Below are 144,179 nucleotides of genomic sequence, written 5' to 3' on the forward strand. Positions count from 1 at the left end.
TGTGATGAATTAATCTGTAACACTGATTTTGTTAAGACAATTGCATTTTCTGCAGTGAAATAACTTTGGCATTTTATGCAGTGAAAAAATGACACTAGCATTCGTCAACAGTGATTCAAGGAAATGGAATTGTGAATGTGAGAGTTCGATTTTAAAGTGAAAGTGTCGCATTGAATTTATTAGTGAATATTCCTGGAAAAGTGAATTTTTGTGTTTCTCGCAATTCTTTCTATGGAGGTGATGAATTGATTTGTAACACTGATTTTGATAAGACAATTGCATTTTCTGCAGTGAAATGACACTTGCACTTTTTGCAGTGAAAAATTGACACTTGCATTCGTCAACAGTGATTCAAGGAAATGGAATTGTGAATTTGTGTTCGATTTGAAACTGAATGTGTCGCGTTGAACTTATTAGTGAATATTCCTGGAAAAGTGAATTTTTGTGTTTCTCGCAATTCTTTCTATGGAGATGATGAATTGATTTGTAACACTGATTTTGATAAGACAATTGCATTTTATGCAGTGACATGACACTTGCATTTTTTGCAGTGAAAAATTGACACTTGCATTTGTCAACAGTGATTCAAGGAAATGGAATTGTGAATTTATTTTCGATTTCAAAGTGAAAGTGTCGCATTGAATTTATTAGTGAATATTCCTGGAAAAGTGAATTTATGTGTTTCTTGCAATTCTTTCTATGCATGTGATGAATTAATCTGTAACACTGATTTTGTTAAGACAATTGCATTTTCTGCAGTGAAATAACTTTGGCATTTTATGCAGTGAAAAAATGACACTAGCATTCGTCAACAGTGATTCAAGGAAATGGAATTGTGAATGTGAGAGTTCGATTTGAAAGTGAATGTGTCGCATTGAATTTATTAGTGAATATTCCTGGAAAAGTGAATTTTTGTGTTTCTCGCAATTCTTTCTATGGAGGTGATGAATTGATTTGTAACACTGATTTTGATAAGACAATTGCATTTTCTGCAGTGAAAAGACACTTGCATTTTTTGCAGTGAAAATTGACACTAGCATTCGTCAACAGTGATTCAAGGAAATGGAATTGTGAATTTGTGTTCAATTTGAAAGTGAATGTGTTGCATTGAATTTATTAGTGAATATTGCTGGAAAAGTGAATTTTTGTGTTTCTCGCAATTCTTTCTATGGAGGTGATGAATTGATTTGTAACACTGATTTTGTTAAGACAATTGCATTTTCTGCAGTGAAATGACACTTGCACTTTTTGCAGTGAAAAATTGACACTTGCATTCGTCAACAGTGATTCAAGGAAATGGAATTGTGAATTTGTGTTCGATTTGAATCTGAATGTGTCGCGTTGAACTTATTAGTGAATATTCCTGGAAAAGTGAATTTTTGTGTTTTTCGCAATTCTTTCTATGGAGGTGATGAATTGATTTGTAACACTGATTTTGTTAAGACAATTGCATTTTATGCAGTGACATGACACTTGCATTTTTTGCAGTGAAAAATTGACACTTGCATTTGTCAACAGTGATTCAAGGAAATGGAATTGTGAATTTATTTTCGATTTCAAAGTGAAAGTGTCGCATTGAATTTATTAGTGAATATTCCTGGAAAAGTGAATTTATGTGTTTCTTGCAATTCTTTCTATGGATGTGATGAATTAATCTGTAACACTGATTTTGTAAAGACAATTGCATTTTGTGCAGTGAAATGACACTTGCATTTTATGCAGTGAAAAATTGACCCTAGCATTCGTCAACAGTGATTCAATGAAATGGAATTGTGAATGTGAGTGTTCGATTTGAAAGTAAATGTGTCGCATTGAATTTATTAGTGAATATTCCTGGAAAAGTGAATTTTTGTGTTTCTCGCAATTCTTTCTATGGAGATGATGAATTGATTTGTAACACTGATTTTGTTAAGACAATTGCATTTTCTGCAGTGAAATGACACTTGCACTTTTTCCAGTGAAAAATTGACACTTGCATTTGTCAACAGTGATTCAAGGAAATGGAATTGTGAATTTGTGTTCAATTTGATGGTGAATGTGTCGCATTGAATTTATTAGTGAATATTCCTGGAAAAGTGAATTTTTGTGTTTCTGGCAATTCTTTCTATGGATGTGATGAGTTAATCTGTAACACTGATTTTATTAAGACAATTGCATTTTCTGAAGTGAAATGACACTTGCATTTTTTGCAGTGAAAAATTGACACTTGCATTTGTCAACAGTGATTCAAGGAAATGGAATTGTGAATTTGTGTTCGATTTGAATCTGAATGTGTCGCGTTGAACTTATTAGTGAATATTCCTGGAAAAGTGAATTTTTGTGTTTCTCGCAATTCTTTCTATGGATGTGATGAATTGATTTGTAACACTGATTTTGATAAGACAATTGCATTTTCTGCAGTGAAAAGACACTTGCATTTTTTGCAGTGAAAATTGACACTTGCATTCGTCAACAGTGATTCAAGGAAATGGAATTGTGAATTTGTGTTCAATTTGAAAGTGAATGTGTCGCATTGAATTTATTAGTGAATATTGCTGGATAAGTGAATTTTTGTGTTTCTCGCAATTCTTTCTATGGAGGTGATGAATTGATTTGTAACACTGATTTTGATAAGACATTTGCATTTTCTGCAGTGAAATGAGACTTGCATTTTTTGCAGTGAAAATTGACACTTGCATTCGTCAACAGTGATTCAAGGAAATGGAATTGTGAATTTGTGTTCAATTTGAAAGTGAATGTGTCGCATTGAATTTATTAGTGAATATTGCTGGAAAAGTGAATTTTTGTGTTTCTCGCAATTCTTTCTATGGAGGTGATGAATTGATTTGTAACACTGATTTTGATCAGACATTTGCATTTTCTGCAGTGAAATGAGACTTGCATTTTTTGCAGTGAAAAATTGACCCTAGCATTTGTATAGAGTGATTCAAGGAAATGGAATTGTGAATGTTAGACTTTTCTATTTCAAAGTGAAAGTGTCGCATTGAATTTATTAGTGAATATTCCTGGAAAAGTGAATTTATGTGTTTCTTGCAATTCTTTCTATGGATGTGATGAATTAATCTGTAACACTGATTTTGTTAAGACAATTGCATTTTCTGCAGTGAAATGACACTTGCATTTTATGCAGTGAAAAATTGACACTAGCATTCGTCAACAGTGATTCAAGGAAATGGAATTGTGAATGTGAGTGTTCGATTTGAAAGTGAATGTGTCGCATTGAATTTATTAGTGAATATTCCTGGAAAAGTGAATTTTTGTGTTTCTCGCAATTCTTTCTATGGAGGTGATGAATTGATTTGTAACACTGATTTTGATAAGACAATTGCATTTTCTGAAGTGAAATGACACTTGCATTTTATGCAGTGAAAAATTGACACTTGCATTTGTCAACAGTGATTCAAGGAAATGGAATTGTGAATTTGTGTTCAATTTGAGAGTGAATGTGTCGCATTGAATTTATTAGTGAATATTCCTGGAAAAGTGAATTTTTGTGTTTCTCGCAATTCTTTCTATGGAGGTGATGAATTGATTTGTAACACTGATTTTGATAAGACATTTGCATTTTATGTTGTGAAATGAGACTTGCATTTTCTGCAGTGAAAAATTGACCCTTCGTCAACAGTGATTCAAGGAAATGGAATTGTGAATGTGAGTGTTCAATTTGAAAGTGAATGTGTCGTGTTGAATTTATTATTGCATATTCCTGGAAAAGTGAGTTTTTGTGTTTCTCGCAATTCTTTTTATGGAGGTATTGAATTGATTTGTAACACTGATTTTGATAAGACAATTGCATTTTCTGCAGTGGAATGACACTTGCATTTTTTGCAGTGAAAAATGTACATTTGCATAAATGTCAACAGTGATTCATGGAAATGGAATTGTGAATGCGAGTGTTTCTATTTCAAAGTGAATGTGTCGAATTGAATTTATTAGTGAATATTGCTGGAAAAGTGAATTTTTGGGTTTCTCGCAATTCTTTCTATGGAGGTGATGAATTGATTTGTAACACTGATTTTGATAAGACAATTGCATTTTCTGCAGTGAAATGACACTTGCATTTTTTGCAGTGAAAAATTGATATTTGGATTTGTCAACAGTGTTTCAAGGAAATGGAATTGTGAATGCGAGTGTTCGATTTCAGAGTGAATGTGTCGCATTGAATTTATTAGTCAGCCTATTCATGGAAAAGTGAATTTTTGTGTCTCTTGCAATTCTTTCTATGGAAGTGATTTTTTAATTCATTAGGCCTACATTTTTTTTATTCTCTTTTTTACTGGAAGCTTTATCAAAAATTTGAGTTGGGGGTGTCGAAATAGAAATAAAAATAAAACCACGAATTTTACGCAGTCGGTCAGAAAAATAAAAGTAAAATGAAAAAATGGAATAAAAATTTTTATTTTTAATTAAGGATAATTTTTTTGTATGACCTAATAATTTGTTTGGAAAACAGTGTTATTTAAAAAACTTATGTATACAAAACACAGAATTGGTATTGTTAATGTATCAATGAACTATTTTAAATTTAACTTTCTCTTAGATATTTGGGACAGGGGTTGCATTTCTAGTATTAACAGCTTGCAGTTCTAACTTTAATGCAAATCAAAGATACAAATCTATAGTCTTCTCTCAGTTGTCAAATATCAAAGTGTCACCACAGTAAACTTATCGGACTTATGTCACACCCCTCATAAACTTTTCACGTTCTTTTATTTTTTGGTATTCAGAAAATTACAAAATCTGAGTATTTTGGACTAGATCTGGCAAAGTTATAGCAAAAATACAGTGAGACATTTAATGGAACAGCTAAATAAACAAATTCACAGAAGTGCACATGATCAGACATGATAAAAAGAAAAGTTGTATAAAAAGAATTTTCAACGCAATTCCATTTAATATATAATGTACTGGTATATTTCTATTGAAAACATTCAAACTTCCTCAATCTGTAGTATATTTGACCTCTTTTTATCCTGATGTTTTTTTTTCTGAGCATCTGCTAACTTTCGATCAACATATAATTGTAGAAAGTACACATCTTTCCCATAGTATACACATGTAAAATACACATGACAATATTCTGTTTAGTGCAGAATTCAAAAAATTAATTGTTGAATTGGTTCTAATCCACAACTTTTGAATGAAAAAAAAAAAAAGAAACCAGGTCTTAATTAATACTTGTTAGGGCAATTATCATTTACAACAATACTTTTCCCTATTGGTAAAAAAAAGTTGTTTTACTGAACAAGAGATACATTTATACACTATATCAGGTGATATTAATACGATGATGTACATGTTACATAGCGATTGCCATTTTCCATGAAACGATAAAAAGGAAATAAGGCCAAGATAAATAAATATTGTGTTTCCTATTCCAACCTGAGAAAAAATAGGGTAGCTAGGTAGGGAAAACATTTTATTTTAATATTTTATTGGCAAGCATGCTAATATTTTCCCTGGGGACATCATTGTCAAAACATTTTTGATTAATGATGTGTATAGGATATGCATTTTCTGAAACACAGAAGCGAACGAGATTAGGATTTCTATAGTGAAACTGGAATAGTTTACTCCTGGAAATTTATCTGCCGATCAATTTTTTAGGGTTCACCTCATATATTTTAGGGTCGGTCGGGGAACCGGAAACACACAATTTATTTATCTAGGCCTAATGTCTTCTATCAATCAAGCATATATTTCCGTAGGTAATTTTGAATTCCAATAGTTGTCATAAAACAAGTGAAGTTGTGACTCGAATTACCTCAGTTATGCCACTTTCTCCCAGTTCTATAGTGTTCTGTTCTGTCGTTTCTTGTAAAATAAAACATTCTTGTCTTAAAATTAAGTTTGAAAAAATCTCCAAGACGTATTTCAATGTATTAAAGTAATTGTCAAAAATAATACGTACTCAAAACCTTTCAAAACAAGCGGTTGACAGAACCTCGATTTCCACGTGGCCCTCTGCATGACATTTGATCAAGATTACTGTTTCGTCTATTTCATTCAATCTTTCATTAAAAGTTTATCTGAAATTTATACTTTTTCTAATATATGACATTGACACGTCACTTTTTAAAATGACTTTTAAAAAATATGAAACCCTCCGATTCTGACATTTTGGCGCTATGCTGTGCAGTGACTATTCATGCTTCGAATACTGTGATTGGATGAATATATTTACCTCAGCTAATGACAAATCGCATTTTGAAAGGCTTGTGAAAAGTTAATTTATTTATATTTCTTTTATTTTTTCAGTGACTATAAAATTTTAATAAACTATCGGCTGGAGAAATAAAAATAAAATTTGAATTAAGGACTTTAATTTTTATTTCATTTTAGCCCAAATTAGAGTCAACACTCCCGTAAAACAGGATATAAAAAAATGTTGGCCTTACATTGAATGTGTTAGGAGACTTGCATTTTTTAGCAGTGAAGTGATTCTTGCAACTTTAGCAGTCAGTTGATGCTTACAATTTTGTAACAGTGAAATGACACTTGCATATTTTCCAGTGAAAAGACACTAGGATTTGTAGCAGTGATGCGAGGAAATGGAATTGTGAATGTGACTGTTCAATTTAAAAGTGATTTGTTATGAGTAAGTCCTTTGTTATCATTATGCACACATTAGTTATTTGTTAATAATTTAATTTTGTTTGTATTCTAGCCTCTGATTGGTTAATATCCAAAAAGGAACACAAAATATTTCTGTATAACCTGGTTTGGTTTGGGGACCCCCCCCCCCCCCAACAACCAGCTGAAACGATCCTCTCATTTCATTTCCAGTTCTCGGGATTCATGGAAAATTCCATATTTAATAAATGTACCTTTAACTTCAAACAATAATTCGATCTTACCACGTGTAAATAAACAACAACGCTGCTGGGCCTGTGTATCAGTTTTTACCTCCCCTCGCTTCCGTTACTTCCGTTACTATGGTTGTATTATTGAGCGGCAAATTTAAACTAATAAAAAGCTACGAAATTTTACACCCATAGTTATTTAATGATTTTAAAATTAAATTATAAGGAATGACTCAAATTCTTGGCCAAATTATTCGAGTATAACCTGGTTTGGGTCAGTTTACGCTGTTTTATAATCCGCTTCGCGGATTATATAGCGTAAACTGACCCAAACCAGGTTATACTCGAATAATTTGGCCAAGAATTTGAGTCATTCCTAAAGTAATTTGCAGTATAGCTTCAACATTAGACATGGTGGATCTTGTGGATTTAAAGGTGTTGAAACAGTGTGTTTTAGCCAAAACTGCTGGCCTGATTGAGGGCATATTATCTGATGGTATTTTTTTTTTTTTTTTTTTTTTTTTTTTTTTTTTTTTTTTTTTGTAGTTTGGCAAAGCATAAAATTTGAAGAGGAATAAGCAATATTCTTAAATATGATAACATACATGTGATATGTACCTATGAGGCGCCGTTTTGGTATTTACTGCCAAAAAGTGATATCACCTATTCGAATAGGTGATATCACCTATTCGAATAGGTGATATCACCTATTCGAATAAGTGATATCACCTATTCAAATTGAATAGGTGATATCACCTATTCGAATAGGTGATATCACTTATTCGAATTGTGATATCACTTATTCGAATTGGTGATATCACTTATTCGAATAGGTGATATCACCTATTAGAAATGAATAGGTGATATCACCTATTCAAATGGGTGATATCACCTATTCGTACTGAATAGGTGATATCACCTATTCGAATAAGTGATATCACCTATTCGAATAAGTGATATCACCTATTCAATTTGAATAGGTGATATCACCAATTCGAATAGGTGATATCACCTATTTGCATTTCTTACAACAATAAATAATGAATGCTCCCTTCCTCAAGATTATCTACATTTTCATTGGAACCAAGCAAATTCGGGCTGCATTAGGGTCTTTAAGTCTCGTCACGTGACTCGCGAGATTTTTCGATAATATTAACTTCCGGGTACCTCACACATGGAGATGCAAGATGTGTATTGCGTTATGCATGTTTATGGTTTACACAAAGCGTATAAGGAAAGTTAAGCAGTTGTACAAAGCCGAAGGGTTCTCCGACTTACGATGGATAAATTGAGGGTCGTAAAAGCTTGGGTGCGAGCAAGTAGGAGGAGAATTTCAATCGAAGTACAGGTAAACAAGTCAGAGAATGTCACCTGTTTCTTGGGTATTCTTGGGTGAAATAGAAGTCTTATATTATACATTTGTATCTGATTAGAATAGTTTTGTTATCATCATTACAACTAATTTATTAACAGATTTTTCTTGAAATCGAGGATAATGATGTTATTACCAGCTGATTAAGGAGGAGTAGTGTAAGTGTCAGATGGGTACGAACGTCATCTTGTGACAGCATCACCTTTGTTTGGGTAAATAATTTGTTCAGAATACGCTTCATTTATCAACAGAAATTAAGTTGTTGCATGTCAGTGGGTCTAGTTTTATAAGTATTCAATGTTTGAAAGCACTTATCAGATCCAGTACAATCTTTTGATTTAGCTATATAGCTTTATTAAGCTATTCAGAATAGATAGAACGTTCTATCGTTAAAATGATATTGTCCTACGGACCCGGTTTAACGATAGAATTTGTTCCGTGTATTCGCAATGTAGCAAAATAAACACGGGCGATAACTCGAATTCTCTGCATTTTGTATGAAGAATCCAGAGAGTTCCGAATGTCAACATGGCGTTAAATTTGAAGCGAGGAAAAAACGTTGAGAAAATGAGTTGAATTTTCGTATATATATGGATTAATTTGGAGGTTAAAAGGCATATACAATCTCAAAAATGTTTGTTATGATTAATTTGGTAGTTATTTTCAATGCAACTCCTTTTGTATTCTTCAAAATCATTTCGGAGTGGATCCACTTCGATTTGCTACATTGCAAGTATATGGGATGTATTCTAACTGTGGTGAGGGCTTATAATTGTCCCGAGACACAGTTAGATTATTCTAACTATATTCAGAATAGCTTAATTTAGCTATTTTATATCAGTTTTTCTTAAATGTGTACTTTTCTCAGCATGCACAAAAAGTCGCACCTTGGTGCAGTGATGATACTCAACCTTGAACTCATCTGAAATTGATGCATTATAAAACTCACTCATTAAAATCTCCTTGCATTCATGTAATAATTTTTAGGCCCAAATACTGTACAGCAGTCCTCAAAATACTGGAATTTGGGTGAAAATACTGTACATTGTTCATAAAAAAACTGTAAAAAATATCAACCAAAAATCAATGTAAGAGGTTCATTTTTAGCTCTTCTGAGCCAAAGGCCCAAAGAGCTAATGCTATGGCCATTTGTGCGGTGTGCGTAAACTTTTTAGAATATGGGCCATAACTCAAGAACCCTTTGGCCAATTATTGTCAAATTTGTCACAGGGTATCCTTGGGCCAAGGGCTTCCGTTTATACTAAAACTAGGGTTGTGACCCTTAAACAAGGGGAGATAATTAGGAAAATAGAAACAAAAGAGACTTTGTACTCAAAGTTCTAAAAGTTTTTAGGCTACATGCGCAATTGATACAGTTACTTCTTCAATGAAATTATAAAGGAGGCCAATTATGGTCAAGAAGATAATTGATTGGTAATAATTCAGTACAATGAGAAGCAATCATACTTATCCATGCCTCAATGCACACAAGGTAGTGGACAGTTACTCAAATAATAGAAATTTATCTTTTGCTTAAAAGTATTCAAAAGTTGCAAAGTTGGAGATATCTTTGATTTTGCTTGTTGTTTCGATAGCCCATAGCACATATATGAATGGTCAAATACATGCGACTTTTTGTCTATTTCTTACCAAAATAATTTTTGTGAAAAACTGCATATAAATAGCTAAATTAAGCTATTTTGAATAGCTTTATAAAGCTATATAGCTATTTCAAGCTATATAGCTAAATTAAGAGATTGTACTGGACCTGCTTATTTCCCAATGATAAGACTTTCTTTATATATTCTGCAAATTCTCTCTGCATTTATCATTGAACAAAATTCATATGACTGCAATTATATGACCATACTCTTCAGTTTAGAAAGCATGTTAAAGAGGATATTTTGGTTAAAGTTTTGGTCTGTTAAGGTTTCAGTCTGTTTCAGTGTTTGAAATATTCTTTCATCTTACACAATTGTATACATTAAAATTTATTTTATAGCTAAAGTACAAGAGAACTGCAGCATGTAAGACTACATGTACATCGACTTTGAATAATCTACCTGGTATATCCTCAAAAAGGCAACTCAAATACAGGTATGAAATTGATGTCACATAATAAGTTTTTGGACTTACATTTACTCTTATAATTCATATACATATAAAGCATATAAAAAATAGAAAAGAATTAAAGGTTCGATCATCAGGTGACAGCTCAATCATGTATGGAATATTATTAGGCCAAATAAAAAAATATGTGTGGTTCCCGTTACCCGACCATCCCTATTTTAGATCCCCAACCCTTTTTTCTGGCAATTTTCATATTTATTTTCCGGAATTTTCCGTGATTTCCATCATCCACTTCGGTATTAGTTTTAGTTCCAGCAATGGCGACCTCCATGCAAAAATCGTTTCAACACGTAGTGCAAGTGTTTGATGGTGTTAAATCTAAAGCAAGCTAGCATGGCGCAGCAGTATACCTTTTTCCAGCGCCATGTTTTTTGTTTGTTTGTTTTTTGGTTGCCAAAATTAAATAAATATGCCCAAGAGTGGCGAGATTCAATTAGTTGCTCTGTTTACAGCTGGTTTATAACAAGTGCATGTTGATTAGTCCCTTTATTATTAATGCACGCAAAGGTGTGAAGTCACTTCTCGCTTGAAAGCACACAGACAGCTGGCCAGGTAACGTTTTTTGGAGTTAGAGGGAAGATAACATGAGAAAACATTTATTTGATTGCATTGATTATGCAAGAATTATGCAAGTTAATCTATGTGTAAGATAGATTAACTTGTAAATTATTAAATAATTTATATCAGGATCGTTTCTTTTAAACCGAAAGTAGAAAAAAAAAAAACAGTTCATGAGGAAACGTGAAAAAGAAGACTGCTGATTTCACCTGAATAAAGTCAACTTGCAAAACACCAATATATATGAGAAATGAGCTTGGAAGTATGAAGTCTTCAATGAGGCAAAAAGGTTTCATGAAAGGATTTAAAATTTTAATAATATTAAATATTTGTAATTCTGACGAATTTGAATCATTCTATGTCATCTTGCTTAGGTGATTTATTTTGTTTTAAACATTACTGTACAAAGTATAGGTGTCACATTCTTTTCCTCTGACAGCTCTTAAAAGCTTATCGTTCAAAATTTATTATTAAGTAAAATAAGAACTATTCTGGATAAAAGTAATTAATTTCATTTATAAACACTGATTTTAAACAAAAGGATGTTCACCTTGGACTTTATTTTTTACAAAAAGAAAAGATTGTGTTTTCATTATTTTTATGCCCCTGGATCGAAAGATCCCGAGGGTATATTGTTTTTGTCCTGTCTGTCTGTTTGTCTGTTTATCTGTTTGTCTATCTGTCTGTTGTCAATTTTAACCTTGCCCATAACTTTTGATTGGTTGGAGCTATGACTTTCATATTTCACATGTGTATTCTTTGTGACAAGACCTTTCTTTGGGTACCATCATATTTGACCTTTTGACCTTGACGTTGGAGTTTGACCCACTTTTGCAAAATTTTATGAGACTTTAACCTTGACCATAACTTCTGAACAGTTGGTGCTTGGGGTTTCGAACTTCACATGTGTATTCTTTGTGACAAGGCCTTTCTTTGAATACCAACAACTATGACCTTTTGACCTTGACCTTAGAGTTTGACCTACTTTTGAAAAACTTTAACCTTGGCTATAACTTTTGAACGGTTGGAGCTAGGGCTTTCATACTTCACATGTGTAATCCTTGTAACAAGACCTTTCTTTGGATACCAACAACTTTGACCTTGACCGTGATGTTTTACTTACTTTTAAAAAACTTTAACCTTTGCCATAACTTTTGAACAGTTGCAGCTAGGGCTTTCAAATTTAACATTTTTTATCTTTTGGCCTGGATTTTGACTTGCATTTGAGAAACTTTAACCTTCGCCATAAGATGCCATATGGGGGCATCAGTGTTTCACAAACACATCTTGTTGATTTAAAAATATTTGTTTCATATTCATAACTAGGGTGCCCCCTACCAATGTTGACTAGTATATTTCACGCCACATCGAAATGCCACTTATTTTCTCCTTCACTCTGTTCATCCACAAATAAAACATTTCTTTTCTGAACCATAGTTGGAAAAGACTGAATTCAAAATAAACAAAACATTTATTAGTTATGATTTATATACTCAGCTCTTCACAAAATATTTCTGTTTTTTCGCATTCTATAATATACAATTTTAGATTTTATATACCTGTACATCATGTATAAAGTTTAAGACTTCCGCAGCAGATTCCGATGGAGAAATCATGATCTATATTTAAGATTTAATGTATAATGCTTAAGATATCCATTAATTTTACTTATAATATACAATTCTGAAATTAATATCATCCTTTAAAAACAAGGACAGCACTTATCATCTTCGTAAAAACTTAACATTCTAAAAAAAGAAAATATAATATCCAAATAACAGTTAAATAATTCAATTTGCTCATGCTGATTTTCTTCAAACATTGTATTTTCTGGATGAGTATGAACTCAAATGAATAGAATCAGCAAACAACTGTTTAAATACCCAAGACATTTTATTCACACATTAAAGCACATAACTAATCCATATGCTTAAGAGAAAACATATCTAACACTCTACACATAAAATAGTTCACTTATGCTAACGAAAAGAAATGGGTATTATTTGGAAAAATTTAGAAAATCATTTTGTTAAAAAAAAAAAAAAAAAAATCCCTACCCACCTTCCCTATTTTTTTTGGAGGTGTAACCAGAACCAGAACCACACATATTTTTTGTTTGGCCTTAACGCTGGGTTTCCAAATGTCAAAATTAAGGGTATTCGATATATTCCATACAAGTTGTCAATCATTTATAAGTGATTTGTACAGAGGTTCATTTGCATATAAATGTTGTTAACATTGTTTTACTGTCTTTATTAACTTGTAATAATTATAGAATATTGTAAGGTTGGAGGATCGAGTTATAGTACAACAGGCAGGCAAGTAATGGTACTTTGTTCTGGAAATTTTTCGCCCCAGTTAAGTTTTATTTTTCTCATTCTGCCCTCCTTACAAGTAGGTGAATTTAAAACGGGACAAATTCGAAGAAGGCAGCATATATCTTTTAAACACAAATGTGTCTGATCAAATTTTAAAAGGGCAAAATTGTTTTCAAGGGTGAAAGAGTGAATATTTTAAAAATTAGAATGGGGTGAAAATATCCAATAATACAGGTTATATGTATTAAAACAGTACATATGCATTTCTCCTTTAAAATGAAAATAATTTGTTCTGTAAAAGGACAAATTTTGTTCTGATTTGTATCAAATAAATAAATATGTGCCAGATTTATTATTTTGCAGGCACCTAAGATACCATCAGTTGTGCGTCAAGCTGTGCAAAAATTCTATGTCATGTTACAGAATCTTTCTTAAATACAGGTATATGTCTGCTCATCTGGCAATCTTAGGACATCACTGGATGGTTTTGTTTAAAAAGATTACAGAGTTAACACACACTTCCAGCATGAAGACCAGCCAGTTGCCTCACCTGTCCTGACATTGTTAAAGGTAAATGGCCCTTTCAGAAAAGGATCTGACAATGCAAAGGCTTGCTAATCAATTAAAGATTTCTATTTACTAATAGGTAATTAATATGAATTTCTGTAGCTTAAAAATTTAATGATGTGAATTAAAAGAAATATTTTAATCAAAATTATTTTTATTTCAGTACTTTGTGACAGTGAAAAGACATGGCTTTAAATTACTGCATCAGAGATCAATCCAGGTTATAAATCTGAGGAAAACAATAAAGCATCACTTCGAGCTACTTATATCACTGCCTTAATAAGTTGTCTGCATGTGTAACTAACAAAGGACAGTGACCAGTTGTACCTATGATATCAGAGGGCATCCTGAAAAACACTCATCACTAAGAATAGAAAACTTCAAATGACTTTTGTATCAATCCTTTTGAATTTCATCTGGCTTGGAATTTCAGTAGCCTTTAGCATCCTTCAAGCATTTCATGAAGTACATGTACCAATTTGCAGGTATAAAATGTTTGAAACAGATTGCTTGTCCCAAATAAAAAAAAATAAATTCTCTGCCAATTAATAGTGTCATAAGCAGTTGATTGATATCACAGTTCCACTGGCATAGTATTTGTAGTTGAATTGTGCCATTTTTAAGAAAACTTTTCACAAAAACCTGGAAAACATCAGATGGAAAGGAGCATCTACAAGAAAAACAGTGAACACATTCTTGAATATTAACAATGATATGTCATGTCCATTTACATCCTTTATATAAACTAATTAACCAAATCATAGAGAATTATGTACAAATTTGTCCTTTTGTGTATTCATAGTGTATTAAATTGATTTTACTAATTTATAAATATTTATGTTTTTCACAGTCATTAACATTTACAAATAGAAGTACATATAACATGAAAATATTACATGTTTAGTAGGATAACGTGTAATTGTTATACCACAAAAAACATCGCTGACCTCGCCTCGGTCAGCAATGGTTTTTAAGGGGTAAGAATTTCACATCACCCAAAATAAACAGGTAATATTTTTCTTGTTATAGAATGCATTTTAAAGAAAACAACAAGGTGAAACGAACGTGCAAACATTCTGCACAGTTAACATTTTTTATTACTATATATACTGTTACCCGTAGTCATGCATTTTCAACCATTGGGATGTAATGTCTGGCATGCAGTATGGTAATAGTACTTGTTAACAAATGTTTTTTAAACCAATCAAATTTGACTATTTAACATGAAAGTGTATAACAAATTTATCTTGCATAATGGTGTTGTAAGTAACCATGGAATGTGAGCTTGTGTGAACTTGATCCTGAATTATTAAGTTTTGAATATTGTAATAAAGAATTGTGCAGCCTAAACTTTAACTTGTACCTGATTTAAATGGAGTTCCGTCATTAACAAGTTGGAAGTTGTTACACTCTCCATGAGTATAATAACTGGGGGATCTGCTTCATTTGCAGATACATGGATAACGCATTCACTCAAAGCGCTGTCCCTTTTTCAGTACCTTGTGCAGCCCTGTAATATGTTATGAAAAATGGAGAAAAATGCCTATTTCAAGAAAAAAAAGTCTGTCTCATAATTGTAGAAGTATTGGAAAAGGGGGGGGGGGGGTGGTCATGAAACTTTGCAGTTAATACAGTTTGTATGTGTAAATGAAAAAAATGCCTTCTTCTTTGTAGAATAAAAAATAATTATTTTTTGAGTGTATGTGACCATTTTTATTTCTGAATAGACAGGGTAGCCTACAGAATGACCAATTTTGAGCTGACCATTTTTATTTATTGTAGTAATTAAATTTAAAAAAAAATGTGTTTTCTACAAAGATCATATGTTATCGACGTGGTATTCAACTTTGTATTCCCATGGTCGATGCATTTGGGTACATCTATTTTTTTATTTGCTTTCAATGACATCGCATTCAATATCCCAATCTCATGTATACCTGTCCAATACTCCAAATTATACCATATTGTAAGCTAAATCAATGCTTTAAATTTATGAAACCAATCTGTAGATAAGCGTACCTTTTGAATACACACGATTTTAGAATAAAAACGATTTAATTTTCCCTTTATGCTTAAGTATGTTGGCTAATCTTGGCCCCCTCGGAATAGCTTGTGTTTACGTTATGTAATGAAAAAATAAAGCAATTAAACGCTATTTACCTGCATCTATCAATCCATTTTCTCCTCTTCTTTGCAACAATCGGGAATCAAAACAAACTACAAGTTTAATAATTCCACTGCGATGCTTACAACTTAAGTAATCCATTGTCTCCAAGAACGCTCAGGTACCCGGGAGTTATAAGACGAAAGTGAAAGTCAACGAGACTTACAGACTCTTTGAATTTTCCTATAGTATACATGATAGATAAGTGTAATAAATATAATTTGTGAGCAAAACAAACTACAAATTCTACTGGGCTGCTTAAAACTAAATGCGAAGCTGTAATCCATTGTCTGCAAGAATGGTAAGTTATAAAACGAAAGTGAAAGTAAATGAGAATTAAAGGCTATAGTCTTGGGAGCAGTTGTTATTTCATAAATAATTTGAATAGGTGATATCACCTATTCGAATAAGTGATATCACCTATTCAAAATGATTAAGTGATATCACCTATTCGAATAAGTGATATCACCTATTCGAATAGGTGATATCACCTATTTGATTTGAATAGGTGATATCACCTATTCGAATAAGTGATATCACCTATTCAAAAGGAATAAGTGATATCACCTATTCGAATAAGTGATATCACCTATTCGAATAAGTGATATCACCTATTCGAATAGGTGATATCACCTATTCGAATAGGTGATATCACTCATTCAAATTGAATAGGTGATATCACCTATTCGAATAGGTGATATCACTTATTTGAATAGGTGATATCACCTATTCGAATAGGTGATATCACCTATTCAGAAGCTGAATAGGTGATATCACTTATTCGAATAGGTGATATCACCAATTGAATAGGTGATATCACCTATTCAAATAGGTGATATCACTTTTTGGCAGTAAATACCAAAACGGCGCCTCATATGTACCGGCGGTACGCAAAATGTACTGGGTTTTTTTTAGCCCATTCATAGTGTACCAGCGGGACACCAAAATTCACAGAATATGAAAATTTGTACAATATTCTGAATTACTCGCTAAATGCCACCATTTTCCTCTCATTCTCGCTCCCGAGACACTGGAAAACGTCACCTGTGTTTGACACTTGATGTTCTGATAATTGTGTACTGTACACAAACCATCGCGTGTGAAGGTGTGAACTGCCAATTGGGAAAATTATCTTGCTATAAATCCGTATCAAGATACCCCTTTAGGTAGCTTTATTTTTAAAGGGGTACTTAATTATAACTGTTAATGTTTCGTAACTTAATTGATTGAAAAAAATTAAGCCAACTTCTAAAGTTGATATACATGACTTAATATACATGAATCTGACCCAGATCTCCGTAGGTATAAAGTATACGATGTTTATTACCATGATTACGATGAAATAAAGGATATAGTTTTTAAGTTTTTATGTGCTGAAATTTATGTATGATTGTATTTGCTGCTGTTATTTAGCATTGCTGATGTATATATCAGTAATATGAACAAGATGTAAATTAGTGACATTGACTCTCACATTAATACTATATAAAGCTGGCAAACAAACTATCATCTAAACTAGCTTAATTTATAGTCGATTCATAAGAACATTGTGATTATAAAACACAATGTATGAAATTTTAAACCATTCAAATCTCCATTACAAGTTTTGAAATAAGACATTTGCAACAATATATATTTGTTGGTTTAGAAATAAGGTACCTTATCAGAAGAATTTAAGCGATATTTTATACCATTTTTTGTACCGTTTTTTGATAGGCAGCTGTGTACAGTTTTTCTAAAGTATAGAAAAATGACAACTGATATTGAGTAGCTTTTCCTACAAAGGCTAATGTGTTTTTAGGTCTCCTGAGTCACTCAGGTGACCTATTGCTGTCTGTTTTCGTCCGTCGTCGTGCGTTAACTTTTGAACATTTTCGACTTCTTCTCCAAATCTGCTTGACCAATTTCAACAAATTTTGGCATATAGCATCTTTGGGTAAACGGGAACAAAAATTGTGAATTTCATGGTCCCCCCCCCCCAGGGGTTGGGCTAAAACCACCAAAATTGATGCAATCTTTAAAAATCTTCTTCTTTACTCCTAGACACCACCAGTCAAACTGTTGACATGATTGTAATAAGCATTGGGCCCTCTACCAAAATTGTGAAATTCATGGCCTCAGGGTCGGGGGTTCTGGTGCTAGGGTGGGGCTATATAGATCATTTAAAGAAGATGCATTATTTCTTTGAAAATCTTCTTCTCTTCTCCAGGGTATTATTTAAACAAACTAAGTGCATGATTATGATAAGCAATGATGCCTCTTCAAAAATTGTGAAATTCATGGCCCCAGGGTTGGGGGGGGGGGGGGGGGCTCTATTGATAATATAGTGAAAAAGCATAATTTCTTTGATAAAATATTGAAAATGCATTACTTCTGTTAAATAATCCTGTCTGTTCCGTATTGTTGAGGAGATAAACAAAGTGCATAGTTATGATGAACAGCTGTGCTTCTTACAATTTTTTTTTTAAACTTGGGGGGGGGGGGCTATATTGATGATATAGTGAAAATGTTTTAATTCTTTGAAAATCTTCAACTAAGTGCATAGTTTTTGAACATCAGCACTGTCATTTGGTCAATTGTTCGGTATCCAGTCAACTCGTACCCATTCCGACTCGTACCCAAACCGAGTCATACCCAAAGAGTCAACTCGTACCCAAAACTGAAGTCATAAAATAAATAATGAAAATATTTCACTTTTTGGTATATTTTCATGAAAATATTTGATTTATTATTCCAATTTAGTTACACTACTTATATTTTAAAAAATAATGACAATTAAATTTGTTTGAAAAATTCAATTTGGCTTAATATAACGTTTGATATAGATAGATTCTTTATTTCCAAATCAGGGCCCTTTTAGGCATCACAAACAACAAGCATGCAGATTTATGCAATTACAAACAGCACAGACAAATTATGTGTATACTAAATAATCTATAGAACATGTCTTTGTATATTGTATAACACTGTATATGTAAGTAACAGTTTTGGGTACGAGTTGACTCCTTGGGTACGACTCGGTTTGGGTACGAGTTGACTGTAAATCAATTGTTCTGGTCCTGGCCAGCACACTATTAATTTGTATTCTATTGAGAGAAGTTATTCCCCTTTGCCAATCTTTTTTGATAATTAATCACTGTAAATAATGTATTTGAAAGTCAATAGACTGAGAATTATGCAAAAATGTTATTGTATAATACAAAAAGTACTTTCATAGTTTTAATGATCAGGTACATTTGTAAATAATAAATAAATCAAAATGAGACAAAAATTACTTATTAAATATTCTTCAAAGACCAAGAGAGGCCAATGTGAGAGGTCACAATATGGGGTTAAAAGTAGTACGGATGAACTAATACTATAGTTTCTTAATTGTCTGCATAGTGATAATGATAAATGGGGGATAGATTAGAATTTATGAGTTGTTACTGAATACTAGACTTATTATTTCATTAATCCTGATTAGGGCTGTCAAGGTTCCCCGAAATAACTGAAAACTGCAGTCCAAGTTGTTCAGTTCGGTTTCGGTTCCATTTTTCCGGATTTTGGTTCAGGTCTGGTTTATATATTAGAATATGTTTTATACAAAAAATGGCGTCAAAATCAAAAGAATGATGACGATAACAGTGATCATGGTGATAAATAAACATCACAACTGAATTATACTTCATTCCATGACAAAACACTTGTCACGAAAGGATTAGATAACTATCAAAACAAGCAAGAATGGTCCGTTTGTAGCTATTAGTCGGCCTAGTAGTCCTAAACACCGATGTCAAGACGTTAACATGGATAAGATTTTTTTTCAAGGTGAATGTAATGTAACAAATAAAGATTTTTATGTTAAATTCATGAAATTAAGGTTTAAAATACATAGGTAAATAACCGACCCGAAAAACCAGAAACCGAACCAAAAATTTACAGAACCGACCCGACCCGAAAAATTTTGGAACCATGACAGCCCTAATCCTGATCATCCTATTTCTCTTGCTTCTGGGAAACAGCTTCATCTATCAGTTTATTTAATACTTTATGGATCCTCTTAATTTTGTATTACAGCAAAACTCGTTTAGTATGAACACGGATATAGCGAATTTACAGATATAGCGAAGTTTTTTGTATCCCCGGCAAAATTCTTAACAATTCCTTGTTAAATTTTACGGATATAACGAACTCGGATATAGAGAATTTACAGCTATAGCGAACTGATTTTGTGTCCCCTAGAAGTGAAATATAACAAAATTACATCTTTTATAGCAAATTTTTAAAGATCTTAATTTTTAAAATGTTGAACTGATAATAATTCTCCAAGTTTAAACATTTGAAACTCAATTCATTCTAAAACTTTTAAACTCCAAGAAAAGTTTTATTTTTTAAACTTCCCTATATACATTTGGTAGTCATGCTTGAAGGAAAAAAAATAATATAACGAATTTGCAATGCATACTTTGACAAATTGGCTATACGGATATAGCGAATTACGGATATAGCGAAGTAAATTCACAGGTCCCCAGAACTTCGCTATAACCGAGTTTTGCTGTATACTCAGGTGACCGTTAAGGCCCTTGGGCCTCTTGTTAGCTTTACTGGTCAGAGACCAGAAGAGATTATGCATATGAAGGTGTCCCTAGTCTGTCTAGCTGTTTTGTCTGTCTGTAATTTTTCAAAAAGCTTATACATAATTCTGTTTTTGACAAATGATGTTGCCTTAGTTACTTAAAAATAAATTTCTTTGAAACTCATTTCAAAACTACTCCTCCTATACATCTTTGGTCTGGTTTCAATAAGATTAGGTACACAAGTAACCAGTACTAACTTGCATAATTTTTTATATTTGTTTTTGATTTCACCAAATGATAGTTACTAAAATTCTATAAAACTCTTTTAAAACATTACTTCTCCTACATGTACACTTTTGGTTCGATTTCATTACGAGTTTGTACCCAAGCAGATTTACGAGGGGCGTTCAATAAATAATGTCATCGCTGTTAAAAAAAGAACTATTTTTGTTCGTTTTTTAAATGGTTCCCTTCAAAATACTCTCCTTTGACAAACACACATAACTTCAATCGTTTTATACAAGTTTTGAATGCATTCATATGATGTTTTTGGGTATGGTGTTCATGAACTGATAAATGGCAGAACCCAAAGCATTCCTTGAAGCATATCTTCTTCCTGAGAAGTGCATTTTCAATTTGGGGAAAAGAAAAATATTCACAGGGAGACAAATAGGGCGAATAATGAGGGTGGGGTAAAACATGAACCTTTTCTTTTTCGAAAAATGATCTTTCAGTCTGTGATTTATGTGTTGGGGTGTTGTCATGGAGAAGTCGAATGTTGCGAATTCCAGACTTTGGTCTCTTACTTTCTCAGTATTTCTTAACTTTCTTTATCACATAATTTTTATATACGTGTCCGTTGATTGATCTGCCTTTTGGAATAGCAACCTGACTTAGAGGACCTTCACTAATAGAGAGAATTGCACATTACTTTCTTAATGCTTTGAAACAGTTTTGCAATAGCAGGGCGATTTGTCTTTTAAGTCAACCACATCTTGTTATCAATTTTCCTCAGAGGTTCAAAATAATGTATCCATGTTTCATCGCCTGTATCTATTTCTGGAAACGTAGTGCGTCGCAGTTTTTTTATATTTTTAAGTAAATTTTTAGACATTTCAACACGCAATCGTTTTTGTTTTTCTGTTAAAACATGGGGGTATCCATCATGCGCTAACCTTCCGGAAACCTAGGTGTTTCTTTAAAATTGTAAAACCCTGATAAAATACCTACTAAATTTGCTAACTGTTTAATGGTTTATTGACCATCATTAGTGATGATATTGGTTATTTTTGCAAGTAATGGACCAATAGAGGCCGTTCAAGGTGGTCCAGGACGTTGCTTATATTTAAGGTCTGTTTGGCAGTTTTTTAATTTGCTAACCCACCTGTAAACTTGTCTCAAAGACATACACTTGTTACCATACACATCACATAGTTCTTGAAAATGTCTTTTGAATCTTTACCTAGTCTGACACATGCTTTAATGTAGCCTCTAATTTCAGTCTTATTGGAAGATGACTTACCAGTCATATTTTTATGCAGTGTCTCGAGTAGGGGTTATATTTCAGCTTCTCAAGGGAGTACTCGATGATAAAATGTGGTCAGATAAATGACCATAAATAGATTATGAACCAAATTATGCATGAAAAGAAATCAAAAGATCAATTGAACCCTGTATTTTATGGAATCTGATTGGTGACATTATTTATTGAACGCCCCTCGTAATGCAAAGATACATCTTTTATACTATATGTACACCCTAGTAGAGCTACAGGCTCTTCGGAGACTTCTGGTTTGTTGATAACATATCTGTTGTCTGTAAGCAACTTTTGAAAGGATGTGACCTTCTGTGTCCCAAATTTATGCAGTTTCTTGGAACAATGTAATAGTTTAATATAATCAAAAGCTTGCATGAATTCATTTATATTTTTAAAAATGAGCAATGATATTAGGTAGTAGGATAAGAAACAGTCACTGAAAGGATGCTCTCATTTTCTGAGTTTTCTCATTTTTATTCAAATTTTTACAAATTTTAAGAGGCATTTTGTTTCCCAGCTTGTCTATCTACAAAATACCGGTATACATATTTCATACACTGGTATCAGATACACTTCATGTATGGAAACCACAGAAATCTGATGAAATTTTAATTTTTCACATTATTGTAGTATCCATGCATCTACACTTTAAATTAAGTCAAAACAAGTATACATTACAGTTATTTAATGTAAATTTTAACTGCGTTTTGATTTTTATATCAAGCATGGACCATAGTTTATCTTTTATGTTTCTCCCATCATCTTTTCATAGAAAATTTTTTTCCAACTAAAAAGAGAAATGTTAGTATGTTACACATCTTAGTCTATTTTGTGTCCAAGTCTTTTTTAAGCTCAATCTATCAGGGTTGTCCCTAAGACCCAGGGGCCGGGGAATTTCCCCGCCTATAATGACATTATCCCCCAGCTACTCTGGTATTCCTCCTCAACCCCTTGTTAGGGGAGGAACCCCAGATCCCCCTTCTACTTTTTAGCTCACCTGAGCCGAAGGCTCAAGTGAGCTTTTCTGATAGAAATTTGTCCGTTGTCTGTCGTCGTTGTCGTTGGTGTTGTCGTTGGCGTTGTCGTTAACTTTTCACATTTTCATCTTCTTCTCCAGAACTACTGGGCCAATTTCAATCAAACTTGGCACAAAGTATCCTTGGGTGGAGGGGATTCAAGTTTGTTCAAATGAAGGGCCACGCCCCCCTCAAAGGGGAGATAATTACAATATAGCAAAAAATTAATGGCATTATTGAAAAATCTTCTTCTCAAGAACCAATGGGCCAGGAAAGATGAAACTCATGTGGAATTATTGTCAGGTAGTGTAGACTCAAATTTGTTCAAATCATGACCCCCGGGGGTAGGGTGGGGCCACAATGGACGATCAAAGTTTTACATAGGGATATATAGGAAAATCTTCAAAAATCTTCTTCTCAAGAACAGCAAAGCTATGATTGGTCATATTTATATGGAAGCATCCTCAGGTGGTGTAGATTCAAGTTTGTTCAAATCATGACCCCCGGGGAAAGGGTGGGGCCACAATGGACGATCAAAGTTTAACATAGGTGTATATAGGAAAAATCTTCAAAAATCTTCTTCTCAAAAACAGCAAAGCTATGATTGGTCATATTTATATGGAAGCATCCTCAGGTGGTGTAGATTCAAGTTGTTCAAATCATGACCCCCGGGGGTAGGGTGGGGCCACAATGGACGATCAAAGTTTAACATAGGTGTATATAGGAAAAATCTTCAAAAATCTTCTTCTCAAAAACAGCAAAGCTATGATTGGTCATATTTATATGGAAGCATCCTCAGGTGGTGTAGATTCAAGTTTGTTCAAATCATGACCCCCGGGGGTAGGGTGGGGCCACAATGGACGATCAAAGTTTAACATAGGTGTATATAGGAAAATCTTCAAAAATCTTCTTCTCAAGAACAGCAAAGCTATGATTGGTCATATTTATATGGAAGCATCTGCAGGTGGTGTAGATTCAAATTTGTTCAAATCATGACCCCCGGGGGTAGGGTGGGGCCACAATGGACGATCAAAGTTTAACATAGGAGTATATAGGAAAAATCTTCTTGAGAACAGCAAACTTATGATTGGTCATATTTATTTGGAAGCATCCTCAGGTGGTGTAGATTCAAGTTTGTTCAAATCATGACCTCCAGGGGTAGGGTGGGGCCACAATGAAAGTTCAAACTTGTAGAGAAAAAAGTCACAGTCAAAAAATCATGTAAGCATCCTTAGTTAGTGTAGATTTAATTTTGTTCAAATCATACCCCCCCCCCCCCCACTCCCTTTTAAGGGTAGGTTGGCACCCCTTATGCATTTAAGCTTTTCAATACTAAACAGATTTTTCCTCTTTTCCTAGCCACAGTGCTCAGGTGAGCGATGTGGCCCCTGGGCCTCTTGTTTAATGTTCCCTCCTATTTCAATTCTTAGGAACAACCATGATCTATGGCACTGAATTGTATCAGAGATCCCTTTTTTGAGACAGTAAATCTGTAATACAGAAGTATAAACTTTTCTTACCTAATGTTGATTTTTTTGTTAAGATTTGTCAATATTCATAACTCCTTTTTGCCCATCCCAGTAAAAGAGATTGAAAAATGCACTTGAAGAACTATCTGGCAGAATGGAAGGGGCCCTGGAACTTGGTGGAAACAACTAAAGGAGGCAAGGCTGAGGATCTTTACCTTCCAACAGGACTTCATGGAAACAACTAGAGGAGACAAGGCTAATGGATTTTGAACTTCCAAGATGTGAAAACAGCAGTGCAGCCAACAGGACTTGATGGAAACTACTGGTGGAGGAAAGGTTGATTGATGTTGATCTTCCAAGATGTGGACAAAGCATCAGGGACCAACAGGACTTGGTGGAATTAACAGGAGGCCACAAACTTGATGGATGTTGACCTGCCCAACAAGACTTATCACAGTAGATAACTAACACTGATCAGGTATATGACATAATCATGATCTTTTTTAAACTCAATCCATAGTAACACTGCATGGTATCAGAGATCCCCTTTTTGAGACAGTAGATCTGTAATACAGAAATTTAATCTTTTTTTTCATTATGTTGATTTTTTTGTTAAGATGTGCCAGTATTCAAAACCTTTTTTTGTCCCTTCCAGGAAAAGCGATTGCAAATAAATGCACTTGAAGAACTATTTGGCAGAATGAAAGGGGCCCTGGATCTTGGTGGAAACAGCTGGAGGAGGCAAGGCTGAGGATGTTGACCTTCCAAGATGTGGAAACAGTAGCTTCAGCAAACAGGATGTTGACCTGCCCAGCAAGACATATCACAGTAGATAACTGACACTGATCAGGTATATGACATAATCATGATCTTTTTTAAACTTAATCCATAGCATTGCATTGTATCAGAGATCCCTTTTTGAGACAGTAGATCTGTAAAACAGAAAAATAATCTTTTCTTACATTATGTTGATTTTTTTAGCTTTACTGGTCAGAGACCAGAAGAGCTTATGCGATAGTAAGGTGTCGGTCGTCTGTCTGTCATGTGTGTCTGTCTGTCCGTCTATAAACAATTTTTCATTGGTTTTTTTATTTCGATGAATGATGTTGCCATGGTTACTAAAAATAGAGATTTCTGGGAAATACTTTCAAAACGCTACTCCTCCTTCAGTTTTGGTCTGATATCAATATAACTTGGTACACAAATTAGACTATACTAAGATACATAACTCTATATATTGTTTTTTGATTTCAATGAATGGTGTTGCCATGGTTACTAAAAATAGAAATTTCTGGGAAAAACTTTCAAAATGCTACTTCTCCTACAGTTTTGACCTGATTTCAATATAACTTGGTACACAAGTAGACTATAATAAGATACATAATTCTGTTTTTCAATTTTTGATTTTGATGACCGGTGTTGCCATGGTTACTAAAAATAGAAATTTCCTTAAAATACTTTCACATTGCTACTCCTCCTACACTTTTGGTATGATTTCAGTATACCTTGGCACACATGTACAAGTAGACTACACATAATTCTTTTTACCAGTTTTGGATTTCGATGAACAGTGTTGCCATGGATACTAAAAATAGAAATTTTCTTGAAATACTTTCAAAAGGCTACTCCTCCTTCATTTTTGTCTGATTTCAGTATAACTTGGCATACAAGTAGACTACACTGAGATACATAATTGTTGTTATTGTTTTTTATTTTGTTGAATGATGTTGCCATGGTTACTTAAATCAAAATTTCTGTAAAATTGTTTAAAAGGCTACTCCTCCTACAGTTTTAGCCTGATTGCAATAAATCTTACTAAAAAAAAAAAAAGACTAAACCAAGGATAATTATTCTATTTATTGCTGTTGCAAAGTTTCAAGTCCAAGTGCTACTTTTATCTTCCTTTGTAAGTATAACCAGTAGAGCTACAGTCTCATCAGAGACTTCTGGTTGTTGAGATGTGCCGGTATTCATAACCCCTTTTTGTCCCTCCCAGGAAAAGAGATTGAAAAAATGCACTTGAAGAACTATCTAGCAGAATGGAAGGGGCCCTGGATCTTGGTGGAAACAAGTGGAGGAGCCAAGGCTGAGAATGTTGACCTTCCAACAGGACTTGGTGGAAACAACTGAAGGAGGCAAGGTTGATGGATGTTGAGGCATATTTGATTAACAATGATCTTCTAAGTTGTGGAATGCAGCTTCACTAACAGGAATTGTGGAAACAACTGGCCGAAGCAAGGCTGATGAATGTTGATCTTCCAAGATGTGGACACAGCAGCTGCAGCCAACAGGACTTGGTGGAAACAACTGGAGGGGACAAACCTGATGGATGTTGACCTTCCCAACAAGACATATCACAGTAGATAACTGACACTCAGATCAGGTATATGACATAATCATGATCTATTTCAAGTTCAATCCATGGCACTACTTTATCAGAGATCCCCCCTTTGAGATATGCAGTAGATATGTTATTAAATAGAAATATAATTTTTTTTTTACCTTATGTTGATTTTTTTGTTAAGATTTGTTAGTATTCAAAATCCCTTTTTGCACCTCCCAGGGAAAGAGATTGAAAAAATGCACTTGAAGATCTATCTGAAAGATTGAAAGGGGTTCTGGAACTTGGTGGAAACAACTGGAGGCCGGACGCAAGCCTGATGGATGTTGACCTTCCCAACAAGACATTTCACAGGAGATAACTGACACGGATCAGGTATATGACATAATCATGATTCAAGATTATCCTAGCAGACAGAATTTTTTTAGCCGGGCTCATTTCTTGTGGTCTGAGCAATAGCTGGCTTATTTTTGCCTTCACGTGCAACCAGATATGCTGATCGACTTTAAAAATTCACACCCAATAAAATTTAAATGCTAAAAAACATAGTGCATATCCTAAACTACTGTTGAGACAACTTAAATAATCATAGTAAAGTAATTAAGGTGAGGATTTTTCTAAACAAATAAACATTAATGTTATGTTATGTATTTCCTAACATGTTCTTTTTTTGACTTAAAGTTGCTTAAAATTTTCTTCCAGTCCTCCTAGGCCTGTCTGTGTCACATTCTGTAAATAAAGATTGTGTTATTATGCTAAAACTGATGTAGGGAGTATGTGACCCAATACTACACCTTGCTGCATAACTCCCCACTGAAGCCTCATCTGTGCACAAATGTTTGACCTTGCTACATCAATGCTTGTTTACTTCTGGAAGTGGTATTAACCCCCCCCCCCCCCCCAATAATATGTCTGAAATATTTCTTTAATTTTTTAATCACATTTCTTTTCATGTTTGACATATTTTATATACTATAATTATGCCATAGAAACATCCTTATATTTATATAATCTTCCAATTTCTTGGGAACTTCCTGTTATTCATCTGCATGGTTTTACAATGTATGTTTCGTGTAAAATAGTTTGTTCACTATGTAAATGAGCCCGGCTCTCTGTACTTCTGAGTACTTTGATTAACAGTTGTAAATGACCTAAGAGTGTCATAATCATCTGTATCATTTGTACAAGCACTTCCAACACTGTAATTATGCACAATGAGTATCATAAATGAGCTATTTTACTCAATTGCATATGCATATGCAGTTAGTTTTCCTCATGTTCCTGTTTTGTTCTAGTGGATGCTATATAGCATATGTGCATGTGTTTCCTCTTTTTAAGTTTGAAGATTTGGAGACCATACCAAGAATGGAATAAAGCAGATTTCATGTGGATTTGCTTGACCTTATGGACAGAGATCCTTCAGGTATGGCAAACTTGACCTTATGGACAGAGATCCTTCAAGTATGGCAAACTGACCTTGATTAATTACTGTTTTGTATCTTTCTTAAATTTTTACCCCGCCATGAAAATGGCCAGGGCATATAGAGTTTGTCATGTCCTTCCTTCCATCTGTCCTTCCGTCTGTCCTTCCTTTCCGCTTTGCATTCAGCTCAGTTCAAAGCTCAGTTTCAAAGAAACTATTCAAGGTATTTTTATCAAACTTCCTATGCTGATAGATATTGATGAGAGCTATTCAACTGCATCAACATTTTTTGACCTTGACCTTTCCTTTGACCTTGACCTCACTTTTCTTAAATTAGTGTTTAGCTCAGTTTTCAAGAAACCATTCAAGATAGTGTAATCAAACTTCATATGCTTATACATATTGATGTAAGCTATTCAACTGCATCAACATTTTTTTACCTTGACCTCTCCTTTGACTTTGACCTCACTTTTCTTAAATTAGTGTTTAGCTTAGTTTTAAAGAAACTGTTCAAAATATTTTTATCAAACTTCATATGCTAATACATACTGATGTAAGCTTTCAACTCATCAAACTCCATACACTAAAACAAATTTTCATGTTGCATTACTAATATACACTGGTGGGGCATTCATGTCCTATGGACATATTTCTAGTTTATTCAAACTTGGTGATTTCCTTTTGCCTCTTTCAATTACAGAAAACAAATTACAGAAATTTCAATTACAGAAAAAGAAAATTTGGAGGGAACATCCTTGTGATCATGTATGGAGAATCAGGACACAATGCAGATATCCAAATCTTCAAAGCACTGTCAGATATAAACTCATTCTAGCAACGATGTTTTTTCTGTGTTTTAAAAATCAAAAACCATTTTAAAAAACAAACATTTTTGTAAAGGCCGGGTGTCTGAATTATGTTAGGGTATGGGGTCTCCCAATTCAGACACGTGAGTTTTCTCCGGGTACTCTGGCTTCCTCCCACACTGACCTCCCTTTTCTCTTTCTTCTATGCCAACAAGATAATCATTAGCTATCCAAATTGTTAAGATGAAGTAGTTGAAGTCTAGTTCCTTGGCCGCTATGGTTGCCAGGCTGGCCTGGGGAGGAGAAGCTCAAAGCAACTAGTTGGAGGCTGCCTTGACTTTTTTATGTAAAACTAAACATATTAAATATGTTGCAGATGTAATGATTGTTAAATATTGAATAAGTATTCCTGGAATGTAGAAATTCAGCTATTGTACCAGTATTATACTTTTTGTATAGTTGTTCCTGATTATTAATTTATTGTCTAATTGAATGCATGATGTGACTAAATATGCAGTGAATGTGTTTGATAAATTTTGATATGAAATTACGTTTTGTGTTTGAAAATGTAAAATTGTGATTTTTTAATGTTAAGTTATAATTTGTAAATGTAAATTTGTGATTTGTAAATATTAAATCGTGATTAATGTTTATGTAAGATGGTGATTTGTGAATGTTAAATTGTCTGATCTCATTGGCAAGTTTTGTGCAAAAAAAAAAAAAAAAAAAAAAAAAAAAAAAAAAAAAAAAAAAAAAAAACAAGAACAAAAGAAAACAAAACAAAAGAAAAAGAAAGAAAAAAAAGGAAAGAAAAGAAGAAAAATAAAAACAACCAAAAAAAACAAAAACAAAAAAAGAAAGAAAGAAAGACAAAATAGAAAAAAAAACAGAAAAAAAGAGCAGAAAAAAGCACAAAACTTTTAATGCTGCCTGCTTGAAATAAAATATATGCATATTTTTTCAAGCAGAAGGTTCCAAGCCCTTAAAAGCAGAGGAGAAGTTTTGGTATTATATGCACAATGCAACAACTGAAATAATTTAGATCTCTTCAAATAATTACCAGTAATGGTATCATCAATTCTGATTTTTTTTTTTTTTTTTTTTTTTTTTTTTTTTGTGCAGTATTTTGCTGAAATGAGGTGCAAAATCAAGATTTCCAAATGCCACCTTGTTGCTCTCTTCAAATGAATTAATATCAACAGTTTAATTGATGCATGCATAATATATTGAAAAAAAATAAACTTCATTCTCATAACTAAATTAGGGTGTACAAACTTTAAACAACAGTCCTATGGGCCAAAATGCTCATCTTAGATATTGATCCTGCTCTTGAGAAAGAAATTCAAGAGACCTAAATATATTTTCATTCTTGAGAAAGAGATTGAAAAATATATTTAGGTCTCTGGAATTTCTTCAACCTTTGACATATTACTAATTTACAAGTATTAATATATTTAAAACTCGATCATTTTTAAAGAAACTTTTTTAAAAATATTTCCATCAAATTAATATAAATACAATTTTTTTTTTTAATATTTCCATCAAATTCATATAAATACAAATTGATGAGAGCTATTTAACAGTGTCAGACCTTAACCTTCCCTATGACCTTGAACTCACTACTGTGATGTTAAACAAAGAAAAGGGTACATTTTTTTAATGTATTAAGTATTTACAAACCCTAAGCGGTGCATCATGTTTTATAGACGTATTTTTAGTTTTAGATTTTCCCTGTACATATTCCCATGTAAATCAATGATTCCCTATTGTGGCCCACCCTAACACCTGGCCTTGTCGTCATGATTTGAACAAACTTAAATCTGCACTGCTGGGATAGTATCATCGATCATTGCTATGTGGTTCTTGAGAACAATTTTCATTCCAACTTTTATTAGTTCTTATGGCCCCATCCTTTCTCATGGAGCCATGGTTTTAAACAAACTTGAATCCTCACTACCTGAGAATACTTGCATTTAACTAGGCATGGCCCTGCTGGTCTTGTGATAAAAATTTTAAGAATTCAAATGTATAGAATATGTATCCTCTATTGTGGCTCTACCCTACACCAGGGGGCCATGATTTGAGCAAACTTATAATTCTGCATTGAGGATCCTTTATATGAGGATTTTGACACTTTCAGGCAAGAAATAAGCCCGTGTTAAAAAAATGTACCACACCTAAATACATGTACAGTCAAAGTTTGTTATCTTGAACTCGATGGGACGGAGAAAAAAACTTTCAGGTATCTGAGGGTTTGTGATGTCAAGGGTAAAATACTTAAGAAATATGTGGTTACATGTAGGACTTCCCAATCACTTTGATATTTCCACTGGTATTCAAGATACTGGGCTGTGTTCAAGATACTGAAGTTCAACTGTACATGTAAAGCTCTTAAACTGCACAGCATCCAACAGTTTCTTATGAATCTCCTTAAATCTGCATTCCCTAAACTTCATGAGCAAGTTCTCAAAACACTGTCAGTAAATAAATGAGCATAGAATAAGAAGTTATGTTGAGTTTAAAATAATGATGTTGATTTTTAGCTCACCTCGACGAAGTCGAGATGAGCTTATGCTATACCCCCGGCGTCGGCGTTAGCGTCGGCGTCCCAGGTTAAAGTTTTAGGAGCAAGTCCCATTCCCAAGTAACTATAAGCCCTACCTGGACCAAACTTACATGGATGATGCATCTAGGGATGGACATGGCCACACTTGCTTCGGATGCTGGATCTGACCTAGATTTTCCAGATGAGTGACCAGGTTAAAGTTTTAGGAGCAGATCCATTCCCAAGTACCTATAAGCCCTACCTGGACCAAACTTGCATGGATGATGCATCTAGGGATGGACACTACCAAACTTGCTTCGGATGCTGGATCTGACCTAGATTTTCCAGATTAGTGACCAGGTTAAAGTTTTAGGAGCAGATCCATTCCCAAGTACCTATAAGCCCTACCTGGACCAAACTTGCATGGATGATGCATCTAGGGATGGACACTACCACACTTGCTTCGGATGCTGGATCTGACCTAGATTTTCCAGATGAGTGACCAGATTAAAGTTTTAGGAGCAGGTCCATTCCCAAGTAACTATAAGCCCTACCTTGACCAAACTTTCATGGATGATGCATCTAGGGTTGGACACTACCACACTTGCTTCGGATGCTGGATCTGACCTAGATTTTCCAGATGAGTGACCAGGTTTAGATTTAGGAGTACTCTCGTTCCCAAGTAACTATAAGCCGTACCTTGACCAAACTTGCATGGATGATGCATCTAGAGATGGACATGGCCACACTTGCTTCGGATGCTGGATCTGACCTAGATTTTCCAGATGAGTGACCAGGTTAAAGTTTTAGGAGCAGGTCTATTCCAAAGTAACTATAAGTCCTACCTGGACCAAACTTGCATGGATGATGCATCTAGGGATGGACACTACCACACTTGCTTTGGATGCTGGATCTGACCTAGATTTCCAGATGAGTGACCAGGTTAAAGTTTTAGGAGTAGGTCCATTCCCAAGTACCTATAAGCCCTACCTGGACCAAACTTGCATGGATGATGCATCTAGGGATGGACATGGCCACACTTGCTTTGGATGCTGGATCTGACCTAGATTTTCCAGATGAGTGACCAGGTTAAAGTTTTAGGAGCAGGTCCATTCCCAAGTAACTATAAGCCCTACCTGGACCAAACTTGTATGGATGATGCATCTAGGGATGGACACTACCACACTTGCTTCGGATGCTGGATCTGACCTATATTTTCCAGATGAGTGACCAGGTTAAAGTTTTAGGAGCAGGTCCATTCCCAAGTAACTATAAGTCCTACCCGGACCAAACTTGCATGGATGATGCATCCAGGGATGGACACTACCACACTTGCTTCGGATGCTGGATCTGACCTAGATTTTCCACATGTGAGACCAGGTTTAGATTTAGGAGTAGTCTCGTTCCCAAGTAACTATAAGCTCTACCTGGACCAAACTTTCATGGATGATGCATCTAGGGATGTACACTAACCAACCTGCTTTGAATGCTGGATCTGACCTAGATTTTCCACATGAGTGAATTTTAGCCATATTTTAACCAAATTAGCATGGATGATGTATCTAGGGATGGACACTTCCAGACTTGCCTTGGATTCTGAATCTGACATACATTTTCCAGATGAGTGACCAGGGTAATATTTTTGAAGTAGCTATATAATATTATGGCCTGTTATGATTAAACTTGCATAGATGGTGCATCTAAGGATGAAAACTTCCAGACTTGCTTTGGATGTTGGAACTGACCAAAATTTTCTTGATTACTAAACAGGTCAAAAGTTTTTTGAGCAGGTCTATAATTAAATCAAACTTGCATGGATATTGATCTTGGGATGTACCCTAACTAGAAAAAAAATATGTGAAATTTGCCTTACATGTAGATAACATTCGTCGAGGTGAGCTTCGTAATCTTTGATTACCTATGTTTATTTACAGCCCCCGATTAAAATATTCATTGAAGATCTGTGTAGCTTTGACCAAGACATTGCAGCATTCAAGGAGCACCTAAGGAACTTTTTAGTACAGATCAGGGAAAGAATTGGCTGATTTTAATATAATTCAAAAACTTTTCTTACTCTGCTGTTTCAAGGTAAGTGTCAAATTTTGGGAATCCTTTTGTAGGAGTTTGCTAGTGAAGACAACCAAGACCTGTTCCTGGAAGAGAGAGAGATTGATGGCCATCAAGCAAACTCAGGAGAAACAAAAAATTCAAATGTCTCTGACAGGAATCTTGGGACCTCATGAAATTCAAGAGGACAAGCAAGGCTAATTTATTCAGTGCTTCCTCTGTATGTGTGCAAGAAGTTCCAATTCAATTGAAAAATTCAGAAGAAAAATGCACCAAAAACATATTCTCAGAATAGTCAAATGTGGTATATGGAACATCCTTAGGTAGTGTAGATTAAAGTTTATTTAAATCATGACCTCCAGAGGTAGGGTGTTGCCATAATGAACGAACAAATTTTTGCATATGAATTATAGCCTAAAATCTTTGAACTTCTTTTCAAAAGCAGCAAAGCCTTGATTAGTCATATTGATATGGAAACATTCTCAGGTATTGTAAAATCAAGATTATTAAAATGTAGCCATTCCTTCCCCTTTCCAAGATAGAGTGGAGCTACACTGGACGATCAAAGTTTTACATAGAAAAATACTAGGGCATAAATCAGCTGAAGAACAGCATAGCCAGTTACTCAGGTGAGCATTGTGGCCCATGGGCCTCTTGTTTACATCTGAAAGAAATGTATACATGTATATAAAATATTCTTGGTACTTGAGGTGTACAAATCTTAATTCTCCAAAAGAAGTCAGGGAAAGCCCTGCTCCTCAGTCCTGAAGAATTCTTTTCACAATTATAGTTTGAAATAATGACAAGAATAGTAAGAAAGTTTTGAATTTTAATTTAAAAACTTCTAACAATGGCCTATTTCTACATATCAAGTTAGAATAATATATATAAATATGTTAAATTCTCTATAAGATACAATGTACACATTATCACAGTAACAAGATGAGATTTCATTTCATGGGGATGCAAGCTAATAAATGTTGTAAATGATGATCAAATTTTTAACATTTTTTCTGCCAGTTTTGATTTTAATGGTTTCACAAGAGAATAAAATTATAAACAATGTTGATAAGAAGTTAAGTTAAACTTTCAAGAATGAATAAGGGACAAAAAAAGTTTCAACTTTTAAAAACAGAGTAAAAAAAAAAAAGGCAGTCAAAGTCTCAAAGATTGACAAGCTCAATCTAACAAGTAGAAGCTACCAGTGAATCCAAGTTTTTTTAATAAATGAGAGTTCAGTAAGTTCCATATGATAAGGTAAAATCATGTGTATTTATAACACATCTGGAGAATATAGTGAGACATTGGTAGTATGCATCCCTTGATGTATTATTCCTGAAAGTTTGGTCCAGACAGAGCTAATGGTTACTTGAGAACTAGACTTCCAAAAATGTTAACATGGGGTGCTTAATTATGCTGGATAAGGGCTGAGTATAACATATGCTCAAGTCTGTTGAAGTAAGAACTCAGTATACAAAGGAATCATTCAGGCTACACACAAAATCAAAGCTGTATACAGTACAATAAAAAACCCAAAGATATCTAAACCAGTTTGAAGATTCAATAAATTGGCAAACAAGATGCTAGTTAATTAAATGTTAGGCTTGCAAACCCATTTTTATTTTATCTGACTTGTGAAATATGGACGGAATTGCAATGAGCATGCAGTGAATAAATAGACATATATAACAAGGAAAATGTAAAATATTCAGAAAAAATCTAGACTTTAAAATGATTATAACAGCTGGGACGCTAAGTTGGTAAAAACAGCTCATCGCCAAACAAACTATCGCCAAGTGATGCATCATAAAACTGTATTTGACAGATGACATATTTTGACTTAATATCTGAGTAATTGGTATTGAACTACTTCTTGTTGCAGAATTGAGTTGTAACATGAACCATCATTTAAAAAAAAATGCACTTTTTTGTATGACAAATATATTAATAAATACAGCACAAGAGTTTGTGTAACCACATTTACAAATCCATTCTCCATAAATATTGCTTGAGAGTTTTTAACATTTGTGGAAATGCTAATTATTGGACACAGTTAATAATTTGTGATAAAATTGTGTAATAAACTCTTTGCCTTGATTCCTCTTTAAGCTGATGAATGTATGTACTGGTAAAATGATTGAACAAAATTCCATGTAAACATAAACCTCTCTTTGATAAATACGAATTTTCTTGATACTAGTCTAATACTTTTTATAAATACATGCAGTAAAATATTAATCCTCTAATCTACAATAAGTATCTTCATAATTATTTCTAGTATTTTAAACATTTACCTGTACTGAAGAAAAACCTATCTTTATGGAAACTGAATTAAATATGCACAGATATTTGTTATTAATATTTTGTCTCTCTGAAATATTCACACTCAACTGAAAAAAAACTACATGCTATTAATTCCTGGTACATGTACTAGTATGTTTATCTCTGATATTAAAAAAGAAGATTTTTTTCATTTTTCTAACAATTCTTTAAAATTTAAAAACCACTGAATCAAAGCAAATCGGAGAACAAAATCATCTGAAAAATCCCAGAAATCCTACAAAGGGAGATAAGTTTGCTGACTTGAGAGGAGAATTTGAGGAGGAGATTTTCTATGATTCGACCTGTAGGCTCTCATCCCGGCTTTTGCTGTAGCTGGCATCAAAGTCATCATCATAGTCATCTGCAGTATCATCTCTGACACTTCCTGCATGGGAACTACGAGTCTGTACAAAGTCCTCATCTAGCCCCACACTTCTCAATGTTGCTGTAAATTTCTTGTTCACTGCATTCTTTGCATTTACCTGTAAGATCAGTTATGGTTTAATACTTCAGATATATATTACCTTTCATGATCATACTGCTAGTAAAATTCTAAAATAAACAAGCATTTCATGGAGACATAAGATTGATAACTTCTAATACTCTATCTGTTCTGCACTTTATTTAAATCCAATGATTGAATTTACAACTCCTCGCTTACTTGCAAGGAAGACAGTGGGAATTTAGTCTGAATCAGTATCTACACTATGAATGATTCTGGCCTTTGTATGCTGCATTTTTCACTGATTTTTTTTTTGCTCCAAAGCTGTAAAAATAGTGCCATGTGACTTTTCATAACAAATGGGGGTTTTCTGTAACTGAATTGTTCATGATTGATGTTCATGAATTTTATTATGAAAAACTTCAATAAGTACTATTGATAACTATACTATTCAATTTTGAACATTTATAATTGAAATAAATATACATGTACAAAGATTTTTACCACATTACATGACTATACTTTGTGTTCAAAACTAATTGAAACAAAGATTGATACATTTTACAGGTCTATAATCTGTTTGTTTGAAGAAATTAAAATTTTAGATTTTTAAAATATGTCAAATGTCAGTTATGCATGTAATTTTATGATATTTTCTCTCCATAAGGAAGCTTATGGTTATAAATTTTATTGGTTGATAAATCTTTATTTTATCAACCACCTCTAGAAACCCCCACAGGTAATTCTTATGGACTTCCTGTGTATTCTGTTCATGTATAGGGATTACTGGTAGTGCTTGACAGCATGATTTGCCCAACCATTATTGCCTTGGGATAACAAGCATGTCGAATTATGCCCCTCCCCTTACCTGAAAAAACTGTGTGGTTAAAAATCTTAGCCTTTAAGAGTATAACTTCATCCCGGCATATTGTGCTGAGTAAATATTACTAAGCAGGGTTGTCCCTAAGATTTGAAATAGCAGGGGACATTAAAAAGGTAAAAGGGGGTCTGGAGTTCCTCTCTTAAGAGGGAGTTGAGTGGGAATACCAGAATTACCAGGGGATTGCATCCTAATAGGCAGGGAAATTCCCTGGCCCAAGGTCTTAGGGACAACCCTGCCAAGCAGTCATTAATCAGACATACCTGTGACTGTCTTTCAACCAAAAGGGGTCTTTTCTCCACTCTCTCTTTCATTTCTGCAAGCTCTTTCTCATATTGTTCTATTCTCTCCCTTTCAGCTTCTCTGTAATAAATTTGAAATTTTTAAAATGCTTTCACATCATATGAACAAATAATTCTGTTTTCTTCACTTTCTTTAAACCATACTGCAAAGTTCCACATCAAAAAATTATCAAGCATTTTTTTCTACCTCAATTTATATTCTTCCCTAAAATTAGATGGATGTCATAAAATGGAAAATGTATTATGTTAACTTGACACATTTTGAAATTGAATGTATTGCTTGATAAAATACAATATATTTATAACTTTTTGCATAGATATTAATGAAACTGATTAAAAAAAACAAGTACGTAGAAAAATGCTACATTTATTGATAACCAGACTGAGTATCCACCCCTCCAATAGTCCCCTACCCCCTCACCTGCAAGCTCTGAGCTTCCTAAGTGTTGTCTCCTCCAGAGTTGGTTGTAAGTCGCCTCCTGTCCGCTCCTGAATGCTTCGCCTTAGCCTCATCTCATTAATTCTTCTTTTTCTATCCTGCTCTATTTCCTGCTGTTCCCTATCTTTTAAAATACCTTTCTTACACCTGTAAAACGTCAAAATATTACAGTCTAATAAATCTTGCACTCTTTCATATCTATAGTTATTGCTTTACATAACATGCAGTAAATTTAAAATTTGAAGGTTAATTAAAGCACAGCACAATGGAAATCTATTACAGTGGAGTCCCATAATTACTGTTTACATTCATGGTATATTACAAATAGAATGCTTATTGCATTGGAAATTCGGTGCACAAAACCATATTTCCTAATAAACTGATATAGAACAAATGATTTTTATTACAATGTCCCAAATTCCAGAGACTGCTGTGTGCTATAACATAAATAGCACACTGATAAATGATTTCTTTATTACGTCATTTTAGAAATCATGAAATTAAATCTCCAATATCAATCATAATGTCAAAGTCTTACTTCACAGTTTCAGTTCTCAAGTCTGTAGCCTTAGTAGAAGATGCAGGCAGCGAGTCCAGGGAATTAGACAAGAAGCCTGAAATGAGGATCCATCAGCTAAATTTGATTTTCTCTTTTTTTTTTTGAAAGATCAGAAAATGTGTCCTAAGGAGATGGGCAAACAAGGCATGCAAAAAGCTTATACATTTGTAACTTGAATTTCTAAGGTATAGTGGGTCTTTGGTCCATGTTTTTGTTAACCGAAGAATGTATTATATTTTTTTTACACATACTTTTACTTTTATCTTTAAAAATGGAGTGAAGATCCATTAATATGGAAAAATTATTCTTTAGTATCAGGGGTGTGCAATAAGGTCGGGCTATCATAAATCTATATTGCGTTAGCCCGTCAGGCTAGTAACTAATTTTTGTAATTGCACACCCCTGAGTATGAAGAATTCTTCATTTTTGTTCTCTTTGGTGTATGTACTATTTCATAGACGAATAATTTCAAGCAATTTGAGATTGTTGCAATTTGTGAAGATTTTACATAAATTACCTTACTGTTAAATGAAATATCAAAGAAAATTTTGTCAAAATTGAAAAATAACTTTTCACTTTCTTAATTGTCACACAATAGGAATTTAGGTTGCCTTGTTTGACCATCTTCTTTCTCATTTCCAATGCTTAACTTAAATTAACAGCATAGGGTTTACTTGACAGCAGTAAAGGTACGTTTTACATATTATAGAAAGATATCAAACCATGTGTACAAGTAACCTCACTATTAAAAAATCTTGCAGTGTACTTCATTTTAACTGGATCAGTGATCAATATGAAGTAAATATTGACATACCTAGACTTTTTCTGGGTGTTGTTCTAGGTGTCATGTATGGCCATCTGTTTTCTTTCAGTACCTCTTCATCTCTCTTCATGTCCTCCAGAATTCTCTCCCTTTTTGATGTACTTGCTGTACTCAGTTTGAATGGTTTCACCACTGTCCCTTCTCTCTCCTGCTTTCTTCTTAGCAGCTCCTTCTGAAAATGTCTGTAAAGCTCCTCATAATCAGGAACCTCATGTTTAACTTTACTTGCTGATGTGCTTTTTCTTTTGCTTTTTATCTTCTTTTCTTTAGCCTTCATATCTTTAATTTTTTGTCTCATTTCCATGTTCTCTGGCATTTGGGACTTGCGGTACATCTCTTCAGCTCTTAATTTGATTCTAATTTTACGATATTCCTCTTCTTCTTTCAATTGATCATCAATAGAAGAGTCATATAAATATCCTGGAACAGGTCTGGCTTTGAATGTGTGGACATCTCTCTCTACAGGTGCAGAAGATGTTCTGGCATGCTTTTCATTTTCCCTTTCTCTTGTGTGAAATTTGAATGGCTTTTCTTGAGACTTGAGAAGTTCTCGACTGTACTGCTTGATGTATCTTTTTCTTGCCTCATTCTTCTCATTAATTTCATCATAAAGAGGAATATACACGTGAGCAGGAACAGGCTGTGCTTTAAACTTCTTTTGACATTCGAGATCTTCTCTAACTTTTTCCTCTATGACCTTTTGTTCATGTTCTAGTTGGAGTCTGCTTTTTGTTTTCTCTTTGTTTGCTTCCCTCAGGGTCATTTTGAAAGGCTTGGGAATGGTTATTCGATGTCTCCACTCTTTCTCCTTTTCCTTTTCTCTTCGTGTAACAGATGCTGATGATGGTCTTTCCCTTACTTGCCTAGGAGCATAGTCCTCCACTGAAAAATGTTCCCACATGTCTTCAATACGTGTCATTGCTGCTGCTAACTCTGGTTCATCTGATGATCTCACTATATCATCAGATGTCCTCAAAAGTCTCTCAGTGTTTAGTTCAGTGTCAGAATCAGCACTCTCACGTTGTTGACCTCTCTCTGAAGCTATTTTTGCCCAGACCTCTTCTTCTAAGCTCTTTGTTAGCGATCCCCTCCTTCTATACACTGGTGCAGAGCTTGGTCGAGGTAGAGGCATTGTACTGAAACCTGCCTTTTTTGACATTGGTGAGGTATGGAATTGCTGGCGTCCAGTTGGTGGTTTACTAGCTGTGGTGTGTAGTATATCCCTTTCAATATACTTATCATTTGTCTTTTCATCTTCATGTCTCTCATCATCTAAACAGACATTAATATTTGAAGATTTTGGCTCATCATCAAGATATAGACCATTGGACTGTGGTTTGTCACTCGAAATTTTTTTCTTGTAGAGTTGCTCGCATAAATATAAAGTCTTTTTATGCTCATTTTTCAGTTTCAACAGTTTTTGATAAAATTCGTTGTCATCAAGATCCTGAAGTTGTGATGAAATTTCATCAATCGCGGGATTAGTGTAAACATGAACAGACCTACCGAAGTCTTCGTGGCCATCTTGATTATTGCTGTTTGCGTTAACGTCTGTGTCTGAATTTTGTAATACAAACGTGTGATATGCATTTGCTCTCTCATGCCATGTTGAAGAGAGGCCAGTTTTGGGATTTCTTGGTGGTTTTATGCATGAATGTGCTAAAACTGTCAAACCGTGGGTTGTTGCCATGTTCTCACCAAACTATGCAAGGTGCGCAGCAGTAAATAGAGAAGTCTATTGTTATTGGTCAATTTTATTTTAAAATCTTGTTGTCGTACTAAAAAAATAATTTCAAATGACTGATGATCGCAAAGTATGTTTTCAATGATATCTGAATGTAAAATGAATATTATTGATACTTTAACATTATTAGTTTACATAATATAGGTTCGGGCCAGGTAAGGGGGGTAATTCTAATTTTGACAGACGCACAGCTCAGCACTGTAAGATGGCATGCAATATCCTTAAACATTGCAGGTTATGTAATATAACATCTAGAATTGTGTATACACTAGCATCAAGAAACTTACACTCTGCTAGCAATGGCTGTGAAAAGGCAGACATCGTTATATCTGGAGGTGGGATGGTTGGAACTGCAATGGCATGTGCAATAGGTAGGTACAGGACTATAGGCCTAGTTCAAAGCATATATGTTCATATTGATATCTGATATCTTCCTTCAAAATGTTATGCCCCCAGGACCATGATTGGTAAAGAGATCCTTCCTATTCTGTATCTTAAGTTTACCCTAGGTCATTTTGTTTTGTTCAGTTGGAAAATGGAATTTATTTCACAAGTGGGACGTACAGGATTTTTTTTTTTATATATATTTTCTGCAAGTGAAAATTTTGTAGTGGCTTGGGCAGTATTGATGAGTAATATCTACAGTATGTAGTAGCTCTTCATGGCGTGAGACAAATTTTTCAGTCAGCGAGCAGAGTTTTGATGTTGTTTACAGAGATGAAAGAAAATACAGCCAACTAAATGCCACATATGGTTTTGTAGATAAATTATCGTAGAAGAGAATGTCAATAAACAGTTTGCCAGTTGACTTTGTCTGAAAGGTAGACAGACACCTCGGCCCAACGACACCTCGGCCCATCACGTTTGACACCTCGGCCCTGACAGGTCGGCCCAAAATTATTGACACCTCGGCCCATACTGAAGTCACCTCGGCCAATGGAATTTTTTTTATTTTCAGAATTATTATCTGTATTCACTATGGTAATATAAATGTATGTGTGTATAATGACGATATGTAGACGATAAATAGGAGCAGATAATTTCAGAATTTTTGAACGAACAATAGATGTCAGCGAGTATCTATTGAGTGGGAGGTAGGAGGTCTATTTATTTATTCATTTTGTTGCTTATTACAATGCAACTTTATTCATTTCATGATGTTAAGAATTCTTTTTTTGGTTAGGATTGATATGTTAAAAATTGCATATAATCTAACATTTATTTTCACTTAAAAATTTTCTGACGGACTTAAAAAACTAACTGGTTTTCATTTTTTTTTTTATATTCCATTAAACTAATCCCTATACATTATAAATTTAAAATATGATTAAAACAATTTAAAACGAAATCTGTATTATAGTTGTTGACATATGTATTTCTAACAAAAATATCAAGCACCCAATGATGGACTTAAGTTCACTTGATTGACTGGGGTACACAGACCAGGTAAATCTGAAGGCGGTGCTTATTATCTGGAGCTTTATTCCTGCTCGTAATTAACTCCTCATTGTCACCACCCCATATGACTCTAAAGGATGCGCCGTGTCTTCTTGTTTGTTTAACGATTGGCACTTTGTAATGGATAATCTTTTTTAATTACCGTCAATTTACTCTCGGAAGATTATTCATTTATTTTCTTTCACGCTTCATGGATATATAACAATATAATCCATCGCATAATCCTTGTATAGTCCCTATCACAATAATATACTACAGAATATATTGAATAAATATATTCAAAATAATACATTTTTGTTTGTGCCGAGGTGTCTTTTATGTGAGCCGAGGTGTCTCAAATCTTGGGCCGACCCGTCGGGGCCGAGGTGTCAATGGGCCGAGATGTCGTTGGGCCGAGGTGTCGCAGCGAGATGCATTTGTGTTGCATTGTGGGTTTCAAGGCAACTGCGGAAAAAATCCAATTGGATCAATGTGTAAAGTACGAATTTTATTTTCACCAAGGTATTGTAGTTAGAGCTTAATTACTGTGCAAGTGGCATGGGTTTTGATTTCAATTACCAGTCCATTCATACATTTTCTCTATCCTGTTGCTTGGTGCTATGTATCTAGGATTTGAGAATGTAGTAGACTGGGAGTGTTGGCCTTGGTGTCTCAGTGACTGGTACTTTGTTTCTGTAATAAATGTTTTCCCCAAAATATACTGTAAACATGGAGGAAATGTTTCTCTAAATTTATCACCATGTAAGGGTTTGAAATAAGGTACCATACTAAACAACAAACAAACAAATTTTGTAGATTCTAAAATTATAAGCCCAACACAAATGCTTTTTTACAATCTATCTACTTTTTTAGGACATGCTGATTACCTGCAGGACAAAAGAATTATACTTCTGGAGTCAGCTCCTGAAAAGAAAAATTTCCAGCTGAGTGAACGCTTTAGTAACAGAACCTGTGCTCTTAGTCCAGCAACAGTCAGCTTATTTCAGAGTATGTTCAAAACATTGCAGTAACCTGTATTTCAGTCTAATTTGACTTTATTTGATAATTCTTATATGATAATGATCGTAATTACTTAGGTACAGGAGTATGGGATGAAATCTTACAGATGAGATGTCAATCTGTCAAGAGGATGCAGGTTAGATTTTAACTCTGTTGGTTGAAAACCAAGAGAAATAATGCAATGGTAATAGGTCTATATGTCTTATGCTGTATACAATTTTTTAGCTCACCTGAGCTGAATGCTAAATATTAACAAGTAAGCTTTTCTGATAATAATTTGTCCATTGTCTGTCATCATCATTATCATAAAATTTTCACATTTTCATCTTCTTCTTCAGAACCACTAGACAAATTTCAACCAGAGTATCTTCTTGGGTGAAGGGGATTCAAATTTGTTCAAATGAAGGACCAAACCCTGTTCCAAGGGGATAGTAATTAAAAAGATTGAAAATATGGTGGGGTCATTTAAATATCTTTTTTCTCAAGAGCCACTGGGCCAGTAAAGATCAAACCTATGTGAAAGCTTCCTCACATAGTGTAAATTCAAATTTGTTCAAATTTTGACCCAAGGGGAAAGTGTGGGGCGATCAAAGTTTTACATAGGAATATGTAGGAAAATTTTTTAAAAATCTTCTTCTCAAGAACAGCAAAACCATGAATAGTCATATTTATATGGAAGCATCCCCAGGTAGTGTAAATTCAAGTTTGTTCAAATCATGACCCCTGGGGGTAGAGTGGGGCCACAATGGGCAATCAGAGTTTCACGTAGGAAAATATATAGGAGAAATCTTTAAAAATCTTCTTTTCAAGAACAGCAAAGCCATGATTATAGTCATATTTATATCGGAGTAACCTCAGGTAGTGTAGAAACAAGTTTGTTCAATTCATGACCCCTGGGGGTAGATTGGGGCAATGAAGGATCGAAATCTATAAAAATCTTCTCAAGCAAAGCCATGGTTAGTCATATTCATATGGAAGTATCCTTAGATAGATTAGATTCAAGATTGGTCAAATCAAGACCCACGGGGGAAGGGTTGAGCAACAATAGGCAATCAAAGTTTTACATAGAAATATATAGGAAAAATCTTAAAAAGTCTCCTTTTTAAGAATGGCAAAAGAATTATTATTCATATTATATGGGAAGCATCCTCAAGTAGTGTAAGTACAGTGCGGACTCGTTATTACGGTGACGGTTTTATAAGATAGAACGCTTATTACGTTGTAAATTCAAAGCACAAAACCATTTTTTAACAAATCTATACAAAATAGAACTGTTTATTACGATGTCCTAAAATGCCGGGACTCGGTATTACGATGTAAAAATTCTGTCCAAATTTTTTTTTCCACCCCGTGTTTATTCAGTGTTTATCGACTGTAGACACTTAAGGAGACGCTAAATAAACATTGAAACACCTGTGCTCTGACAGAGTGTTAACTTGCAGGGCCGTTAGGTGATTAGTGATGCTTGACTGCACACACCTTGACTGTTCTAGCGAGGTCAGCAGAATTAGAGACGTGCCAAAGCCATTGTTAAACAATTAAACTGTTTATTTATAAATGTAGTCTCTAGTTTATCTATCTCTGTAAAGTTTATTTTATCATTTTTTTTTACTATGGTTAATAAGTAAATTAATTTATTAAATAAAGGGTAACATTTAATCGCATGCATGTATGTTAAATATGTAATGTGTAATTTCGTTTGCAGTTAAACAGAGGGAATTGACAGCTTGGGTATCAAACATAATTTTGGCAAAATTTGAACTCCAGTAACGTTTTAACAGCTTGGATAGTGGCTTGGACTACTTCACAGGTGTCAGCAGAAATACAAATTGATAATTGCTGAACTGCTAATTGAACTCTGTTCAGTAATTTAAAAATTCAAATTTATTTTGACATTTAGCTTGTGTGTTCTCAAATCCTGTCCAGGAATATGCCTATCACACTGCCCACTTTCATCAGTTGTTCACTGCAGCTCTAAGCTCATTTAACACCCAAAACCGCCGATTGATGTATTGTTTGTTATTTATGTAGTAACGATATGAAGACATTGAAAATTTTACGAACGCATTATCTAGACAGAAACGAAAGTAAAAGTAAAAGGAAATGGTGGCAGATGAATGAAGAGTGCCGAAGTTTTTATAAAAAATGCCCACATTTCTTTTAAAATGAAGGAAATAGAAGAAATAGCATCATGAAGATATCTATTCAAGATAAGTTATTAATAAATTATATGTATATAGCGTTTTAATGAAGAATTTGAACAGAAGAAGGAAACAAAAGGAGAAAAATACACCTCCTAATACAACAACAAGCTTTCAAAACGATGTTTTACTGGATTTTATTGGGAACTTTTATTACGTTGCCCTCGGTATTACGATATTTTACCGTGACAAAATGAACATCGTAATAACGAGTCCGCACTGTATCAAGTTACCGGTAGTTCAAATCTTGACCCCCAAGATGGGACCACGATATGTTATCTTAATTTCACATAGAAAATATAGGGAAAAAATCTTCTTCTTTGACTGGAAGAATAAATAAATAAATTATCACAATACAGGTGTGGGAATCCTGTTCCGATTCCCTGATCACCTTTAATGATGAGGAGTTGATGAATGACCTTGCCTACATTGTGGAGAATGATGTGATCTTGGAAGCTATAAGGCGGCGACTGTCAACGCTCTCCGACCGAGTGGAGATTCAATATCAAACATCTGCCAAATCATACATTATACCAGGAGCTACACCTGGCCATGACAGCGTGGATCAAAACACCTGGGTTACCATAGAAACAGACAAAGGACAAAGCATTCAGTCAAAGCTACTGGTGAGTGATAGCATCTGGGTTAGTAATGTAAGAAATTGAACAACTGTTGAGTCATCCAGTACCTGAAATGATGACATTATTTATACAATTACATATATTTAAAAATCTTGGTTTTTCCTTCAATATCCAGGCCTTAAAGGATACTAGAATTTAATTTATTTAAAATTAATCTATAGCATTTTCATTTTTTTTTTAATCGAAGATTCGGGGGCATATAGTTTTTGCCCTGTCCGTCTGTCTGACTGTCTGCTGTTTGTCCGCAAAAACTTTAACCTTGCCATAACTTCTGACTGGTTTGAGCTATAGCTATGGCTTTCATATTTCACTTGTGTATTCCTTGTGACAAGACTTCCTTTGGATACCAATAACTTTGACCCTTTGACCTTGGCCTTGGAGTTTGACCTACTTTTGAAAAAAACTTTAACCTTGGCTATAACTTTTGAACAGATGGTGTTTGGGATTTCATACTTCGCATGTGTATTCCTTGTGACAAGACCTTCCTTTGAATACCAATAACTTTGACCTTTTGACCTTGGAGTTTGCCTACTTTAATTTTGAAAAACTTTAACCTTGGCCATAACTTTTGAACAGTTGGTGCTAGGGCTTTCATACTTCACATGTATATTCCTTGTGACAAGACCTTCCTTTGGGTACCAACAATTTTTGCATTGATCTTGGAGTTTGACCAACTTTTAAAAAACTTTAACCTTGGCCATAACATTTGAATGTTTGGTTTTAGAGCTTTCACATTTCTCAAACGTGTATCACTTGTGACAAGACCTTTCCTTGGGCACCATTTGACCTTGACCTTGACATTTTAGTTACTTTTAAAAAACTTTAACTTTCGCCATAACATTTCAACAGTTGGTGCTTTGGCTTTCATATTTTACAGGTATATTCCTCGAGACAAGACCTTTCTTTGGATACTAACATTTTTTATCTCTTGACCTGGAGTTTGACTTGCATTTGAGAAACTTTAACCTTCGCTATAAGCTGCCATATGGGGGCATCAGTGTTTCACAAACTCATCTTGTTTTTTTTTTATACAAAACATTGAAACAAATACACAGAGAGGGAGAGAATTACGAAAATAAATCCTTCCAGGGCTTTTTAAAATTTTATTTCTCAGAAATACATGTATAATGAGAAAATTTCATTTCAGTTTGTTACTAACCATTTAAAATGATCTAATTAAGATAATACTACAGAAGAGTTTTCTCCCTGGACACATTTTTCAGATAGGAGCAGATGGCATGAACTCTGCAGTCAGAAAAGCTGGGAAATTCCATGTGTTTCATCATGACTACAAACAGCAGGCTTTGGTAGCCATCTTAGAAGTCTCAGGGGTAAGGAAAATGTGAAGGAAAGTGAAGATCCTAATATGAATGTTTTCTTTCTTGAATTGAAATAAAAAATGATTTTTAGCTCACCCCAACAAAGTTTGGGGGAGCTTATGTAATACCCTTGGTGTCAGAGTCCTAGGTTAAAGTTTTTGGAGCAGATTTCTTTTCAAGTACTTCTATGCCCTATATTAAGGAAGCTCTAAACACTGCACACGAAAGAGTTCTGTTTGTAGGGTAGTTTTATTGAGTTAGAGTGATCTGCCCTTAGAAGAAAAATAGAATAAATGGGAATCTACAGTTAATGACACAATTTCTTATGAATTAAAGTATTCTTAATGTTATGTTAGACCAAGATTAAGTAATTGAATACATTATTTCCATCAATTTTCCTGATGCAAGTAAACAACAGTGATTTCAATTCACAAATAGTTCACTGTCTTTGAACATTTATTCTACGGAAATTAGGCAGGCACCCTATGTTGAAAATGAACTAGATACACTGAATATGTTTGCTTTTATATGATATATTTTTCTCAAAGTCCAAAAAGCATATTTCTTACTGTTTAGAGCTTCCTTAATCAGAGATGCATGGAGGATTCTTCTATCATGTTTCATTGTACCATTCAAGGTTTCAGAATTTAGATGCTATAATTCCGGCTTAAAAATGACTAGGTTAAAGTTTTTGGAGTAGGTCAAAGTCTTTGGAGCAGTTTAAAGTTGTTGGAGTGGGTATCCTTTCCAAGTAATTGTAAGCCCTATATTGATTAAACTTGCATGGATGATACATCTAAGGAAGCACATTACTAGGCTTGCTTGAAATGCTGGATCTGACCATTTTCCAAATTAGTGACCAGGTAAAAGTTCTTGGAGCAGGTACATTCTAAATAACTACTAGCCCTATGTTGACCAAACTTGCATGGATGATACATCTAAAGATGTGTACTAGACGTGCCTCTGATCCTGAATCTGACATACATTTTACGGATGAGTATCCAGGTTAAAGTTTTTGGAGCAGGTTCATTCTAAATAACTTTAACCCTTTGTTGACCAAACTTGCATGGATGACACATCTAAGGATGCACACTACTGGACTTGCTTCAGATGCTGAATCTGACCTACATTTTCCAGAAGAGTGACCAGGTTAAAGTTTCTGGAGTAGGTTCATTCTTAAGTACATGTAACTATTAGCCATATGTTGACCAAAGATGACTTATTAGATGATATGTCTAAGGATGCACACTACTGGACTTGCTTTGAAAGCAGGATTTTACCTACATTTTCTGGATGAGTGACCAAGTAAAAATACAGGTTCATTCTAAAGTAACTATAAGCCCAATGCCAACAAACTTTGCATTGAAGATATATTTATTGATGCACACTACCAGAGTTGCTTTGGATGGAGGATATGACCTATATTTTCCTGATGAGTGACCAGATTTAAGATTCTGGAGCTGGTCCATTACCAAGAAACTGTAAGGCCTATCTGAACCAAACTTGCATGGATGATGCATCAAGGGATGCAGAGTTGTTTCAGTTGCCGGATTTGACCTACATTTTCCAGATTAGTGACCAGATTAAAGTTTTTGGAGCAGACGCATTCCAGTGTAATCTCAAGCCCCACCTAGACCAAACTTGCATGGATGATGCATCAAGGGATGAACATTCGCAAACTTGCTTCAGATGCTAGATTTGACTTGCATTTTCTGGATAATGAGTTAAATGTTAAAACAAGTCCATTCCCAAGTAACTGCAAGCCCTATCAGACCAAAATTGCAAAAAATGTTGCATCTAGAGATTTACACTACATGTACTAGATTATTAGTTTAATCTGGGACTTTGACTTACTTAAAGATAACTTTCATTGAGATGAGCTCTGTAATCTCTGATTACCTCTGGTAATCAAGTACTATTCAATTATTTTTTTATTTTTGCAGACATCAGACAACAATGTTGCATGGCAGAGGTTTCTCCCGACAGGACCAATAGCTATGTTACCTGTGAGTTTTCTGTTACTGTCCATGTGAATTTGGAAATGCACACTTTCAGGTTATTTATAAAGCTATCTACACAAAAGACATTCTGTTTACACATTTATTCATGCAGCACTTCTTTGTACATATCTAGCAGAAATGTTTATTCACTGAAAAATACTGTATACAGCAAAAAATGTGATAAACATGCCCCATATTATATTTTCCCTATCACATTTGCAAATGATTCTGTGTGTTTTAAATTAGCTGCAGAACTGTAGCTCTCTGGATGAGAAAATTCGGAAAGACAAACCAGAGAGTACAGATCCAAGCATTGTAAAACATTAAATTTACCCCATCACTTTCTTATCATATGTTTCGGATGTTATTACACGTGTTCCCCTGCTAAAAGCATGGTATCTGTTAATTAACCATATATTTTAATCTGTATCTTATTACTTTATTAACCTGTCAGTGGTTCCAAACAGCCCCATGTGGCCTTGGAATGTCAGTTTCTAAAAATTCACATTCTGACATCTATGTTGGGGTCATGCTAAAATAGGCTGAGAAAAATTACACACCTATGTTTTATATAATATCTAATTTCTATTTATTTAATATACATATGTCTTCTTTGATAGATGATGACTGAACCCCCCCCCCTCCCCCCCAAAAAATTACTCAGATTTTCTTGGCATGTTTATTTCTTCAACAGGTGTATTTTAGCATTTTAACTCTGTATTGGTTGAATTAGCCTTCAGAAAATGAAGACAAAAGTGGCAAAAATAAAAAAAAAAAAACAATTTTCCCCATATACAGTAACTCCAGTCATAAGAGCTATTTTGATTTGATTAATAATACAGTAAATTTTGATAGTTAAACATTTCTCTCATAGGGAACCAAAGACACTTTTGTGAGCTTTCTCACATACTATGAAATCGTGGTGGTTTAATTTTCATTGTTTTCGAGGTATGAAGAGACCCACCATGAAATGTAAAACTTCATATACATAACTATTCAGCACTTCCCCAACCACGAAATCAAATCTCCAACCAATATTTTTCCTTCAAACCTTGAAAATTTGACCCATGAAAATATGTGATTTCACAGTACATGTAATATTTGATAAATTTTATGCTGGTGTATTTCAGTTATCCAATAACTACAGCTGTCTAATTTGGACAACAACTCCAACAAAGGCAAAATATCTGAAAGACTTGGAAGACGACAGTTTTGTTGATGCTGTTAATGATGCATTTGTAAGTTTTTTTACTAGAAAAAAAATACATGTACATTACATTCTATTTTTGTACAGTAATTTAATTCTGATTATAATTTTATAAATTTGTGTTCTTGTAAATAGAATTGACTGAAAAGTTCAAATTCATAATAAATTTCTGTGCCTTTAGTAAAGACAGTTTTTTCTCTCTTTTTAGTGGCATGAAAGAGATAAGGATTCAACAGTTATGTCCATTTCACACAAATACCAAGAATTTCTCAACAGTATTTTTATTGGTAAGCTACATTTAGTAGTAATAAGGATTCTGTAAACAAAATTTAGATAAATTTTGTAGAATGTGGTTTTTCCCATTTTTCCTGTAGATAATCAGGTGATACGCCAGTTACCTCCCACAGTGGTTGGTGTGGATCCAGGAAGTCGTGCTTCATTTCCTTTATCTCTAACCCATGCTTCAAACTATGTAAAGCCACGTGTTGCCTTAATTGGGTAAGTTGTACCCTCCAATTTGATTAACCATTTTCGTACAATCATCACAGAATGTCTGAATGTTTTGTATTCTGTGATGTCATTACAGTACATTAAACTTGCCATACAGGTTCCTAAACTTCCAGGATCCATTTATGTATCTTAAACTGATCAAGTTTGATGAATTAAAGCCTGCTATAAACTCATTATACCTGAACTTTCTAAAGAAAGTTTGGGTATATTGTCATTATCCTAGTCTGTCCTTCTTCCTGTAATTCCGCTTACAATTTGAGCAGTAACCAGTTCATATTTTGACAGATTGGTAGTGTCCTGTAGATATGCAGTAAGGTTTTTGGAATTTTCATTCACCCCGGGGGTCAAAAAAACTTTTCTTTTTTTTTTTTTTTTTACAGAAACCTGGTTTCCAGAATTCCCTATACATTTTACCCAGTAGCCATCTCATCTTTTTGCAAAATGATTTGGGGTATTCTGCAGATGTGGAATAAGATTTGGGAATTTTCATTATCACCCTGGGGGCCACATTAGAGTCAAATAATGACTTTTTTCGTTTTATACAAACCTTTTATCCAGAACTCTTGTTACATTTTATGCAGTTGCCATTTCATCCCTTGCAAGATGATTGGGGGTGTCCTGCAGATGTGCAATAAGGTTTCGGAATTTTCATTTTCACCTTAAGGGTCAAATGGGATCAAAAAATGCATGTTTTTCATTTTACAAAAACCTAGATCCAAGAACTTCATTTTACCTAGTAGCCAGTCCATCTTTTGCAATATGATAGGTGTGCAATATTAAGGATTCTGAATTTTTGTTTTCACCCTGGGAGCATTTAATAGGGGTCGAAAAATGATGATTTCAAATTCCAACTTTCGGCCTTATTTTTTTATTTTTTATTTTTAATACAGAAAAACATTTTTCTGAAACTTCTTCTTTCAGAGTTGTGGAAATTTTTAATCACTGTCAGACATTTGGTTTGACAAAGTCCAATATTCTGTCAGACTGGACGAAGTTTCGTCATTAAAGATATATGTACCTTATTTTGTACACAGAGAAATGAAAATAGACAAGCATTCTGAGAGTATTGCATAAGCAATACATGTCGCCTACCTGTATCCCCTTTTCTTTTTAGGATGTCATTTTATAAGACCCTGTATATGATAACTGCTCCCCCCCCCCCCCCCCCCAAAAATGTGGACATTTTGCATTACTTGTTTATGAATGAAATGGAATGAAATCTGTCTTGCAAAGATGTGTTTGACTAAAATCATATAATGTATGAATAACATGACAATTGCTTACATTACTCGTTTTCCCTAACCCATTTACCACCCGTTAAAAAATCTCTGCCTTTAACTTATAAATTAATAGGGATATAAAAAACAATTCAAATCGGGGAAAAATATCCAGTCTTTATTGCATCTGGTATTATTTCGCCAAGTATATTAAGTATTCGCTGGTAGGAATTGCTGAAAGCAATGCACAATATTACTTTACCATCTTCTGTCACAATCGACAACCCCGTTATTGGAACATTTTAGTGCAGCACGAACCCGATTGTGAACCCGATTATAAAAAGGAGAAATGCTTAAAACTGATTTACTCTAGCACCTGTTGGTCAAATGTGACAGAATTCACACTTGATCTATAGTTTGTCACTATAAAGCTACCTAGCAAGTTTGAAATCAATAATTTTAAACCTGACAACCTCGTTTTGTAACAATACAGTACAGCATGAACCTGATCTTGAACTATTATAAAAAAGAGGAATGTTTAAAACCGATTTACTCTGGAACCTTTTGGTTAAACATGATAAAATTCATATTTGATCTGTAGTTTATCACTATAAAGTTACATAGCAAGTTTCAAATCAATTCTCAAAAGCATAAAGAAAAAAGTCCGGAAAACCAAGTGGGACAGACTGACACACAGAGGGACAGACAGACTCAGAGGAAACCTATAGTCCCCTCCGGTTTCACCGGTAGGGGACTAATAACTGCACCAAAATGCACTTTCTCATTAGTCCCAGGGCTAGACAAATAGCATTGCCCGACGCCCGGGACAACCAATTTTGTTTGGCGGGTAAGTTATTTGATAACTGGTTTCGGCCCACGGACAAGTGTTTTTCCAGTTAACAAAAATCATATACTCAAATGTTGTTTTGTTTTACCGTTGTTAAAATATAATGAATCACAGCAGAGTATCTGTTTTCGATGCAGTTGACTACTACATCGAACACTCGGTAGGAACTTCTCTAGAATTGCCCATTCATGTCTTGATAATATATACATGTATACATGAAAAGTAGAACACGGCAGGTATCGATGTCATGTCAAAAAAGTTGAAGAGGATTTTGGACCTTTCTTTTGTCAAAATGTAAAAATCATGCCATGAATACACGATACAAACACATGTTGCTGTTACTAAATTGGAGGTGTTGACTGGCGAACACACACAGTCATGAAGTTGAACCCTTAATCGACATTCGGGAGTTTTTTTCATAACACAATAATGTAGATACAAGTGTGAAGTGTATTATTTTCATGTAAAAAATACAGTGAAACATATAAGTACATGTTTATGTATATACATTGACATGTACATGTATTTAAAAATTTTAAGTTTAATAATCAATGCACAGTGCAGACGCTAGGAAGTCTCCCTAGAATTAGAAATTTTCCCCTTAATTTCTCTATGGGAGAGTTAGTGATTTTGGGTCAAGGTTAGTCATAAATGTTAATGATAATGTTTTAGTTTTGTGTTATTTAAGAAAAAGGTGAGACAAGCATATTTTTTGGCAGGACAAGTAATTTTACGATGGTAGCCTGTCTGAGGGCAAGTACTGACAATTTCTATTTGTCTACCCCTGAGTCCCCTACCAGTGAAACCTGAGGGGACTATAGGTTTCCTCTGCATCTGTCTGTCAGTCTGTCCCACTTGGTTTTCTGCACTTTTTTCCTTAACTCTTGCAGACATTGAGCTGATTTTTGGTATGCGAGTGTACTGTGATGAGTTACAGATCAAGTTTGCATTTTCGTTATGTTTCAATGATTTTTGAGGGAATAACTGCATTTTTAATTTTTAAGGGTTTTCCACAATTTTTTTTCTAAATGATTGCAGATATTGAGCTGATTTGAGGAGTTATAGATCAAGTTTGTATTTTGTTCCGCTTTCAGTTTTTAATGGGAACCAGGTTATACTTGCTGGTAGGGGACTAGTATTGCTAATGCAATACTCTCAGAATGCTGGTTTTTAACAGCATTCAATCTCACTTAGGATAGAGAGTCTTTAATCAGAGACAAAAATAACAATTAATGTCTCTGCTTTAAGAAGTTTGATCGACCATTGTCACCATGCAGCCATCTCTGCTGTTTTATTTGTGACTTTTACATGCACACCCAGATCCCAAATCTTTTTTAAAAAATTGCATCACACTTGATTTTTTCAAAGGGTCATTTGGACCAACATTTTCTTGCAAGTTCTTGGTCTAGACAAATTTTTACCAGCCTTGCTGGCAGGACTGACAGTTTTCGACTACTCTGTAATCTTTTAAACCAGAATTTACTTCATTACAATCTATAACTTGAGACCAGTATAAATGATCAGTAATAACCACTAACATAAGAGGCCCATGGTCATATGCTCACCTGTGCATTTTATGCTCAATCTGATACATGTATACATAATTTATGTAAATTATAGAGTAACTTTTTTGGCTTCTTAGCTACACAGGTACAAAGAAGCTAGCATACATTTAGAGGCAAAATTTACGATTGGGTATTACTATCTTACATGTAGGACCACATGTAGTACATGTCTTGTAATCTAAACCTTTTTTTCTGATGATGATCTCACTTTCTACATGAGTGTTTGTGATAAACATGTACATGTAAATACGGTTCAAAGCATACATGTATGTCCTTCAGACACATTAATATTTTGGAATAAGCTTTTTTCATGACTCATATATATATATATGTTTTCAAAGTGAAGTAAAGTCTGTTTATCAAAACTATAAATTTATAATAAAAAAGAAGGCTTAAACTGGACTTGCAATTGAAAATTTGAAAAACTGCAATAGAAAATGTTGACACTGATGTCAAATTTCCCTGCAGTGATGCAGCACACAGACTCCATCCACTGGCCGGCCAGGGTGTGAATCTGGGATTTGGTGATGTCAGCTGTTTGTGTAGGATGGTGGCAGAGGCAGTCCAATCAGGATCAGATGTTGGCAGTCTATATTATCTCACTAAGTATGAAACTGAACGCCAGAGGGCAGTGTTACCTGTCGTCACGACGATACATGGTTTACATTATCTATATTCAACAGACTTTTCTCCTGTGGTGCTGATACGTAGTTTAGGATTACAGTCAACTAATGCTCTACAGTTTGTTAAGGTACACAGACCAGCAATCTATCATTTGAGATTTGTTTAGTAAATTATCACATTTTGGCTGATAAGTGAACTTAATTTGATTATTTTTCATGTAAAGACCAAAAATTCTTCATCATTTCAGTATGGATGTTAATTGTATACATTATTTACTTAATACATTCTTGAATATGCTTTTTTTTTTCTTTGCAGAACAAAATAATTCAGCAGGCATCTTCATAAAAATTACAGACCAACAGATTCTTTACTTAGAATTTAATAACAAACCAAACTATAATATAGCACTCCTCAAGTAATATCACAATAACATTGCTAAGCTTAAAAATGTTCTTTGATGCAATAATTAATTGTTAAATTTTATATTGATGAAAGATCCTCATGTTAAGCTTGTGTATTAGCGGTGTACTAAAGTAGCAATACTGATTTTTATTATTTGATGCATATTATTGAATGACTGGGGCTACCATATTACAACAGTGAATTGAGAAAATATGGCACTAATAAGACATTCTCCAACAATGCACACTTTTGGCTGAAATGACATGTTGCTTGTACTGGTATTAACAGCAGAGATGATCTTCTGCCTGGAAAAAAAGGCTGCCTTTAAAATATGTACAGTGTAGCTGATGGTATATCAAATGAAACCATTTGGTATCAGACTTTGATTTTTGTCAGTTATGTTATATTAAATTTTGTCTTGTGATCAAGATGAAAATATTAGTTTCAAAGTTCTCACATTACAGCTGATGTAAGATATTATGCAGAAAACAAACCATGACTAGTGAATCCAGTATAGCACTGTCTTTATAGAGGTGCAATGAACTGATTGGCATTCAACAATTCTAAATATCTGGAAAAAAAAAATAAATAAAAAAGACAGTTTTTGAATGTGTCTTTTTTTTTAATGTATCTTGGAAATTTAAGCCAAAGAAATTAATCTTTTGTTTCTCAGGCCAAAAATATTTAAAAATTCAATGTGGCAGACAGGTTTTTTTTTTAAAGCAGATGTTCTCATTTTTGTTGAGTCAATAAAATGATGATATCTATTGATTTTAACTTTTGCTACTCTTATATTAATTATATTATGTACTGAACTTTAAATAATGTTATTCCAAACATTTTATACAAAATTCATAAAGTACCATTTTCAAAAAGAAATGCTAATGAAAACGTCTTTCTATTAGCATATATGAAAAGGGGCATAACTCCATTTTCTCTTCAACTTGGAAAAATTTAAAAATTGAGTTATTACCCATATCAATGTTTTACCTGATGCAGTGGTGCCTGAGAAACAATAGGTTAAATTTTTTTTTCATAAAAGAAAGGTTATTAGAGACAAGTTTACACAATAAGACTGTTTAAAATTCTTATATTTACCATGTACTTGAATGAATTTAGGTGGGGGGATATATTCATTACATTTTCAACAGTAAAATATTGAATAAAAGTGATATTCTCTCACAGTGTGAAAGGATACCAAAATGATAATCTGTCACAGTATGAAAGGATAAAGTAAGTAAAAAATTATGATATAGTAACTAAACCATCTTGATAGAGACTAAAACTGCCAATTTCTTCCCAAATAATGTTACAATGTTTTCAATCTCACAACTGCTAAGTTGTGATGTCTCAACTGCTCAACTTTGACCGTTTGACCTCACAGTCTATGAAACTGTATTAAGAAAAGACAGAGGCAAAGGGACAAATCAAAGAAAATGTAATAAACAGAAAATTCAATGTTTTTTAGTTGCAATTTATTTCACTCGTTATACAGGATTTTTTGATATTTTCACTCATGCTTCGCACTCTTGAAAATGTAAAAAAAATCCTGTCCCACATGTAAAATAAATTCAAATCCAACTACAAAACATTGAATATCCTCTATGTATTTTACAACACACAAGCAGTGATAAAGTGATGGTTGCAACTTTATTTTTGTATCTTAAATACACAAGAGTGAAGCAGAATTCTAAAACTGTCAAGGGATGCTCATTTTCAAAGAACATAATGGAGGTGCCCTATTAACAGGCCTCTATGTGACTTCTAAAGTTTAGGCTCCAACTGGCTCCTAATCAAAAAAATTTAGACACCAATGCAAATTTTTGTCGCCAGGTAAATTTTTCTTAGGCACCAATTTCAAAACTGATATTAGTTAATACATGTATATAGAGACATGTCCATTGCTAACTTTTAAACTTCGTTTCTGCTCTTTATAAAAGCTAGAAATATGTCCATAGGACATGAATGCCCCACCGAGGGTATATTAGTAATGCAACATGTTAACACAAATTGAGAAAAGTGAGGTCAAGGTCAAAGGAAAGGTCAAGGTGAAAAAATATTGATGCAGTTGAATAGCTTACATCAGTATGTATCAGCATATGAAGTTTGACACTAACTTAAGAAAAGTGAGGTCAAGGTCAAAAATTGTTGATGCAGTTGAAAAGGTTATATCAGTATGTATTAGCATATGAAGTTTGATAAAAACATTATGAATGGTTTCTTTAAAACTGAGCTAAACACTAATTTAAGAAAAGTGAGGTCAAGATCAAAGGAAAGATCAAGGTCAAAAAATATTGATGCAATTGAATAGCTCTTGTCAGTATGTATCAGCATATGAAATTTGACACTAATTTAAGAAAAGTGAGGTCAAGGTCAAAGGAAAGGTTAAGGTCAAAAAATGTTGATGCATTTGAATAGCTCTCATCAGTATGTATCCGCATATGAAGTTTGATAACACTATCTTGAATGGTATCTTTAAAACTGAGCTAAAAACTTATTTAAGAAAAGTGAGGTCAAGGTCGAAGGAAAGGTCAAGGTAAAAAATATTGATGCAGTTGAATAGCTCTCATCAGTATGTATCAGCATATGAAGTTTGTTAAAAATATCTTGAATTGTTTCATTAAAACTGAGCTAAACACTAATTTAAGAAAATTGAGGTCAAGGTCAAAAGTAACGTCAAGGTCAAAAAATGTTGATGCAGTTGAATAGCTTACATCAGTATGTATCAACATCTGAAGTTTGACACTAACTTAAGAAAAGTGAGGTCAAGGTCAAAAATTGTTGATGCAGTTGAAAAGGTTACATCAGTATGTATTAGCATATGAAGTTTGATAAAAACATTATGAATGGTTTCTTTAAAACTGAGCTAAACACTAATTTAAGAAAAGTGAGGTCAAGATCAAAGGAAAGATCAAGGTCAAAAAATATTGATGCAATTGAATAGCTCTTGTCAGTATGTATCAGCATATGAAATTTGACACTAATTTAAGAAAAGTGAGGTCAAGGTCAAAGGAAAGGTTAAGGTCAAAAAATGTTGATGCATTTGAATAGCTCTCATCAGAATGTATCCGCATATGAAGTTTGATAACACTATCTTGAATGGTATCTTTAAAACTGAGCTAAAAACTTATTTAAGAAAAGTGAGGTCAAGGTCGAAGGAAATGTCAAGGTTAAAAATATTGATGCAGTTGAATAGCTCTCATCAGTATGTATCAGCATATGAAGTTTGTTAAAAATATCTTGAATTGTTTCATTAAAACTGAGCTAAACACTAATTTAAGAAAATTGAGGTCAAGGTCAAAAGTAACGTCAAGGTCAAAAAATGTTGATGCAGTTGAATAGCTTACATCAGTATGTATCAACATCTGAAGTTTGATTACACTATCTCGAATGATATCTTTAAAACTGTGCTAAACACTAATTTAAGAAAAGTGAGGTCAAGGTCAAAAGAAAGGTCAAGGTCAAAAAATGTTGCAGTTGAATAGCTTACATCAGTATGTATCAACATATGAAGTTTGATTACACTGTCTTGAATGGTATCTTTAAAACTGAGCTAAACACTAATTTAAGAAAAGTGAGGTCAAGGTCAAAGGAAAGGTCAAGGTCAAAAAATGTTGATGCAGTTGCATAGCTCTCATCAATACCTATCAGCATATGAAGGTTGATAAAAATATCTTGGATAGTTTCTTTGAAACTGAGCTTTGAACAGAGCTAAAGGCAAAGTGTGACGGAAGGACGGAAGACGGACATGACAAACACTATATGCCTTGGCCATATTTATGGTGAGGCATAAAAATTGAAAATGTTTATAGTTCAGTAATTTGATGAACACCAAGTAAATTTAAAATGGTCGCCAATTTTGCGACTTATAGAAAAATTTTCTGGCGCCAATCATAATTTTTAGGCGCCATGGCGACTAAATTAGTCGCCAATTAGAGCCCAGATCAGCTTATTGAAATATCAAGCTTTATTAGAAGCTGTCTAAACTGAAAGAAGCTTCAGCTGTAAGAAATATTTGGTGTAGGGTCTGCTTACCGAGGATTGTACTGCTCCACCCTTCCACGCAATATGCTTGGTCCTAAGAACCCACTCAGCTGATTCAGACACTGGCTAGCTGCACTGGCTGTCAGGGCATTATCACATGTCTGAAGCACAAAAAAACAAGAAGTCTGTGAGCCAATGCTCACTAGTAATACCCCCGCTCTGATGTGTATATACACTCTCATGAATTCCACCATATGGCATGCCCAGAAAAAGAGTGTGCCAAAGTTTCAAGCACATGCAATGAGTAGTTGCTGAGAAATTTGGTATGGACAGATGCACGGATAAACAGGAAGTTGACATCAGATTTGTACAAAAAATGCATCCCAACATATGGCATGCTTAGACAAAGAGTGTGCTAAAATTTCAAGCATCAGCAATGAGTAGTTGCTGAGAAAACTGAAACGAAAATTTGTTACAGACAGACGCATGGATAAACAGGAAGTTGACATCAGATTTTTACAAAAATAAATCCCACCATGCCTAGGCAAAGAGTGTGCTAAAATTTCAAGCATCTGCGATGTCAGTAGCTGCTGAGAAAACTATGACGAAAATTTGTTATGGACAGATGCACGGTTAAACAGGAAGTTGACACCAGATTTGTGTAATAATGTCTCTGACCATATGGCATGCCTAAACAAAGAGTGTGTTAAAATTTCAAGCATCTGCGATGAGTAGTTGCTGAGAAAACTGTGACGAAAATTTGTTACGGACAGACGCACAGATAAACAGGAAATTGACATCAGATTTGTACAAAAATAAATCCGACCATATGGCATGCCTAAACAAAGAGTGTGCTAAAATTTCAAGCATCTGCGATGAGTAGTTGCTGAGAAAACTGCGACAAAAATTTGTTACGGACAGACGCATGGATAAACAGGAAGTTGACATCAGATTTGTACAAAAATGAATCCGACCATATGGCATTCCTAGACAAAGAGTGTGCTAAAATTTCAAGCATCTATGATGAGTAGTTGCTGAGAAAACTGCGACGAAAAATTGTTACGGACAGACACACGGACACACAGACAGACAGACACACAAGGGTAAAACAGTATACCCCCCTCTCCTTCGGAGCGGGGGTATAATAAAACAGTATACCCCCCTCTCCTTCGGAGCAGGGGTATAATTACACAGTATTCCAAAGACTAGTGTCAAACATATTGTTAACAAGATTTACAACATATGTGCATGTACATATTCTGACAGTTTTGTATTCCCATTTACTAAAACTTGTAATATAAAAAGTATGGCTACAAATACTTACTATACCATAAAATATGCAATCAAAGAACTCTTCCAAGTGTGGTTTAAAGTACCTCTTTCCCAGACTTTTACCAATGTTTGGCAACTGCAATATAAATTCATCCAAGAAAACAGATTCAAGCAAGACCTGATGTGCTATGAAGTCAAAAAACACTTTGACATTGATTGTACAGACAACTATAGTATATTGTTCTGCAAAAATACTAAACTGTCCTTTTAATTAATAAAATTATAACCCAAATAACCCCAGCATTAACACTTGCATGGTTTTTTTTACCATGCTTGTTGGATGATTACCGGTACCTGTTTACACACTGTCTCCAGGTAGTTGACATGCTGGGGGTAGTGATGGAGGGAGGTGGATTTGGCCAGTGATGGCAGTAGGTCAGATACTGTGGATGTGAGTTCTGGATTGCGGGAAAGCTCTGCTATCAAATGAACACACCTACAACAGAAATATCACAGGAACTTTGAGGAATTCTTAAGATCCTCTGTCTTTTTTAAAATTTTGCAAACTGATGAAGTGCTATAACTAACCTCTTTATCAAATTAATATGAAGCATCATAGATTCAATTATAAGAAAATTGATTACAATCAGTCAAGGTTGTAATACAGTTTCAAAACTCTAGTGGATTTTTGCCTTAAAAATGATAGGGGAAATATCACATTTTGAGGGAATGATTCCATTTGAGTTATTTCTAATCCTAAACATTTCTCTTCTGATAAACAGTTTGTTACCCATCAGCCAGCTCCCAAGGTTCTGGGGTTTTCCTGAATTTGTGGTCCATACATCCTCCTCCCCTGGAACCCTTCATCATCTTTGGTGCAAGGGAACCACAGGAATACATCTGTGAAGGATATATCAGAAAATGAACAATCAATCAAAAGGCCACAAATGTGCTGCCACCAGCACTTACTGTATTTAAAAGTACTACACATGAATTCAACACATTTTGCTATAGTTAATTCAGATTCCAAATGAATATGTATATAATTGCATGCAGCCTTCTTTTGATCTGACATTTTGATTTGCATCAGCATGTGGATATATATCTGGGCAGTTGGTAGAAAAAGCAAACATGCTATAAAGCAACATTACTGTCCGCCGCTTTCTTGAAAGTGTGGTGACATTAAATCTCATTTGTCTGTCAGTCCGTCTGTCTGTCACAAAAACTTTAACCTTGATCATAAATTTTAAATGAGAAAAAGTACCTGGTAAGGGCTTTCAAATTTCACAAGTGCATTACCTGTAACAAGACCTTTCCAAATGTACTTTTTACCCTGTAACCTTGACCTTGAAATTTGACCTAATTTTCTTAAATTTTAACATTTACTTTTAAATGAGAGAAGATTACAGCGTTCATTTCTTACATGTGCATTACCTGTAACAACACTATCACTTTTGACGTAATGACGTAAGTTTGACCTATTTTTCAAAAATTTAACTTTGGCAGTAGCTTTTGCACCTGAAGAAACAGGGCCTTTATATTTTTACAAGTACATTACTTGTGACACCTCAGGACCTTAACCTTGAAGTTTGATCTACTTTTTTAAAATTGTGAACTTTGAACATAACTTTTGCCAGAAGAAACCAGGCTTTCATATTTTTTCACATCTACTTTACTTGTGACATGACCTTTCGAAATGTAATATATTTGACCTCATGACGTTGACCTTGAAGTTTGATGTTAGTCTTCAGAAACTTTCTTGAAACTATCTTGGCCATAACATTCAATTTAAATCTCTTTTGTGTGATAGACAGACAAGACAGGACAGACATACAAGATAGTTACAGTATACCCAAAATACATGTAATTGAATCCCAACTAATAAGACACTGAAAGGAGGGGACAACAATTCTCTACATCTGCTTATTAAAACTTAAGCCTGTAGCATGTACTTAGGTCACTGTACCTGTTTATCCGTGTGGAGATCCATGTCATTATCTCTTAACTTTTTGACCACACTGTAAGTGGCAGGTCCTTTATCTAGGTCACTGTATTTTTCTGTGGTCTCTGGTTGGTTCTTTAATCCCTCTATTCCCTCCTTCACTTTATTGAGAATTTCTTCATGACTTTCTTGACCTAGATAAAATAAAGACTGCTCATGCTAGTAATTCATGATTTACAAAAAAAAAATTCTTTTTTAAAAGATTTACCAAATTGATACCAATGTACTGTATTCAAGTCCTCTAAAAATAAGTTACTTTTGCAATGATCTAAAAAACAATGTACAATAAAACAAAAAGCTATGGTTGGGAATGACAGTTTATTACTATAACGTACCCACACCTTGTTATCTGATTCTAGGGACAGGGCATTTTAAAACCACCTCTGATGAGATTAGCTCTACTGTTTTGTTCCTATACAAAGCATAGGCGTCGGAAGCAAATTGAAAGTGGAGGGGGGGGGGGGGCTAATTGAAAGTGGGGGGGCTAAACCCATGAATAAAGGTAAGCCCCAATTTTCAATGCCTATATTATGTCTATCTTTGCAAAAAAAGAGGGGGGCTAAGCCCCCCCCCCCCAGCCCCCCCGGTTCCGACGCCTATGCAATGTAATATGGGGAAAAAAGGTACATTTGGTCTTGAAACACTTTTGAAAGTTTTAATCCCCTGAGGAGTCCCAAAAGCAGAGGTTGAAATTCTGAAATCTCATTATAAATCTACAGAAAAATGCACTTATAGCAAAGTGACCAGGATGAACAATTTAGATTTGATGTAAACATTACATCAAATAAGTTCATAATACATTTCAAATCTACACGGAATGATAATCATTTTGCTGTGAATGTAAAATTTATTTATAGCTGTTTTGCTATAACTGTGGTTTACTATACATGTCATAGTCAATAGTATGCCAAAAATTGTTTTTTGCTGCCACCTAATGTGTAGGAGGAGTTCCAATGCTTTAGGCATATCTTTTTAGGCTTCTACTGCATATCTACAGGACCAGGTCAATCATAATCAATTCAAAATTAAATATTTGGCTAATCCTAAAAATGAAGCAGGAGAAGCAGTGACAACTGACAAGTGTCAGATAGATAGACAGATGGGGATACCGGGTAACAAAAATATATCTGAACTTTCTTTATAAATTGTAATTATAATAATACTTTTCATAATTTAAACTAAGTGCACTGTAATTACATGTACAGGGACTAGGTGTAATAAGGATGCACAATGAGTAATGTGAAATTAAATTTTTTGTTGTTTAATTACTTTATTTTTCATGATCATAAATGATATTACCATAGACTTGTGCTACATTGGCAAGTGCCAGTGCTGCCCCCTGTCGAACTGAAGGGATGCTATCTTGTAGATTATTGTAAAATAAGGGGTACAGATCAGGCATGGAACTCCTGTCAGAAACAAAAAATTCTAAAAATAAATTAACCTTCAGAAGATTAAAAGAAGATACATAAATTCAAACCTTCAACATTATCATCGATGTGATGAACAAACAAACATGTATCATAAATGGAGTTTGTTTGTACAATTACTACAATGACCATTACCTAGATTCTTCTGGGAAGCACAAAACAAAGTTTCCACAGGCCACACAAGCAGCTGAAAGCACAAAACATAGCAAGGTGGAAAGACTCAGATTACAATATTTTATGCAAATTCTGGACAGGACATTGCTTTGTACAGTACAACAGGAATTTCTAGCAACCATCTAATATTAGCATTATTAATAATAGTCTTTGCAATGCCAATACATGTAATAGGTGTCATTAATTATTAATAAGCAAATTTTTTCAAAGAAAATAAATATATTACCAAAAAATTTAATTATTAAAATAATGAAAGCCCACTTTAAGGATAAAATCACTAAATTTGCCGATCGCTTAAATAACTTGTTATATGGTAATAGATTTTTTTGTTTTAAGAAAATTGCAATCAGTAGTACATGTAATATTGATTTTCCAAAGAATATTTATTGAAATATGAGAAAAAAACCTACCATCTCTAACAGGCCAGCTGTCATCATTAAAACAGATTAAAAGAGCCTCCAAAAGCTGTGGTATGAATGGTCGGACAAAATTCCTGTCGATCTGCAAAGGTTATGATATTGCACATAGAATGGAAAATATTGGAAAAATCTTTTTCTGAACAAGAGGCCATTATGCTCCAGGAAGTCAAATTTCTATTTCTGGCAAATGAATATTGATATACAGATGATAAAACATCTTGTTGTGGTCATTAGTGTCTTTCAGCACATTTTACAGTACATTTGAGTTAATAAAAATTTATCAATAGATACATGTACATTCAAAACTTTGCTCCCTATTGTGGCCAAATCCTGCCTAGGGACATGGTTTAAAGAAATTTGAATCTACACTACATTGGGATGTTTGCATATTTTAAAATATGCAATTCTGGCCTGGCTGTTCTTCAGAGTTTTAAAGATTCTGTGGCATGTTTAATTAGGACCTGCTGTAATTTTTGTAACTTTCCTCTTTGATTATCCTAGCACTGACCTTTGATCCTAATTCTGCTATACAGGCACAAGCCGCCTCCCTTACAGCATGATTATCTGCCCCTGTGGCCTCAATATAGTATTCCACCTTTAACAGCAAAAAGATTACACTGTAAAAAATAATACATGTGGTCCATACAAAATTTGATGCTAACATGCCTAAGAAGCTTTTGAAGGAAAAAAAATTCACATAATTTTCTCTCAGAAATGTTTGCATGTTGGAAAACTTTATCCATCCATTTGGAATTGACTTGTTTTTCTTCTCAAGTTATTCATGCACTGAAGCATATAGGTTCCCACCTTTCTACTGTTATATCAGTCATTTATATGTATTAAACAGAGCTTACAAAAACAAGAGGCCCATGGGCCACATCGCTCACCTGAGCACATTGGCTAGGCAAAAGCACAAATAAGTTCAGTATTGAAAAGATTACCCGGGGGGGGGGGGGGGGGGGGGGGGGTTACTTGAAAAGATTTTAAAAAAAATTTCCCATACATTCCTTTGTAAAAATTTGATCCCCCATTGTGGTTCCTCCCTATCCCAGGGGTCATCATTTGAACTTGAATCTACACTACCTGAGGATGCTTCCATATCAATATGACTAAACATAGCTTTCCTGTTCTTGAGAAGAAATATTTTTTCTATATGTTCTTATGTAAAACTTTCGATCCCCCAATGGGCCCCACCCAACCCCTGGGGGTCATCATTTGAACAAAATTTTATCTACACTACCTGAGGATGCTTCCATATCAAAATGACTAATCATGGTTTGCAGTTCTTCAGAAGAAGATATTTTCCTATATATTTCTATTTAAGACTTTGTGGCCCCATCCTACCCACGGGGGTCATGATTTGAACAAAATAGAATCTACACTACCGGAGGATGCTTCCACATAAATATGATCAATCAGGGCTTTGCTGTTCCTGAGAAGAAGATTTTTAAAATTTTTCCTATACATTTCTATGTAAAACTTTGATCCTCCATTGTGGCCCCATCCTACCCCCGGGGGTCATGATCTGAATAAATTTGAATCTACCCTACCTGAGGATGCTTCCATTTAAATATGAACAATCTGGGCTTTGCTGTTCCTGAGAATAAGATTTTTCCTATATATTTCTATGATCAATCAGGGCTTTGCTGTTCCTGAGAACAAGATTTTTAAAATTTTTCCTATACATTTCTATGTAAAACTTTGATCCTCCATTGTGGCCACGCCCTACCCCCGGGGGTCATGGTTTGAACAAATTTGAATCTACACTACCTGAGGATGCTTCCATATAAATATGACTCATCATGGCTTTGCTGTGCTTGAGAAGAATATTTTTAAAGATTTTTCCTATATATTTCTATGTAAAACTTTGATCCTCCATTGTGGCCCCATCCTACCCCCGCGGGTCATGGTTTGAACAAACTTGAATCTACGCTACCAGAGGATGCTTCCATATAAATATGACTCATCATGCCTTTGCTGTTCTTGAGAAGAAGATTTTTAAAGGTTTTTCCTATATATTTCTATGTAAATTTTTGATCCTCCATTGTGGCCCCGCCCTACCCCCGGGGGTCATGATTTGAACAAACTTGAATGTACACTACCTGAAGATGCTCCCACATGAGTTTCATCTTTCCTGGCCCTATTGTTCTTGAGAAGAAGATTTTTAAATGATGCATTTATTTTTTTACTAATTCTCAATTATCTCCCCTTGAAAGAGGGCGTGGCCCTTCATTTGAACAAACTTGAATCCCCTTCACCCAAGGATACTTTGTGGCAAGTTTGGTTGAAATTGGCCCAGTGGTTCTTGAGAAAAAGATGAAAATGTGAAAAGTTTACAACAACGACGACGCCAACGACGACGACGACAGACAACGGACAAATTTTGATCAGAAAAGCTCACTTGAGCCTTTGGCTCAGGTGAGCTAAAAAGGTTAGAATGGGTCAATTCTCCACCCAGACAAGTGTCAAGCTTATGCAGAAATAGTGGAAAGCACAGAATAATTAGATACTAGACGGAATTCTTTAAATGCATATACACTAAACCTTACCAAGAAAAAAATCTAAATCTAGAAACACTTGTATATTACTGCATTATATAATTTAGCACATAATTGTCATGTGCCAAAAGCAGTTTTGCACAAAACATTCTTTTTATAGAGTATTCATCTGAGCAGTAATAAAGTGCTATTTGTGCATGGATACCGGTATTAGTTCACAATAACTACCTCCTAATTAATGCCATGTATTACATATTCAGTCTCTTACTAAAAGAATTCTACTGCATATTTTTTTAAGTTAGAAAACTCCTCTTGGCCCTAGGCTACAGAAGATGCCATCATTAAAAATTAACAGATATACAAAATTTTAATAGATTTATGTCTACAGTGCAATTTTGCATAACATGTACATGTTAATATGCTAACAGTTTACTTACATGTACATTCTATATTTGACATTAGATTTTTTGTTTGGTTTTTTTTTTTTTTGGAAATACATGTATAAAGATAGATCTTAATAATAGAAACATAATTAATGAATGGGTGAATCAAATCTGATTTTTAGAATGGTTTCTGTCAAACAGGACAGGAGGGGCTCTCAAAGATGCTGCAATTGTTTCTCAACATTTTTAATTGCTCTTCTTTGTATCAGAAAGACCTGAAAAGTTGTCATTGATTTTATACAAGTCTAATGACTTTCCTTAAGATCTTTTAGAATACAATAAAATTCAAGATCAGGTAACTGACCACATCTGTATCATAACTCACCACATGATCTATGTACTTTTCCACCAGATGTTTTCCCTCCCCACCAGTCACCATACGCCAGGTATCCTGAGAGTAGATCCTCACTCCTTCTGCTACATAATACCTACAGAACATTAGTGAAGGGACATCGGTTAATTTTCATAATCGATCATCGGTTGGAATCGGTTACTGCTTCCGATGCGATTTTACCGGTTATAATCAGATGTCATAGTTTTGTATATTAAAAGCAGACTATTTAATTATTTCATATTATTTCCGTAACATGAATATATATAATATATTATTTTCTTTGTTGTTTTGCTTCTTTTACACTTTCTATATATGCACCTTTCGGTTCTTAATCACCTCTGCTTCGTGCTAGTTGGTTAGTATCAGATGCAGACGCCATTTTCTTTCATTAAGAAGAAATAAATTTTAAACCAGAAATGGATAATTCCGGAATGTATTGTATTAGAAGTATGTTTCCAATGATTGATTACGAAAAATTATAATCGATCATTGGAATTGGTGGCATTTTTTCGTCGACAATTGATGTTTTCTGATTATCGGTACAACACTACAGAACATTACATGTATCACAGGTTCATTGCTTCAATCACTGCACAGATTTTTGATTAGGACTTCAGTATAGTCAGCAATCACCATTTTATTGTATACAAGTATAGCTGATTAATGTGAAGTAGTACATGTTTAATTTAATGTACTTAATTTGTGGAGTCTAAATTAGTTTTCTTTTTACACTGTTCACCTGTTTAAACACATCCTGGGGATCAGTATAGGGTAAAACTTGGCCTTTGCCTCCTCAGTTGGTAAACTCTGAAGGAATTTTCTTGTTGCCACACTAGATGCAAGTCGGACCTGGACAAAACACCAATGCTTCAAAACTAATCAAAATTTAACAAACAATACCATGTTTAAAAGATTATACCATATTTTCTGATATTACAAAACACGACATCATTGATGTTATCATGTTTTTTTCCCCATAAATCTTATGTATCCTGTATGAGCATATCAAGGAAAATGATTTCCACAAAGGCTATATGATAAGAATTGTATGATATTTGACCCCTGAAAATCACTAAACTGTTCTCCAACAATATTGAATTTTTTGTTTAAATTTGAAATCCTTTCTAGACACATTAAGATGCTGAAGTTCCTTGTGTTACCTGGCTCCAGTTATCTGCCAGTCCTTTAGCCATATATTTGGCAAATTGTTCTCCATGGCGATACACTGCATTCTCTTCCTCCAAAGTCAGGGTCTCTGTATCAGCAAAAATAAAAACTATAACATCCTAATACACTCTGAGAATCATTTGAGAATTTGTCTGAAGACATACATTTTTTTGAAAGGTTATCATTACATGAAACAAGTCTTTTGTAACACTCATAGCTTATCTAAATGGACATGTACCATACCTTACATAAAAAAGTAACATTTTCTGTGTGAATTTAAACTAATTTGCACCATTGATATAGATAAATTTACTCCTTTGGTTATGACCTTGACCTAACCTTTGTCTTTGTCTTACCTTTACCCTTCACCCCTATTGATACAAGTGATGCACAAACATAATATCCTGTCTCTCGGACAAAACGATTTGTGTGCTCAAGTGCTTGGAAAATCAGGTCCAGTAACTCTTGGTCGACACAGTTATTAAACAAGTGCCCACAATTGTCTACCACACACTGCAAGCATCTGCCAATAAAGAGCATATTAAAATTGTCCGAAATCTGGGAAATGTCTTGGCAAACATTCTTCAGATACACTAAACATAATAAACATGATCCCTTATTGAGCACTTGATATTAGATTGATATACATAATCATTTACTTTAATACTGGGACTCACTTCATCCAAGTCTCTAGCGACTTCCATCCAGCAGTGTCATGAAATATCTGTTCTGCATCTACTGAACTTTTCTGAAATTAGTTAAATTACAGTCATAATTCACATTTATCCTATCAATATTCAAGTATTTCGACAGTTTCTGAAGAATGGGGTTCTTGCATACTTAATCAAATTACTATGTACTTGCAATTAAAATTCTCATGTGTATTTGCTTTCATTTCCTAATACCAAAAATAAATTAGTTGTTTGGCATGGATCCAGTCAACTTACCCTTGCTGGGGAACTACTGAGTTTCTCCATGAGTCTTTCTGTCTCCTCTTGTTCCTGCTGACTGGATTCAGATAATTTTTCTCGCTCCAGATTACTGCGAATTCCTTCCAAAATTGCAGACCTAGAATTTTCATACACTGCTGGTCCTACTTTTTTGCATAGTGCACCCAACACTTCACCTGAAATAATTATAGAGTTAACAATGTAATCCACATCACATTGAAAATTTTTCAAACAAACTGATTCACCACTAATGCATCTACAATTGAACTTCAGAATCTCGAACACTGATATCTCTAATGCCATGGATATGTTGAAGTGATTTGGAAGTCCCAACCCATTATTCTTTAAGTACTTTGCCCCTGATATCTCACATCCTTGGATATCTGGAAGTTTTTTCTTGGTCCCCTTGAGTTCGAGATAACAGGTTTTACTGTACTTAGAATTAGTTCAACAGTGAAGCAGTTAGAAAAGAAGTAATGATTTTAATCATCAGAATTAGAAACAATAGGTTCTGTTGTCACTTTTGGTCAAGTTCCAATTCATAGCCAGATCTGCATGGTTGGTGTGCATTTTAAAAGAAAACAAGAAGTCTCTGACGAGACTGTAGCTCTACTGGTTTGTACTTTCACCAAAGGAAAAGATAAGTAGCACTTGGAACTTGAAACTATGCAAAAGCAATAAATTAGAATAATGATCCTTGGTTTAATCTTGAAATCATAAACTGATGAAAGGAATTATGTATCATGGTGTAGTCTACTTGTGTGCGAAGTATTACATGTATTGAAATAAGACCAAAACTGTAGGAGGAATAGCATTTTAAAAGAATTTCACAGAAATTTCTATTTTTAGTAACCATGGTGACATCATTAATCAAAATGAAAAAACAACATTCAGAATTATGTATCTTTGTGTAATCTACGTGTTCCATATACATTGAAATCAGACAAAATCTGTATGAGGAGTAGAGTTTTGAAAGTATTTCACAGAAATTTCTATTTTTGGTAACCATGACAACACCATTAAACAAAATCATAACCCTCTGCCAAAAACAAATGTATGCATCCTTGATAAACATGACTTTATATATGACATCATTTTTAGCACAAAAACGTCTTGACTCTTTCCCATTTTCAGAATTGTCTTAGAAGTTCAGATTTCAGTCCTAAGGTACGTGATGTCGTGTTTGAAATTTTTTTTTTTACATGTACTATAAAATGTTTTTATCTGTCATAAAAGTTGTAGAGGAAAAAGTTGTAGCTAGTGCAGCAAGAGGGGTAAAGTTCGGCTCATCACTGTGAGCTCTTAAACAACTCCTAGGCAAAGAGAAAATTTGGACTGTCTGTGCATTGATCCAAATGAATAGAATTTTTTGGGGTAGAAAACTCAGTACCCATAATTCTCACTGTCAACATATTATAACCAGATGCAACAAAGGCCGTCTAGTGGAGTTCACCTAAAAATTATTTTGTCGTTTGCAGTGTGCACATGAAATAGCAGATCCATAATTTGAGAATCGTTAATACACAAATGATACTGCACTTGCCCTAACAGTTTCACCTTCAGACATATTAAGATGATGTTACAACCTTAAATTTGTTACATCAGATCTGTAAGAAAATTAGAAATGGTATGGTCATGTTTTATAGTGAAGGCATCGAGCGGCGCAAAGCGAGCTCAAAAAACTAACATGTAAGTACCGAGTACAGTGTTTTCCCCAGAAAATTTTTAATGCATCTTGAATCAAACTTGTGTGGACATGGCATAGCACACCTCAGATGAGTTACTTGTAATTTAATTCATATTTTGTAAAAATTAAAGATGCATTTTTTTATTCAATTTTTTTAGATTGAAATGTGAAAATAAAAATTGATGATTATATTGAAAATAAATTGTCTATCTAACCTTTTTAAGGGAAAAATAAAATTAAGAATTGAGTAAAAATTATCATAAATATCACCCATGCCTTTCCTTAAAAATTGCACTTGGCCTATTTAGACTACTATTGCAGAAATGTCACAGTCTTAACTGTCTTTGTTCAATTTGAATTTTGAAGAGGCAGATAAGTTGGAAATGTAAGCAATTTAAAGGTTTTGATGGTATAAATGCATTCACTCCAACAGTCACACAGTAAAACATATAAGAATGCTCAGTCTTACATGATAGCTAGCGCAGCGAGCAGCGTGAAGCGAGCTCAACAGACTAACGTGTAAGAACAGAGGAAATTCGGAATGAAATCTGTACATACGTCAAGCAAATTTTCTGGTGCAACATTCCCAGAATTCCTTCGCTACCAGGGTTCCATGCGAAATTATTACAAAACATACAAAAGACCAAGAATAATTGTTCCTTACCAAGAGATATGTTTACTTTTATTTCTTTGCATAGAGCTTAAAAGAAACAAAAAATAATTGCATCTACTAGACAACGTATTTCATTTATGATTGCACAAGACCCTGTAGTCTCGTTCAACCAGACGTTCAGCTGTCTCCATAAATTCCGATGTCATGTGACATCACAGTTTGAAGAGGCAGATCCATCAACGTTACAAGTGTAAGCTGTGTATAGGTTTTTGATGGTACAACTGCGCTTGCCCCAACGGTCACACTGTAAAACATATTAAAGTAGATTTAAACACTATATTATTTGAGATATTTCTATCAGACACCTGCTGCAGTGCGAACTCTAAATTCTTTATCCTCCAAGTATTTCAGAGCTAGTGAACGCATATCAACAACAAAGTCATCTGAACTCTTTCCACTTGTCAACAGAGCTTTAGCTGCCATTAACCCCCCATGTTTTTTCTCCCAAGAGGAATCCTCTTCTGTCAAGAGTTTTGATACATCCTGTTCAAGATCGTTGATATCCTCGCTCTCCGCTGTATCAATATGCTTGACAAAATTCTGAAAACCTCTATCTCGTTCTATTTTATGAGAGCTGCACAGTTCTTCAAAAATCTTGTCAGCCATGTTGTTTTCTTTAACACAGCCTTTTATTACAACATATCTCATTGGACAAGTTTATTCCTTAGGATTATAATTTTCAAAGAAGAAGGAAAATGAAATCCCGAATAGAAATTATTACCGACTTATTATTTGGAATTTAGTTCAAGTATGTCAATGATTTATTTTAATTCTTGTTATATGATTCACAAAATTGAATTTATTTATTTTTACATATTCATTTGCTGTGAATTATTTCACCATTTACATTTGTAGTGAAACGGGAAAAAAGTTTTGTCTCAATTTTGGTTTCAATTTTATGAACTGCAAACTGAGCTGACCAATCAGATTGCATTTCATATATGACAAAGGAAGTGACAAGACAAATTCGGGCTGTGAATTTTAAACATTGCTGTATTGTATACATCCCGAGACTGAGACGCAGATCATGGGTGTACCAGCATTTTTCCGCTGGCTGAGTCGCAAAAACCCGTCCATTCTCGTACATTGCATTGAAGAAAAGGTACGTTTTAGAATCCGTATTGATTTTCAAGAGAAAGATTGGGACAGCTTATATTCAGCTTATACCATAGTATTGTGCCAGTGAAATTTCTCATTCATTTGATTTTTTTATCTTTACAAAATATGCAGTGCTACACAAAAACTTGTAAAATTTTCATTATGATAGTAAAATAAAAAACAAATGAGGATATTTCCAAGATACAGCACACAGCTGACACTCATTAAAAAGAATAACCAGATGCTGCATTGGAAAGATCTTGATATAGTTGTATAGCTTGAATTAGCTATATAGATTGAATTAGCTATACAGCTTTATTAGCTATCTGCAGGGTTCTCATTAACGCAACAATCTGTGTCCGAGACGCTGCAAAATTATTTGGGATGCAAGATTCTTCAAAACGATATGTTCACTGACTCACGAGTGGACGCGTCCACGTTACCGAGAAAATTTGGGTGATTTCGAAAACTGAAGATTTTAAATTTTAGAATTTGTCAAAGAAATATTTAATCCAAACCTTCCTGTAAATATGAAGTTTATCCAAGGAACAACTTTTCTTGTATCTATTTCTATTTTTTTTTAAATAGGGATATGACTGATTATAAGATACTTAATGTTTATTAGTCCATTAAGTAATGATAGTATCACATGCCAAACTCCGATAGCTGTAAACACACTGCACTTTTTTTAAACACTTTTAAATTTTGAGTTTTATCTGGAAACCATAATTACTGCTTGTATACACAATATAGCTTGATTATCTCGTGAATTTCACCCAGTACAGATGACTGACAGGATTAGTTACGCCTCATTGCACATGACACCTGTGATTGTATACAGTCAACATTAGGGTACTTAACTGATTATGCAACAGTTTATTTTAGCTTTATAAACACCCAAGTTAATTTTTATGGCAATTAATTACGGGTGTATTTTAGAATATGGCTTGGATACATTATTAGGTTATATATTTGAATAAAAATAAATTGTTTAAAAAAATACAGATTTTTATTGATGTTTGGATGGAAGGATACTGCAATAATTCAGTTGGGACTCAATTAATTTTTCTGGGATGCATCAAATTTAGCTGGGACTCAACCTTCTCAGAAATCTTGAGTCCTGGGACTCAAGTTAGCAAAGTCCTAGTGAGAACCCTGTATATAGCTTGAATTAGCTATATAGCTTTATTACGCTATTCAGAGTAGCTTGATTTAGCTACTTCTCTGATCAGGCAAGTGAATTTTTCCGAGAAATGTATATTGTTATGTAGTTTATATAAATTAAGCACTTGATTTCTGCAGGGTACGTGACTGGCATTATTTGTGCATTGGAATCCCTTTCTAGATTATACTGTTCATGTAATTGTAAAAATCAGGTTCTTTATTCTGTTTTCTTTTGTGTAAATAGGCTCTACGTCTAACAATTTTGTTACCTACATATTAGGAAATTGGGCTATTTATTCACTTACAGAATATATTGATAAGTAACACAACATATCCTGATCAATATACAATGTATGTATGTTTTTTAGCAACTGGCTTTCTTCAGCTTGCTTCAAAATTAAGTTATCTAGAAAATCAAAAATCACAAAAGGATCATACCGAAAATAATTTTTTCTTATAAAGGAAACGGGGAGGGGGATATTGCTGCATGGCAGTGGGTGTTTATAGGTTAAATTGACAAGGACAGTGGTAAACATTTATGTACAAACTTAGCATCGAAATTTTTTTGCTGCATGGCAGTGGGTGTTTACAGGTTAAATTGACAAAGACAGTTTACAGTGGTAAACATTCATGTACAAACGTAACATCAATTTTTTTTCTTGTAGCTCACTTGCAAAATAGACAGTAGTGTATCTGGTCACACTTTTTCTTATCATTTAAACATTTACAGTAATAAATTAATATGTTATTTTGTTATTTTCTTCTTTCTTTAATTTTGGGCAACCAAGTTTTGCATTCAGACAAGTCTAAATTTGAGATTACTTGCCTGAAGGACACATGAATCTGAAAGTTAATGTTTATCCCTGGTGCAGTGATGGTATTGAATGTATGTTTGTTCACCCTTATTCTCTTTCTCCCAGAGTCCATTTGCTCTAATCTCATTTACCCAATGTCCATTTGCCTTATTATTATATTGAATACTTTTCCACAATTCAACACACACAAGGTGATGTAAAGTTATCCAAACAATGGAATTACATCTTTTGCACAAATGACAAAAGTGTTCAAAAGCTGCAATGTTAGAGCTATCTTTGATTTTGGTTGATTTTTTTGATAGTCCATAGTACATATATCATAATGAATACATGTAGTTAAATACTTAGAACTTTTTATCTATTTCTAGCAAAAATCATTTTTACGAGGAAGCGACATATTGAAAAAGGAGCATTGAGGATCTGATTTTAATCAGATTGCATACTTTATATAACTGCAAATTATATTTGACCAAATAACATAGAATAATTTAACTGTGTCTCGGGACAAGCCATGACACCATAGTTGGAATATGTCCCCAAATAGTTGCAATGGAGCAGATCCACTTCGGCATGATTTTGGAGAACACATTGGAGTTGCACTGAAAATAACAACCAAATTATTCTTAATAAACATTTTTGAACTTGTATATGGCTTCTTACCAAATTAATAATCCATATAAAGAAAAAATCATCACATTTTCTCAAAGTTTTTTTTCTCAAATTTACATGCAATGCTCTCTGTATTGTTGACGGATATACATAGATTTCAATTACCTGCCCCTGTTTATTTTGCTATCTCGCCAACACACAGAACAAATTCTATCATTAATCCGGGTCTGTAGAACAATATCATTTTAACAATATGTGTAGTTTCCCATCATTTTTTATGATTCAAATTCTAGTTCTATCAAAGAAATGTTTTGAAACATCTTGAGAAACCTTTGTATTTTAATTTAGAATAAGATCATTCATTACCAGTATCAGTATGATTTTAGGCCATAGATATAATATAATCAAGTTAAATGTACTATTCTGATTATTGTGTGTTTGTTTTTACCAGCCGAGGGAAGTGAATGGTGTGAAGATCCCTGTAGACACTAGTCAGCCCAATCCTAATGACTATGAGTTTGATAACCTCTATCTGGACATGAATGGGATTATCCACCCTTGTTGTCACCCTGAGGACAAGTGAGTGTTAGGAAGAATTTTTATAAAAGTTATGAATATGTTTTATCGTAACTATGTAGAGTAATTTTCCTTGAATGTGCTCTTTTTCGTAAAAGTTAGATAGACGTGTTCAAATCTTGTGAGATGTTTGGGTGCAATATTAGAAGAGTTATCAAATATTTCTACCTCATATAGCACTCACAAGTCATATTTAATTGTTGACAGATTACCGGTAATAAGTGTATGGTTTTTTGCTTACACCATTTTCTCGCGCTCCTTTTAACCATTTAAATCAACTGTTTCAAGATCTTGCATTAAAATGTGTCTATTGTTATGTCACTGAATCCAACTATTAATTTGTCTTCGATTGCTTGTTATTTTTTTCAAGTTTTGTAGAGTAGCTGTAAGTAAATCAAATTTCATCAAATAGTTTATGAATTTTTGCATAAATTTGTAATATTATACATGTACCTCTAATTTTGATTCAATAGGCACTCTGTTGTTATGATTTAATAATTCATATTTGTTGTAATTCTTTGTTTTTTAAGATATATATACTTAAGATAAAACAAAATAATCCTATTTTGACTTGTAAATTTTGTTATGAGGTATCACACATTGAACCCTTGGTGACTTAAAATTACATTGTAATTAATAATGTGTTTCCAGTCTGCTCCAAATAGTATTGAACTCATAAGTTGTTCATTGTACAGTTGATATCTGAAAATTAACATCACATTAATTAAGTATTCATCATTTATTTACATTTGATGACTTGTATATTATTTAGACCTGCTCCTAAGAATGAAGATGAGATGATGATTTTAATCTTTGAGTACATAGACAGAATATTCTCCATTGTTCGACCAAGAAAGTTACTCTACATGGCCATTGATGGTGTGGTATGTACAGCAGATGATCTCAAGTAGTATACACAATATGAATTACAAAGTTACAGTTAAGTTTGTTTTCTAAAGATAAATGAGAATGCTATTTTTGTGTTTCTAGTTGCATCATGCTAGTGACTAGTATTTGTTGTCAGCCATACTTTGAGCAGAGATTCATGGATAACAAAACATTGTTAAGTTTGTTGGTGCTACATGTAACTAACAAAAATGGTTCAGATTACAATAATGTATTACAAAAGCTGGTAAACTTAAAGCTACAATTGAAATTTCAGATGGAAATACATGTATATACAATAAACAGTATACAGTGCTCCATTTAAACTTGACTGAGAGTGAATTTGTTGTATGATACTGACACCAGTGTTTGAAACTCACGATAGAATTAGCTAGACATGCAGGGCTGACTGCTAGTGAAAGTTGTCAGCCCAGCCAAAACTCAACTAGCTCGAGAAAATAAAAGTCTTTTATAAATATGTTATAGCGATAATGTGAATGGGGCACGATCACAATAACTTACATCCTAAATCTATAGGCTGTTGAATTCTACCCTTTACTTGTTACACTTAGCTATCGATACTATCAGTTGATTTGAGAGATATTTATCAAATATATGAATTTTAATTTATGGTAAATTTTAACACGTCCAGCCGGGCGTCGATACGTGCAAATCTGTTTGTCCGTGGCAAAATTTGTGCGTCTCGGGCAGTCGGGCGCACGGTTATTTCAAACACTGCTGACACACCTTTTTTTAGCAAACATTAATGAATTTTATTGCTTTTTAAAAATTTTATTATAGGAAATGAGCATGAAAGATAATAAAGATAATTTTTTTTTCTTTAGGCACCTAGAGCCAAAATGAATCAACAGAGATCCAGACGATTCCGGGCTTCTAAAGAATCAAAGTACAAAATATATATATTAAAAAAAAACAAACAAACAAAGCAAGGCCATTATTAAAAATATCTTTGTTTCCCCTAACCCGACCCTAAAATTTCAAGTTGGGTAGGTAGGTAGGTAAATTATTTTATTTTTCTGACAACAGTTTTGAAAGTACTTTCTGAAAAATTGAATAATGTCTTTATAAATAAGAGAGAACAAAAGAAACCGATTTTTAAACAGAATATCATACAAATGAAATTTAAATGCAACATGTATGGTAAATTAATTCACAAATATTATTCATTTGAACTTGTGAAATATCTCAGGCCAGTGTAAATTAATTGAAATCGAATTTTTACAAAAAGACAAGATTCGCAAATACTCAACCATCGGCCATCCTAGTATAATTTTTCAAACCTACTATCATCTTCGAGTGCTTACACAGACAAAATGTCAAGGGCCTCGCGTGACGCAGTAATTCTAGTGTTTCGTTTGGAGTATTGACGTAATTCAGGAGCTTATTGTAAGTCACAGGTCCCGACATGGGACGTGGAGACTGGTCAGTCAAATGAGACCATAAAAAACGTAGGTCCATGCAGTGTTGCAGTATACATGTAGATGATGGCATGAAAAAGATCCCTTAATGATGCTTTATGATCAATGGCCATAAGTGCCAAGAAAAATTCTAAATTAGGAGCCCTCCACCAGACAGGTGTTCAAATGTTGTCGACCCAAACAATTTAAAAAGATATTTTAAAACAAAGAAATAAGTGAACCCATTTTCAAAGGCCTAACTAAAGAAAAATACACTGGACGTCTCAGGAAGCAGTACCATAACCCAATTTTAAAGATTTTAACACTATTTGAAAAGTGTGTACCTTTATAAACAATATTTAATTCAACCAAACCATTTCTAATGTTATAGTTACGAAGTTTACCCCATAATCAAAAGGAAGAATCGACATCTGAATTATATTTATCAAGATGAAATAATTATACAAAGACATATTTACAAATCCTATGGGCCTATATAGTAAAAATAGAATCACACACGAAGTATTTAAAGGCCTTTCAACTAATTTTTCAAGTTGCACTTATGGTAAAAAACAGTTGATAGATAGATTTGTAGGTACATGAAATTCTCAAAAGAAGATTATAAACTATACATACCTTTAATTAAATCATAAAAAATTAATTATTAACATTTGATTTGTAAGATGTTGTGTTTTAAGGACAGGTAACTCAAGTGTACAAAACGACCAACAAAGTGCCGATTTTTGAGTTATCGTTTATAGGAATGACATATAGGCTGCTTCTATTGGTATTGTTATGTTCACAAAAGGGTTCTTTATATTCTTTGGTACACAAAAGGGTTGACCAAAACAAGGAGAATGTCTTCACTCTATACCTGGAATAACGGGATCAATGAATTGGGAATGGACTATATTCAAGATTTTTAACTCTCTCCAACAGTTGTTATGAAGAAGAAAATATAATGCCATGTTTTTTTGTGTGTGCATTGTTGTGCTTCATCTATAAAGATATATATTTCTACAATTAAATGCAACAATAAATTATCTTATTCTTTCCACTAAGCACGAAGAAGAACCATCAAGTATAAAAATTTAATCAGGTCAAAATTAAGAAGGGGGATGGATTTCACTTTCTATTTTTATTAAAAATTTCACTTATATATTATTGTCCAGTGTCGGTAACTACATGATAAATAAGTTTAACATTTGAGCTAAATTTTAAAACCACTGAATTCCGCTGACAGTGAAGGAACACTTTGGAAATGCTAAAACTTGACATGCTTAAAAACAGTTAGCTTCCTCGGACCCGCTGTAAACAAGTTCCGGTAACGGGTTATCGTTCTTTTCATCGAACCCTAGCGGCAGTTGAAAGGCCTAATAGTATTTATTAGATCGAAATGAATGAAATGCAGTGAAACTTATTGATATGCATACACAAGGTGGACCCCTCATCTGCTCATGAGGCAGGCTTTGCCATGCTTACTACGTACGTTAATTTTAAAAGACACATTTGTAAATACCATCTTAACACTCCTTAGTCATGGTATATTTAATTCACGAAATGTTTCAAGAGAGTAGGATTCAAATAAGTTAAAGATATATATTAAGATTGATACATGTACATCGCTGTTGTTTTATAACACGAACTAACCCTCTGTGGCCACATGAATGAGAGTATACAAAAGCCGCCGTTCTGATAAAAAAAAAAAAAACGGATTTTGATGAAATTGTATTTTATAAAGTTGATAAACAATAAAAGAAAAATATTTGAATAATCTTATTAAAAAAAACTTTTTAGTCGGCATGATTTGAGTGGGTCGGTCGCGTTAGGGGAAACAAAGGTATTTTTTATTTTGGCCCAAAACGCTAATATTCATACAGCGGTAAATCTAAAAATACATGTAAGTCTGTGAGCTGATTTTATTTGGAAGTAAGTTGAATTAAAGGGTAAGGACTTTATTATTTTAGTATGTGTTTATTTTCACTAGAGAGAAGATTGATGACATGGCGAGGCTGAGAGATGAACTTACCAGTAAAGGTTACAATCTCCCACCAGAGAAAGAGAAGGGAGAGCACTTTGACAGTAACTGTATCACTCCAGTAAGCTGTTAACACTTGTTTCTATAGTAAATTATACATTTATTATCCTCCAGGCTCTGGGACCGTAAAACTTCGATGAGCTCACTTTGATCTCAGTCTCACTTTTCTACTATCAATTTCTTTAGTAAAAGTGAGACTGAGATCAAAAGTGAGCTTGTCTAAGTTTTATGAACCCTGAGCCTGGATCATTCTTCTAACAATCTCAAGTTCAAATTGTTTGAAAAACCAATTTGACTTGTTTATAATGTCATGTATGTTTTATTATGATAATATTGCTTTTTAATGAATAATTTTAGCATGCTCTTCAAGAACTGAAAAAAAATTGCCATTATCAATTTTAGTCTTGGATCATTCATCCAAGATTAGACTGACTTAACGTATGCATTGACATGGATCATACAGTTCATACAAGTCTTCCATATGAAGGGAGATTGCTGACTGCCAGTTCACAAAGTCAACATTGTGGAGTAATGAGTTGAAATGTTTTTAGGTCCATGTTTTGTTAAACTACATGTACATGTATCCATTTATTGCTTCATATTCTGACTTGCTTATGATTGGAAGCTTGTTATGATAAAGTTAAAGCTTGTATCTCAGATATTGTCGTTTTATTTAATATTGTAAAATAAAAATGTATGATCCATATACATGTACCATTAACGTATGCATTTAACTGGATGTATTTTTTGTCACCAAGAAAAAATTTCCTATCATTTCAATTGCATACCTGGAGAGTTACCTATTTGGCGTAAAATCTCCTTTTATTTTATATGTTAATGTCAGTCTTTGCTTATTTGACTCCTTTACATCCTATTTTCTAGACTGAATAATTTTGAGACACGAGCTAGATCATTCCCTTTACTGTATTGAAAAAAAATGTTTCTGAATCAAAGCTAAGAAAGAGTTTGGGGGGTCATCTATTAGTCTGACTGATTTTCTTATTTTTTGTACAAATCCTGTTCTTTCTTTTAGGGTACTCCTTTCATGTTCAGACTGGCAGACTGTCTGCGGTATTATATACATGAAAGATTGAATAATGACCCTGGCTGGCAAAATATCAAGGTCATTCTATCAGATGCCAATGTTCCAGGAGAGGGGGAGCACAAAATCATGGATTACATTAGAAAACAAAGAGGTCAGACATTGCAAATGCTAAACTTTTATTTTCAGTGTAATTATTAATATGTCTCAACCAAACTCTGTGCTTTATAATAAATTAAAGTATAACTTGTTTACTGAATTTTAATCTCTAGTACAACAGGTAAAACCTCAGTATATTTATTACAGCTCAACCAGACCATGACCCCAACACAAAACATTGTCTCTGTGGAGCTGATGGTGAGTTATTAACCCTTCTTTATATTGTATTTATAGGTAGTTTTATGCCTGGAAATCACAACTCAACTTTAATATAGACTGAAAGATTTAGATGACAGTTTCTATCACATGCTTTTATGTCTTTTGGATACAGTTATTTTATAGTTTCAATAAGTATTCTGGTTATTCTGTTTCAGCGGATTTGATCATGTTGGGTAAGTATTTCAATTCGTAAGAAATAATTCAACTTATGATTTTATAAAAATAACAAATGCTGTACTTTAATTGTGTACTATCTGTTAACTTTTAATTGCTGCAGGACTGGCTACACATGAACCTCATTTTACCATCATCAGAGAAGAATTCAAGCCAAATCAACCCAAACCATGTGACCTGTGTGGACAACTAGGTGAGACATTACAAGTCTATGATGCGCTTCTCAAGGAAAGTCATTATATGTTTCAGCTCTGTTTACTCAGTAGAAATGAATTGACATATCTTCCTTCCCTTGTACTATTTTAAGGTCATGAGATGAAAGAGTGTCTTGGTTTACCTAAAGAGATGTGTGGGGAGGTATGTAGATTTAGGGTAGATGTATGCTTTTTGTTTAAAATAAATGTTTATTCAATTAAAGATCAGAGATGCACCTTATCAAGACTTTTCCTGTCACATATGATTAGTTCTTATAAATAATTGAGAACTTGAAGTAAGGTAATATATGTAATTATTGTCAATAAATGGTGTAATGAACAATACCCTTAAAACAAAGCAAAATCGGGAAATCTTGTAAGTTTTTGGATCTTTTCTTTTTTCAGAATGATGAGTTGCCCAAACTAATGGGAGCAGAACAGGAGTTTATATTTATCAGGTTAAATATTTTGCGAGAATATTTAGAAAGAGAGCTTTTAATGGACAACCTACCTTTCAAATATGACTTTGAGGTAATCTATTAACTTTCATTTTCTTGCATTGAGTTTGCTATTACTGTAATACAATGTATTTTTATTTGAAAAAATGGGAAAATAAGAAGTGTTTCATTTTTCAGACATTTTTGTTGCAGTATGTCATTATTTAAACCTAAAACTCATTTTCTTTGTGAGATTTTAAACCAACCTAATTTAAAAAAAAAAAAGATATGGCATACATATCAAATGTCCTTCAATATGATTTAATAAAATATGAAAGGTTGCCTGTAATATTTGTCATGGATTAAAAAAAATATTTCTTCACATTTATAAAATACATGTAGTTTTTGACATAATGAAGTATTTCCTAAGTTACCCCCTAAAATGTCGAAGAAAATAAAAATCCGACTTTGTGATGTATTAGCAATCCATTTTTGTCCTTGTGTTTTCTACAGAGAGCGATAGATGACTGGGTCTTCATGTGTTTCTTTGTTGGTAACGATTTCTTGCCTCACTTACCCTCCCTGGAAATTAGGTAAGCATCCACAAGTCTGAAAGATTTTTATAAATATAGATAAACTTATCTATTTAAAGGTTGGTGAATTTCATTTCTGAGTAAGTAAACAAATGAAAGGATATCTTTTTCAAATTTTCAGGGAAGGAGCCATAGACAGACTGGTCAAATTATATAAAAGTTGTGTCAGAAGAACAGGGGTAAGCTTCAAACTCAGCAAATTTGTAATTGCATTTTCAAACCCAATTAACACTGGTCAATTTTATACTCTGTGTTTCTTTTCCTTATTTTACTATTCAGGGATATCTAACAAACAGTGGGGTGGTGAATCTAGAACGAGTCCAAGTGGTCATGTCAGGTAAGTTTAAAAGCCTTGTCTGTTAAAATATTTATAGCTTTGTTAGAACATTGTTGTATATAGATGTATGGCTTGAACATTATGATATGTTGATATGCTTCAAGTAAAATTCAAGGGGTTGAATCAGTGTAGATAAACATGAATCAATTGTTTGTTTTACAGATCTTGGAACAGTAGAAGATGAAATTTTTAAGCGCAGAAGGGAAACAGACGTAAATGCATTAAGATTTCATCTGACTTCAAAAATTCTTTTAGAGGTACAAGAATATTTAAGAATTTGTAGATGTCTTAATGTAATCATTCTTTATTTTTTTCAGTTGGAGTTTAGGAGAAGGGACAAACAGAAAAAAGAAAGAGAAAAAAGAGTAAGATTAAATTCTTTTCATTAAAATGTTAGTCAATATGAATTTTTTTTTATGAAAAAGAATATACAGGTGATATTAAAAAATTAAGTATTTGAAAGTTAATATCAACATTCCTTTGAAAAAAAAACATGAATGCCACAAGTATGTTTCTGTAGAGTTGCTGATTCAGTATGCTGATTTCAGTTTTCACAGGGTCCTCGATGGACTCCAGGAGGACAGTTTGCCCCTCAGCCCCTTGGTCACTCCCACAGTGCCCCCTCTGCTGTCAGTAATCCTAGACAGGAAGTGGCTAGAGGTCGAATGGAAAGCATGAGGAACTCGGCAAACAAAAATGCAGCAGCAGAACTTAAGGCTATGATGGTAATATTAGTTTCTACAAGTATTTAATATTTCAGCACTAATAAATGATAAACATTAAGAACTGTAATTCTAAAAGATGGTAATGTCCGATTTTATTTGTCCAAAGCATATTTCACAGTGACCATGAACCAATTTTCTGGATCAAAAAGGCAAGGTGAAAATACCTTTCTATGTAAAATCCTTGTCTGGAGTATATTTTCTCTTTTTGTTTTTTGCCCAGTTGGGCTCAAAGGATCAGTGCACTTAAGCTATGAGAGTTGGGTCCCGGTGCTTTGCCAAAAATAAATTTCCGAAATTTATAAACTTTTTGAATCAGAATTATTAAACAATATCTTAAGAGCAGGATTTGATATATTACATCACATGGGAATATTAAATAATGCCGATCGACACTGGTTTTTGCAACGGGGGTCTAGCAGTTTTGTCACATTTCTATTGTTATACTCCCTCTCCGAAGGAGAGGGGGGGTATACTGTTTTACCCTTGTGTGTCTGTCTGTCTGTCTGTCCGTCTGTCTGTCCGTAACAAATTTTGGTCACAGTTTTCTCAGCAACTACTCAATGCAGAAGCTTGAAATTTTAGCACAATCTTTGTTTAGGCATGGCATATGGTGGGATTTATTTTTGTACGAATTCGATGTCAACTTCCTGTTTATCCGTGCGTCTGTCCGTACCATACATAACAAATTTTGGTCGTAGTTTTCTCAGCAACTACTCATCGCAGATGCTTGAAATTTTAACACAGTCTTTGTTTAGGCATGCCATATGGTGGGATTCATCTTTGTACTAATCTGATGTCAACTTCCTGTTTATCCGTGTGTCTGTCTGTACCATACATAACAAACTTTGGTCGCAGTTTTCTCAGCAACTACTCATTGCAGATGCTTGAAATTTTAACACAATCTTTGTTTAGGCATGCCATATGGTGGAATTCATTTTTGTACGAATGTGATGTAAACTTCCTGTTTATCCGTGCATCTGTCCGTACCATAAATAACAAATTTTGGTCGTAGTTTTCTCAGCAACTACTCATCACAGATGCTTGAAATTTTAGCACAATCTTGTTTAGGCATGCCATATAATGGGATTCATTTTGGTACAAATCCAATGTCAACTTCCTGTTTATCCCTGCATCTGTCTGTACAATACATAACAAATTCTCAGCAACTACGCATTGCAGGTGCTTGAAATCTTAACACAATGTTTGTTTAGGCATGCCATATGTTGGGATTCATTTTTTACTAATCCAATGTCAATTTCCTGATTATCACTGTGTTTGTCCATAACTGAACTTGTGTATTCACATCAGAGCGGGGGTATTATTAATGAGCATTGGCTCGCAGACTTCTTGTCATTCATATCCAAACCAGTTTTCAATGACATTGTTTACATCGAGCCGCAACTTGTCTATTCATCTCATTTGCACAGAATGTGTATTTTGATCTAAACTTATACATATCCAAAGGGCAATGTTCGACAATTTGCGGCTCATATGTAATTTTTTGAAAAATTCTCCAAACTTCGGTCGAGTTAGCTACTAAATTAGCAGGTCACTGAGTGTCAACCGTTTGATATTATAATAACTTTACTCACGTGACATTCCACTCATTGTGTCTGTCAATCGAGGGCTGTACACATGGATATGTATTTAAGTACAAAATCTTACTATGTATAGACTTTTAATACAGTGAATCATAAGATTTTTTGAATCTTATAAAACTGTATTAAGAATAGGGCAATGCTCTATTTCTTATACAAGTCTTAACTTACCTTTCATTTTTAAACCAATCAAAAGTACTCACATTGGGGTCATCCTATTTTTAGCATAACAAAAAAAAAAGGCACATGGTACATAATGGTCAACTTTAGAAGTAAACATAATGTTTTATGGGAAGGAGATCAAAAGGAGTAACTACATGTGATTGTAAAAGTTGCTCAAATGCTGCATTATCTATTCTAAAGAAGTTTTTATAACTTCTGGGGTTTTCTCCTTGCACCCCATCTAGTGATGCATTATGTGCACCAAGTACATGTACGTGTGTTCCACAGTTGTTTCCAATATGATGGTCTTTTCAGTTTTAATGCAGTGCATACTACTTTAACAGATACTGCTGACGGAACCTCGTTTTCCATTATTGAGAGAGAGAAAGAGAGAGAGAGATATTGCAAGGGAAACACGTAGAAATACCTTAAGTATATTAACAATCTAATAAGACATGTATAAATGTGTACACAGGAAAGTATAATAATACAAATACAATACTTGCATAATACTACAAATCTCGCCAGGTGTACCGGCTTCAAAATATTGAAGAATTTTGCGAAAATTTTTTAGGGTCTGAAAGTGTACCTTGTCTTCTTTCACTAAATTGTGTTTTTTGTATGGAATTTTGAAGGAAATTCTGGTATTGCCAGTGCAAATCAGGTGCACAATTAGTAGGTAGCTGTGCTAGCTCATGTCGCCTCCGTATTATGCTCTGCAGGCATCTACAGTCACATCCCTAAACACTAGTATCACACCTGACAATATTTGGATTGCCGAAATGAAACGGATAATGAAGACATAAGCAAGTGATTATCGACATAGTAATGTAGAATTTTCTTTGACCATGGTTTTTAATATCGAGTATACTTGTTCCGTCAATAAAATGTTAATTTAAATTACATTTATAATTTCTTTATTGCATAATACACCCATATGGGTCAAGCAATACAATACAAAATTAAAAAAAAAAAAACAGAGAACAATGAATATTTATAAACAATAGGCGCAATTTAAGTAATTTACTCAATATATGTTACAACGATGTGGACCTTTTATTTCTTAATTCTAATGATTGTTTTTATTAAAGTGCAACAGCCCGTATAACTTCAAGTGTTGGACTAAGTATATATTCAAGTTTCTGTATGGGTGATTTGAGATAGAATGAGGAACAATAATTATCTCGCATGGTTTTTATAAGTATATTCCTTGCTTGTATATTATAATTACATAGTAAAAAGAAATGAAATTCATCATCAATAGCATTACATGAAGTGCATAATCTTTACAGATAGTTTGTATTTCTTGGAATTTTCAAGTTAACATAGCAACTCAAATTTTTAGTTAAAATTTTATATTTCATTTCCGAATGTTGTTTATCTATACACGCCTATAATAAAATATGTATCACCATGAGTACTACATACATGTATACTTTGTTTCCCTACACATGTTTGTATTACTACATATCACATGTACAGTGAATTACGATTAATGTAGTGTGACATCGAAGTCATGTAAATGTGAATCTTTTCTAATACATACATTCTTTCTTTGAATTGAAAAGCATTCAGAAAAAAAAATAACGAAAAATGATCAAGCTAAAGTAAAAAAAAGGGGGGGGGGGGCATTCTTTTAATATATATATATTTATAGAGAGAGAGAGAGAGAGAGATAAGAAAACTTGAGATTGAGCTGATTCGGTGCTAGTCAGCAAATTTATGGATACGAATCATCAAAATGGTCAATATGTATGGCCATGAATCATTTATTATTTGTGTGAATCATGAAACTACACAATCTCTCTCTCTTCCATTTAAATTCACACTGTGGAATCAGTCTTGAAATAATGTGCAAATGTTTACATTCCACTTCCATGCGATTTAAATATTTCCGCCCATTTGCGGGTACCTTAAATTCGCAAGTGGTTCAGTTCAAATTTCCAGAATTTAAGGCTTATACATGTTATTTTCAATGACGTTGTGTGGAATTATAGAAATATGTTTAATAAAAAATTCGAAATGTAAATATCAAAAGCATATGTATGCACAATAATCATAGATTAATCTAGCAATATACTAGTCTAATTCAAGGCTTAAAATGGGTGGCTGAAAAGGTTCCAAATGACACTCTGAAGTGCACTCATTCTTTCACTTATAGAGTGCCTATGGTTGAAGGGTGTGCACTGACCTTGAACGAGTTTTGTAGATCAAAGGTCAAGGTTAAAAACCTCTTTCTGTAAAATCCTTGTCTGGCGCATATTTTATCTGTCTCAAACTTCACCCACAAAGTGCCCATGGTTAGAGGTTGAGCATCTTTTCTCCCATCTGGCTCAATTTTCACCAAAAGAGTATCATCCTAGTTGATAATTAAAATTCACGTTGTAAATATTTTAATTGTAAGACAAAAGATGATCAGCGTGGTGAGAAAAGAAAGGCAGAGAACCAGTCTAAACCAGATGATGAAGAGGAAGAGGACGAGGAACCAGCAGATGAAGTCAGGTGATCATCTGTAGCCAATGAATTATTTCCCTTCAGATATTAAATGTCAACTGCTGACTGTAATGATTTTATATTAATGGGAATCAGAAAAAAGAAAGAAATGAAGCAAAATTGATAAACAATATTAAAAGTTTAAAAAAGAATAGATGTTAGCCTAATGCCTACTTTAGATGCAGTGTTTTGTTATAGGTTGTGGGAGGATGGATGGAAAGACAGATACTACAACTCCAAGTTTGGAGTGGACGGTTCAGATATAGAATTCAGACACACAGTGGTAAAACTTTACATATGCTTATATTCTCATTTTGTGTTTGCAATTTGAATTGAGAGATTTTACTCTACCGATTTGAGACTTTACAACTGACATATTGTGCTGATTTTCATACACAGGCAAACCACTATGTCCGAGGTCTGTGTTGGGTTCTGAGGTATTATTACCAGGTAAATCCATAAACATTTAAACAAGTGTTAGATTTTTCTTCATACAAAATGAACAGCATAATTCACAGTACGTAATCTACAGCACAGTATTTTCTTACCTTATATGTGTCGTTAATTCTGAGAGGTTATTGACAGATAGGTTTTCTGTTTATAGGGCTGTGCCTCCTGGAAATGGTACTTTCCTTACCACTACGCTCCTTTTGCATCAGATTTTGTAAATGTAGGACAGCTTTCTAACTCCTTTGAGAAACATACAGTTCCAGTAAGTGAAAATGTTAATGTCATATGGTTATTTCCACTGAAGTTAATTTTGTTAAGTGTTTTCTTTTATGCTCACCATGAATATGGCCGGGGCATATAGGGGCGAAACAGCTAAAGTCGGACAACATCGAATGTCGGACGCTCTTCTTTTTCAGAATAAAATCATTACTATATTTAGTGCCGTTTGTATTTTTCTTAAGTATCTCTGTTTACAGGGTGTTATTGGTTGTTTCATACAAATGTAAGTCATGAAAATGTTTGAAATAACCTCTAAAATTTGTCCGATACATACGCATCTTGCGGATCTGGATAAAAACTCGCATGCGCAACACATAGTGATCCTTGGCGAAATCTTCAGTTTGCTGTTTGTATTCTGTTTGTATTCTGTGATTGCTAATATATTTTGTGATTAAAGCATACTTTTATATGATAAATATTAACTATTCCCTTAATAATAATAATTTGGTGGATATTTATTTATAAAAACCATTAAAATTAAACTGTCCGACTTTATATTCTGGGTCATTTAAAGTCGGACAAGGCACAATACATTGTTTTTAATTGTCAATTATCTTAAAAAGTAGAACAATTTATTAACATTTCGGAAAAAAAAAATTAAAAAATATGGTATGGTATGGGATTTGAACCCGGAACCTTATTATGTAATGTAATTTACCAGTAATTTAAGAATATTTTCTTTTTGCAAATCAAATTCTGCATGCTGATTCCCTGCAACTTTTAGGAAGGAAGAAATATAAAAAGATACATATACCTATAGAATTTGTTTCATTTCAGAAAAACAATGAAAAACACCTACATGTACATGTATAAAACCAAAAAACATCTCTCAGAGTTTTAACAGAGAAATGAGAAATAGTGGAACTGAGGAAAATAAAAGAAGAAAAGGCCGCGAGAAAGTCTTAAAAAAATCAACACAAATAATTTTTTCACGGCTTTATTTGAGTTTCATGTTTATAACTCAGCACTGTTTATTCATTGTTTATTTTGAAAAAAGACGTTTCCTTATTGAAAAAAAAAAAAATTAGTTCCATAGATTACTGATTCCACTTTAAAGATTGAGGGATATATATAGTTTTCTCCTTTCCGGCTATCTGTCTTATAATCATTATATAAATGGGTTTAATTTTGGAAACAATTTAAACCTAAAAATTTATTTACCAGATAACGCATTGGTTTATAGATCGCAAGATACTTTATGTTCATTTAAATTTCTTGGTCTAAAATGGAAAATTTATCTAAATAATCCATACAATGACTACTAAGTTTAGTACGTAATAATCACTTAAATGTTCACTCGAAGTTTGCCCAGGCATATAGTATCGTATTTGAAAGTGGGGGGAGGGGACAGCTAAATAAAAAAAAATCAACTTACCTATTTGGGGGGTTAGTGGGAGGGTTCCAACTTCTTTCAAATCCTATTTGGGGGGTTAGTGGGAGGGTTCCAACTTCTTTCAAATCCAAATATTATTCATACATCACCAGATTGCCCTGATTTGACTGTAATGCAACAAAAAAAGGTGGTGGTGGGGCAACCAGCATTACATTGAAAATTTTCAATAGTGCAAAGTAATGCTTGGGAAAAATGTGAGGGGTCCCCCCACCCCCCACACTACATGTACGTGTCCTACTCCCTAACTATGTTTTAACCTTAAAAAAATTAAGAAAATTGGACTTTAAATGTCAACCAGTATGTGTCCGACTTAAAATTCTACATGTCCAACTTTCTCTGTCGATGTCCGACTTTATCAGCAGCCCTTGCCTTCCCGTGTTTGGTTTTGATTTATAACATTACAAAGCTTTTAACCAATGAAAATTAAGAATAGAAAGAGGGTAAAAACATCATTTTATGTGATGTAAAAGTTTCCGCTTATATGTGAAGAGTTTGGAGCGTTTACCAAAGGTGCAGACGAGGGGGTCCGAAAAACCGTCCGACTTTCGCTGCCTCTCCCCTAGTGTTTGTCATGTCTGTCATCTGTCCTTCTGACCTTCCATCTGTCTGTCTGTCACACTTTGCATTTAGCTCAGTTTCAAAGTAACTTTTCAAGATATAATAGCCAAAATTCATACACTGATACATATTAGTGAGAGCTATCCAACTATGGCATAATTTTCTGACTTTGTCCTTCACTGTGACCTTGACCTATAACTAACCCGTATTTTGTGTTTAGCTCAGTTTCAAAGTAATGGAATATTCAAGACATTTTTTTTCAAATTCATACACTGATACATATTGGGGAGACTATTCAACTATGTTAATTTCGACTTTGACCTTCCATATGACTTTTGATTCCACTATTCCTCATTTTGCATTTAACTTATATTTGTTGATTATTTGTTGACAGTTCAGACCACTAGAACAGCTGATGGGTGTATTTCCAGCTGCCAGTAAGAAACATCTCCCAGTCACGTGGCAGAGACTCATGTGTGATCCGGTAAGTTTAGGTTTGTTACCTACAAGTAAGAATCATCTCCCGATCACATGGCAGAGACTCATGTGTGATCCGGTAAGTTTGGGTCTGTTATCTACAAGTATTAAGAACTAAATTCTTAAGGTGTAGACAGTTCATTTAGTAAATCAGTCTAGACTGGCATGTATGATAACAATACAAGATGTATATTACATGTGTTGACATGTAATAGACATAACAAAAATAATAATTTAAGTTTTTTTGGGCAAGGCTCGTCTCTTTTCTTTTTTTCATGGCAATTCAAGTAGGTGACAGACATGTGATGTTTGTCATTTGTCTATAGAGGGGCACTGCTTGCTGCTTAGTGCTTTCATGTTCATAATATGTAAACAAAATAAAAAAATTGCTTTAAGGTTTTATTGTCAAAATAAATCAAGGCAGACCACAAGTTATGTAAATTACTGTAAATGTATTTTATTTGGCATGTTCAATATTTGGCAGAAATTGATTTTTCAACAAGGTGGCATATATTTTATTTAGCGCTTTCTAAATGTGCTAGATATAAACGTATAATACACAAGTCATTTAACGTTGTACTTGATTTAGCAGAATCTGCTTTCTACCAAAATTGCTAAATAGAATACATCACCAAATGTAGTAAGTTAACAGTAATCTGCTTGCATAAGGTCACTTTAGTAGCAAACAAACAATACTAAACTTTTATGTACAGTATATTCTAGATTGAATACTAATACATGATCACGTGTCTTGATCTCTCTAGGCCTTTGGTTGTAATGTTGATTTATATACAGGGACCAGTAAATATCCAGTATGATGTACTTCATTGATTGACTAAGTTATATTCATGTTTGTGATTGAAAGATGTTCAATGTCTTGCTTGTTTTATAAAGTTTTATTTGGACAAATGTAGATGGTTTATGTAGCGATAACATAAAAGCAGGTTTAACCGACAGTTTTCCACAATACTGGTTTTGTGTATCTAATGCATAATTGATATTCAAAAAAAGAGTTTAATAAATCTAATATTATTGATGAAAAGAGTTTCATTTCAGGAATGAAAGACCTCATTTTAATTGCTTTGTTTTTTTCAATTTTCAGGAATCTTCTATCATAGATTTTTATCCGACTGATTTTAAAATTGATCTCAATGGGAAAAAATATGCATGGCAGGGTAAGATTTATTGTGAATTATAACAGGTTACTGCTTTGTAAGACAGAGAAAACTATGGCATTGTTAGCTTGTTTTATCTACAGTACATAGAACAGTAAAATTTACCAGTAAATATACCGATACTGCAGCATCATTAAACAAGACCTCAGTCAGTACAACTTTTCTGGTTTTGACTTGTGTAGAATTTTTCTCATACCAATCCCAATTCAGAATTAATATTGTAAATAAAAAAACTAATCCTGGATCCACATGTATATGTCCATGCATGTACCTTTAGTGGAAACCAGTCTCAGAATTTACTTTTGAGAACGTAATCTTTCACTTCATTGTTGGATGAACGAAAACTTAATAAATAAGTGATTTAACATAACTACATGTATATTGAACATTTACAATCTTTGTCTAGTAGTGTAGCTTTATATTTACAATCTCTATCAAGCAGTATAGCTTTATATTGAAACTTCCTTTGTTTGTAGGAGTAGCACTGCTGCCATTTGTGGATGAGAAGAGGTTATTATCTGCCCTGGAGACTGTGTATCCAGACCTCACAGAGGAAGAAAGTGAGTTCTAGATATCAACAGTGAATCAAACATCACAATTTAAGACATGCTTTTGATTAATGGGATGATTATACATGTATATTTACCATCTACTAGGGCTGGGACGATATATCGAGATATCGATAATATCGATTCAATGTGAGGATGATACGCATATCGATACATATGAAGAAATATCGACATATTTCCCAAAAAAATCTGACTAATGTTTTTCTTTGTTAACTTAACATTTTGGGTTTAATATGTAAAATAAATATGCTTAATATAAATATGAATATGAAATACATAATAATTAAGACCAAATAATTTAGTTTTACAACAGATATACAACTTCTTTGAATAAATTATTCTTATTTGTGAAGAAATATCTTGTTCATTTCAATATAAAAAAAAAAGAATTTATAACCAATTAAACATATCGTGATACATATCGTATCGTGGCTCAAATATCGGGATACGTATCGATATAGAAAAAGTTGTATCGTCCCAGCCCTACCATCTACATGACTTAAAACCCAAGAATTGATTCATATATCTGCAAAATAAAATTATAAGTTGAAAACTGATTGTACCTTACAGAAGACAGAAATACCTGGGGCAGTGATCGACTGTTTGTGGGCATTAGACATCCATCTTATTCATTTCTAGAAGGTCTTTATGAAGGAGAGAAAGTTACAGAGGTTTGTCAATATTATTGTTTTCCTGATTTATTTCCACCAAAAATTAAGGGATCAAACCATCCGCAACATACTTAATAGGTGATATTATCACATGTAATGTTGAATGTATGTAGAAGTAAGATTTTGAAATTAAGATAGATTAATCGTTTTTATAATGTTTGATGTGGTGGTGTTCTGCATGAATTCAATCATACAGTTGAATACAATGTGTACATTCAATACATTGGTGTTGCATAGGATAACTCTCAAATATGCATTGATAAAGTTTCTTTCTTATAGGGAATACCAATAGATCCCAAGAATGCAGAAGGAATGGGTGGTCTTGTGTGGTCTGATAAAAGAGCCACATTAACAGGAGGGTAAGGCATCTGTAGGGGAAAGAAATTACAGTCAGCTAAAAAGTGTTTAATACATCTATCTATATGTGTAAGTTTGAAAAAATACTTAAATAAATTATTTCCTAGAAGAGTGGAATGATATAAATTCATACACTAGTCATGAATGAAATGTAACAAGATAACAATTTCAACTGACATAAAAATGATGTGAGTTGTATGAAAAAGAGATAGATGTATAATGATTTTTTGATGGGTAGACATAATTTATATGCAGTGTATGTATTTTTTTCAGAACTGTTGAGTCCCCATTGAAGGAGCTTGAACCAATCACTGACAATAGAGCACTCAGGTTTGTCATGTTAAAAACAATTATTCTCACAGAATGTACATATATAACTGGAGTTTTCCATAATTGACATTCTGAATTTTTCTAGAAGATGAAGAATTCATGGTGACCCTGTATTATGATTTCATATTTCTATTGTGGGTTTTTTTTTTTGGTCAGTGTTCACTACAAGGACCCACAGTATGATGTGGATTTCTTATTTGAGGCTGTGGTTCTCAAGGGTGCTGTGTAAGTATGACAAATGTCCTAAAGTTCATAACTTTTTATAATTATACGCCCGTCTTTAGACGGGACATATTATGTTATGGCGTTCATGTCCGTCCGTCTGTCCGTCCGTCCGTCTGTCCGTCTGTTAGCTTTTATCGTGTCCGGCTCATAACTTTAATACTATTAGGCCTAGGATTATCAAATTTTGTCAGCTGATACTTCTTGGGTAGAAGGTGTGTCGCAGATTGAAAGTAGGTCACTCTGACCTTTAATTAAGATGCTATGGCCAAATATGGAAAAATCCTGTCTGGCTCATAACTAGAAAACTATAAGACTTAGAATCATCAAACTTGGTCAATTTATGCATCTTAGGTAGAAGGTGTGTCGCGACCTATTTCAAGGTCACTGTGACCTTTAATTTAAGTGAAATTTAAAAAAGAAATGTTTTTTACTATTCGATTACACAATCCCAAAAAATGCAAGAGTGTTGCAGTATCCTTATTAAAAAAATGTTAAATCAAGAAAATACTTATTTTTTTCATAATATACTTTACAGCAATCTATAACAAATGTAATGTTACAAGGAAAAATTCCACCTCTCCCATGGGTGTAATTATCAAGCACTGGTCAAGAAGAATTTGATAACAGAAAATTGCATGTCAAATTAGAGAGAAATTAATGAGTTTAGTGTGAGGAGCTAATTGGTAGAGCATCTCTGATCAAGCAGGTGTTATCTATATCTCTTGGGAACTGGGCAAAAAGAATCAGCTTTGTTGGATTAAATAGTTGGCTAGCCGAACTTTTAAAATGAATTTGTTGAAAAGTAATTAAAACTTATTTGATATTGTATAACAAATTATAATTTAAATAATATAATTAATATAATTATTATATAATATAATTAAAACTAATTATACTCGATATTGCAGCTTAAAACCAGTCTGACATTAAATCTAAAAAAAATCAAGTATTTAAAAAAATGTTTTTAATTATGGTAGATAGTCCCTACAAATCTAAGAGTAAATTGCAGGAACCTTATTAAAAATGTTGCAGATCAAGATTACACAAGTTTTTTGTTTCTTTCTATAAATCTTTGTAACAAATTTAAAAAAAAAATCTTTTTCAAATTTAATTTCAGAATGACATAAATATGCATTTTTATTGCACTACAAAACAGATAGTATGTATAGATCCATTCATCCATTGGGATTAATGAGTGGACATGCATCCATGCAGATAAAGATTAATTAATGAGTTCAGTGTAGAGAGGCTAGCTGTCTCAATCATTTCTGTTAGATGATCTCTGATCAAGCAGCTGTTATCTGTATTCTTTGGGAATTAGACAGAAGAACTGCTGGTCAGTTTATAGCATATGTCATTTGATGGCCAGCCTTTTATTTTTAATATTAATTTGATATAGATTAAGTTGTTAAGACTAAATTGATATTGTTTAATATGATATTGGGGGGGGGGGGGGGGGGGAGTTGCAGATGGACATTTGTCAAGCTCTAACACAACCAGTTGAGGATCTATAATGTAATATTTGTTATAATTAATGCCTACACCACAGGAGATGTATAAACAAATATTAAAAGGAATGGAAAAATCATTGATATCCTTGTATCAAGGTTGACATCATTTTCTTGCACTCTAAACTGTTTATGACAATTGAACAATATTTGACGGGCGTATCATGCTGTGGCGGGGCACTTTATTAAGTCATGATTTTAAACAGAAATGTAATTCACTTTAGAGGAACTTGAAAAATTGCATATTAAAGTATTTTGATTTAATTTAAATCATTTTAAGTTTTCAGTACATTTTTTAAGACAACTGAATAATGTTAAAGATACATGTATGCATAGTAATTTGAAGCTAGAGTTATGCTTGCTAAATGAATACATGTACTTTTTACATGGAAAGGTTTAAAGAGAAACAAGTGACACCTCCCCCAGCCCCCAAGCTAGATTTATTCCCTATCTATCAACATATGAAGAACTGGCAGTGAATATACTTAAAGATTTAAAGATATTTTTAGATCCTGAACAAGAAGTTCAGAGTTTATGAGTGATAGAGTTATGTCCAAGATATGGGTTCTTTTTTTTTTTTTTATAAACATACACTTTTGTTTCTTATGTTGAATTATCTTAATTGATTATTTCAGGTTTTTGTCTTACTAATATTTCATACTTTAAGATTAGAATTAACAATGATTTTGATAATGTTTTAATGTGAATTTATCATATTGAAGATAAATTTACTTTTTTGGTTTGTTCTTTAAACTAACAGGTAGGTGATCTAAACATGAATTAACAGTGCAAAAAGAAAAAAGGATGTTGGCTCATTCCATGAATAAATTTTGTGGCAATGAGTCATAAGCTTCCTTAAATTAACACAAGGTTTCTTTAGGCACTATATCAAAGAGAGGTATAGTTCTTTGTTTTCCTTGGTTACAAAATTAAAAGGCATTTAATACCACATTCTGAAAATGAGATGAATATACAATTGTGTTATAAAAAACAAAAAGACTTGTAAAGATATTAAAACTTTTCTCATTTCATTTTTTTTTAATTTTGTTTAATTAGTGTAACGTTCACAATTTTAAGAATTCAATATTATTTCAGTTCTGCAAGTAGGAAAAAGTCAATATTAGACTGATACAAATAAATAGAAAATAATAGAATAGATCCATTCTTGGATTAATAGGGAAATACCATGTATCTGAAACAAGAAAAACACTTGTTAATAAGGTAGAATACAAAAATATCTTCTCTGAAAAGTTAAATCCAAATCATTAAGGTCCAAAAATTAATTCCTATTATTTTTTTAATGCAGGATGCCAGACAGAGTTCTAAAACCTGAGGACTTTAATCAGAGAAATCCAGGTAGAGGGTGGAGACCTCAAATTGGCATGTCACGCAACAGTATGTACCGAGGAAAGGACACGGGCCCAGCTAACCGCATGATTAGGTAGGGGCACATATAGGGTTTGCTGATACAAGAAAGTACAGAATCTGATCATATACCTAACTTGCTCTATTACAGTCTGTTCCACGGTACCTAGGACATTACTTTTGCATTATATCTCAAGATAAATAAATACCTGGGTTTTGAAATAGGGAATATCAATAGAGCACCCCCCCCCCCCCCAAACTTTCTGTTTTGATTGGAACCATTGAGGTCAACTAATATATTGACAAGGTAGCAAATTAACATTACAAAAAATGGCCACCACTTTGGAAAGGGATGCATCATTATTCATGATTTTCCATTGCTTGCTGGGATAATCTCTTCAACTCCCTCTCCACTTTGTCAGAAATGGTTGAAATTTACATCATAAATTTTCGTAGACTTCAACAAATCATATCATGCATATTTGTTTCAAGTTGTACATACATACATGAAGGAGCTAAAAAAAATTTCTAATGAATTTCTTGAAATAATGTTTTCTGCCTCAGACAAGACAAAACACAAATGAGTCTATCTTTGAATGTCATGTCAATGTACATTTGTCCGAAACTATACTTTAAAGTTTGTTGGATACCGTTGTACCACTAATTGGAAGGATCAATTTTGTGCCCCCCCCCCCCCCCCCCCCCATTATTGAATATGTTAATTTTTGGACAGATACCTTGTCCTTTTTCATGATTAGTAAATTTTATTGGGTTTTGATAACTTATATTTTCATGGTTTGCGGGTTTAACCTTGAAAACAATAAAAATTGGTGTTTAGAATGATGATTTATATTCTCCCTCACTTCGTCCTAATACAGATTAATTCTGTTCTAAGTAATAGCAAGTAAAGACCAACGTACTTGCTCTTACCTTTAATCAGTTAACATACACCTTTAATCAGTTAACATACATAATAATACAGTTATACACAATTATAATATTACCATCTTCACGAATAGGTTTCCATTGTGTAATTATTTCTATCAACTAAATATACACAAACTGGTATTCAGACAATTTCTCTTTCTTGTTATCATACATACATGTATGTATTACATTTCTTCTGCATGAATATTCATGTTTCGAGATTACAATGAGAGTCAGTAAAGAATGTGAATGACCAAAAGTATTTTTAGTTACTTAGTCTTTAGTTTTATGAATATTTATAGCAAGTAAACCACAAAATGAATTTTATGAAACCACAGTAGGCTAGCTTGCCCTTTAAGTTTTCTGAAGCAAAATTTGTTGTAAAATTCCTGAAAAGGAATAACAATTTAGAAATAAGATGAACTTAGCACCTTTTTTGAAGCTATCTTTTAAAATTATTTTGTTTTAAAATGTTTATAAATCTGTGTGATTATGAACTATTACCTTGTTCTGAAAGTTATCCCGAAAAGAGGGTCAAGAAAGGCAAATAGTAATACATTTATGTCAGTTTTTCTCAATTAAATTTTACATAGAGAGTAATCTTAATCCAAAAATCATTGATGAAACTGTTTTATAGACATGGTGTCGGAAATCAGTACGGTGCTAGGATACCACCCCCAAGGAACTTTGGACAACAGGGAGGAGGATACCAACAAAGTGAGTACCAGTTTTGGTATTGGTTCTAATACGCCCTTCCTAAAATAACATAAGTAGAGTGGAAATTGTCTACCGAATATACTGGTATTTACTAAACAATGCATGATATATATGTACTTGAAAATATGCTTATTTATGAAATTGTCTATAATTAAACATGTACTCTCATGAATTCTATTCAAAATTAGATCCTTCACTTACATAATACATACCTATATGCTCTAAAAGAAAAGAGCTTCCTATAAATTAATTGCATAATCAAATTTGATGTAGTCAGGGGATCATTTTGACTTCTCCCCATCTAAGTTAGTATTGGGGATTGCAAGAAGTTTTCAGATAAAGAATTGTGAGATGCAAGTAATATTAATTTTGTACAAATGTGTAATCCAGTCCATCAGTATAAAAAGATAAATTTAATTTCAAAATGCTTTTAGACATCATTTAGTGACATAAGTCAAGCATTTAATATTGATTTCATATACATGTAGGCCTATATGTAGGCCTATATGTATTTAAAAAAAACTGCAAAACTTTGGGGCAAAGAATAAACGAGTTATTGCTCTTTGAAAATATTTGGTGATTGAATTTTTCCCATGGAAAGAGTGACTTTCCTTTATTTAGCACCAATCTTACTGGGTTACAGAAGAAAATCAAATGTTGTACATATGAAATAATGAATCAAATACTTTCCTGGCCACGAGGGCCGCTATGTCAGTTGTGTATTCTTTTTTGTTTACAGACAAATGACTTCAGATTCCAATGAACAGAATATCAGGAGTCCATATTGATGTTCATTGTTACCTGCCTTTATTTCCATTCACTGCTTTAGTTAACATTAAAAATGTTGATAAATACCATGAAATTTGCTGAGGAACACAGAATCACTGACATTTTTAAGCCACAACCACATATGATCCACTTTTCCCTAGTTTAAAAGAAATACCATTTAAACACTTTTGTTGTTAAGTATGCCCGCTTCCAGAATTACCAAGTATCTTTGAATTCTGGAGAATTTGTTTTTGTAACTAAAATTTACCAAGAAATATATGAAAAAAAATTTTTTAATTTTTTTTTTTTTTACTAAATTCAACAAACTTTATAAAAACATGTATGTTTTAGTTCAGATATGCTTTAAACTGGAAGTTGAAATTAGTACAAGAGATATTGATCCAATAGTGACTTTTGCAGCATAAATATATATGGAATGTAAACAATGTAGCATATGTCTGGTGTAGACTTAAACTCACTTAGTAAATCAAGAACAACTATTATGACAATTTTTTGGGGGGAAGGGGGGGGGGGGGGGAGGGGGTCTGCTTTTTTGTTTACTTGATTCTTTTTTCATCCTTTGCTTGATGCAGTGATTCAAATGAAATACTCAATTTTCAATAAAAATTATATTGGGGGAATTCATGAGAAGACCTGATCCAATTCTTTTTTTCCTTTGCCTCAAAGATTTGTGTTTTAACTCGAAGCCATTTTCATTACCAAAAAAAATAAATAAATAAATAAATAAAAACAATTCTAAAGGGCAGGAAAAAAATGAAAATTCTCATATGAATAGAAAATGTGTGTGAATAAAAATGTAAAGTTCAAGCTGAGTGATGATTAAGATAGGGAAGGCTTTGTCAGAAGGATGGAAAGTTTGGAGACATTTGTCTATTATTTTACAGCTTTAATTCTTCAACATTATCAGAGTATCTTGAGATTTAACTAAGTTTAAAGTAATCATTGTTTATTTTCTGATTAAAGTCTGCATATGTATTTGCAGCTTGCACAGAAAAAGTTCCTTATTGTAACAGATTTCCAAACTTATTCACGATTTCAAAGTTGATGGAATGAGGAAAGTTTAAAGTACTAGAGTAGTTCTGAAGTATTTGTAATCAGATAATTGCTGACTGTTTTACAAGGAGCCTGTTGAGATTGTGCAAACTGTCGTCAAACATTTTTTTTTCGAGAAAAAAAAATTTCCTTAATTTTTTTCTTCAAAGTTTTTATTCAAGCAGAGAATTGCAAAATCCTATGGCCAAACTTAAAGAAAACGATGATGAGAGTCAAAATAATAAGAACATAAATGTTGCCTTTCATGCAGGGAGATAATAAACACCTAGATCTTTGTGTAGTTAATAGGAAATTATCCCCGGGTGACATCATTTATCATCTGCTCTGCAAACAGTGTTGTATTTTTAAAAGGACCGAATCAGGTGGAGAATACCCAACATTTATCAGAACAGAGAAGTGGATACTAGTGAAGTAGTTTTCTGACTGAGTGTTTAGACATCTGATTAAAATATGCCTTGTTTTCCCTAATTATAGATATCTCTCTGTATATTCTTCCCTCTTTGAGAGGCTTTTCAAAGATTTTAAGGAAACTGGGTTTTTTAAAACACAAGTACCACTTGCATAAAGTCATCCATATTTTTTTTTTTTTTTTTTTTTTTTTTTTTTTGCAGTTTTTTGACCTGTTCTCCATGTTGATTGACTTTTTAAACCTTTAGAATTAGCCCCTTAACGGTAACTGTGGTACTCTTTTGCAGGGCAAATTAACAACGTTTAGCGAAGTTTTTGTTGACAGGTAATGAAATGACTTATATTTAACAATTACTTTTACATCGTATTTCACCAAATTATATCATTTTGCCCTGCTAAAGATCAGTACTGCAGTTACCATGAAACAGTCTATATAAGAGTTTATCCTTTCCCACAGCAAATTCTTTAAGGACTCAAAATGGTTTCAGCTTTTAAAAAAAGTGAAATAGTTTTCAGCTTCCTGTGATAATGAGATTTTAGCAACAATCATGACAAACTGTGAAATGAATCTTTTTACAAGCACAGCACTGGTTATAAGAGATATTTGACAAAGGAGTCTAGAAGTCGCTTGGAAGTAGGCAGATTGCAGAGTGTATATTTCTTATTAGAATCTGACTAGATGATTATGGGTATCTTTCATGTTGTTGGCTAGGTGATAATTGTTGACCCTGCTGTCCTCCAGTGAAGAAATCTCTTGCCCTTATCTTCATTAAATATGGCGATTTGTCTCTTCTTCATGCAGATTTATTCATCGTGACAATTCTTACTGTAATTCCTAAGCCATCTTTACTGGATGCTGTTGTCATCTTGCTGTGAAAAGCAGCTCAGAGGTTCTTGCAATCAATTGTACACTCTTTAAGGAATTATTCCATCTCACCAAATTGGATTTTTCTTCAATTTGTCTGCAACAAAAACTCGTCATTTTTGATTACACACAATCTCAGATCTTTAATGGTTTCTTCATTCCGTCAAATTTATTGCCAAGTTAATAAAAAATCGGAGTTTGTCAATCTTGGCCATGGCCTCCTTCACAATAATGATGGCTTGATTCAATAATTCAAACCCTTGCTTTCTTAGTGACCTTGCATGGCTTGCTTATACAGTAAACGTTTTAATCAAGCTACTGATTATTTTATGGTTCTCTGAATATTCCTAGAAAATCATTTTTTTTAATTTAATTTAAAAAAATAAATTACGTACGTTTTAAATCAAGCTGCTTATTTTATGGTTCTCTGAATATTCCTAGAAAATCGTAGTAGTTTTTTTTAAAATTTAATTTGAAAAAATAAATTATTGAAACAGTGATTTTTTAAAAATTCATTTTTTAATGCATGACCTGTGAATTTTAAGGCATAAAAAGCCTTAATCATGAAATCTTCTAGTATGATTATAATATGTTCATATATTAAAGGATCTTAAGTTTATGCAACATTTTATCTTTATCTAAACTTTTTTTTTATTCAGTTTGTTTTGTACCTAAAATAAATTGATGTGCATGTTATGCTTTATTCTCAATTGTGTTTATTGTAATACAAAAATAAAGTATTTAACTAACAAATGCCAAAATGATTCTGGTATTGTGAGGTCTTTTTACAGATCAATCAGTTTAGCAGCATTTAATTATATGTTGATTCCACCAAATTATAGTCTCAATTTAAATCAAACATCCCCAACATTAAGTCAGTCAGACCCAAAGCATCTGCTGTTATTAAAGTCCTCCCGCCCAAATCAAACAAGGCAACATTTTCTCATTCATCAGTTCTACAGATTCTAATTTAAGTCTTGCAGTTTTTCTTTTTTGTATGAAATGTTGATGCTAAATTTACGAAATTATCCTGCATGGGTTACCAAAATCTGTTTAAGCACATGATAATGTAGGGAGGGGGAACTGTACATGGTGGTTCTACAAATGAGCTCAGCTTTAATGAGGAGACAGAGATGGTGTCAGACCCGCTTACCCTCGGGGCCATTACTGGCACAGTCGAGCATAATTTGATGTTTCATGAATGAATTGCTAAACTAGATGAGGAAAAACTTTTTTTTGCCCAATAGATATCTTTTTTTCCAGTGTTTAATGGAGGGTTCTGTCATTCTTTCTCCAGGTGAAAGGTTGGTTTCACAATTCATTACCTGGTGCCTTTGGGAAGGGAGATAATTTTGCATCATTTGTCTCCCTTAATTTTGCTAATTACTTTCATGTAAAGAATTAAATGAATATATTATACATGATACAAGACTAATAACACATTTGAAGAAAAAAAGCTTGATGATGAATAAGTGATTTATCCACAAGTTTGGTCTAATGCTTCTTTGTATATAAGATCAGAGGGGAACGAACAGAATTTCTGTGGCATTTTGTATATCAATTGAATAAATAAATAAAAAAGGAATATTTTCTGTTCTGAGTGGACAAGAACTACTTTGATTTTGTTAGCAATTTTTTATCATTTTCTGTATGTCTGGTAGATAATATTCACAATACCTTTATTTTCTTATTTAAAGGAGGGGGATATGGTGCTTCTGGCAACTATGGTAACAACTCTGGGTATGGCAACAACTCTGGCTTTGGCAACAACCCCAGGTTTGGCAACAACTCTGGGTATGGTTACAGGTAAGACACCAGATGAACAATTCACTTATAGTTAGTAGTAGTTTGCCTAAAACATTTACCACAAAAATAGAATAAATGATGTTATGTAAATCACTCAGTACACGCAGGTAAAACTTCTTTTTTGGTACGAGTACTTTGATTTTATGTTGAATTCTTTTCATGAACATTTTTATTAAACAGATGCTTCAAAAAATCAAGATGCAGTTAACAATTTCATTAGAATTATTTAGATTTTGACATTCACATTTGAAAATAGATCAAAAACATTCCTTTATGAATTGAAATTATTTACATTACTGTTCCATCTAAAGAAACTTCTAAAACCCTCTTTGAATGACTGCTTGTCACTTCTGTCACTAGAAAGGTAAAAAAAGAGAGCTTTACGGGACATCATCTGTGTCAATATTAGAGCATTTAATTGGCAGACTTCAAAGCAGTGACTTTTATAAAGTATAATTGAAAAGGCAAGGAGGTGTATTTCAAATAAAGCTCAAAGATTAAAACCTGAGTTTATGCATACAAGTAGATGTATAATTAAATTATCAGTTAATTTTGTATCAGATTTGTTTCATTTTCAGTGATTTAAGAATGTAAAAAAAAGAATTACTTGTACAAGATATAATTTTCACATTATGTACCAGTAATATATTTATATTGTCAATTGAAAGGTATTCAGTATCATATAAGTTCTTAAAAAGAATAGCTACAAGATGCAACCATATAGTAAATATCCCCACCAATATAATCTATATCACCTCTTAGTAAATGAAGGCAAGTAAATGATCTCATTAGGGTTTTGTGTTGATTTCCAAGGAAATTAGAACCATAGATTTATAAAGCAACCCCAAAGAACATGTAGCAATTAAATATGAAGAGGGGTACTTGAGCGCGGCCAGGATCGGCACAGGCAATGGCAGGAAACACCTGTGTAAAACTCATACGCGACTCCCTGCCGATCGAAAAAGAAGCACACAAATACACCACAATTAGCACAGTTCTTCAAATCTGAAAGAGATATCATTGGTAATTATGTCTAGATTTGTGAAAAGTGTTGGGCTCTTTCGACGGTAGGGCTAACACATGCTGACTGTTGACAAAGACACAGATTTTTTTGGAACAAAGTTGAGAAGCATTGTGGAACTATATTGTACGCCTTTTCATGAAGTAGAATATTAAAAGCAGTTTAATTAATTAGTATTTACATATTTTCCACACATTTAGCTAGTTTTCTATAGATAGAAATTCAAGGCGTGATGAGGAGGGTCTGACAAATTGTGAGCACCATGTTGGAGCTTGTGCCTTACAAAATTTCTCTTTGAACAATTTCCTGTCTGAAATCCTTAGGATTCATTTAATTGATAAAAATACCATTTTAAGGTCTTTCAATCTACAGATCAAACAGACTGTAAGGTCTAAAAGAAAATAATATGCAAAGTTTTAGAAATTACTGTTGGCAAAATCAATCTTGAAAGCATTTTTTTTTTCATTTGTATCAAAATGATAGCAAGCATTGGATATAAAATGTAAATCATTAAAGTATTGTCTTTTTCCCCAAGATAAAAAAATATTAAACGAAGTGTATCTAGCACTTACTATTGGAAGAATTCACTATAAATTTTACGTTTTTATATTACAAAAGAGATAAAAAAAGTCATTGTTATTGCAGAGGTCAGCAAGGTCAGTCAGGTGGGGGAGGAGGGTATCAGCAAGGAGGAGGAAGAGGGGGGTACCAGCAATACAATCAGCAGAATCAACAATATAACCAAGGTTACCAACAACAACAGCAGAGAGGCTATGGAGGAGGTGGTGGTTACCAAGGCAATAGTTACAACAACAGGGGAAATTCTGGCTACAACAATAGAGGAAGTTATAATAGAGGGGTAAGAAAAAAATATTCTTCATGTAAAATTTATGTGTAGGATGTTTTAGGTCTTATTACAATGACATAAATAGAAGACGTGTAAAAATATGTGTGTGACTGTGTGGGGTGATTAGAAACATCCCAGAGGCAGATTGGTAGGTCTCATTATAGTGACATAAATAAAACACACTGCAGAGGAGCATTACTGAACAAGACATGCATGTAATTATCTTCAATCATTATACAACAAACAAGGAAATATTTATCAAGAGAAACTCAAGTTTTCGCTGAACAAAATATTTCCTATCAATTCATTTGAAGGAGTTAAGCAACTTGAATTTTTTTTTAAATCACCAACTTCTCTCATGTTATCAGAATATATGTCCTATCATTTTTAGCTCACCTGACCTGAAAGCTCAAGTGAGCTTTTCTGATCACCTTTTGTCCATTGTGCATCTGTCTGTCCCATCTGTCCATCTGTACTTTTCACATTTTCAACTTCTTCTCAAGAACCAATGGGCCAATTTTAACCAAAGTTAGTACAAAGCATCCTTTGGAGAAGGGGAGTTTAAATTATTAAAATAAAGGGACAAGTCCCCTTACAAGGGGAGATAATCAAGAAAAGCCAAAAATTGGGTGGGATCATTAAAAAAAATCCACTGGGCCAGAAAAGCTGAAACTTATGTGTAAGCATCCTGGCATAGTGTAGAATCTAAATTATTCAAATCATGACCCCCGGGGGTGGGATAAGGCCACAATAGGGAATCCAAGTTTTACATTGAAATATATAGAAAAAATCTTTAAAAATCTTCTTCTCAAGAACCACTGGGCCAGAAAAGCTGAAATTTATGTGGAAGCATTCTGGGGTAGTGTAGACTCTAAATTGTTCAAATCATGACCTCTTGGGGTAGGGTGGGGCCACAATAGGTATTACAAGGAGGAAAATCTGGTGAAGAACAGCAAAGCCAAAGTTACTCAGGTGAGCATTGTGGCCCATGGGCCTCTTAGTTCATCATAAAATAACACACTGTGATTGAATTCATTGATTTGTATTTTATAGGGTTATCAGCAGCGGTATTGAAACCAGTGATTCACCTGCTACAGATGGGTTAGAACAGCTTGGACTAGAGTTTTATTTTAAACAACTGAGACAACATAGACTGCAGACATCATTATTTTATTTGTGAACATTGGATTTATATATTTTATTATAAAAGAGAATTTTGACATTGTATAATAAGTGTATAATTCATAAAATCAGATCTTCACAAAGTAAAAACATTGATTTTTATTGTATTTCGTCCCTTAGTTTGAACTGGTACCCAGTCTGAGTTTGGTTTTGTTTGGAGGGAATTTTCCGTGTACAGTGCTTAGAAATCACAGTACAGGTACATGTAATGACACTGGGACAAACATTTATGATAAGCTACCATAACGAGCAGAGATGGCTCAGCATGTTTAGAATGTAGGTCCACTGAAGTAGAAACGCAGACGACATCTCTTGATGACGTCATGCACCAGCAGTAGACAGATAAAACTATTTATTCTCTCCAAAAAGAAGCAATCTAGCACAGATCACAAGGATAAGCACATGAAGTGCACAACCAGAACACAGCAAGGATATCCTAGGCTGACTTTTTTTCTGATAACCATAACTTTATCATGAGGTTTATTAAGCTTGCCCACTTCATGATGTCAACTCGACAGTCATATTTTGTAAACTTGGAAATTTCGGGATTTAAACGTCGAGCTCTGTTTTGACAGCATGTAGGGATGTTTGTGGCATTTTAAACATCCAAGCCTTACCATTTTGACACAATCTGTCATAGCAAGAAACGATTGATTTGGCACGATGAATGAAAAGCAAAACACGCACTTGTCGGGGGCTTATATGCTACACCCCAACTTCCATTTAATCGGCACGAACGACGTGAAAACAAATAATACAGACTTAGTCTTGGGGTCCCCGCAGCCCGCCGACCGCCCCTCCCCACAAACACGAATCCTACATTGGACTCTCTTCAAACTTTGGTCCGCAATGGTTCTGTACTGTTTGTAACAATTGTCTGGTTTCATTTCTAGGTAGTTTGAATTTGACCTGTATTACTCTCTTGAAATTATCAGCTTTGTCGCAATACTTTCTTAGCTATTTATTCTGAAAGCAATATTTATTGCAACTAAGTATTATAATTGAGACACTCCCCCCTCCCTCCCCCTCTCTCTCTTTCTCTCTCTCTCTGCGCAAAATAAAAATACATATATACAAGAAACAAAAAAAAAAATCGGGAAACAAATAGTAAGTCAACTGTATATATACTGTATGTTCTAGGAAAATCTTGCACATGGTGTTCGTCAAAGTAGATAATTATGTAAAACATTGAATGAAATGTAATGTACAGACAAATGTGTACCCGGTGTACAGACGGAAATCGACACGAGTACTCAACTTAAAACGAGGACCGTAAGAGCTGAAGTAATGGTCTCTCCAAACTTCGGAAAGTGTGTAAAAACAGGCTCTTGTGGCGGAGAAGAAGGCCGTAAGTGTCAAACACAGGGGTAAGTACCGCGACACAGGTGAAAACGCTTCTCCATTGATACTGCCGTGTTAAGTACAGTAGAAGATGAAGTTGAAAACTATCGTCCCTACCCTTGATGGCACTAAACACGGTGTAACAAGGGTGCTTTTGAGCTCTTGAAATATCAAAATTTATCATCACTGATACGCTGGGGGAAACTTAGATCTTGTATACTTTTTTATTCAGTAGGTAAATTTCGACAAAATGGTCACTAATATTGGAGAATTGCATTTTAGAATAATTGCATTGGTTAAATGAGGTTACAGAGCTATCTTAAACAGATGCAAAAATTATGACAGATATTAACATCGATTATGTTTATTCCCGTCGTAAAGCAATTAAAATGGAATATTTAAACAGGGAATATACCCCCTTGATTTCGGGGACAGGGGAATAAAATAGCAGGGGTTATCAAGTAATGGAATCCCGTGGCGCTTCTGTCAACATAAGCGAAGATAACGAGCTGACGACTGCGGGAAAGCGCCCGTTAACTGTCCCATGATTGCCCTGTCGTAAATTCTCTATGAAAAATTCCGTATTCGGGCATAAATTGGCCCTCTCTGTTTATTCAAGAAATGCTGCAGACGTGACATTGATATTCCTTCAGAAATTTTCACATGTAGAATCAAAACGTTATTCATTATTACTAGCTCAAGAGCGGAAAATTCACACCGAGAAAGAAAATGAATTAGGAACTGGACCAAAGCGCACAACGTATATTCATATATATATTATTAGTTTGAGAGCCCCATAGTGATGTTAAATGTGATTTTGTCAGAAAAAAAAGTTTTTAAAAAAGTGTATCACTTCCGGGAACAGAATTTTGGTTGTCGTAACAGCTGTTTGAACACGCAGGTCTTCCTACACCTGTATCTTTCTATTATCAGAGGACCTCTACATTATGTTTGTTTTTCTACTGTTATAAATGACTGTTACGTGCATAGAACAGTGGTGGTTGGTCTTCCCATTTATCACACTTCTGTCCATCGACGACGACCTCAACCAAAACACCAACACCCTTCACAAACTAAGCCACGTACCGTGAGATGGCATAGATACCAATGTGTAGCATTTACTAACTCCAACTTTATTTTTCTTAATAAAGCTGTTTTCAGTGTGAATGTGGTATTTCGACATTCTTGATTTTTCTAGTGGGAAATAATTTAAATCTAACTTCACCTGTTTTTTTAACTTTAGGGAGGGAAATTTCTGAGCATAAGGTTATGTTTGCGAAGAATAATCGGTTGGATTGTTTTCGAGAGGATATGAAATAAAGTCTTGAAAAACAGTATTTGAGAAATAGAAAATGTTCAAATTTTGACTGAAAACCCTTTGCTTTTCCAACATTTCTCATCATTAGAGGTATTGAACTATCGAATATTAATCCTTTTTATAAATTATTGAAGACATTGGTACCCCATGCCCCAAGTGTGAATTTCAACAATGGCATATGTTCGGGTCTCCATTGTGTTTGAGTAGTTTCATGTTTTGTTATGATTTGTGAAGCGTCTGTGAATACTGTATCTGATCCAGATTATCTGATAGAAGCATTTATCCGACTTTCATTCTCATAAATAAATAATCCGTTCTTTACAAGAGCTCGTGTGTCCATGAGTACTTTCATTCGTTTGTGTGACTGAGCGTATTGTCCACTCTCGCTTCGCAAAGTACCATTGTAGCGCTCAGAGAAGAGGTTTAGCTAAACGAGATTTATCCTTGAAGAGACTTCTAATATTTCATACTGTGTTGACTTTTAAGAATAAATGAGATTTTATGCATTTTCTATTTCATACAATAGTTGGATGTAGGAGCGTTCGATAGACCCTCGAAAACACTCGGGTTATGCCATACGACTCTCAAGTCCAGACTAGAAGTAGCATTCGCTCGCCAACATAAACATTTTGATATCTCTGTAATATTTCAGGTAAACTCCATGGCATCAAATCAAGACTGACAGAAAATTCTTCAGGTGAAAATTAAGTAATCGGATTAGAGATTTTGATGGACTGCTTTGACAATTAGCCACGATCAGCCTCGATGTTCGCTCGCTGCCTTCTGGACGATTTGGCGTATAGGCATAAGAGGATTGGTAATGTTTTTCTGTCGATCTTTTCTCAGATATCGTCCGAAAAGGCCTTTTCTTGACTGTTTATTCCTGATTGAACGTTGTATCTGTGCACATATCGACAGGTTTTTATATAATACTTTGTTGAGGATCAAATTTACCGTTTGTCCGACAAACTACAGACTTATCCGTATTAGCGCGACCCTGCAAAGAGGGCAATCAAAGACATTCCGAACTGCGCTCCACCATAACTTTGGACTTTTGCCTCTCTGATAACACCAAGTTTCTTTAAGTTACAAGAATAGTTACCGGTGATTTTGATAAAAAAAAAATGGCCTTCGTTAAATGCTTTCCTATCTATATGAAGATAATAATTATGAATATATCTATGTTCACAAGCACTGGGATATGTGCCATAATGTAATTTTCAACCACCAAAAAATATTCTCAAGGATATCAGACTAAATTATTTCATAATTTTAAAATTCAGTTAAGAATTTTCACGACCAAATTTTGGTTTCCGAAAATTTTTAAAATATCAGGTAAAGATACAATATGCTAGGGCTTACTTTCAGCATGATCATGAATCACTGCTGGAATAGTAAAAATTCCACTGAGTCCCCACGACACTGTCGATTAATTCTGTTGATAGGTCATTTATAATGGAGCTCCTGTTAAAATTTGGAGAAAATGGGGAAGGTATTCTATTGATCTGAAAAGGGTTTACTTATACAGCAGTGACCCCTTGCACCGGGGGAGCGCTCCGTGCGCATGCAGTGCAGTGCTGTCGATAGAACTTCTTGTGCCAGCTAATGCGTCTCAAGTGGACCTTGTTGACTTTTCAAATCCAAATTAGTCGTGAGTGTTAGTGACTTTGACATCCACAGTTTAAGAATTACCTTTGTTATTGTTGATTAGAAAAATAAAGGGTTATTCATGGCCGATTTAATTCTTAAATCATTATATACTTCTTGTTCCAGAAGTATTTCTTTTTCACCGCAGATCTCGGGCCCCTTGGCACTTGTTCGGATTTGGCTATTAACCTGTGTTTTTAATCGGAAAGAAAGACAGCGCACACCTGCGTGTGTATAAGTCTACATAAGTAAACCGGCATGAGTGAAAGCTTGTTAACATTCGTAATGGTGTTTTTCGTTGACCCATCGGCTACATCAATCCTCATACAATAGCAAGGGTTCTCCAAAATACTTATAAGAACACTAGCAATCGTTGTAGGCCCCTAAGCCGACCTAAGTGGTCGTTTGACACTTTGGTTAATGAAGTCCATGTCCTATGTTTGTGACAGTTCTATTTGTATAAGTCTACATGGCCTGTTTTTATTTCGGCAAATCTAAATAATGTATATATCTAAGAGAACTTCGAGTGATTCTTGTTTGAATTATATCGAGTGGAAATTAATGTAACATTAACATTTCTCTTAATTTTTAATGTATGTTTATCCCCCGTTACTTACCTTTTTAGTGGGAATTGAAATAAGTGTATATCCCGTCAAGAGTTTCTTGAATCATGCTTAACAACGAAAGAGGGCTGATTTCAATATTCTTTTATTCCCATGCTTTGCAAAACAGATATACTCTATTAAGATAAGATAAATGTCACACTTAAATGTGAATAAATATTACAAATCAATATTTTAATGGAATGCATGGTCCTTTTTGTCTTCAAATGGATAGGGTTACGACAATTTAAAAAATAGATAAACAATTTTTTAAAAATAAAACTTAAAATAAGCAAAATGGAGTTTATGATTTTTAAAATTTTATTTATTTTTATTTTTTATTATTATTTTTTTTTTTATTTTATCATACAATTATGGGGTGGTGAATATGGTTTCTCATTCATCAGAAAAATATTAATATTTATCGAGGCAAAAGAGTCCATAATTGTTTTATTATAATAGTCAGGATTTGAATAAATAAGAAATTGAAGCTGCATTACGATTCCATTTTCATTAACGAACTTCTGTCGTAGAAAAATAAAAATTGTCCAGATTACACCTTATAACTTCCTTTTTTTTTCTTCGCTGTGTGTAAAACATCGAATAGTTTTGGAAAATAATCCTGCGATAGACTTGCTTAACTTTTTTTACTGCTCTGATACACAGCTCCGGCCGTTGCAACCATCGTTTTCAACGTTGTTTGAGGTATTGATTGTGACGTCACAATGCCGCTGCACGCACCTTGATCCTCCGATATCCAGTGAATATGTAGTATTATGAACTGTTTGCTTTACAAGTATAAATTATATAGGGACTATTTATAGACTATATAATAATTTATTTTACTTTTTATTTATTTATTTATTCATTTTTATTTATTTATTTATTTTTATTTTTTTTTTTTGAAAGATGGCATTATTACAAACATAAGAGAACATTCTTATTCAATTCATATTTTAATTTTTTTTTTTTTTTCGATCAGATCGTGTATTTCAAATAAGAAACATTTTCTTTGTTTTTATTAATATATTATTTATTTATTTATTGAATTATTTATTTATTCATTCATGAATTCATTCGTGATACATCGTTTACTATATAAGTTTTCGAAAGAAATACGTGTACTATAAGATTTCTTTTTAAGTATACACCACATACATTTTGCATTTGCAAATTTTTTCCCCAATGGACTTTTAAAAATATTTGTGATTCACACATAATTATATATTATTGTGTAATTTTTGTTAAGCTCAAATTGATACCAAATTAAAATGGATATTAAGTGGATATAAAATTGGAAAAAAAATGATGATGATACTTACATAGACTATTTGTTCCTTTTTAGATGCATTAATGAAATTAAAAACTTTTTCGAAAGAATTATTAAATTCAAAATATATGAAGAAGTATACATGTGCATTTAAATGAATCCTTTAAGAATAATTTGGGCAGATTTTCAAATTTCATCAGAATAAATCCTAACATACACTATTTCTATTGTGTCTGTATAAATTTTCGGACTGAACCAATGCATATCTTTCTGTGGAAGAAAATTTATACAGTAGAGAAGAATATTTTATGCAACACATTTATAAAGCATATTAAGCTAAAATTTATGACTTTGAGGATAATGTACAGCATTTTCACCGACCGTTCTAGAATTATATATATATATATTAATTTTGTCCAAGACTTTGTATCATATATACTCTACATGCATAAAAATACATCACATGGATTTGAAATACCATACAAATCCTTGAAACGTACCTTAAAATTTCTATATAGAAAGATTTTTTTACGATATCGCTTTAACCTTATTACTATTCTTTATAGTAAGATTGATTGTTTCAGTTGATTATTTCACAGTGCTGTTCATCTGGACATACGCACAAGAAACATTCGCCATGAACATTTTATTATTACTTATGAATTCATTACTTTATTAATAAATTAATGAATGATTCATTTTCTTTTGTGTTTTTTATGCAACGGAAGTAGATGGACTTCAGATAAATGAAGAAAGAATTATTCTTATATGCTTTAGATATGATATGTCATTGAAATATCCCTGGGTGGCATATTCCTCCTCAAAACATAGGTATTACCTTTACAATGTTGAAGTCGAAATAAGGATTTTGAATGAAGGAAGTATGGTTTTTATTTTCTTCGGAGTTGTAACGGGATTCAGATCAAGTCGTCCTATACCCATTTGCATGTGGGTGTGGGAGGGAGGGGGGTCTTTATAGGTTTACTTTATAAAGCTTTCTTAGATAGATATTGTTTGCAACTTTATAGGAAGATTTCCCTAATTAGCGCAATTTGAAAATTCACACCATATAAAATAAAAGTACGACATGCTTTTTACAGCAAACAATTCCGAAATCCAATGCCTTAAAGGTGAAAATTCCAGCGCATTATACCCAGTAATCTGCTGGTGTTGTTCCTACTGTGTACAGTGTTACTTAAATAATATAAAAACTGTTGGTAGTGCTAAAAGTTTTACCAGTAATATTTGCAGGTGTCAGAGTTTGTAAAGCTTCAACACCTGTGTTTAATACCAGGTAAGCAGATATTGTAAGGTAACTGCTCCATACAAAGCAGAAAGAAAGTTGGGGGCAAGATTTGGAGTTGTTTCTTCTGGGTGCGTCTAAACAACGACAATTGTGGTAGAAGGGAATTAATGATAAGGATTAATCACAACGTGTTAAACTGTCAATCAAGGTATCAACTCTAATGATTGACAGCTCCTGAGTCAGGATCGTAATTTCATGATTTTCATCAAGATCTTTAATATTGACAAGAAAATTGCGCGATTTGGTTAATAATAACGACCAATGCAGTATATTGATGTATTGAACATTTTAGAACGTACCCTTCGTTAAAACTGTTGAGAAAGAGTTCATTATCTTAAACATTTCTTTATTTTTATCGGTCAATATATTGTAATTTTGTGACATCTGGTCTCTGCAATGTATATTATGTTTAAATTTCACCAGTGACTCTAACCCGGTTTATGATATTTTTGGCTATGTTCTGATTTCTTTTGTAATCACTAATAATCTCTTTTTCGCTGAGATACTCCAATCTCCGTTTATTTATTTAGTTCATTTCAATCATTTCTCATCTTTGTTTATTCTGGCACCTGGACCATTCTCGGCTTCATAAAAGAAGTCTTGCTGCATTTTGTGTTTTCGCGTGCCGTCATTATTTTGGACTAGTCAATACCACAAAATATAGAACTGTACAATCAATTAAGCCCTGAGAACCTTAAGTATGTACCTATCCGGGATCTTTATGAAATGCAATTAATACTTGTATCTTTGTGAAGAGAGCTGCTATTGAAAACTTTATCTTTGAACTGGTGAAAATCAGAAATACATACATTTAATTATTCGCAACATTATATAAAAAAAGCAAATTTAGAGAATTTTAAATTGGTAATTATAGTACTTGAAACAAGTAATAACACCACAAAAATTCATGCTATAACAGAGCCCGTTATCAAGCACTATTTGATAAAAGGTTCGAGTACTTTTTTTCGGCCACCTGAACACCTCTATACAATGGCGTGACTTTCAATGTACGATCGTTTTAATGACCTTGTTCAGATAGAAATTAAACGCTCAAAAAATTTTGAGAACTCTTTCTAATAAACCAATTCTTTATCCCTATTCCATGAAAGATATTAATCATTGTTCTTGGTTCTTATACTTCATACAGTGTGGAAAAGACTGGGCTGTGTGCCTGTTGTCCAATCCTGTATTGCGTTTATTGTTTAATGTAATAAAATTGTGTTTCAATTTTTAAAAAATGCAGTTATTGGTGAAAGAACAAGGGCAATCTACTCTAGATTGTTCGGAAGGTAAATAAAATTCTGATTGCAAAGTCATTCTGTGTAATATAAAAATCTTGAGTTAATGTACCTGTATACTCTGAAAACCTTTTTTCGTTTTGAACAAATAGGAAAAGATCAAATGTTTTCCAAAGAACCTGAAAGGCATATACATATACAATGCACTCTGTTTTCATCAATTCTAATCGGACATTTTTTTACGTAAATTTTAGTAAAATTGATATCACTAAATTTTTATTTCGTAAAAAATAATTAACTAATTAAAAATAAACATATGTATAAAATCAGTAAAAAAAAAAAAATGCAACATTTAATTTTAAAAAAATACTGACCATTTTGGAAATCAAATATTGCAAGGCTTCCAAAATGTTTTATAAGTGTAGAGAAATTCACCATAATGATGGGGTTTTGTTGATAGTGTTCCTTTTTTGGTCAGTTTATCAACTTTTGAAAATATTAATTAACGTACAAATATGTTTGTTATAGTCATAGCCAAGCAAAATATGTATGATTAATTGACCAAATAGACAAGAATATCATATGTTAAAGTACAAATAAATTACATCTCTATATTTATACAAAGGGACATTATTACAAAATATCATATATCATTCAAAAAATGTTTCTACTTTAATTTTTAGAATGCACCAAAATTTAATTATTATTTTGTAAATGTAGCATATGGGAATTCTGTGTCAGTGGACGTGTTTCTTTAAATTGTTTTTTATCATTTGAAACATTCTACCGTAGGTAAAATCATTGGTAGTTCAAATAATAAAAATAAACAAGGCCTTATTCAATGCATGAAATATGTTAATCCATTCCAGCATTTCCTCGCCACGAGATCAATCCTGAACAAATGCTACAATGTACATTATATAAATATCTTAAAATATGCATAATCTCTCTTCTTAGATTCTGCAATATCAGTAATACACATTTCATAATTTCATTAATATACATTTCATAATATCAGTAAAATACATATTTCATAATGTTTGTTAAAGAATACATCTTAGAAATTCAAAGCAATCATAAAACTTTGTCTTGTGTTTGTATTTTATTTATTTATTTATTTATTTACATTCTTCCCAAGAAAATATTCAAAATCTACAGAAACATTTTAGTAGATTCGGACAAATAAGAGGTAGAAAATGATTTTCAGTGAAATCAGCATAGTATTGTCAAACTAATGTATCGATGAATGGATGATTAAACAAATCTGCATTCAGACTGACTGTGTGTTGTCTATATTGAAAAAGAATTACCGGTATAATAAATTGAAAAGAAAAATCAGCACTGATAAATAAACTATATGTAAACAATATCTTTATTTTTTTATCGAACTTTACAAGCATAAATTTATCTTCCAATTTATCTGCAAGAGATGACACCTGCTATAAGACCTCGATGAACATTGCGATGACAGTTTCCACATAATTAAAAAGTTTCATGAAAATTCGTCTGACAGTCCGGGATTCTACATGCTTGAGTCGGGTTGAAGTGGGTCCTTCAAGATTCCAGCTGCCACAAGGCGATTTCAAGAGGGATTTAGATGAGAAATTCCCTGTGACGGTCCTGGCTCTAATAAATGTTGTAGGTTTCAGTTTCTGGCCAGGAGAGGCTTGTTCTAGTTGGGTTTCGTTTGGGAATAATGAGACATTCAGGGTCTATTGTTAGAAATTGTCCTCCGGGATTTCATTATCATATTTTTGTTCCCCTCGTGTACTCGTCCCCCTATAAAAATTTCGAGATCTGATATTTATCACCATTTTTTGTACCATGTCATTTATAATCAAACATTGTTCATAGATTTAATAAATATATGTTCTTTGTGAACCAAAGAAAATGAATTTCAATTTTGATTTATATTATAAAAGAATCTTAAACGAAAATACAGTAGTTGCAAGAAAACTCTCGTTTTCTATTCAGTACAAAATTTACTATTTCTATTAAAGAACAATTCCTCGTTGTCATGTTATTAGATGGGAGAAAATGGATCTTTTCCTTGAAGTAAAATAAAATGCTTTTATAATTACCATGGCAAAAATATGATAAAGGCCAGAAACTAAAAGTTTTTTCCTCTCAAAATTTTAAAATATCTTGAGTTTGTTCTAAATTCTTCTTATTTTCTCATGGTTGGATAGAAATCGAGTAAAATTTCTGCAAATATTTTTTAGGCTGGGCATGTATCTTAAAGCTCTCATTAGCTCTTTAACTTTGTATAAAAGGACGAAATATTCCGGTTTTGTTGGTGCAATTTTTCCGCAATGAATTATTTTTGAGGTCCACTTGATCAGAATTTACATTTTCAAGTTTTTTTTCATTTTTTTTTTCTTTTTGACATACACTGTATACTTCCTCGCTCAGAGTTTTTTCAGTAAAAGATACAATTCAAAAATTCTTATCAATTACAAATATCTAGAACATGCTAGAAAATGTGAGGAAATAAATACACAGAACTTCTTTATACCATATCTAGACGAATATAAATGAAATATCAACAAGCACTATTCTTAAACGTAATCCTTCAACCAATTAAACCAATACTGAAATGCTTCAAAGGTGACATAAAGTTGTAATTAATTATTTCTTGGGGCTTAAATGCAGGAGCCAGTAAAATTCGTTGTTCTGATTCCAGGAAAGCTGAACAAATAACTGACCGACTGCATCCCTGTACTTACTGAACATCTAGATAAAAGCGGGAGGTCGCCCGACACTTACAGAAGACAAAAATGCTGAAATACCTTTTAATCGCACGTGGCGTAATCTTTAATATCCCGACAAGTAACCTAACGGATATCACCGGAAGCTGTAGAGATGTATCACCATGGCAACCACTCGTCAATAAGAGATGACTGATTAATGTACTCTGTTTCATCGGACTCTTCAGGTTGTGATGCGGTTGTCGTTGAACGATTTTATTCTCCAGTTTATCAAGCTGAATCCAGTCCTGACGCTAGGCGTATCTTTGGTCAAGTCCCCTTCATATGGACATCTACATTTGTGAAATCTTTTCGCACGTGTACACAAAATGGAACTTGCGAGTTGGAAAAATAGAGGCAGATTGAAACGCTTTTACGATTATCAGTTGCAATGCGTATATACATCTGGCCATTAAAGTTCTTTGTTTCAACAGTTATTTCAATAAAAACAAAACATGTTGTTTTTTATAAGTCCGAAGAGTTTCAGTTTGCAATATCAATTTTTTTTTCTTTTGGTGAAAGAACAGGAATATAAAGCAAAGTCATTTAATTCTGTTATAACTACAGAGTAGTTTTTCCTGGAGGAAAATAAACTATTACAAGATAAAGTTATCAAAAACAAGTTACCTTCCATGTCTCCATTATCTTTTATGTAAAAATGTGTCATTGGGGGAAAATCATATCAAAATTAATTAAACACAAATTCTCTCTCTCTCTCTCTCTCTCTCTCTCTCTCTCTCTCTCTCTCGTTTTAAGCAACGGTCCTTGTTTTATGCTTCTGAAAATGATTTGCGGTTTTTTTTCTTACTTTCAACCTTTAAAAGAAATTGGTAAACTAATATAAGCTCCCAAACAAAGGATAAACACTTAATATTTGAGGAAAAAACATCTAAAAGATGTTTTTTTTTTTTTAAATAAATATCTACTTACAAAGTATTAATCTGTTACTAAGATGTGATTGATTGTAATATACAATATGTATTTACACCAGTGAATTGTGTAAAAATTAATTGATGAAAATCAAAACATGCAACCTGTTCAAATATTCGTTGGTCAATTTCCGTCGGCAAAATTTTGGTGATTTTGTTCACATTATTGAGATTAATTATTTTTCATTTATTATTTATTTAATTATTTTTCATAAATTATTTTTTTATTCTTTATGATCTCCTGTAACAAAAATAGTGAAATTGAAGAATAATTCGTACAGCCAATGGCCCAAGTGCTAGTTAATTAAGAGAACCTGAGGGGCGGTCAAGGTTAAAATCCATACTTTATAGAATGTTCAACTTTGGTCGTATTTATACACAAATATAATATACATTATAATAAAAAATGTTACATGCACCAAACAATAGATTCAAAAGTTTTCTTTATACATTCTTACATGTATTATTAAATGCCTAAGGTAGCCGGGAAAAGGTTTCCATCCGTGCATGCACTATCATTTTTTTTTTTTTTTTTTTTTTTTTTACAAATAATCGGAAATAATTCTAAGACTGGTCAAAATTTAATAATTTTCCTGCATTATGATTCACTTCATTTTTATATGAGTCACTGATTTGTATATTTTTTTTTGGAGGGGGGGGGTATATTTTATTTCAAAGTATAGCATAACTGTCCAATTTTCTAAATAAATGAAAATGAATTCTTTCATTACAAAATCTGACTGAGAAAATAAAGATTTCATAAAAAATACATTGGGTACACGTATACATATAAAGAAATAAACAGTAGTATGATAAAGTAATCTATCGTTTTCGTTTATTCTGTCTCTCAGGTAAGCATTTCTTTGATGGCCACACAATGTTTTATTTGTACACGAGAACATAAGTGATTTACCATAAACTCTTAATTTACTGCGCAAGTGTCTAATTAAACACCTAAAACGGACATGATACACCAGCATGGCCATAAAAAACAAACAGTAATTTCCATAATTTTACAGGTTTTGAATGGTGGGCGGTGGGTAGGACGGATGTTCCTAGCACTCGATTCTAGTTTATTTGACCACCTTCCGTATAGTAAATGTTGACCTTTCGGCTCATGCACGAGATTTTTGTAAATACTGTATCCCGTCCGAAGCTTCGTCCGCTCTAATGAAGATGTTTACAAATGACCGCTTTTTAAGTCTAAGCCACATTTTTGAGTGAAGGGGCGAAATTTTATCACACTTTTTAATTGCTTTGGAAAACGGTAAGGGTTGGTCAGAGTAGAATTACCATTATCAAATATTAAGAGACACAATTTAAGGGAGGGGTGTGTTGGCAGGGGAAAAAAAACTTCTCTGATCCAGAAGTTAAAGGAGCAACTTGAAAGTATTTGATATTGGAGATTCTTTACAACGGTTCATAAGAAATAATTTTTCCCTCGGAAATAACGATTTTTTTTTTTTGGTAATTTCTTTATCTGTTTATCAATATCTTAACCAGAAGCGCAATGATACCCGGGGAGATACCACAGCCTAAGAAGGCAGTAATTGCCCTAGGTGCAGATAAAAAGACTGAAATAATTGTCAAAATTTCTTGTCAACGAAGATAAAAGAAATTACAATGATCAATTCAGATTCTAATTAATATCAAGGAATCGTCCATAGAAATGCAATTACGAACTGACAGAGCCAGTCTGATCACACAGGGCGCGGGACTCCACAGTAAGTCTGTGAATTTTCTTTTGAGTCATGCAAATTAATAAAAATTGCACAAAGAGGGAAAGGGAATTTTCTGCGTATCAATACCAAATTCTAATTAACGACTAATATTTCACTCAGGTTTCATTAACTCGTGAAGACAACCGGAAGTCAGAACTTTACAAACAGGATGTTGATAAGCAGAAGTTATGAATTGAGACCAATGAAAGTCAACAAATAAAAAGACTCAACATAAATGACAAAGTTTTATGGTTATTGTACATACTCCTCTTTGTGAATTATTTAACCTCGCTAAAACCAAAAGTCATCCATGGTTTATTCTCCAACCTGGAGGGGAGAATAAAGAGGGTCCTGTTTCGGCTCGACCTTAGTCCCGCAAGCATCACCAATATATCGCTATAATTGATATGAATGGATAGATAGGCGTGAGTTGAACTTTGCAAGAGTCCTTCAGGAGTGTGTTTCTTTTTATAAGTACGCCAGAACGCTTCACAATTACCCCTAGATGAAAGGAAATTGAGTAATGAATACCATCTTATTTTTCTTTGATTCGAGCCTCCTATAATGGCATTGATAAGCAGTGATTTAAAAATGTGTAGATTTTGTCATATTTAATTTGTGATTATAATTTGACAGGGGAGTCTACCCGGTGACGCGGCCACCAAAGACGGCGAGAAGGATGGATACCACCTCAAGAACACAGTCAATAACAGACCCAGTCAATAAATCATTAAACGCCACGGGGTGTACACAGAATAAGGTTTTTATAAGAAATTGAGTAAAGGCTTTTTTCATCTCTTTGAGAACATAGAGATAAGTCAAAAGTATTCCATGTTCTAATTCAAGGGCTCTCTGTATTTTTTTCAGATTCAACATTAGACATTTCATAGCTATTCTTGATTAAATTCTATTAAAGTTATTCATTTTGATTATTTCAGTTCGTTAGCGAAGTAAAATCAGTATTACTTCTGTCTGCATGCTCTACAATTATAACGACAAATTTAATAAAAACTTGTCATATGTTTTTCTAGGTGTTCACATTTTTATTTTTCATTTAAGTTAATTTTTATTTGATTTTAGCGCAGTTCGATGCTAAGAAACAGTCATATTCATTTTGAAAAGTGAGAATTTAGTTACATAATTTCTATGATTGAATGCTTTCAAGTTTTCTGAGTCTTTTTCCTCTTTGTAAATTAGAATAATCGCACTTCGCGTTGGTGTTGATATTCAGAAACTAAATTGCTTCTTGCTTTCTACAGAAAGTAATAAGTATATGATAAATGAACGAGTTTTCTTTAATTTTGTGTGTACATTCTTCTTTTTATTAACAATAATGCAAATATTGACTTCCAATGTGAACTACCTTGTCTCTTTTCGCGGATGAAGTGACGTGAAGTGTCTCGTCAAGTATTACTCCGCGGAGAGTAAGTGTTCGACTCGTGAAAAAAGTCAAGCAATTTCGTTCAACTTATTGAATTTTAACTCCTGGACTTTTTATATAGGATGACAAATAATGTTCCTTTCGTGTAAACATAAGAAGAAGACAACACTGAACCAAAACCTATAGTTACCATTGTCTGTCGAGTCTCTGGGAAGCCGTCTTTTAAGGATTTAAAAATATACATATATATAAATCACAGCAGACATGGAAAATGGCGACCCAATATCAGAACAGTTTTTCTTTCTTTTTTTAATTTAATTTAATTTTATTTATTTATTTATTTATTTATTTTTTTTTTTTATTATTTTTTTTTTTTTGGATAGATGCATGATTTCCATGAGAACAAGGTTAGCATCTTATTAGTAAAGTGACCCTCATCGAAATTATACGTCAGTAAAACTTCAAATTCATTTTTTACAATTCTTATTATGACAAAAAAGAAATGGTTATTTATTTAAATATTCTTTTTAATAAGACTTTGAAAAGTTTGTTTCTTTTGTTATGTTTGCGAATAAAATTTCTTTTACATTAATAAAAGTGTAATATTGCATTTGTATGTTAACTCTCTCACATTTTAAACTGCTTGTACCGAATTAGTTTTTACAGATAAGAAAAATTTACTACATTTCGAAAGCTTTGACCCAATACCAAGTCCTTTCTATTTGTAGTCAATAAAAATGGCAGCAACGACTAGGCCACAAATCATCAGCAGATTTATGACCCAAGCGGTTTACAATTTTGTCCTATATGGATTTCAATGTTATTCCCTCATAAATATGTAAATATCAGCAGGACCATGCCTGATGTCTATGTACATTTCGTGCACATGTTCGAATAATAATTCTTAACGTTTACTCAATCTCGGCAATTGATCATTTCAATATCAGGTATAGGAACGGCTTTATACACATGTGAAAATCTAGCCCCATAATTTATAATTTATTATTTTTTCGTGATTTTTCATTATTTTTATAGTGAAATAGAAGGATTAGAAAGAGCAGTCAGTGTATATTAAACCGTTTGTTTGAAGTTCGCCGCGAAGCACAGGTGTCGATTGAAAACAAACTTGTATGAAAACATACAAATTCAGAAGCAAGACAAATTCAAAAATGTTTTTCCTGACGACCATTATACGACTACCGTTAGAATAATATAGCTCAAGGGATGGACAGGTGTAATCGCTCGTTTCTCAGAGGTGACTTGATTTAGGCAATAGAACGTTTTGTCAATAAATGTATCACTACCTACCACAGTATAATACACTCTCAAAGGGGACCATTAACCCTATCTAAATAAGGAAAAGACTAAAATGAACTCGACCTAAATGATAGAACAATAAAACAATATAACATAATCATTTCCGGAATTTTCAAAGCGCCGAAAAGGAAATATATATGATTGTTCGAAAATTGTTTTACAAAGATATCAAGAAAATATAAATATATATTACAGTAACTTAAGTAACTGGAATTTTAATTACCAAATTCTTCATAGAATAATTTTTTTTTTTTGCTTTGCTGTAGGCAATATTAATAATAAGATGAATATGTAAACCATATATGTAGCCATTGAAAAAAATATTTGTTATAACTGATCCATTTATACTGACACTTTACAAAGATCATTTTCAAACATAGCTGTAAAACAACAGCATAAAAAACATATATGGCAAAAAATGGAAAACTATTTAAAGTAATTTGAATGGTTTAAAGGTTGTAAAGGTTCTAAAGAGCATCATAAATCGCCTTAGTGCCAGCCGTTCATAACATCTCCGAATTTAATAAACAAGGCAAAAAGTAAATATAGGAGGAGAAGTAACATTTCATAGCTCCTAACCGAACAATACAGAAGTTTGCTTAATTTATAATCTTCCCAAGAACATTTTTAAATATCAAATATTTCCTTCTCTATTTCAAAACTGGAATATGCGAGTCGGGATTATATAAATGTCACTGACCACTATAATCTGTCAAAGAATAATGTATTGGGGTATTTACTTAGATTTTTACATATTTAACTAGGTCAGCTAAAATCAGATGAGCACATAAATGGTCAGTAAAAACTGCCAAGAAAAGGCAACAAATCGAGGCAATTATTGACAAGCCATTTTAAAATTTCGGGACTATTTTTTCTCTTTCTTAGTGTCTCCCGATTACTATCCCACCCCTAAATTTAGGAAATAACAAAATTAAACAAGATTTGCCATAATTCGCGTTGTGCTAACAAACCCTCGTTTGCTTTTGACTCCAGTACTTGGTGTGACTAAACAATGAAACCCCGTCGGCAGAAGTATAAGTTTCCGTAGCATTCAAACTTCTTTGTAAGTAAACCTGGTTTCTCAATTGGGATGACAGGATCGAATTTCTGTTCTTAATCTTCAGGCATTTGGTACTTCCCCACAAATTAGCTAAGACCACAAATCCTGTTTACACGGTCGTGATGGATAAAGGGAAAAAAGTATTTAAGGAAAACGCTTAGAGTCATTATATTATTCTTTATCCTGGTAATACAATGAATATAGTGTTGTTGCATTTTATATCGTGGATTAAATTATTTTTTTTAGTAACACGAAACAAGAAATGCACGTATCCCCCCCCCCCCATCTATTTTAGATTCGCTTTATAGAGAAAAATCTATTTAAAAAAATATATCTATTTCGGCGAAAAAATTTTTATTGAAAAATCGAATTCTGGAATATTTTTTTTTTCTATAATTTTTTCATGTCTTTAAATTCGTACGCACACTAACTTCACTAAGTCCTGGATATTTTATGGTTCTCTTATGGACTCACTGCAATTGCGCAGTGGGATACGGATGATATCCATTAAATAGTTAGACCAGCAACTTAAGCCAAACAAGGGAGCTCGTTCACAGGTGTGTAAGATAGATCTACATAATGACAACATTAATTACCCTAACGACCAGGTGATAATGATATCCCATCGGTTTCCGACACCTTTTGACACCACGGTACAATACCGCTCGGGATCGGAATCCCGCTGGGGGCGTGACATCAAACAGAGGGACTACATATGTACATGTATTTCTCTTAAGATATGAAATTTTTATGACAAGATATTTTTTTTTTATCAGAATTAAAAAAATAAAAAAGAATGGTAAATCTCCTTTCCATGGGTAAATATTTGAAATTATTTACTTTAAAATCTGGGTTTCTGCATTATGCAGTTACATGTATACATTTTTATATGCTTTTTGAAATTAATAAATTTCATACAGTACCACGAATCAATGGACTAAAATCCAAACAATACCACTTCATAAGCATATTTCAATGTCAAAACAGAATCAAAAATTCTAAATTAAAATTGTTAGATCCTCAGACCTGATTTTCGAACGTACTATTACTAGAAAATATCTGAAAAAAGCAATAATTTGTATTTTAAAAATTAAAAAAAAGAAAGAAAAGAGAGGTAGCGATGTGGACATGGTTAACACTTGCAATACAGTATGTGCTCTATGAATTACAACATTTCACTTTCTTTGTTTACTTTCCACTCGTGGCTACGAAATATCTGACATGTCGCCTTTCAGTTAAAATATGGCTTTCATTCCCAAATTCATTTTGAAATAGGTCCCACTTACCCTCTGAAAAACAAAAGAAATAAAAAAAAAAATGCTGCCAAAAAACAGAGTTTTTGGAGTATCACTCGGATTATGAATTCTCGTTTTCGGTAAAAAGAGAGGTTATCACTTAATTGTCCCTCATCAGCAGGGAGTAATCGACGCGTACCGGACTTTTCTACCGTTCAAACACGTGCGTTTTGTTGGAATTAAATACTTACGTAACACAAAGTGTACCTAACCAGGATTACAGCTAGGAATTTTCGCCTCTTTTTAAACTCACCATAATCCATAATAAAGCGTAATCTCAATGGTGTCACTTTCAAAGCCTTCTAATTAAGCTTTCCTCACTTTTTTTTCTACACATTTTCTATTTATTGACTTGCGCTGTGTTGGTTTTGTCGATTTAGTTAATCACAATTACCCTGTACCGCTACTTCCCTTACATGAAGAAAAGGAGTTTATCTTAATTAATAGTAAACGAGTTATCCCTTTGCATTTTCCAGATATACTTTAACAGTCAGAAAGAAGAACAATTTTTAAATAAACAATTTTAAAGTTTCATCCGTATCTCATGTTTCTTTGATAGTGCCCCCCCTCTCTCTCTCCTCCCCTCTCTCTCTCTATATATGTCCCATGCAGCATATTAATAAAATAACATGGAACTAGTAAATAGAAAGAATAATATATGTATCGTCTGGCGTGTGATTGTTAAATATTCAAATATTTTAGTAGATTATGCAAATTTACCAAACTAGAATTATTCCTTTTTTTTAATTCAAACAAAAATATTATATAAAACGCAAACTCAAAAAATTGACAGAAATAGAATGAAGAACAATATATGCAGCGTTTGCACTTGTCAGTGAAGTAGGAATTGTCATAAAATAAATACATGTCGTATGAAAATGGCATTAAATTCTGGAAAGCTGTTGCAGGCCTGTAGAAATCAGTGTACACAGTTGTACTGAAGGAGTACTTAAAACACAGGTGGACAATGCTGGGGCGGCACACACCGCTGTCATCAACCAAATACCGCAGTTTCCTGATTCCTTCTCAACAACCAACAGAAAATTATTAATATTGGTTATCGTATAGACCAAAAAATGTTTTTCACGGTACCATATGCTTTCAAATTATCCAATTTCCATAATTTAAGTTCACGATATTTATATATTTGTGTTTTTCAAGAAGTACTTTAATTGAAACGAAAAAGTACCAAGTACTTCTTACGCGAATGTTTGAAGTACAATTCAATTTCAGTCCATATTCAATTTTTCACAAACCATCAAGATCATTGATACAATACTTATTATATATGACATTCGGTAAACTAGCTTGTCAGTTGTAAAGATTTTCAATCCGCTCGATTTATTATTAATGGTTAAACGGGCCAGTAAATAGGAATTATTAAAGAAACATCCCTGTAGTATAATGCGAATGATTTCGCATTTAATAAATCCTGTAAGACAGATTTAATTCTCATTATCAATGGCCCAAACAGAAGGAAACCCGATTTGAGGACCACCTACCAATCGATAAGGGGTGGAGCTACCCAGTAATGTCAACAAAGATAAACTTTATACGCATGCGTACTCTTTCCGAAACTCATAATTTGTCAAGAATGAAAGATATACAATTGTGATAATATGTTTGACCGTCAAGATTGGCTCTTAACGTAACAAAGTATCGGTGGAGTAGCTTGAAAAACGCATACTCAGGAGAGGGACCCCTCTTGTCACACTTACAAGTTATGTCCCTCAGTCCTAAACAAACTACACCGTTTTCCGTCACCGACATCCTTAGTCCTATTGAAGAAACCTACAAGAGAACCACCATAGAGGCCGCTATCCCTCCCTTAAATCCATACAGGAACCATACGCAGTACCCCAATCCTCAAATGGGAAGCATGAGCGTGCCAGTGACGAACCCATACCATACAGGATATGTTCCCCAGCTAACCCATCATACCCCATCTTACCCCTCGCAGTTCTGCAACGGAACAGAGTTTGGGCATTACGGTGACCCGACCAGACATGGGTCCTCAAACTGGTACGGCACCAATCCGGACCCTAGACTTGCAAGTAAGTACCATCCATGCTAACCCTTTAAAGTCAATTGCGCAAACTTTTCAACATCGCAAAGGGTACTTGATGAGTATTACTGAAACTTGTCGTGCAATTCGAGTGGAACTAAGGCGGCATAAGATTTGTCCATTTCATCTTTCAACAAAGCGAAAAAGGTGTTGAAGGGTTTGCACATTTATTACTTAAAACGTTTTAAGAATGTCGACTCCACATAGACGTAAGATTTTTAGTTACGACATAAGAGGTTGGTGTCTGCAGATATTTCTTGTCTAATTCCCCCAGTGGTTATCGCTTCTTGTGATCAAAATGTCGAGACAAACCCAGAAGTTCCCAATGCGATTAGTATTTCTTCATTATATTTACTCCACAGGAAAAAGAAATTAGCATCTTAAAAATAATCTAGCACGCCTAATTAGCTGAATTAAATAAGATAAAAGAGATTCTGATTTTAAGAAGCAGTCAAGACGTAATCTTATTGAAATATATATATCTAGCTCGTTTCATGACTTTATTTCTACTTGGAATTTTATAATACTTTTGAACACCTGTGGAAAAAATTAAAGTGGAGTAATAATTTTCAAATGAAAATGTTCACGTGTTTAGAATTAAACCTTTTGACAGATATGGACCCGTGTTAAGCTATAAAAATAACCCCTGGTTGTGTTCCTTGTAGATTACCAAAAACAAATTATGAACACTTTAAAAGCACTTGCTTAATTTAGCGCAAAAATCGGATTGACTTTTCACAGGTTTTATATCGCATAAGATAGTTTTAGTTCATGACTTAAAATATATATAATATTTTCAAAATTAATTTTCTGCATGATTTAATTTATGCATCTGAATTTTACTGCATATTTTGAACAGCTTTGAATAAGAAATCTACTCGGGTACTTTGAGTCTAAATTTCAAAACAGAACTGTCTAGTAGTTAAAAGGAAAAAAGAAATAGTCTCAAAACTTGAATTAAAAAAAAAACGCTATTTATATACATGTAAATTAAGTATTCTGCCATTTTTGTTTTCATGGAAAAAATCTACATATATACTTGATTTAGATGTTATTTAAGAAAGATTATTTACTCATGATACAACTACTTTATATTTTTGTCCTTTGGTTTCCTATCCCTGACAAAAAGATGTTTAAACCCAACCCTGTGAAGTACCGAAGATAAAAACAACAGATAAAGCTAAGAATTTGGCCGAATTTAACATCGATAAACAGACGTAATATTTCAACTTAATCTCTTTTAATTTTTAATCGTCTGGGTACTTTGCAATACTATCAATTGCGAATCCATGGTGATAAGATATGCGTTGCTTAATATTTTTTCGGAAAAGGGAGAAAAGGACAAGTAAATAAATAAATAAACAAATAAATAAATTTTTTTTAAAAATGTCTTTAGAAATTATATACTACATTTTAAAAGAATTATTTTTTGAAAAAATTCTTAATGTCAAATAAAGCAATTTCTAAAGCATCACAAGATTTTTATAAATGTATGGGAAAAAATCCACATTGTTAAATTAAAATTTAATTAAAATAAACTACATTATCTCTTTCTAGTTTGAAAAAATACATATTTAATATTTTTTAAGTGTTTGTTTTAAACTTAACTTTACTCAAAAAATATTTCAAGAATTATTTCCAGGAAATATTTTGCATGTTGATCTACGGAATAGATGCTCATAAAATATTTACATTTAAAGATCTATTTCCAACACAAAGTAAATTTATACATGTTAGACATAAAAACTTATAAATCTATATTTAGATATGTTTATCAAAAAGATTGAACAAGGAAAGTCTCAGCGTGCCTAAATGTAAAAACAAGTAAGGGGCTTTCAGTCAATATTTTTATGCACTCTTGTGGCATATTGATGTGCACCAAAATTATTTTTAAGTTTGTTTTAAAATATATTGCAAATATTGACATCTACATCATATTTATCTTACCGTCCCAAATCTGCTAGAATTTTGAAAATAGGATTTTAAATTTGAAGTAAATAAAACATAATAATAACATTCTAAAACTTTGACTGACTAAATTTATATCTAATTATTAGTGAAAATAAAATAGAAAACTAATAATTCTACTGTAGTATTAATAATGTCCAATGTGGAGAATATTATCAATTTATTGGTTTTATATTTGAAAGCGTCTTTGAAAAATGAGACATGTTAATAAAATGACAGCGACTTCCGGTGTATTATAATACATTGTCTCATCTTTATAAATTAATTTAGATTTTTAAAATCTTTCTTTAATTTTATATTTTTAATTTTCAGTATCTCGCTTGATGGGTGGCCCGAGTTCTTGTGCAATGTCTTCGATGTCGTCTGGAATGCACAACATGAATATGTCAGCGTTAGGGGGCCTTGACCAGCACAAGGCGGGGGGTATTCAGTTCCCGATTACCCAGAGAAGGAAGCGACGAGTGTTGTTTTCACAAGCTCAGGTGTATGAATTAGAAAGACGGTTTAAACAACAGAAATATCTATCAGCCCCTGAGAGAGAACATTTAGCTAGCATGATCAATTTGACGCCAACTCAGGTTAAAATATGGTTTCAGAATCACCGATATAAGTGCAAACGACAGATAAAGGACGCCAAGGAGAAGACCGATTCTTCATCTCCACCTTCATCGCCTGCATCTTCACAGCAGGATTCACCGCGTCAACCATCACCCAGGAAAGGCACAGTATCCGTATTAGTAAAGGACGGAAAACCATGTTCGGGTTCGGGATCATCAGAAATCGAAAACCCAGTTCACCAAACGCAACCGACGACGAATTCTCAAGCGAGGATGAATATAAGTCGGCATGGAACGAATGGAACCTCTCAACTGTCCCCTCATGATCAAACATCCAAACATTTGTCTCATTCTATGGCTAACTGTAACAATTCTACGCACCATTCCATTAACTCTCACTCAGGCTATGGCGGTGGCATACATTCGGGACTCTATCCCTCAGTGAGCATGAACGGGGGTTTGGGGTCTCCGTACGGAATCAGTAGTCGGTCATGGATAAAACCCGAGGGAAATGATTTTTACACTGGATAATCGTAGCCCTCAGAATTTGAAAGGAACAAACCTGTTTTACGGTAGGATATATTGCTATCAGAGCGCCAAGCATTTACATCCCTGAATTTAACCAGGACAATAAAATGCTGACAATCCTAATAAAAGTTCGTATAAAACTGCAATAACGTATTGATATCAAAGCAGTGAGGTTGGAATCGAGCGTCGGGACGGAAGACAGTGTTTGTATACCGCGGATGGATATTATACTAGTCTTGCGTCATTAATGGAGTTGATGTGTAATTTCCTCTTCATAAAATAGTGCTGATTTTATTGACAAATAAGATACAATAAAGTATACGCAATTTTATACAATATATGAAAATGGTTTTTCCATTTTCAGTGATTTTCTTTTGTGTATTGAGTCTAGCGAATTAGGAATAAATTATTGAAACCAGTAGAAAGAAAAGTTTTTGTTTAACAAACTTTGATACAATAAAGTTAGTGCATGTTTTCAGTCTTTGATAGAGAAATTAGAAAATCAAGTATGATTTACTTAGCCCTGGTACTTGAATTACAATCTTGATGACAACTCTAAGTAAGCTGATAATGTACACTTTGCCCGCATTACACTGAGAAACACGTATACATATGATATCTACATGTACTTATTGCTTGGTTTGTTTCTGTTAAGTCTGGAAGGTATGTGTCTTTTTCTTATTCCGAAAACAGATAAACCAAGGGACTCTAATAAAAGTACTAAAAAGATATATTGTGCTCCATTTTAGCACAACCAGAAACTTTTACATTGAAATTCAGAGGTTGTAAGTAGAAGAAAAATTATAAATAAAGTTACAAGGTACATTCAAACAATGTTTCCTAAAGCTGAATATAAATTTTTAGTTGAAGATATTCGAAGTGATATATAATAACGATCGAAAGGACCAGTCCAACCAATAAACTCATGAAATTGTTTTAAGTTATAATAAATGTGTTTTAAAATATTTTTTTAGTGTGTCCGTTCCTTCTTCAGTATCAATTCTTGAACAGGTCAATAAAATTTACAATAAGGCCAACTTTAAAATAATGTTTGTTTGCCCTCTCCCGACTGAGGATGAAAAAAATTGGTCGGTAGGTAGGTGGGGTTTTTTTCTCAGAGAATTTCAACATCAATGCTGAATTTTTCAAAGTCTGTTTTCCGAAATGCATAAAAAATAATTGTTTCCTGGAGGTTAAAAAAAAAAATTGAGACGGGCCATATTTAGCCAGTCGGTCGGGAGAGGACAACCAAACAATTTTTTAAGGATGGCCTAACGCTAAATTATTTTCAAAAAAGAAAATATTACTTGTACAATTGCAGAATAAATGCGCTCTCAAAGCATATATTATGGCGTTCGACAACTAGAATAATTTTAATTTTGATGACGATAAATTTGACTTCACTTTCTCTTAAAATCTGTGGTTATACCAAAATTTACAGGCGTAAGCATTATATTTGTCTATTACTTATTTAAAAAAAAAAATAAAAATAAAAACTCTCGAAAAGCCATTTTTAAAAGATACTTTCTAAAAAGACGAGAATAAATCAAGTGTTTGAAATGAATTAATTCATGAATTTTATTATTTTTTTTCTTTCTCTTGAATATTGATAATTTTAGATAATTTTAAAGTTTGAAAATCACTAAATCAGTTTTCATTTTAAACATTCTTACATTTTAAATTAACAAGAATGCCTTTTGGGTGTTTTTTCATTATTCAAAGAAGTTTTCATCCTGTTTATCGTACGTGTCTCAGAGGAAATTACACAACAAGTATCGATTGTTAATTAGTTAACTGTTGGGTCGTTCAAATTATTATTATTTTTTTATAAATAAAAGCCGTTAAGTTCTACACTTTACACAATGCCTGAAAAATTCCCGAGTGTAAGATGGCAAGATAAAATATTAAATGAAAAATTAAGATAGCAAGTGAAATAATAAAAGATGGATTGGCCATATACTAACCAGAATTTATATATCACCGCACTGACATGGCACGCAGAAAGAAGGAGGAAATTAGGCCGTCCAAAAGCCACTTGGAGAAGAACTACAGAGAAAGAACGGTTACAGCTGAGGTGGAATAGCTGGGCATCGACAAGGGCAGCAGCCCCCGGCGGGCACGAATAGGATAAGTGAGGTAAGTTCTACACTTTCTTTTACCTTTTGAAAAAAGGTTATAGATGTCGTTATAGATGCAGAAGTGTTTATCTTTACCAGTACCAACTGAAACTTAAAAAAATACACTACGCACCTTAGAAATAAAAGTTTTTATCTCTGAAATGTAAATACTTCGCCACTCATTACACTGTACAGAATTACACTCTGAAGAATAGAGAAGAAATAATGTATCATAATTATGTTTCAAATACATGTACATGTATAATTGTTTTTTATATAATAATTTTAACTTGTCTCTATTTTTAAATGAGTTAAAATATTTCAAACGAAATTCCGTGTCCATTTCTGAAAAAAATATAATTATCCTCTATTACAGGCCCGTAGAACGCGTGGACCGCGCGGGGGGGGGGGGGGGTGTCAAATTAAGGATTCGGTTTTTGTTTTGTTTTGTTTTTTGTCAGATTATTTTGGGAAGTCTTCACCCCCCCTTTTTTTTTGGACAGTTTATTTTTTTTTTTTTAATTATTATTTTGTTTGTCAGATTTTTTTTGGGAGTTTGTAGCCTGGGGAGCCTGTATTATTAATTTATTATTATTACTTTTTCACAGGTTTCTATGAAATATATTACCAACTCATGGTATTATTTACAGACATTTTTAGGTAGCATCGTTGTTTTGTAGAAAGCTACCTTGAATACTAGTTAATGTATGTCAACTCTATTCAAACACTGGACCTGAAATTACTACTAAGTTTCAGATACATGTACTTTCATCATCATGTTGTGCATGGTGTAATCCATGTGTACATTTCAGTGTTCTAAAATAATTATGGAATAGTAGAGTCCACAATATATAAATATTGATTAAACACTGACGTATCCTCAAATTCATCAAAAATTCTTATCGATTCATAAATAACGGCCTTATTAACATCTTCACGCTGAATTATTTTTTCAAAATTTATTTTTCATTAATTGGTCGTGTCATTCGAGATTAAATTATCAAAGTGTTGCTTCACTGCAGATTTCATTGCTTGATTTCTTTCTAGGTTTTATAGTGTTTATATATGATCAGGTGTCGCTGTGTTAGGATATCAGTTTTAGCAATAGCTGGAGATTTTGAAATGTATAGTTTATCGATACTTGTCAATTTATCAAGACTCTTAAAACCAGCTTTCTGATCTTCTTTTTTAAGTAAAGTAATTCTAAAGCTGCGTAAAAGTTTCTATACAATCCATGATTATCTTTAATTCCTTGGGTTGTATTGATGTCTGTACAGAAAAGCAATGTTGATTGTTGCGAAAAGTAGAAAACAGAGACTTCCTACGAATGTTGACATATCTCATTTCTGCATTAAGTTGAGTAATTCTAAATATGCCGACAATTAAGTTCTTCAATAATGTTGAGAAGCTTCTAACAAAACTGTTTTTGTGCATTGATTTCGGAACATCTTTTTCAATATTTAGCGGCTATGCTTTCTATAAATTATCTAGAATTTAGGAAGTGCACGTGTTCAAACAATAAAGCTAAATAGTATTCGCATCTCCTACATAAAATAAACTCCACATTATTTAAAAACCTTTCCTTCTGTGACTTTTTAATTGTGCTTATTTGTTCGTTTTTGACAGGGCCACTAGAGTACATTATTAATCAAAGATCAAAATCCAACATTACACTTAAAAAAAAAAATAAAAATAAATGTAGCTTTCTTTCTTTTTTTTTAATTTTGAAGAAGCGCCGGTCCGTCGTCTGCCATGATTGGGTCATACCCGTCAGACAAGCCCGATCGGAAAACGTGCTCAGTCAGTTTCCGATATTATTTATTCTCAAAGATAAAATAACACCCTGTTTATAGTCTGAGTGGAAAAGTGTCGAGAGACAAACTCCTCTGAATGGCATTGAATCAAGGGTTATCATAGTAAACAACAAAACGTGTTCAGAGAGATTGAAGAACGATCCCGAAGGTAAACCCAAATGGCAGGAAAAGGTATACCACAGGATAACATTATGAAAACTTCAAATTAAACTGTCACCATAATCGTTTTATTAAGGTCCCAAAATGCCGTCAAGTTAATCCTGGTGTATTAGGACTATCTATGAGAGTCAATCGTCCAAAATCCTTCGTTTTATTCCTTAAGATGAGTAAACCAACCGCTGGATGAGTTACTCATGTTATGTTACTTGGATGACTTGATTTATTAACCAGTTTTCCATAGTGTGTAAGTGTGATCTATGCCCATAACAGGATGCCTTTCATAACAGCAAAAAAGTATTGCAGGTAGTGAAAAAATAGGTGTCAAACTTAACCCCCCCTCCCCCGAAAAAAAATCTATTCAAGTACCGATAATAATTTTATTGTAGCCAGTTTACTTTTCTATGTGACATAGGACAATGCTTTCGATTTATTGCATGATTTTGTTCTCAATCACTCAACTGATAAGTATTGAATAATTGAATAAAACCATTTTGTCTATTTAATAATAAAAAACACACCTACATCAGACATAAAGGAATAAAAAAGAAATATATTTTTGTTACAATTCCGTTTTGTTTGTGACTCGGTTTTACATGATATTTCATTTTTCTTTGCCTATTGAGACTGTGTAAATACTTCCTTCGACTTCATTAATTTCACCTTTGTAATTAAGACACCTGCTGTGTATTATGTAGGTTTATTTTGCACGTGTAGAAAGTATTCCCTGTCCAGACCGCCTAATGCATTGTTTGGTCGAGAATGATAAGTACCAGCAATACCCACCACTTACACGGAGCTTGCCAATACTTTCGATTTTAGGTAAATAAGTCTCCTCCACTTGCTGCTTGATGTTTTCAATGTTAAGTCCTGGTCGACAACTTGAATTCTGTAAAGATGGCGCCAAGTGTAATCAGAGAACACACTCCATGATCTTGAAATGAACAGTTTGTATCAATTTATCCAAACCCTTACCTAAATGAGATTTCATTTGAAAAGCACTTTGGAGAGTAGTATTAGAGGGTACTTAAGACGAATAACAATTGAAGGGTTAATGTCAATGGATAAGTAATCCTTGTTTGTGTATTGGTGAAGACAATACACAACATAAGGAGTCTTCTTTAACATAGAACAAAATGGGCCCCAAGCACACTCACGACAAGAACACATCGTAGCACATACATGTAGTTCTAGCGATACAAACCTGTTGAATGTATCATTTTTCAAACGGTGCTTATTTTTCTTTCGGATTAATATATTTTTTAAAAATATTATTTACTACGTTGTGAAAGTACCATAGCACAAAGTGACTATTGTGTGTATTTTACGAGGCATAAATTATACAAGTGTGCATAAAATCGAATTAATCGCGCTGGTGAGTTATGGTTACAATATATATATATATATATATATATATATATATATATATATATATATATATATATATATATATATATATATATATATATATAACTTTAATTAGGTATTTAAAAAAAAAACGCAAAAATTAATCACATGTGCTTGGGGATGGGACCCCCCCCCCCCCCCCCCCCGTTGTTCCGTACCCCAAGGGTACTTTGATTTTTTTTAAAATAAACTATTTTTCCATGAGATATTCATGAGATATATATGAAGTATTACAACTGAAAAATCCAAAATATAACCTAAAACTAGCCTTTTATAAAAAATAACATTCTCTGTTACTAAAAGTTCTCTTTTAGTATCAGAGAGTTGGTATCCAGAGTAAGGTCTTGTCTCGAGGAATATACCTGGGAAATATGACAGCCCTAGAGTCAACCATTGATAAAATATGGAAAAGGTTAAAGTTTTTCAAAAGTTAGTCAAACATCAGGGTCAAATGGTCAAAATCAATGGTGCCCAAGGAAAGGCCTTCTCACAAGAAATACACATGTGAAATATGAAACCCCTAGCACCAACCGTTCAAAAGTTATGGCCAAGGTTAAAGTTTTTCAAAAGTAGGTCAAACCCCAAGGTCAAAGGGGCAAAGTTGTTGGTTTCCAAAGTAAGGTCTTGTACATAAATCCATGTGAAGTATAAAAGTCCTAGCACCAACTGTTTAAAAGTAATGGCCAAGGTTTTAATTTTCCAAAAGTAGTTCAAACTCCAAGGTCAAGGTCATGTTAGTATCCGAAGAAAGGTCTTGTTAAAAGAATTACATATATGAAGTTTGAAAGCACTAGCACCAATCGTTCAAAAATTATGGCCAAGGTTAAAATTTTTCAAAAGTAGGTCAAACTCCTAGGTCAAGGTAAAAGGTTCAAAGTTGTTGGTATCCAAAGGAAGGCCTGTCACAAGGATTACATATGTGAAGTATGAAAGCCCTAGCACCAACTGTTCAAAAGTTATGGCCGAGGCTAAGCTGAGTAAAATTTTGCAAAACTGGGTCAAACTCCACGGTCAAGGTCAAAATGTCAAATATGATGGTACCCAAAAGAAAGGTCTTATCACAAGAAATATACATGTGAAATATGAAAGCCATAGCTCCAACTAATCATAAGTTATGGGGAAGGATAAAGTTTTTGGGGATAAAAAGACAGACAGACAGATGGACAGGGCAAAAACTATATGTCCCCGAATCTTCGATTAAAAAACTAGTTTAATCTACTTTTTCAAACACTGTCATTATACATGTGACATATTTGTAATTTATCGACACATAAATTACAAGCATTTTAATAGAGTTTATTAGGATAGTAACTAAATGAAAATCTTTACTTGCTTTATTTAACTGTCATATCTTTTTTGTTTTAATGAAAAACAAATTCAAACAGTGGATCAATTAGCAAGCTATTTTGAGAATGATATGGTACTCAAATAAACTATTGTAGAGACTTCACATCTAATGACAATCTTCGACAAAAAAGGAAGTTTAGCTTAATTCAACATGATTTCTTTTAATGGTTTGGAACAAGAATCGTTACATGTACGCGGCTGACTTTGTCCTGGATTGTTTAATTGGCAAGAAATAAGTTGAATACAAAATATTGATATATGAATCAGCTGGGTCGATTTGGAGTGGTAATTGACTGTTAATGATAAGTTTACTATGTGAACGTAACTAGTTCCCAAAGAACTTCCCCCTCTCTCTCTTTAACTCTGCACCCGATCGATGAACGTTTTGAAGTTTTTCTAAAAGCCTACTTACAGAAGTTTCTATTGTCCGTTAAACATTGATAGTGGTATAAACGATTTAACTTCTTATGAAAAAATACAGATTCGTGGTGAAGAAATAAGAAAATAAAGAATTAAATTCTCACTCGCACCTGGCCGCACGCTTTTGTGACCGTACTAATCGGTTACGTAGAAATAGAGCTACTCCCACCTGTCAAATAAACAGAATGACGATTCTATGCTTTAATAGATTAGTGTCATAGGTAAAAGCTGAACAATAGCCAAATTGTTTCTCCAAAGTCTCAAGAGGACTTTGAAAAAGTATATATTTACCCCTGGTAAGTTTGGGCAATGAAATCATGTAAGTATATGTCACGAGTGTTTCTATAGGAGGGTAAGAGATTGAGAGTCCGCTGAACTTTAACAGTTTCACTCAGTGTCAGAAAGTATAATTTGGCCGGTTGGAAAATGACCAAGCACTCGAGATCTGCAAAGATATCAAAAAGCGTTCGTCACCTGCAGTAATCCAGGAATCAACTTTATATTAGGAATTAACTTTATATTAGGAATGAGTACGTAGAATTCCATCCCCGTAATCAAGGAGGCATGCACAAGTATAATTTGAACTAAAAACTTGAGATTCAGTCGTCAGAGGTGAAGCAAAGCAGATCCTCCTTTCGGAAAGAGGCATAATTGAGCAAGAAAACACCTAAACATTGAAGTTTTCTCACATTATACCAGCATACATTTGTAACAGTGGACTGTGAAGTTCATTACGATGTTCCTTATTATACGCAGTATTATCATTAATGATGTCTCATCATAAAATATACTATTACAAATAAATAAATAAATTAATTAATTAATAACTATAATCTAACAGTAATTAACTTGTATATTTTGTATTCTGAATATTATTTTAAAGGAAGAAATTCAAAGTTCATTAACTCACCTGGGAAAGCTTAACAAACGGGATAATATTGAATAAAATGGAATTTTTGCATGGCTCATGCTAAGTTTGTTCAATTCTTGAAAGTATAAAGTTTCATAAGTTTGCAACTCCAGAACCTAAAAAATATACTTTTACGGCGAAAAAAATATAATAATTGTTTGGCCTAACATAAATATTGGTCGCTCCTCCCTCCATGATTTATGCTTGCGCACAAAATTGAAACAAATGATCATGGCATCAAGTTCAAAGAAATTCTCGGCAATAGTTAAATTTAAAGTTGTTTTAAGATTTTAAACAAAAATTAATTTCACTCCCAAATTAATAAAAATGTTTATACCTTTGATGCAAAAAACATTATTGAATTACCGTTACGGAAGAATTTTTTAAGAGAGACAACTGTCTTTGCCTAATGCATCTTGTTATGTCGAAAATGTAATGGTCTAAAGTAGCTGAGTCGCAACTAGAATCGATGATATTAGGTTCCATGGTCACTTTCAGATAACATTCAGTTCTTTTTGAAATCTGAATTCTGCGCGTTTAATTTAAAACAAGATCGTTACGGAAGTTAATTGACATTCAGCGACATGCTATGATTTCGTATGAAAGAAGATTGATGCATTTCTTTGCGAGAAGTGGTTTGTTTTCTTTTTTTACAGGAAAAAAAACTTTTTTAAAAACATTCATTGCAATCTATTCGGAACGCTTACACGGCAGAAAATTTCACCTTGAAATTTGTAAAAGAATGAAGCGACATTTAAGATTTGCAGTGAAATACGTTTTTCAACGTATATTGCGTTCAGATCACTTTAAATATATATATATATATATATATATATATATATATATATATATATATATATATATATATATATATATATATATATATATATATATATATATATATATAAAGCACAAAGAAATTCACTTTTATAAGGATACCCACTTCCGCCCCAGCCCGGGGTTGAACTCTCGACCTACGGAATCTGTATATATACAGGTAAATATTTACAAAACCATATGTGTATGTTAAGTCTTTGAGTTGAAATCGATCTTTAAAATTATAATTATTACAACGGTTAATTTGTAAGCGACATAAAAAAATGTTTTTGTAGAATGACTGACATAACCATCAATACAACTCACGTGACTCTGACATAGACGAAAATACGAGCCGGTTGATGTAACTTTTTTCCGGAACTTAAAATTGCACTGCGTTGCAGTCGAATTTGTCAAAACTGTTTTATTTATTGAATATTTCGATTTATGAATTTATAAATATCATTGACAAAGTGTAATTTTGTCTCTCTGTGCCTCTTTAATCGAAAACGCACATATTAAATTGTTTTAAATATCAAAGTAATATACATACAAGTCATACACCCAAATAGCAAAGGCGGATCCAAAGGGGAGTGGGGAGGGAAGAGTCAAAATTTCAGTACTTTTTATATTGACATTGTATACTACTGTCGTTTACTAATTATTGAATTATTAGAAATTCAAATAATGAGTTCACAACAATAATTATTGTGTACTCATTATTTGAATTTCTAATAATTCAATAATTAGTAAACGACACTACGCTGAAAATGTTCTTTATCCCAAGAAAAAAGGTGGAACTCTCACGACATTAGGTAAAGAACTTGCTGAAACTTGCCTGTATATGCCATTGCTATCCATACTCTATCACCAAACATCACTAGTTTGTCCCAAGGAACACATGTGTCGCCTGCTTTACAGCAACATTAAAGATTGATATAAATCTAAAGATGATCAGCTAAAATTATAGTTCAGACATTTGCCTGAAAAAATATCCAAGGATAGCAAGACACTTAGATAGAATAGCATTTATCATAAAAAATCTGACAATCAAATAGAATTATGATTCCCAAACCTTGAATACTAAAAGGAATTTGATTTTTATTAATTATTAAGTGTTTAATTCAAATATCCTCCAAAAGAAATTTCTATCTGACTTTACTGCAATTGTCAGTCTACAACAATTCTTTTGGTTTACCGATCCCGATGTATTTTCATCTTAAATTTCAGTTTTCATGGTAACTGTACATCATACAGTCTCAAAGAGCAATGTCATGAGCTCACAAACACTAATATTTATGATATATACAATAATTATCAATACCCTATATCTCAAAACTCAAAAGACACAAGTTAAATCAACTGTTCTGAGTATTTTTTCAAAGTAGGTCAAGGTCAAATGGACCGTAACTCTTGAACTTTTCATAATGTTTTATGACAAACAGTGCACATGCTAAACACAATAGACTTACCTCTTAAACGTCAAAAATATGCCGGCTGTATATCGGCACAATGAGTTATTTTACAAGTAGTTCTAAGGTCAAGTTCAAGGGTCACGAGGTCGGTAACCATGGTATTTTACAAAAGCAAACCTTATGTGTAAAATATAAAATCCATACCTTTTGCAGTTCTCAAGATATAGGGTGTGACAGACGGTCGGAGAGACGTCTTGTCTTTGAATAAAATATGGGTTTTTTTGTCTCATTTTTATTCATCTATTATTTACAATTAAGTCTACCTGACTATCAAAAACTATGAAAGTACTTTTCATATTATATGTTTAAAATTCTTGTATTATAATTCTTTTATTCAGTTTACCTATCAGTTAATTAAATCATCATTGGTAAATAACAAAGGGAAATAACTCTTCTTACAGCCCATAAATGATCATAATATGCATGTAACCCCGCCGTAACTCATCCAGGAGCCATGAATTTCACGAATTTAAAAGAAGCTCTTTTTCTCAGCAATACCATGTACTTAGT

At 33.4% G+C, this 144,179-nt stretch overlaps 5 protein-coding genes and 3 long non-coding RNA genes across 8 annotated transcripts; 5 read left to right on the forward strand and 3 right to left on the reverse strand.

Moving 5' to 3' along the window:
* The first annotated feature begins 7,976 nt into the window (after nt 1–7,976).
* On the forward strand, nt 7,977–10,266 carry LOC133183676 (uncharacterized). The gene is made up of 3 exons (XR_009720698.1): nt 7,977–8,151; nt 8,277–8,387; nt 10,178–10,266. It is a non-coding gene; the product is annotated as an uncharacterized LOC133183676 (long non-coding RNA).
* Nucleotides 10,267–13,622: 3,356 nt separating this feature from the next.
* LOC133183677 (uncharacterized) lies at nt 13,623–14,582 on the forward strand. Its single transcript, XR_009720699.1, has 2 exons — nt 13,623–13,751; nt 13,912–14,582. It is a non-coding gene; the product is annotated as an uncharacterized LOC133183677 (long non-coding RNA).
* On the reverse strand, nt 13,851–16,022 carry LOC133183678 (uncharacterized). Its single transcript, XR_009720700.1, has 3 exons — nt 15,909–16,022; nt 15,112–15,258; nt 13,851–14,418 (listed from the first exon to the last, which is right to left on the reverse strand). It is a non-coding gene; the product is annotated as an uncharacterized LOC133183678 (long non-coding RNA).
* An 18,468-nt stretch (nt 16,023–34,490) lies between these two features.
* On the reverse strand, nt 34,491–41,154 carry LOC133182345 (protein FAM161A-like). Its single transcript, XM_061317155.1, has 5 exons — nt 39,434–41,154; nt 38,599–38,674; nt 38,043–38,207; nt 37,583–37,682; nt 34,491–36,479 (listed from the first exon to the last, which is right to left on the reverse strand). The coding sequence occupies exons 1-5, from the start codon at nt 41,130–41,132 to the stop codon at nt 36,288–36,290; spliced, it is 2,232 nt and encodes a 743-aa protein (XP_061173139.1). The 5' UTR covers nt 41,133–41,154; the 3' UTR covers nt 34,491–36,287.
* Nucleotides 41,155–41,376: 222 nt separating this feature from the next.
* Nucleotides 41,377–56,785, forward strand: LOC133182347 (ubiquinone biosynthesis monooxygenase COQ6, mitochondrial-like). Its single transcript, XM_061317158.1, has 11 exons — nt 41,377–41,557; nt 43,497–43,631; nt 43,721–43,779; nt 46,204–46,470; nt 47,709–47,816; nt 49,748–49,810; nt 50,935–51,042; nt 51,220–51,298; nt 51,386–51,509; nt 55,619–55,901; nt 56,090–56,785. The coding sequence occupies exons 1-11, from the start codon at nt 41,392–41,394 to the stop codon at nt 56,117–56,119; spliced, it is 1,422 nt and encodes a 473-aa protein (XP_061173142.1). The 5' UTR covers nt 41,377–41,391; the 3' UTR covers nt 56,120–56,785.
* Nucleotides 56,138–73,824, reverse strand: LOC133182346 (uncharacterized). The gene is made up of 18 exons (XM_061317157.1): nt 73,515–73,824; nt 70,847–71,025; nt 70,577–70,647; nt 70,256–70,422; nt 69,893–69,987; nt 69,472–69,581; nt 68,724–68,826; nt 65,966–66,052; nt 65,449–65,539; nt 65,000–65,051; nt 64,734–64,843; nt 63,399–63,568; nt 62,223–62,332; nt 61,787–61,928; nt 61,485–61,568; nt 60,212–60,321; nt 56,671–56,747; nt 56,138–56,481 (listed from the first exon to the last, which is right to left on the reverse strand). The coding sequence occupies exons 1-17, from the start codon at nt 73,813–73,815 to the stop codon at nt 56,702–56,704; spliced, it is 2,028 nt and encodes a 675-aa protein (XP_061173141.1). The 5' UTR covers nt 73,816–73,824; the 3' UTR covers nt 56,138–56,481; nt 56,671–56,701.
* Nucleotides 73,825–74,177: 353 nt separating this feature from the next.
* On the forward strand, nt 74,178–108,890 carry LOC133182348 (5'-3' exoribonuclease 2-like). The gene is made up of 33 exons (XM_061317159.1): nt 74,178–74,311; nt 77,347–77,474; nt 78,244–78,355; nt 79,202–79,263; nt 81,762–81,873; nt 82,846–83,008; nt 83,161–83,211; nt 83,388–83,405; nt 83,510–83,599; nt 83,714–83,763; nt 84,006–84,131; nt 84,551–84,630; nt 84,752–84,809; nt 84,910–84,967; nt 85,130–85,179; nt 85,285–85,332; nt 85,516–85,692; nt 89,857–89,954; nt 90,144–90,228; nt 90,345–90,395; nt 90,550–90,657; nt 93,020–93,109; nt 94,205–94,277; nt 94,754–94,837; nt 95,417–95,517; nt 95,797–95,876; nt 96,148–96,204; nt 96,361–96,429; nt 99,244–99,378; nt 100,867–100,946; nt 105,759–105,867; nt 107,534–107,747; nt 108,789–108,890. Exons 1-33 carry the CDS (start codon nt 74,237–74,239, stop codon nt 108,807–108,809), a joined length of 2,913 nt encoding a protein of 970 aa, XP_061173143.1. The 5' UTR covers nt 74,178–74,236; the 3' UTR covers nt 108,810–108,890.
* Nucleotides 108,891–129,680: 20,790 nt separating this feature from the next.
* Nucleotides 129,681–133,623, forward strand: LOC133183679 (homeobox protein Nkx-2.1-like). The gene is made up of 2 exons (XM_061318606.1): nt 129,681–130,143; nt 132,435–133,623. Exons 1-2 carry the CDS (start codon nt 129,813–129,815, stop codon nt 133,208–133,210), a joined length of 1,107 nt encoding a protein of 368 aa, XP_061174590.1. The 5' UTR covers nt 129,681–129,812; the 3' UTR covers nt 133,211–133,623.
* The last annotated feature ends 10,556 nt before the right edge of the window (nt 133,624–144,179 follow it).

Source organism: Saccostrea echinata, unplaced genomic scaffold (assembly GCF_033153115.1).
Source record: "Saccostrea echinata isolate AGI-Se365-2 ecotype Australia unplaced genomic scaffold, CSIRO_AGI_Sech_v1 ptg000009l, whole genome shotgun sequence".
NCBI classification, from domain to species: domain Eukaryota; kingdom Metazoa; phylum Mollusca; class Bivalvia; order Ostreida; family Ostreidae; genus Saccostrea; species Saccostrea echinata.

Bases quoted from the DNA above. Each gene is read 5' to 3' on its own strand.
- LOC133182345 (XM_061317155.1), bottom strand. From the start codon at position 41,132: ATGGCAACAACCCACGGTTTGACAGTTTTAGCACATTCATGCATAAAA. The intron at 38,675-39,433 runs GTATGTCAATAT...TCCTCATTTCAG, and splicing joins AACACCCAGAAAAAGTCTAG to GCTTCTTGTCTAATTCCCTG. The intron at 36,480-37,582 runs GTATGTCTGATT...CTGATCTTACAG, and splicing joins TGGTTGAAAGACAGTCACAG to GTAAATGCAAAGAATGCAGT.
- LOC133182347 (XM_061317158.1), top strand. From the start codon at position 41,392: ATGGCATGCAATATCCTTAAACATTGCAGGTTATGTAATATAACATCT. The intron at 47,817-49,747 runs GTAAGGAAAATG...TTATTTTTGCAG, and splicing joins CCATCTTAGAAGTCTCAGGG to ACATCAGACAACAATGTTGC. The intron at 51,510-55,618 runs GTAAGTTGTACC...ATTTCCCTGCAG, and splicing joins CCACGTGTTGCCTTAATTGG to TGATGCAGCACACAGACTCC.
- LOC133182346 (XM_061317157.1), bottom strand. From the start codon at position 73,815: ATGGCTGACAAGATTTTTGAAGAACTGTGCAGCTCTCATAAAATAGAA. The intron at 66,053-68,723 runs GTGAGTTATGAT...TTGCTGTTAAAG, and splicing joins AAAAGTACATAGATCATGTG to GTGGAATACTATATTGAGGC. The intron at 64,844-64,999 runs GTAATGGTCATT...TGTTTCTGACAG, and splicing joins TGCTTCCCAGAAGAATCTAG to GAGTTCCATGCCTGATCTGT.
- LOC133182348 (XM_061317159.1), top strand. From the start codon at position 74,237: ATGGGTGTACCAGCATTTTTCCGCTGGCTGAGTCGCAAAAACCCGTCC. The intron at 83,009-83,160 runs GTCAGACATTGC...TATTTATTACAG, and splicing joins TTACATTAGAAAACAAAGAG to CTCAACCAGACCATGACCCC. The intron at 89,955-90,143 runs GTGATCATCTGT...GTTTTGTTATAG, and splicing joins GAACCAGCAGATGAAGTCAG to GTTGTGGGAGGATGGATGGA.
- LOC133183679 (XM_061318606.1), top strand. From the start codon at position 129,813: ATGTCCCTCAGTCCTAAACAAACTACACCGTTTTCCGTCACCGACATC. The intron at 130,144-132,434 runs GTAAGTACCATC...TTTAATTTTCAG, and splicing joins TCCGGACCCTAGACTTGCAA to TATCTCGCTTGATGGGTGGC.